The 118,937-nt window shown below is 42.9% G+C and overlaps 2 protein-coding genes across 3 annotated transcripts; both read right to left on the reverse strand.

Annotated features, from left to right (window-relative positions):
- Positions 1-9,515: 9,515 nt before the first annotated feature.
- Positions 9,516-62,211, reverse strand: LOC147617529 (histone acetyltransferase HAC1-like). 2 transcript variants are annotated; one of them, XM_086775791.1, is made up of 18 exons: positions 61,584-62,211; positions 60,646-60,960; positions 46,145-46,256; positions 45,656-46,067; positions 45,259-45,567; positions 43,253-45,162; positions 42,718-43,014; positions 42,351-42,629; positions 42,019-42,147; positions 41,712-41,912; positions 41,426-41,568; positions 38,646-38,958; positions 38,363-38,502; positions 34,220-34,298; positions 26,784-27,176; positions 10,810-11,027; positions 10,001-10,678; positions 9,516-9,900 (listed from the first exon to the last, which is right to left on the reverse strand). In XM_086775791.1, the coding sequence occupies exons 2-17, from the start codon at positions 60,807-60,809 to the stop codon at positions 10,564-10,566; spliced, it is 5,214 nt and encodes a 1,737-aa protein (XP_086631917.1). In that variant the 5' UTR covers positions 60,810-60,960; positions 61,584-62,211; the 3' UTR covers positions 9,516-9,900; positions 10,001-10,563. The 2 variants fall into 2 exon arrangements, with proteins under 2 accessions (XP_086631917.1, XP_086631918.1); XM_086775792.1 differs by lacking the exons at positions 45,656-46,067; positions 46,145-46,256 and having other exon boundaries at positions 61,584-61,909.
- Positions 62,212-88,844: 26,633 nt separating this feature from the next.
- On the reverse strand, positions 88,845-90,867 carry LOC147617530 (peptide-N4-(N-acetyl-beta-glucosaminyl)asparagine amidase A-like). The gene has a single exon (XM_086775421.1). It carries the CDS (start codon positions 90,745-90,747, stop codon positions 88,945-88,947), a length of 1,803 nt encoding a protein of 600 aa, XP_086631547.1. The 5' UTR covers positions 90,748-90,867; the 3' UTR covers positions 88,845-88,944.
- Positions 90,868-118,937: the final 28,070 nt, after the last annotated feature.

Raw genomic sequence — 118,937 nt, forward strand, 5'->3', positions numbered from 1 at the left:
TGCTTTCTTCTATCACCTCCTCCTCTTCTTCTTCTTCTTCTTCTTCTTCTTCTTCTTCTTCTTCTTCTTCTTCTTCTTCTTCTTCTCTCCTCTTCTTCTTCTTCTTCTCTTCCTTCTTTCTCCTCATCTTCTTCTTTTCTCCTCTCTCTCCTCCTCTTCTTCTCTTTCCTCTCACGCACAGCTGACCAGGAACTGCCATACATGCAGCTTTGATTTATCCCACATGACGTCTAAAATCTGGATGGGGGCAAAGGTATTACATTGTGTGGCTACTGATGGCACCTCCTTTGCGTCCCGGGGCGGTCAGGTTGCACTGGCCGATGCTGTGCCGGTTCATTATTGTCGATCGACGGTAGTTGGTGGTCTGTTGCCATGATGTTTGCTGGGAGAACCTCTGCCGATCGGTCGATGGTATGCCCTTGCCTATTAGACGTGCATTGCTTTGCGGTTGGTCAATGTGTGCCCGCTACTCTATCGCCTATTCACCATCATCGTCGCCTAGCTATGTCTCTCATTGTTGAGACGTTTGTCTGTGGCACTAATGTGATGTTTATGCGAAGCGAATGCTTGTTCTTTATACCTGCACGCTGCTCATTGCACCTTCACATAGGACCTGTTGGTCCACAAGCCATTTGAGTGCCCCATACACACACACCTTTCTGACAGAGCATGGTTCTAATACCATTGAAATGGGAAAGTACTTGGGACCTCGGGAAGCATGCCAATAGGAAAACACACACGAGATTGGGTCCCAACTACCCCCCAAAAGCGTGTGCCAAAAGCATCCCCGCTTTTGAGTATTTTTATAGTATTTTATTCCATCAAAAATAGGTTACATGGCTATTTTAGCCCAAGCTTGCTCTACAAGCTTTCTTTTTACAAAAAAATAGCTCAAAAACTAAAGCTTGTTCACATACTAAGTGTAAATAATTAGAACTCTTCTAGCATATGTGCCAAGAATATAATGCCATGGTCAACAAAAATAACTCATAAAATAACCTTGTGCCCATTTGCACATGGAATAACCTTGTGCACATTCACACATTCCACATTAAATCAAGCATATTTTTCTATGATTATTAAGCATAAAAAATATGATAAAATATATACCTATAAGAGATTAAGTGTCTGCACAAGCCTAGGTGGCCTTGGAAAGTCATGGACCTATATTTTAAGTATGGCTAGCCAAGGTGTAAAGGCTGGGGAGCCAAGGTAAGGGTCAATTTGTATTCTCACCATTCATTCCCATATGCAATTAATAGAGTGCTCTTTTTCTCAACTCTCTTGCTTTCTTGTGTTTCTTGCTTGCCTAATCCAGTGAGGGCTATTATATTCTCATTGTGTATGTGTGAGTGTTGAATCCAATGCATTACTACTACCAGTTCACCACCAAAGGCATCATAATAATGGGAGTCCTTGATGGTGGTGCACGAGTCTGTATAATCACCAAAAATGATGGGAAAATTTGGCCAAACCCAGACTTGAAGTCTCAAACATTGTGGTTAAAATGTGTGATAGTGCTATGACCAAACCAATAAGGCTGTTACGCAACTTTAAGATCAAGGTGTTGAAACATTTGGTGACACATACGTTCATTGTGATGGATTTTTCCAAGCAGCCTGATTCTTATGAAATGATCTTAGCAAGACCATTTATGTGTGAAGCTAAAATGGTCCATGATTGGTCCAAAAACCATGTCTACATACAATTTAATGACCCAATCCTTAGAGTAGACCTAGTGACTGGTCACTTACATCTAATGGGTAGTGGTAGACTATTCGACCAGATATCTAATACTACCCTACATTCAACCCCTTTGCAATACTGCTATACTTGTAGAGAGGAGACCGATGTAGGGAAGCACCCATGCTACAAAGATGCTAAAAAACAAGCTATTGAGCATGAAGATGATCTAAACTGGATACATATGATGGCTACAATCGATAGATGGGGAGCTAGAGGACCTTCATGGGTTACACTTGATAGTAAGGAGCTCACTAAGGTCGTGCCCCTACGAATGATTCGTGCTCTACCTTCTAATACACCGATGGGATTGGTTATAGCAAACTTGAGTCCACATGGGATGACTCAAGCTCAAGCACCAATAGTGTGGTGAGGGGTTTGAAACAAAGACTCAAAGTGACACCAAGTCCTCAATCACCACAAGAAAAATAGTGCCCACAACATCCAAAGAAACTGTAGGGAGTAGCTTCGATTATGATATGGAGTCCCAATCTGAAGAAAGGGATGTAGTTCGTCAAGATGCTAAGAAGCATCTCCAAAGATGGTGGAGACGTAAATGCTATGCAGTGAATCGTCATAAAAAGGCTGCAACAACAAAGAACAACTAGCATCTAATGGCTCCAATACACGGGTGCAGTTGACTTACATCGAAAGATTTTAGACAATTGGGGAGAGGAGTTACAAAAGGTCAAGTATTGTAGACCACCCCCAACTAAGGTGGAAGTCTCTAATGAACCAAAATCGAGTCACTCAACTAGAAGGAAACAAAATCGTGAACTCGCACAAAAGGAATGAGAGGCTAAGGCTGCAGCAGCAGCAGCAGCTGATGAAGGAAAGAAAAATGAGCCTGATTTTCACCCAACACACCTGAGCATTACAAGTCATACACCAGAGGGGAACGCAACTTAGTGTTTAATAATGCCAAACGTAACCCGAAAAGTGAGAGTGGAGGAGTCTAAGATGAACCTCAAGAGGTCAAGGAAGTAGACTTAGATGAACCAGGAGAGGATCCTAAGCATGTTTACATAGCCAAGAACACTTAAATAAGGCCAAGGAGGCTGAACTTTTAGCTATCCTCAAGGAGTATAGGGATTTCTTTGCATGGACATACCATGATATGAAGGGAGTTTCCCTGCAGAGGTGGTACAACACACCATCCCCATAGTACCCTAAAGCTAAATCGGTCCAACAGCGACCCTATCCAATGAATCCCAAACATGCAAGCATTGTTAAGGAAGAGATCGATAAACTCATTGAGTGTGGATTCATCTATGAGATTAAACATTTAGAATGGGTCTCTCTCATTGTGGTTGTGCCCAAGAAGAATGGAACTCTTAAGAGTGTGTGTTGATCTCTCAAGAAAGTGAATGCTGCCACACGAGGAGGGATCACTACCCCTTGTCATATTCAGAACATATGCTTGAATGAGTTGTGGGGCAAGGAGGCTTATAGGTTTTTGGATGAATACCCAGGCTATAATCAAATTTTTCTTGCACCACCTGAGGACCAAGCTAAAACAACCTTTATCATTGAGCATGGTGTATATGTTTATAGAGTTATTCCATTCATTATCGCCAATGCACCAGCCACATGCCAAAGACTTATAAGGACTTCTTAAGAAAGTTTCTCAAAGCCTTCTTGGATTATTTATGCATTCATTTGTCTTGGAAATAGCACCTAACATGCCTAAAAATGGTGTTTGAAAGGTATCGATTTTATCGCATATCCTTAAACCCTTACAAATGCCAATTTTGGGTGAAACATGGAGTTATTCTTGGGCATACAGTGTCCAAAAATTGTATTTCTACATGCATACATAACCATGTTTCATCTTGTTGAAATACCATTTTTTAATTAGTGGGAGTACTTCCCATACTCCATTGGCATAATTTTAGGTCAGTCATAGGCAAGTAGGAACATTACTAAATCTAAGAAAGAATATAGCCTTAAAGTTTTCCTAAGTGGCACTTAGAAAGAAAACTTTATCTAGTCGTAAGGCCTTTTAGTTCTATGAATGCATGTAATGATGTGCAAGAATAGTTTCAAAGTTGAGAGTGAGTTAGGATACACCTAAGCAAGTGGAAAAATCCAGTCCACATTGAGGTTACACGTCCACTACTACAAGTTGTAAATCTGGATCTGGTCTACATGACTGCACCTCAATATCCTATAAATCAAACTTATCTAGAAAGCTCATCTCGTCAAATAAACATTGTTCGTAAGCATGCTTCGATTCAATGTCACTAGGTTGATTTTCTCCTCACTTGGGTGTGCTTCATATGTGTGTGTGTGTGTGTGTGTGTGTGTGTGTGTGTGTGTGTGTGTGTGCCCTTTGGTATACTAGGCAATAGTGTAAGTGCATCCTCACTGTGCTATGGCATGGGTACTATAGGTAAGTGAGCTAAGTAGCTACCATGAGAGCTAAGCTATCTAGGGAATCACCCACCATGCTCAAGAAGGGACAAGGGGTCGGAAACATTACTTCAATAAATGACGGTGTAAGTCCATAAGTTCTTGCTCTCCTTCGTTGCTCTACAAGCTGTTATTGTGCAGTTCTATCTTGATAGGGTCCTCCCACTAGGTAATGTACACTCATGTGATCGTGTCATTGTAGTGTCTCTCCCACCATGGACTACAATAGTCCTATCCCATAGCACCTAAAATAAGTTCTACAGTGCCAACATAAGTAGGATGTTGCGTACCACATGATGCGATGCTTAGGTAAAGCGCGGTGCAAGGGGATGGAACTATGGGTAGAACAAGTCCACAAAGGTGGCTCCACAACATCTCTCCCCTAGTGGTGCATAAAAATAGCGTGACTGGATTCGGAAAGGAGGGATACCTAGCTTCCCTCGATAGTAGCATTCCATACAATCCGAGTCCAGGATAGGGTCACTCGTATGAATCCACGAAAAGCCCATGCTACGGTATATAATCACTGCAAAGTCGTACTTCATTCTTTTCTTTCGACATGTGCTCTTTCTTATTATCATTTATTTATTTATTTTAATGGTTAGTCGGATATTTATTATGCGTATAGGTGTCATCTTTAGTTCTAAACCTCTAGTTTACCTTTTGCTCTATCTTTCGCCTAGACAATTCGGACTAGTTTCACTTTGTTTACATTTTTAACATCTAATGAGATGAAATCAAACAAAATATTTGTTACAAAGTCTTCAACATAATCAAGTTCAAATTACACACACACACACACACAAGTAGCCCTATGTGGCACTCTCTCAAGATAGCTCTTGTAGCTAAGTACCTAGTTATTGCCCTACGTGATGATGATTCTGTAAGTGGTCCTCAAGTTATAATGACACCTCTATTTGTGTTGGGGTAAAAAAATAACCAATATGCATCTTTCTTTGCATAGAATTTAAATCTAATGAAAATCACTCTTTTATAAAAAAAAATTAACCAATATGCATCTTTCTATGCATAGAATTTAAATATAATGAAAATCACTCTTTTATAATAATAAAAAACCAATATGCATCTTTCTATGTATAGAATTTAAATTTTAATGGAAATAACACTTTTATAATTTACCGAGGGTATAACTGCAGCTCTTACTGGCAGTACGAGTAAATCTAAGACTTGAAATTATAAGCATTAATACTATCCAGACGATGAATTCGAATGTGGTTGATATGATTTTAAATTCTGGTAAAGAATTGATGAGTTGATTTGGATTCTGATTGAAAAATGAAGATTCTTGAATTTTGGTTGAAATGTAATAAACTAAGCAAAACCACAATGAGGATGAATGGGACGAGTCCCTGTGATAATGTTCGTAGTAGCTGGAATGACGTTAATGACTTCAGTAAATCACTATGAGATAAGTGGGTTGTGCTAGCAGATTGCTGCTATTAACACTTGACCCAGTGGATCAAGTTAAGGGATGTCAAATTAAAAATCTGTATAATTGAAAATTTCCATGAAGGACTGTTCAAATAGAAATTTCGGTCTAATGGACCATTATTGTGATAAGGATACAATAATATGTATGGAATTATGGTATATTTAGAATTTAGGCTAAGCACATACATCAATAGCACCCTTTTATGTATATCCTAATTCTTTGACCTGAACTTTTTTTTGCTCATTGAGGATACTCTTGGGACAACACTTGTCTCATGTTCTTTGAGTCTACTCATCATAATTCCTTGTGCTAGAACATTTTTTGTTCTTTGAGGGTACTCTTGGGACAACACTTGTCTCGTGTTCTTTGAGTCTACTCATAATTCCTTATGCGAGTAATTCAAAATGAAGGCCATGCTATAATTCATTACTTGGAAAGTTGTCAAGGATACTCTTAAGGAAACCTTTTTTGTTCTTTGAGGGTACTCTTGTCTCATGTTCTTTCAGTCTACTCATAATTTCTTGTGCTCGTAATTCAAAATGAAGACCCTTGGAAAGTTGTCAAGGATACTCTCTTTTCTAAATGAAGACCCTTGGAAAGTTGTCAACAATACTCTCTTTTCTAAATTGAGACTTGTGTCTCACACCCTTGATCATGTCTTTACCTCAACATTATATGGACCTATATTAAAACCAATCACATAAGTTTCAAACATGCGCTAAGAGATGCAAATATCATAAGGATGATGGGCAATTGCAAGAGAGTGAAGGAGGTGCCATGTTATCACACATGCAATAAAAGTGTGGAAGATAATAGGACAAAGGCACTCCTTTTATCTTTAATTCCTGGAGCTCGTGTTTTGTGGAAGAGATGGATACTTAAGCAAAGTGGGGACATTCCTAGAAACAATAGCCTCTTTTACTATCCCATGTGGATGAGTGCACACTCATGGATGCTAGCAACCCTAGTATGGTCGTCATGGCATACATCTACCCATTTCATTTGTTGCAAAAAGGGAATTTTTAAAATGCCGCCCTTGTTTTTTTATAAGGAAAAGCAATGGATTTTCCAAAAAAGCCCTTCTTTATGCCCTTGTTTGTCACCCATATTATCTTTGGTCACCCTTTAAGCCTCTGAATAGGGTAGAAAAGCATGCCCACTCTTTTGACCTAGTCTAAACTTTTTGTTTAACAGTTTCTACCTAACCTTTCTTGGTTTCAAGTAAAAGTCTTTATCATCATTGTTCTCTTCCTCCTCATATCTCCACTCTAGTGATCTCAATATAGCACCATAAAGAAGATTACTTGCTAGCTTATCCCTTTGGATCTTTCTATAACTCAACTGCTGGGACTATCTCTAAGGTCCTAATTTTGACCACTTCCAATATAATGGATTGTGATGTGTCCACCAAGATGCTCAAGTTTCCTAGTGTGAGTACTTTGTTTACGTTCTCTTTGCAACATAAAGATCATAAACGCAAATTTTGTAAAGACTTGCAACATGATCGATTGTATTGCACGATGCATGTTTGATGGTCAAACTTTTGCGTCCTAATTATGACTATCATAGTTACATTGCAAATATTACAAAGCAAGCTTGGTTATATTCTTGCAACATCAATTTTATTTATAGGATGTAATGCATAATGGTGAATTTATAGGCATTGCCATACATTAATATCAAACACCAATTTTTATAATCCCACTATAATTTGTAATTTTATGAGTCTACAACTAGCGCTTTAGTAAATACTGAGTGCATATTTAACAACATGAATGCTGCATATAGAACACAACCACCAATTACTACATTGTATAAAACAAGGTTCCGTATTTGGTGAGGAAATAAAAATAAGTCTTACCTCACTCACAAATCTTACCTTGTATAATACGAGGTTACATATTTGGTACGGAACTAGAAATAAGTCTTACCTCACTCACATATCTTACTAGTTTTTTAAAAAAACATATCAATAGCAACTTGGCACCACTCATTATGTGTAGGGAAGCTTTAATCTTGCATAGTATATTCTAGAAGCATTAGTTAGCACTTTAATAGATTAAACCAAGTCACTAGATCATCAAAATGAGTTACTACTTTTAGCAAAAGTTATTCCTTTTGGAGGAGATAATCTACAAATATTGAAGTAGCTCTGCATTATAAATCAACCTTTTTCCATGCAATCCTTGTGCAATTTAGCGTATTTTTAAAAGCATCAGAAACATGGAGCTTCTCAAGAACTCATGGATGTTCTATTGCATGTGAACTTTACATCTAGATTAATGTTGATCTTTGTATTGGTTTTTCTTGTCACATTAAATGTTTGTAATTGCAAACAAATGAAATAATCACAATGAGCCCGCCTTGAACTTATTCTAGTATTTTATTTTGCTAAAACAAAGATATTCTACATCTTTGAGAGATAAGGAAGAAGCATCTCCAAATTAGGTGAAGCATGGCCAATGTTAGAGTGAGCATAGAAATGGGAGCCTTTTAATCTCACCCTCGGTTGCATGATGGTGTGCGCGCAATAAGAACACACACCCATGCATGCACACTCTAGTGGGCTATAAAGGACATGGAAAAGCCCTTATGCCAATGTATATATGTTATGTGATATGGCAGTGCCATGACTACAGATTCATGAAATTATGTAATATAGGTGATGTCTTTAGCAAAACTTCCCTGCATGGATACAAGTAGTCTTGGAGGAAAAAGATAATTTGGTGGCTTTTATAAATTTTGAAAGGCATTCATTTCTCTTTAACTATGATGTTTCGAAGAAACTCCTCAAAGAGAAATACTCTCAAAATAAGATGATAAATTATTACCAAAAGAGTTGGCAAAACAAAGGTTCATAAATGCCATTTAAAGCGTTTTTGTATTTTTTAAAACTAGTTTTTGAATTTTTCTTTGAAAACACCTCAAATATTTTTTAAGCATGCTACAAAGACGATACAAAAATTATTTTATGCATACTCACCACATAAGCACGTCTTGTAGCTGAGCCACAGGTTGACATAAATCTGATGATATACAACACCACTCAATGTTTCGTTGCACAATATTTTAGCCACCAAAATTGAAAAGAATTTCCCGATGAGGAGACCTACACTACATCTCGTATGTACGACTCGAGTTTTCGTGGTGCCGCCCGTCTTCAAGAACAAAGAGTCCTAATTTTTCTTTCCTGCTACCTGAGAAAAAAAAGAAAAACGGAGACTCGTACAACGGCTGCACGACCCCTTTCTTTTTCTAGAACAATGCAAGGGTGATACTTACAGTATAAATTTGAGCAAACCTTTGAACATAACAAGTGCAATGCATGTGGTTGAGGCCAAAGTGGATAATGACATTAGCATTGGGATCCAGCCGAGGCAAGGTGGTACAGGGCAGTAGATAACCTTCTTCTCATTTGGAGAGTTCTGATGATGGTCTAATAAGCTGTGCAGCTTCACAACAGTAGGTGCTGGGATGCACTTTCATTTGCCCCGAGTTTCCCCACAATCCCTAGGTACACGAACCTCACCTCCTGGCTTTTTCTGTTTGATGGTTATAGCTGTAGCAATGAAGATGGCCTTCAACTTTGCTGCCCGCACATGTTGACCAAAATTAGGGCTTATGCTCTCCTGTTGTCGTCCAATTGGAGAGCTCTTATCATAGGAGTTATTAATTTTTTGTACATACGATCACACTTTTACACTTTCTTTATATACAGTAAGATTTCACTCTTATAAATAGCTGCAGATGGTCATAGAACAAACACCATTTGTCTTCGCAAGACCTTTTAACTGGGAGATCCTCCACTCATGAGGGACAGGGAGTGAGGTCTCACCTTTCGATAAGCAGAGTTTATATTCGTTAGGACCCTAATACAAACCGAGTCCAGGAAAGATCACCAAAAAAAGTACTGCAATGTTGACCTTATTCATATCCAACCCTTTTGAACTTTCCATTCTCTTCACAAGGTCGACTTTAGTGCCTTTTTACAATGAACAAATTGGCATGTTCTCATGCCCGTTGCTATTGATACATGAAAAAATGGGGTTTTTAAGAAAGAGAAAAACGCACCCACAATGGGCCTCTTAATTGCCTGAGATGTTAGCAATATAAAATGGTGACAACTAACATGAGAGAAATATCTATACACGTTGAACAGCCTCCACAACACAGGATACTGGGAGCAGAGTTTTGTATGCTCAAACTGTGGTGGTGTGTACCAAGCTCTTAGAGAGGTCCACATGTCCATTGAAAGGGCACCCAACCATCATTGTGGCTTCAAGACATTCCTGCTGCTAACACGGGATACTGTGTCAGAACTAGATTAAAAACTCAAAATTCTGATAAAACATATGGATTGAAGCAGCAGATTATATAACAAACAAAGCAGACCTGGCCTTCCTTGCAAAGACAGAGACTGAGTTGATATGGTTTTCTCCCAGCGCGAGCCCCTTTATCATGCACCAGAATGATGGTTCGATCTACTACCACCTGCCAGAACAACACCCCTGATTGTTGGGAGGGGGAAGATTGCAACATTTGAGCAGCTCACAAAACAAAGCGCCCTTGCAACTCCAGCTGAGAAACGAACTCAAGTGCGTGCTGCTTTTTGCCCCCTGTTCCTTTCAATCTTTAGTTTATAAAAATGCCCACCCCATGGAGGGAGGTCATCAATAGCGTTGGTGCCTTTAAACTCATTTTTTGCCAGAAAGTTCAGCAGCTAGCTTATGTCTCTAGGCAAGCAAACGAGGTTGAAAGGATGTGAACTTCGGCCAACTGTATGTAAAGACGCAAAGTTCACAGAATTATAAGAGGGCTCTGAACACACTTCCCTGTGAATCAGATTTGGCCTTGTTCACAGCCATGCTTTCGATCCCAGAACTTGCAAGTTTCAAGACCACTTGTATGGCCATGCTGAAGCCTTATCTGACACGACAATGATATGAATTACAAGATCAGCTTGTGCCTGCAGCAGCCTCTGCTGTGCGTTGTCTCATCATTTCCTTCACGGCAGCTCTGCGACGAGACTCCATCTGCTGCTGCAGTCGTCTCAAGTGCTCCTTCAGATCCCTGTAGTGTATAAGCATGTTAAAAAGTTCTGAACCTCAGTATAGAACTTTTCATATATAATTGTTAACTCAACAAAAGTTCTGCATTTGAGCACCTGCTTTTGATATTATACCCCAAAAAGAAAAACTCACTTGCAGCGAGGCACTCGACATTCAGACTCCTTGCACGCACGAGCATGCAATTGCAGCAGGTACCACATCTTCTTGCATAAATGACACCCTCCTGATGCACGAGTCTTGCAACACATGCCATGGCGAAAAAGACCCTTCACTCTGCGACAATTTGGATACTGACATTGTGCAGATCCACACTGTGATGCGTGTATTAGCAGGTCCAACATCTTCCGAAGCTGTTTTGAAGTTCGAAAATACGCTTGTTAATACTCTCTCTCTCTCTCTCTCTCTCTCTCTCTCTCTCTCTCTATATATATATATATATATATATATATATATATATATATATATATATATATCAGAGGATCAAGAGGAAATGGTCAATCCCTATGTGTATCTACGGATTACTTTGCCTTGCCTGACCTTTACCATGCACCTGGCAGCCCAACCTAGGCTTGCAAGAGGACATGCCACTCTAGCCCAACTCAAGAGGCAGTGTTTTCACAAACACTTCCAAGAAGCCAACACTAAGAGCCGGCTTGCTCTTTGAAACACTAGTGACACCCATGGTGATGTATGAAGCCTTCTTTGGGGACGACCTAGGGGCATAGTTGCATGCAACGGAAACGGATGATGTCTCCACAAGGGAAACGGCTCGGAGACCACATCACTTTAACATTATATATTGGATGTAAATAAAAATGCTGAAAAATGTTGAGAGAAATATACTAAGGGCAAAGTGTGGGAAAATTTCTCAGGTGAGATTAGGAAATGGGAAACGAGAAACAGACATGTAAACGCTGCTCCAGAGAAATAGAGTTTCTACAATTTTGGTTAGGACCCTCCTGAGATGTGAAGTTTCTGTAATTTCAGCTAGAAAACGACCGTTTCCTATTACTATGCCTAGGGGAGGATGACTGCAGGATGGAGATATTACAAGTGTTGATATTTTCCCGCAAAGTCTGGAGTAAGCCGTCAGCGCTCCACTACATTCTTGCACAGTTTGGAGCAGCACCCCTGATTGTTGATGCACTCTTCCAGAAAGTAACATATTTTAATTGCATCTACACTATGGACAGAGACAAACTACCACACTTACATTGGAGCCATCTCAACTGTACAGGGCCTGCTGTGCTAGGATTACACAATGGGTTCTCTCACATAGGGTCCAAATAAATCACATACTGCTATTCCATTACAATCTAAATGCACACTTGACTGATGGTCTGTGCCTAGACCGGATTTGCCATGGACACAGCGTTCACAGGCGGTCTTGCTGAGGGTCCCTTGGGATAGGGCTAGTGGTATGGGACACCAGGGCTGATTGGCTTGTCCTGTGGTGGGGAGTGGAATCTTAGCCCCCTCTCGGTCACTATGCTTTTATTTGATTTGCAAATCTGGTAAGTGCTGTATATTCATCCTCATGAGGGCGCAACGTCGTAAAATCTTATCCTTACATCTCTGATAAAGCGTTTCGGCAATAAGTTGGTAAGGTTCACATTCTTTAAGCAATTTCCTGGCTACATCCTTCCTGAGTTCTTTTTCTACAAAACCATTAGCTAAAAGGTTAATGATTTTCTCGCTCCGCCTCAACCGCAAATAGTGTGGCATCTTGTAGAGCTTCATCAATCCCTGTGGGAGCCTCAACATTGGGTATGCAAGATAGGTGATCAGCCATGACATGTTTCTTGCCCGGCCTCAACTGTGAAATCAAACTCAAGAAGAATCAATAATCAACATGTGATTCTTCTCGTGTGGAGATCAGAAGTGAAAGGTGTTCAGGCAAAGTGTCAAAGTCAAAGTAGAAGGTCAAAATCAGAGTAGAAGGTCAAAGTCAGAAGTCCAGGGAGGAAGGAAGGATGACTATTCCATTCACGAACCTTCCTAGAGGATGGGGACATAAGGCCAAAAGTCCTATTACGAGAGGCTTGAGGAGGCTTTCCAGACTCTCAAGCTTAAGGTGAAGGAAGAACCTATTTAAGCTTTACCAGATATTGGCCAACCATTTGTGGTTGAGACTGAGGCCGGTGATTACCTGATAGGGGCTGCCTTATTCTAGGGGGACCGACCTGTGGCATTTGAAAGCAAGAAGCTTGATGATAGCTTGGTTAGGGGACATACTCATGAGAAAGAGTTGTATGTGGTGATACACACTGAAAAATTTGGAGGGATTTGTTGGGTTTTATGCTGTGTATGCACCCAGAGGAGTGCTAGTGATCATCAGTAGGTTACTGGGGCACTTTTTACTTCAGTTAGTGGAGGTTTTTTCCCCCAGTTTAGTTCAGTTTCACTTATATGCAGTTTATAAGTGTTTTGGTCCACCCGGCACATTTATGGCCGGACATGTGAACACTTATCCTTTAGGGGTCGCTATCATGTGGCTTGTACTTGATTTTTTCTATCATTGAAGAGTACAGCAGTCGTGTTCACTCTTCACCTTGGTTTCCACGCCTGATTGCTTTCTGTAAACCCTAACCCTAACCCTGTTTGTCTTCAATTGGTATCAGAGCCATTGAAGCTCTGCTCAGCACTATCCGTACACTTGCTGCATCTGCCCGTACAGAAAACGTACATTCAGTCTTCAATGCCTGCATCACCTTCAGAAGCTGTACCAGCCCGTACAGTCAAGCGAAGCCACCACCTGTGCGCCGTCAGCTAACATCTACGCCTGCTGCCCATAATCAGTCGCCTTCAGTCGGGTACTATAGTACGCCGCCTACAACTACTGTAAGTGTCCTTCAGTCGGGTACAGCGCGCCGCCTTCAGCACACGTGTACCAGCCACCGTACGCCTACAACTTCAGCGCACGTGTACCAGCCACTGTACAGTCAGCGCTATTTGTCACCTGCACAGAGAAACGTGCACTGTGTACTTTCAGTGCAGCATTCAGTGCTGTGTATTTGAGGACTGTACCTGCAGAAATAACACAACCTACACAGTCATTCGGTGGTAAGCATTAAAATTCAATTTTTGGGCATTTTTATTTTCTCTGTGAAAATATACAGGCACAACATGCAGTTTTTCTAGCAAGAAAATATACAGGTTTTTTGCACAGTTTGGGTGCAGCAAATTTGGGCATTTTTGGGGCATTTTGGCATTGTGTACGCCATTTGCTGCTCTACTCAGTCATTGGTGCATTGAGCTGCACATTCAGAGGATTGAGAGTGCAGGCAGATTTGAGCATGGTTAGTTAGTACGAAAGGTACGGTACGGTACGGTACATTAAAATACGGTACTAATTGGTACCTTAAAATTTTTTGAGGTACGGTACGATATTAGTACGTTTTTTTTTTTAAAATACTTCCTAAACTTAAAAATTGTAGACAAGAAGTTACAAAATAGTAGAACCATGAACATAATGTCATCATGCCATTAGAGTACAAAATTGCTACAAAAGGATAGGCCAAAAACTCATGGCATGGGCGACCGCCAAGTTCCAACATGCGTACATACATGATACTACATACTACAATACATCATCGATGGGCTAGAAGGAGATAGATGCCCAATGCCTAGAGAGCTATAACATATCAAAAGTCTACATCATCACCAACATCTGCATGATCATCAACATGATCACTACTAGAGTGTCCATCAAGAGAGTTCTCTGAAGAGGACTCTTCGAAGGTGGACGAGACACTCTGGGGATCATTCTCGCTAAGTAGGTTGCCATCATCATCAAACAAGGGCTCTCTAGGCAGTGGGGTATCATCATGAGGAGGCAATGGAATATCATCATGAAGGCGGGGATTGGAGCTCGAGGATCCCCGCCTCACATATGTGCGAAGGCCACCCTTTGCCGATGCCGAAGGCGGAGGCCTATGAACTCCAACTGCTCGGGCCCCCGTCCATGCTGACTCCTGGTGCTGCGAGTATCTGCTGCCACAAGCTCACTATAGAGCTCCATGAAGATTGCCTCGTTCTCCTCATCAGGCAATATGATCGCTTGCCTAATATGGCAATGGCAAGTGCACACGCTGACAAACAGCTCCCTATAGGCTGCAAATGGCGATGAATGGCTCTCTAGAAGACTGAAATTGCTCCACGCAACAGCAACAGCAACAACAACAACAACAACGACAACGACGACACACACACCCAAAAAAAAAAAAACACTCAAAAATCGTACGGTATCGTACGGATCCGTACGGTACCGTACCGTACAACAAGTACGTACGATTTCAGTCGTACGACGTACGGAACTAAGCCTGGATTTGAGTGAACTGTATTCAGTGGAGTACAGTTGTTATCAGGGTTTTTGCTATTGGGTTTTTTGGTAAACAGGTACAACATTGTGCGTAAAGCATAATGGCAAATCAACAGCAAAGTGATGTATTCACATATTTGTCTAAGGAAGACAAATTGGATGGCACGAACTACTCCTTGTGGAGTTTTATGCTGAAAAATGTGCTTGTGGCAAAAGGTCTTTGGGATTTTGTTAGTGGTGATGAACCACGTCCAGGTCCATTGGCTCCAGAGACTCCTCCCCAAGGGGGTGCTCGTGGACGAGGACAACAGGTACAGGCTCCAGGACAGCCATTGCCTGTTCAGAGAACAAATGCTCAAAAGACATGGGATGCCAGGGATGCACAAGCTTTGTCACTCATTGCATTGTCAGTTCAGAGGTCCATTATACCTCATATTCGTTCAGCTGGCTCTTCACAGAATGCATGGGTGACTTTGGAGCAAATGTATGCTGCTCGTAATGAGGCTAGGATCTCATTTTTGAAAAGAGAGCTGGAAAATCAGAAAATAAATGAAGGAGATGATATGTCTAGCCACTTAAACAAGCTGCAGGATTTGAGAGAGCAACTCATCAATGTGGATGAGATTATTCCTGAGACACAGCTTGTGTCCACCATCTTGCACTCTTTGCCAAGATCTTACTTGGCTTTCCATACCTCTTTGAACCTCAGCATGAGGAATGCTGTTGAACCCCTCAAGTATCAGGAACTCGTTGCTCTCTTACTACAAGAGGAGCAAATGAGGAAGAATATGAATATGAACACAAATGCTAAACAAGCATTTACTACAGGTCAAAAGGGGAAAGGGAAATCTCAGCCAAAGAGTGCAAATCAAAATTCAGGTGATGGTGGTTCTTCACAGGATACCAAGAAAGGTGATGGACAGCCCAAGAAGAAGGGCAAATGTCATTACTGTAAGAAGCCAGGTCACTACATCACGGAATGTAGGAAGAGGATTGCCAAAGAGAAGGCAAAGGAAGCTGGGATGTCTGTTAATGATGCTCCTAAAGCTCCTCCTGAGACTGCTTCTTTTGTTGAGGACAGGGATTACTGTTTTTTTACATGCAGCTATGATGCCTCTTGGTCTTCACAGGCACTCAGTTTGACAGAGCATGCATGTACTTGGTATTTTGATAGTGGTGCCTCAAAGCATATCACATCTCGCAGGGATTTGTTTAGTCATGTTGGCCCTGCCCCTGTTGGCAAAACTGTTCAGTGTGCCAACAATGCTTCATATCCAGTGTGTGGCATTGGGGAGATTCAGCTTACAGCCATTGATGGCTCCATTCTCCGCCTTACAGATGCCTTATATGTACCAGGGATAAAGAAGAATTTGTTGTCCATTTCTTCTTTAGCACATTGTGGAATGCAAGTCCACTTTGATGATGATAAATGCATGGTCAGAGACAAAGCAAATGCCTTGACCTTGATGCTTACTGGTACATTATGTCATGGACTTTATGAGTTGGATGCATTTCAGCCAGTGGATCAGACTGCTTATCATGCATTCACTCTTACTCCAGCTATGGTTGATGCGGAGTTATGGCATGCTCGCATGGGGCATGTAAATTTTGGTAGTCTTATGCTTATGCAGCGACATAATATGTTTACAGATCTATCTCTCATGGAGAAGCCTCCAGATCACATTTGTGAAGGATGTATTTTGGGAAAAATGCACAGGTTTTCCTTCCCACGTGATCAGGCTCTAAGAGCAACTGCAAAGTTGCAACTTATACACAGTGATCTTTGTGGTCCCATGCAGACAAAGTCATTAGGTGGTTGCTTTTATTTTGCAACATTTATTGATGACTTCTCTCGTATATGCTGGGTCTATCCTTTGACACAGAAATCACAGGTATATGATGCATTTTTGGCCTTTGTAGCACTTGCTGAGACAGAGTCAGGATGCAAGGTGAAGACTCTCCGTTCTGACCGAGGGGGGGAATATATGTCACATGTGCTGAATTCCTTTCTTGGGAGTAGAGGTATAAAACATCAGTATACTACTCCTTACACTCCACAGCAGAATGGGGTTGCAGAAAGGAAAAATCGGTCACTCATGGAGATGGCCAGATGTATGCTAAAGGCAAAAAGACTACCACATATCTTTTGGGTGGAAGCAGTAATGTGTGCTTGTCATATTTTGAATCGATGTCCCACAAAGGCATTGGTTTCTATTACTCCTTTTGAGGCTTGGCATGGCCGCAAGCCTTCTGTATCACATTTTCGTATCTTTGGGTGTCTCGCATATGCACACATACCCAAAGAGTTGAGGAGGAAGCTTGATGATAAAGCCACAAAATGCATTTTTGTTGGGTATAGCCGTGAGAGCAAGGGCTACAGGTTATATGACCCACTATCCAGGAAGATATTCATCAGTCGGGATGTGATTTTTGATGAAAAATCAGAATTATCCATGGCTGGTTATGAGGCAAATCAGGCTGAAAATGATGTGTTTGAAGGTCTACTACCCATGGAGTTTCATTCCACAGTTGGTGATCCAACTCATGAGGGTACTGGACAGCCAGCAAATGATGTAGGTGGTGCAGAAATTCAGCAGCTAAATGAGCCAGAAGCTGAACCAAATATGGGACAGCAGGCACCACAGGTCAGACATATACCTAGATGGTATTTGAGGACATTACAGGACAGCCATTTAGAGGGTCCTCTTGCTGGTCGTACTCGTAGGGAGACAAGGACCAATGATTTGAATCTGGTTATGGCAGCCAGTTTACAGGATGATGATGAGCCTGATTCATTTGTGGATGCACGAGATAATGTGCATTGGAACAAAGCCATGCAGGATGAAATTGATTCTATTAAAAAGAATCAAACATGGGATTTGGTTGATCTGCCCAAAGGCAAGAAAGCCATTGGTACTAAATGGGTCTATAAGTTGAAAAGACATGCAGATGGATCCATTGACAGGTACAAAGCCCGTCTAGTTGCAAAGGGCTATGCACAGAAGAAGGGCATTGATTATGAGGAGACATTTGCTCCTACATCCCGTATGTCGACACTTAGGTGTGTCATTGCATTGGCTGCACATCGTGGTTGGGTTGTTCACCAGTTGGACATAAAGACTGCATTCCTACATGGGGACCTCGAGGAGGAAGTATATGTATTTCAGCCCATGGGATTTGCAGAACATGGTCATGAGGGGAAAGTATGCAGGCTGAAAAAGGCCTTGTATGGTTTGAAACAAGCTCCACGAGCTTGGTATGCAAAGATAGATGCTTTTCTACTTACTCAGGGATTTGTGAACAGTCCATCAGAGGCCACTTTGTATGTGAAGAAAGAAGAGACAGATCTGCTGGTCATCAGTCTTTATGTGGATGATCTCTTGCTCATGGGATCAAATGATGACAAAATTGCAGCTTTTAAGGAGATACTGCAAACAGACATTTGACATGTCTGACTTGGGCCTTGTACATTACTATTTGGGCATACAGTTTGTGCAGGATAACAGAGGCATTGGGTTGTTGCAATCACGTTATGTTGCTAAACTTCTGGAGAAGTTTAAATTTCAGGATTGCAAGCCTATTAGTACTCCTATGGAGCCTGGAATGAAACTGTCACTACAAGATGACAGTGTTTCCTTTGATGCCACTACATATGCTCAGGCTGTTGGGTGCCTCATTTATTTGTGTAATACAAGGCCAGATATTCAGTATGCAGTCTCTCAGTTGAGCAGATTCATGCACAGCCCACGGTTGTCACATTGGCAAGCTGTGAAGCGTGTATTCCGTTATTTGCAGGGTACCTCGTCTCTTGGTTTGCTTTATCCTGAGGGGGGTGACATGCAGTTACACGCTTACAGTGATTCAGATTGGGCTGGTGATTTTGATACCAGACATTCCCACTAGTACCAGACATTCCACTAGTGGGAATTGTTTCTTCCTTGGCGCTTCATGCATTTCTTGGCTAAGCAAGAAACAGACCACAGTGGCCACTTCATCTTGTGAGGCAGAGTACAGAGGAGCCTACACTACTACTGTTGAGTGTGTTGGCTGCGTCGTCTTATGACTGATATGGATATTTCAGTGGAGGAGCCTACACCTATCTATACTGATAGTCAGAGTGCCATTGCTGTGGCCAGGAATCCTGTGTTTCATGCTCGCACGAAACACATTGAGATTCACTATCATTTTGTTCGGGAGAGACTCCAGGCAGGAGATATCAGTCTGATCTACTGTCCTACAGATCAGAATGTGGCAGACATCTTCACCAAGGCATTACCACGTCCGAAATTTGAAGCATTCCGCAATGCTTTGAATTTGTTTCCTTTTGGTGGATGATGTACAGTGATCACATATCACTCCAGGGGGGTTTGTTGGGTTTTATGCTGTGTATGCACCCAGAGGAGTGCTAGTGATCATCACTAGGTTACTGGGGCACTTTTTACTTCAGTTAGTGGAGGTTTTTTCCCCCAGTTTAGTTCAGTTTCACTTATATGCAGTTTATAAGTGTTTTGGTCCACCCGGCACATTTATGGCCGGACATGTGAACACTTATCCTTTAGGGGTCACTATCATGTGGCTTGTACTTGATTTTTTCTATCATTGAAGAGTACAGCAGTCGTGTTCACTCCTTCACCTTGGTTTCCACGCCTGATTGCTTTCTGTAAACCCTAACCCTAACCCTGTTTGTCTTCAGGATTATCTATATCGACCCAAATTTGTTGTCTTGACTAACGATGAGTCAATCAAGTACATTTGTGATAAGACGTGAGTTGAGAGGGAGAAAGGCATGGTGGGTAGAACTTATGTAGGACTTTGATATGGAGATTCAGTATAGAAAGGGTAGTTTGGACCGGGTTGCAGATGCTTTGAATAAATTTGGAGAGGTGAATCTTCTGAGTTTCACCGAGATTAGTGTTGACTTGTATTATTCCTTGAGAGAGCTGTGTCGATCGATGGGCATTTCAGCTGGTATTGGCAGCACGTTTAGGCAGGGAGCTCCATGGTTTTAGACCAGGACTCGGGGGTCATACTACCTGTTAGGGTGGTTGGTAGTTAGGACTTGATCCGGAACAGATTATTGTTCCGGGATGATAGAGTCTGTGTATTGAATTGTGCTGAGATTAGGAGGAAGATTCTTTATGAATATCATGACTGTCCTACAATAGGTCATGCGAGTGTACAACAGACTTATGCCTTAGTAAAACGAACGTTTTATTGGCCTAAGATGAAGGTGGAAGTCGAGGACTATAATGTGAAATGTCATCAATGTCAGGTAAATAAGGCTGAGCGTCTTAGAGTTGGAGGGTTGTTACATCCTCTAGAGATTTCTTTTGGGAAGTGGGAAAGTATTTCCATGGATTTTATTGTCGGATTGCCACGTACCAACAGAGGGCATGATGGTGATTCGAGAATCGACACGCTGACAAAGATGGCAAGCTTTTTACCTACAAGGTCAACTGATTTGGCTGAGTAGTTTGTTGTGCAATTGTTCAGATTGTATGGGTTTTCTTGTGACATAGTGAGTGATAGGGACTCGAAGTTTTCTGGACACTTATGGCAGCTAGTTTTCCAGAAATCGGAGACTACGTTGTGAAACCGGCCCTTGGTAGAGACCAAAGTGCGGTAGACTAGCGGTCACCCAAACACAAATGTAATCCAGCAAATAAGACAAACAAAAAGGAGGCTAGAGTGCTCCTACACAAAAAGAACGACAACACCTGTTGGCCCCAAAGGTTGGCGTCCCTTTCGGTATTTCTTTATTCACATTCAATGGAAGAGTTCAACTGAATACATCATGGCTATACATGGCTTATACATATGGATGTCCAAACTGCCAATCCTCTAGACCTCTTAGCATAGAGGTTTCACACAACCCTGTGCCCCAAAACACCACACTGTTATTCACTTCTAATGAGCCAAGATAGTACATCCACGAGGCCTTGAATACGCATCTAACTGGCCCATGCACATAGCCAAAAACACAGCCATACATCAGTTCGTAATCTCTTCCAAAAACATGCTAAGTTTTCTCCTGTTTCTGCCCTCTTAGGCTGCAAATCCCTCCTCTCACAAGGGACCAGGAGAGACACTCCCGAACAACCCACGAGCCAGAAAAAGAAGAGCTTTAACCTGTGTGCGTCTGACACCGTCCACAAGCCTGTAAAAAGAAGGAGAGAGAGAATAGTAGTCAGATGTCTCTGTGCAGCAACACTCCCCTTGTTTCTCCTGCAACCTGCCACCTTCCACGAGAAAGAGTAAGTGTGGGAGATGCTCTGTTCGCTGTCAAGAGCTGTCTGCAGTACTGCACCTCAGCAGCCCAGCCGGCCAGTCTTCCACAACAAGAGAGAGAGAAAGAAAGCCTGCTGCGCCTCTTACAGTCTACTCGCTTGTTTACAAGGGAGTGAGAGAGGGAGATAGTCCTGCCCACCTGCAGTCATGGCCACGTGCAGTCCAAAACTGCGCTTCTCTGCAGCCCAGCCAGTCGCTAGAGAGAGAATAGTGCTGTGCATTTCCTCTTCTGCAGCCGCCTCTCACCACCAAGAGAGTGAGAGAGTATAGGAGCCAGAGAAACCTGCGCTTGTGTCTTCAGCCGACCAGCCCGCCAGTCCTTTCCATGATAGCAAGAGGGAGAGAAAAGCCGGTGTGCCTCCGTAACTGCAGCAGCCGACTCGTTGCAGCAATCCCTGTGCGCCAGCCTTCTCTCCACGTGCAGCCAGCAGCCTGACTTTTTCCCAAAGAAAAAGAGAGCTCCAAAAATAACGTGGGCCCTCCCCAAAAAGGGCCACGGCCACCAAAAAGGAGTTCTTTTAATTTTAAAAGGTTTTTTTTAACCTTTTGTTCCTAGTTATGGTTTTAATAAAACCTTTGTCCCCTTAACCTACATGCCTTCAGCTCTCCTTGAATCAGTCATAAGCTTGTGGGAGCATACCCTCAACTGAGTGATGGCAATCCTCATTGCATGTGACATGTGTTTGTATTTTGATGCCTCAATGAAGCCATCCTTTGAGAGAGAGGGATAGGGATTTGGATGATGCTACGTGGACACATCTGCACAGCAGGTGTAGGACGTGGAGTGGAAAATGGCTCCTTGTGAGCCCAGTCCAAGACGGGTCAGCCAGGATTCCACTCTAAGCGTCCAGGGTTAGGTGTACAAGTCCTGTACATGGTCTTGGTCAAGTGTGCAAGTCCCGTACATGGTCTTGGTCAGGTGTGCAAGTCCCGTACATGAAGTAGTGCCAGTCCATAGTACTCCTAGTCACCCTTTGGAATGATGACAGGTGTTCCGGGCATCGATAGGACTTGTAGCCAGATGCAAGGCACCTGATGGAGCATGTAGTTGCATGCAAAATTGCATAGAGTGTGGGGGCAAGGGTGTATCCATGCTGCCCCACACTTGGGCTACCTAGGGCAGCCCATGGGCCATAACATTGGCCCACAAGAAGCTCTAAGCATTGTAGCCATCCCTTATAGAGCATAGGCCTTGTTGGCCAACCTCTAGGAGGTAAGGGCCCAGTCGGCCAGCCTCTAGTAGGCATGGACTAGCTTTAGTTCAAGGTGTGTTGAATGACTCTTTTTCTTTAGCTATTAGCAGGACTCCATACGAGGCAGCATTTGGAAGATTGTTTGAGTAATTTTTGACTAGGACGTCGTCCTAGTCAAACGGATGGCCAAATGGAGATTTACAATCAGTTGGCGTTTCAACGTGCTAAAGTGTTATCTTCACGAGCATCAAGGTAAGTGGGAACAATTTTTGCCTTCAGTCCAAGCTGTGTTGAATGACTCTTTTTCTTCAACGATTGGTAGGACTCCTTTGGAAGACCGTTCCAGTCATTTTTGACCAGGACGTCATCCTCAGTGCCTGAAGCTAAGAGGTTGACAGAGTCTTACGAAGAGATCTTGGAGTATGTGAAAGACATGTTGGCTAAAGCGCACAAGGCCTATACTTGATAGGCCAACAAGGATAGAAGAGATGTGATCTTCTCGGAAGGAGATTGGGTATATCTACGGATATTGAAGCAAAGGTTGAAACAGGTGGCAAGTGATGCTCGAAGTTATCGTCTTGGAGCTAAGGACCCTTTCCCATTCTCAAGAAGATCAACAAGTTTTCTATGAAGCTGAAGCTACCTCCCAGTTAGACCATGCATGATATGTTCCATGTAGTAGGTTGAAGCCTTATAGTGGACTTTCCGATGTCCACAATGAACAGGAACCAGACATAGACATAGTGGATGAAGCTGAAGTTATGGTTCCAGAACAGATCCTCTTACATCGTTTCAAGCATGGCTCCTACCGAAAAGAAAGACAATTCCTCATGAAGTTTCAAGACCTTCCAAGACCGAGGGGCACATGAAGCGGTGTGGCTTCACAAGAACTAAGCAGTAGGGGATGTCACCTGCATCCCGCACTTGGATGCCATGTTTTCATGTCTATACAGGAGGTGCAGGACCTGGAGTGGAAACTGGTCCCTTGCGAGCCCGAGTCCGGGATGAGTCAGCCAGGGTTCCACTCTAAGCGGCCAGGGTCAGGTGTACAAGTACCGTACATGGTCTTAGTCAGGTGTGCAAGTCCCGCACATGAAGCAATGCCAGTCCGTACTGCTAGTCCAGGGTTAGTTATGCAAGTCCCGCACATGAAGCAGTGCCAATCTGTATTGTGAGTCACCCTCTGGAATGATGACAGGTGTTATGGGCATTGATATGTAGTTGCATGTAGAATTGCATAGAGCGTGGGGGCAAGGGTTACCCATGCTGCCCCACACTTGGGCTACCTAGGACAGCCCATGGGCCATGACATTGGCCCACAAGAAGCTCTAAGCATTGTGGCCATCCCTTAGAGGGCATAGGCCTTGATGGCCAGCCTCAGGCAAGGGCCCAGTCGGCCAGCCCCTAGTAGGCATGGACTGGCGGTTGGCCTGGGCGGCCAGTTGGCCAGCTGATGAGGCCCTCACAGCCAGTTAGCCAGGCCATGGAGGGCCAGCACATAGGCGGCCAACATATTGGAAAAGGCGCCTATTAAAGCGCTGAGAAAAACAGGTCGTGGAGGATAAATAAACAAGCTGACAGGGTTATATGAGCAAACCAACCAGCCCTTTTGTGCCTATAAAAGCATAGATTGGCAAAAGGCCTGACTCATCTCATATTTCACATAGTGCTGAAGTGATCCAAGGGCCAGGACAGCCAGAGGGAAAACTCCAGTCAAGGGAACTTGAAGGTCAGAACCAGATCATCTTCAGGCTAGGCTGCATGTTTATAGCCAAGAAAGATCATCAAGAAGTCGGTCTTTTTCTCATCATTCAATAAAGCAAATACACCAATCCTTGGTGGGGGCCATTTAGAGGGTATTTGGGACCCCATCGGGTGTATCTTGTCTTTATTGTTCTTCTCTCTCTCTCTCTCTCTCTCTCTCTCTCTCTCTCTCTCTCTCTCTCTTATCTCCGCTACATTGTGCAATCGTCAGGAACTAAGGCACTGAATATTCATTATCAAAGTATAATCCTATTTGTAAGCTTCCGCCTGTTACATTTAACGTCTACTTGAGGCCAAAATGACTCATGAGACCAAGAAACTACAATGTTGCACAATTTATAGTAGGAGATACATTGAGTTCTTCCCAAGAGGTATAACACCAAAGAAATAGAAGGTGAACTGGGAAGTTGCAATAAGGCATATGTCTGATTGATACATAGCTAGGCTATGTGCCAAGGGTTTTTCCCAAACATACGGTGAGGATGATGATAAAATATATTCTCCGTTTGTAAAGACGACCACTATTAGATTTGCAATTGCATCATCAGCTTATTATAGATGGCCTCTTCATCAAATGGATGGGACGTTTGGCACGATGTAGCTGAAGTGCCCTCTTCATTGTAGATTTTTGATGGCGTGTTGGTCAGAGTATCCCTGATGTTGGCAATGTGTGTTGCCTGATCCGTTTGATGAGGTTGTCTAGGGGCTTTTATGGTCATCACCAAATCTCCATCCATGACCCGCCATGTATCCGGCGAGGTGATAGGTGTGGCAGGGTGATGTTCTCGGAGTTTCCTGCAAGCCTCTTTACAGTTCGGCCCTAAGAGGAGAGTGCCCTCCCGAACAAGAATCGGGCTCTACACACAAGGACACTCTCGGCAAGGGCAGCCGTGTCGAACTCTACCAGCCTGGTGTACCCTTTGCCCAAAACTGGATGTCCGTTATCTCGCCTTGGTCGCCTACCGGGCTGCATGCATGCAGGAGGTCACAAGACTGCCCCCTCGCTGGATGGCTGCCGTATGGGCCTACAACTAAGTGACTGAGGCGGCGAGGAGCTGAAAGTCCACATCGTATAAAAAGCACTGGGGGACTGCATCAGTTGGGGATGACAGAGTGGCCATGGAGTCCTCCTGAGGGGAAAGGACCAGATGCGGCTTAATGGTGCCAAGCAAATACAGCCCCGAAACTGCTGTGCAAAGAAAAGGAAGGACAGTGAGGGTTGAACGCCTTGCACGGTGGAGGGAACTGTGGATCGGGCAGGGAAGCAGGGGATACAGCAGAGTTGGAGCGCAGCACAGTGAGGGCGAAGGTGATGCTGGTGAAGAGGTGAGGGCAGCGCGAAGTGATTTGAAGGTCCAGCGCAATGAGGGCCAAGAGGTGGGGCAGCGCGAAGTGACACTGGGAGTGAGGGCGCCGCACAGTGAGAGCAGAGGCGATGTCGAGGAAGGGGGAGGGGACACTCTCAGCTCGGCTTCAACAGAGCGGCCCCACAATTTAAGTGCTAAGAGTATAGGGAGTGTTGGTCATGTTGGTCTAGCCTCACACTCAGACATACTACACAAGGGAGGTAAACTTGCCAGTGCCTCCAAAAGGCCCTTGGAACAAATGTGTATTGACTTTTTCAGGCAAAAGCTAGTTGAGAGATGGAACCCTGTATATAGGTCAGCAACCCTAATTCTTTGTGTGCATGTTTCATTGGTAACTATTCAGTGGTAAAGAGGGTGGATTTATAAGTCCAGGTGCATCTGTGATATCAATGGTGGATTGGTTGGCTGCATTTAGGAAAGTTTCTCTACAGGCTTGCCATATGGATGTCGATGAGAGGGAAGGCTGGTCAATTTTCCCAAAGACAAAGCCAAAAGACTTTAGAGTTCCTGCTCTTGGCCGTTTTTTTGCCATGAACTCTCATTTCTTGTGTCTAGCAAAATGTATGGAGTCCATCTCTGCATATCAGCGGGCATGTGGATAATGCATCTTTCTGTTTGCCTAGCATACCTCATCATACCATCCCTTCTGGGGATGGTACCTTTGGTGGATTAAAAAGCTCTGTTGCACAGCTAAGTAGTACTGATGAATGCCATTAGGGTGTGAGCTTGAAATATGGAGAAGGTGATAGTTATGGTAAGTGACAGTCTTGAAGGAAGTGTGAATAGAGTGCTAATAGAGGTTTTGAGGCTGAAGGAAAGGAGGTGGCAGTGGTTGGCTAATAGCGTGTATTAGAAGATATGAAAATGAGAGAAAGGAGAAAGGTGGATATGGGTTGGGTTTTTTTCCTTTTTTCTTTTGCTTTTTTTTTTTTTTTTTGTGTGTGTGTGTGTGTGTGTGTGTGTTGGGGGGTGGGGGGGGCGCAGGGGTTGCATGCATAAAGAGGTAAGAATTGCTATAGAATATCTAGGACATGAAACTTATGCAATCAATCCTACAAGTGTGCACTTTCATATGCACATTAAGATTTCCTTCCGTGATTCTAAATCTACTCAATCTGCCCATTTACACCCTTGTATAACTCAGCGAACAAGGCCAAGCATTAGTATTTATACCTGTAAAACTCGTTGTTGCCTGGCCTCCTTGCTTTGGGTCTCACGTTCTGCAGCGGATGGGTGGGGTGACAGCTTGTGTGGATGCTTGATTGAATCATCTTTGGAATAGCATGAATTGCAAAGATCAAAATCAGGACATGTTTCACAGCGCCACCCTTGGCCTGTCTCGATATCACGGTGACACATATTGCAGGTAGTAACAAAAGCTGGAGCCGTTGGATTATGTAAATGATATAGCACCATCATAGAGGAGTGCTTGGCTCGCCGCAAGGTGTCATACTGATAATGGTTCCCCTGACAAAGGCTTAGAAAAGCTTGTCGAGTGTCAAAAAACTCACTTTCCATGATCTCGTCTTTATCTTTTGTGTCATGCAAAGCATCGACTAACTCTACCTGTATTGCCCAAACACATGTAGTCACAGAGAAGTATATGAGAACTTAACATAGAAAAAGCCACATTATTATTAAGCACTCCATGTTATTCACTATGTTCGATGTATACATGTACAACTTAGAAATCAAAAAAGACAAACATGGCATTCCCTCCCATTTAAACATAAGAATTATCTTTGAAAATATTATTGTAGTTCAGTCTTCTTGCTCAAAATGCAAAATCCCATATGTATCATTTCTCTTCTTCCATGTCAAAAGCCACTATCTTTTGTCAAACTTGATACAAGTTAACAACAAATGATTTCAAGCTTTTCGCTTTTCACACCTTTCATCCATTATAAGAGAGACGAAGCCCCCCATAGTCAACATATACACACCTTTGCTAAAAGCATCAGTGATCGTCCTCCCAGACATCACTGCATCCATCTCTCTTCTTCCCTTGTACAATAGCACTTGTCATTTTGATTAGTCCCCGAGTATCTCTATAAATTTTTATTTTGTTGATGAAAGGTATTTGTGGCCAGTTTATCCATGGATATGTTTACACTAGTAGACCCAAGTGGTATGATCCCCAGAGTCTAGGTGTGTAAGCGCCAGTGGGGAGCTACAGGCTCAAGTGGTACTATTCCAGGAGTCAAGTGGTACGACTCTCAAATCCAATGTTAGATGAGTTCATGATGGTGCACGCATTGTGAATGGAGTGTGCCTCCTCTTCTGAATTGTCGTACAAGCTACACACGCACCCACATATATAAATGAATGTGTGGGTGCATGTGCGTGTGTGTGTGTGTGTGTGTGGCTCTTTCGTGCTCTATTAGCCTTTAGGCCTTCTTGAACCACTGAAAGCTTTCTTCCTATCACAAAAGGGTGTACATTTCATGGTGGATGTGGTCAATGATGAAGGCTATGTTATCTCCTTCCCAAAAGCAACCTAGAGGTATGGCTTAGGCATGCACTACAGGCCTCTATGGCATCTCATACGCACCCTCTTTCAGCCTCTTCAACCAATGCCTCCACTGAATCATGAGGAGCGTTTCAAGGACTCGCGGGTTGCTCCACCTCAAGCTACAAGGTTACATGAACTAACAGCTAAAAGGGTCTATATCAAAATGCTTACTCCTCCTTGGATTGCGGATCATGCTAATGCGCTTTGGACAATGCACAAAACAGATACATGGTGGGGTGGTTGTTTGAGGAGCATATGCAAAAATGGTTTGCCACTAACAGAAAGACTATTCCTTTGGAGATGCATTGTGGGAGTTCTGCCTGTCGGTGTATTTTTGGAAAAGAGGCACATCACTATGGCAAGATGTCACCGTTGCATGCTACGCGATGAGACAGTGCCTCATTTGCTATGGTATTGTAATTCCTCTCATGCCCTCTTGGATAGACTCTCAGGGCATCTTCGCACATGATTCCCGAGAGCTCATTTTGGGAAGACATTCTGGCTTTTCACAACGATATACTAACTTCGGGGTATTCTTTTTGTGTGGACTACTTTTTGGACATTGTTGTAAAGGAGTAGCAACTTTAATAGTTAGCTTAGGTTTATGGTCAGTATAAAAGGGGCTCATGGACCCTCATTTGTATCTTTTATCATATGACTTTTGGAATGTACATTGGAGCCTGGAGCTACCATACCTTGGCTTATAACCATAAACCCAAGCTAAGTATCAAAATCGCTACTCCATTACAATTGTGGACAATATGGAAAAATAGAAATCAGATGCATTTTGGACGCGTTCCTTTGGATCAATACACCTACTTCCAACGCTTGTTGAGACAGTGTTACGACCCTGTGTTTCTCTCTGGACAGTATGCAGGTGGGCACGGGGACATGGTGGACAGTGTGAATGGCATCAGTTTGGAATTGAGAAGGAAACCCATGTGTGGACAGCCCCAATTGTGAAGGGCACAAAAGGATTTAAGTTTATAAGGTTTTATAACCTTTGACGATTTAAAATAATATTTTTGGGAGGATGCATTTTTGCTATTAGTCTTAGCTTTTTGGAGAAAAGCGGGTGGAGGCGCCTCCTTATTAAGGGAAGGGTGATGGAGTCGACGGGGTGTGGTGTGTGCGGGCACTTCTTCTCCTTGTATGGCTGGTCACCACCAAAGAGCACAAGCGACACACAGAGCTTCAGCGCAGGACCTTTTATGGGCTTTTCTTGGCAACAGGCTGGCGGGCTGCGCTGCAGCTTCTTTTGTGCAATAGGAGCCGGGCTGCAGCCAGGGATTGCAGTATACGTGGGCACACAAAGGGGCTGGCTTTTTCATGATGAGCAGTCTCTAGGCGGTGCTCACACGGGCTGAACAGCATACTAGACTACACTTTCTCTTTCTCTTTGGGGGAAGGCGGCACAGGGTTGCAGGCTGCTGCAGAAGGTGGCACACAGAGCTGCAGGCAGAGTTTCGCTCTCTCTCTCTCTCTTTTAGAAAGGGGCGACCTGCCACAGGACTGAATAGAAGCACACACGTGGGGACAGCCGGCGGCCACCGATTTCTCTCTCTCATAGTGGGTTGCACGCCTTGTTGAAGAGATTGGGATACAGAAGATCAAGCTAAGATGCATGGGAGGATGTTCATGGAAGAGATGTGTTGTTCCTCTTCGTCTTGAACCTATGTGTATTCAAGGGTTGCTTGACACGTCCTCTATCTTTCTCTCTCTGGGTTATGGAAAAAGCACAGGGTACTGCTGTAGAAAACAATCTTGGTTTTGGCACCGTGATTGGATGGTGTATCATGGAAACAGGACATTGGTCTTCGAGAGGAAACACGACTTTGGTTTCGAGGAAACAGGCCTACGGTTTATGGGATACAAGTCTTTGGTTTATCGGATACAGGTCTTTGGTTTCATGTGGAAAACATGTCTTTGGATTCATGTGAACAGGTTATAGTTTTCTCGAGGTTACATGCAAGCTGTGGCTATAGGGAAGGACATATGGTATGGTATAGCCCTACCGCTGTTTGGGAAAAGGTTTGAAGGATCCATGGTAGAGATGGAGAAGACCTTTGGAAAGCAAGGAGGTGTTGTACAGGTGTGCCTTCTCTATGGTATACTGTGCTGTAATAACGAGAGTTCTCATTTGGAAGTCCTGGGTGAAACAACAAGAGATCCTGTTGGCGGAGGATTCTACAAGTTGTACTTTGGACTCAAATTTGATTAAATTAAAGAAATACCACAAGGGGCGCCACTGCGATTTGGGGCCAACTGGTGTCTATGTACTTTTTGCACGAGCACTCTAGCTCCCCCTGTTTGTTTTCCTTTTCCAGGTCCTCAAAGGTGTTGAAGTGTTGAAGTGTGCGAGTGTTTGTTTCACCGCCCATCAAGTTTTTGAAGGCCAATTTCAGACAGTCTCTACATGGTTGCCGAAACTTGCAACAAATAGACGACCAAGAATACATGGCTTTCTTTGACTGCTTCTAGGCAATCAATTCCATGGGCCCTATATAAGGACCTCAATTGTATCATGATGTTTTGTTTGTGGGTTTTGTGGATTTCAACCTCGCAATGAGGTTTCCCACTAGTAATACAAGAATTACTATTAAAAAAAACATGTGTGCGTGTGTGTGTGTACACGCACACACAGTGAAGAAACACACCATGCAAGACACCAAGAGCCTTGGCATGAGCACTGTGTCACCTACTCCATGGGGAGACAAGGGTTGTTACTAGAAAAGCATTGTCTTTCTGGGGCCACTATTTATGTTTGCTTTTGCTTTCCATGTGGAATCTGGTTATCCTTTAGGATGCTCCGGTGCTTGTACTAGAGAACTCCTAATTAATTATCATTACCAAAAAAGGGGGGGTTGGCCATTCCAGTTGAGTATGGTGTCTAGTATCTCATTATGATATTTTCTTGTGATGTAATGTGATTGAATGAATGGTTTATAATCTGTCATAATGTATTGATCTCTTGCTTAATAGTCGAGTAAAGTTCCTTTAAACACCCTACCCATGTCACATTGGTATCACAGCCTTGCTTCCTCACTTTTTTGGTTGGAAGATGGTCCAAACATAAATTTTTCTTCATTATTTTATAACGGTTACATTTTATGGCAGGTTGCACCACAAGAACAAGTAGTTGGTCGTGGGAACAAAGTTCCTAATGTAGAGAATTTGCTGAGAGAGTTGCAAGCTAGTGATTGCCAGATGCACGGTCTTCTGCAAGATCCTGAAATCAAGAAACTCATAAAGGGTAGAACCTGTCAAGTAGAGGAAGAGCGCTTCATGGAGCATGGGTCTACCTCTAGACTGATACCATTGTGATAAGGAACACACACGGTGGTAGACTAGTTATGAAGTGATCTAGAGATCTATAGACCTATTGTCAAGGTGGTGCATGCATCTCTATCCCAAGCTCCAAGATGGCTCGAAGAGGCAAACCTATGGTTGGGAGGCGAGTCCACCTTTCCCGTTCCTTGTGCCTATGTATGTGCACGTGTGAGAGTTGATGAGTGCTCTAGATGTGGGTCAAGGCTGTCCTGCCTAAGCACATTAGTGGACAGCCACTGTAGGAGGATTCCAAGGACTAGAAGAAGTCAAATTTTCCTTTTCAAAAGAAGCCGGGGAGTACTTGTTCTAGCTATGGCTTATTTGATGAACAAAAGCATGCCTATTTCTTGGAAGGCAAGTGTTTTAAACATGGTAGCAAGGACCACAAAGCCAAGCTTTGCCCCGACACAGAGAACCCGCACAACAATCCTAGCAAGAATCAACCCCGTGTGAATGTAATTTCCCATATACAAGGGGACACCGCCCATGCACCACAGGATTGACAAGTCTGCAAGGCTTGGGGAGATGATTGACTTGAAGAGCGGATATCATAAGGTCATGGTATATTCATAAGACAGCCTTTCGGAGTGCTTTTGGATTGTATGGTCTCTTCAACCACATGATGAATGAAATCTTTCGAGTGTGCATCGGAAGTTTACTGGCACCTTTGATGATGACATCTTGGTGTTTTCCAAGAATGAGGAAGAGCATAGAGCTCATCTGGATATTGTGTTTCAAGAGATCCACAAGCATAAGCTCTACGACAATGCCAAGAAGAGTTCTTTCTTTCAAAGATCCATTATCTAGGCCATATTGTATCAAAGGCTAGAGTTCGGATGGATCCCGCAAAGATCCAAGCCATTCGAGATCGGCCACTATCAAAGTCACTACACGAGGTACAAAGCTTTCTTGCCTTGTGCTCATACTACCGAACGTTTGTTGTTTTTAAATGGATTGCACTTGAAGAGGGAACCTTTTCAAAAGCTCAAAGATCGACCAATACAGGTAAAGACGAGCTAGCACCAGTGGACGGAAACCACAATGCTTAGAGCAACTACAACAGCTATGGACTAAGATGCCAACAAGTGGCGACGCAAGCTGTCAACTACATTGGGGAAAATGTCGTGTTGATGACACTGAGTGTCAAATACTAGATAGTATCAATGGAGGCACCAATAATCGTAGACGAGGCTCTGATACCAATTGTTTGCACAGGTACAAGCCTAGCTATAGGGGATCAAAGAGATCCATGGTGTATGCACCCATATAAAGAGAGAGAGAGAGAGACAATGCTCAAAGAAAAGAGTATTGCACGACTCAATGATGCTTAGATTGATGTGATAGAAGTGGTGTTCACTAACCAAGTACAATGCTTTGGTAGGCCAGCCATTGCAAGGTGGATGAGAATTACCCACAAAGCCTTGAAGCATATCTAGAGGCTTGTCAGTTGAGGACAACCGTTTAGAAGCCGATGGGGATGTCACCATTTTAGACTAGTCCCCGATTATCTATGTAATAATTTTTATTTTTTTAATTTTTATTTTTTTAACAAAAGTTCTTTGTGGCCAATTTATCCATGGATATGTTTACATTAGTAGACTCAAGCGGTACGATCCCAAGAGTCCAGGTGTGTTACCTCCAATGGGGAGCTAGATACTCTAGTGGTACTATTGCGGGAGCTAGGTGACAAGATAGATCAAGCGGTACGATTCCCAAATCCATGCTAGTAGGAGGACCAAGTGATAAGACTCCCAGGTCCTCAGGATCAAGTGGTACAATTCCTGGATCTAGTGTTAGACGAGCTCGTACAAGCATTGTGAACGGAGATTTTCACCTGAGCGTGTTGCACTAGCATAAGAGAGTGTGACTCTGGATTTATGCCTGAGTATGTGTATGCTATGTTGCTACCTGCTTGACTACTTGTGTATCATCCTGAGGAGCCGGAGACACTCAGAACTACACAATCCCACGGAGTGTGGTGTGGTTTGAGCATGCATGGCCAAAAAGTATAGGTAGAATCGTCTTTTGTCCACTCCCTATTTGGAAGCTTTACAGCTTATTAGGATGGTTGTAGTCTTAATGGGAAGAGAACATAACACACCTCACTCCAGGTCGGCATCCTCCTATAAATAGCCACATGCCTATTCCGTCGTTCCTCATCTGATCATAGTTTAGAGACAGGCATAGTAGTTCGGGAAATAAGAAGTGTTGCAAATGGCCACAAGTGATAGAAAAGTGCCTCCACCCTGGTATATATTGTTTGGTTTGGCCAAGAGATTAGAGCACATAAGGATTTTTAATAGGAAGAAATGACCTAGCCGACTACATAAGTTTGTCCTTCAAAAATATTCAGCATCTATGAAAAGGAAACCCAACCCCCTCATTCTTCATTCTTGCCACTTCCCCTCTCATCTTCAGATTGTGGGCAGCCACAAGTGCTTAAGTACAGCCACTCCTCATCAGCAAGCTTCTTTGGCCCTCCCCAACCAGTGGCAACATTGTTTATCCATGAAGTTGTCTACAGTACAAATTTTAGTTATCTCTTCATATTCAGTCAGCTTGTATATAGAACTTTCATACAGAAATATGATATAGTTAGGTATCTATGTGTGCTTGTGAATTGTGCAAGTATTCTAGTCCTCTCTGCTGCGTATCCTGATCATGGATTAATATGGTAACTACATTACCTTTCTTTCAGTACATATACACAAATAAATGCAAATATCATTCTTTGAAAAAACCACACTAAGACACCAAAACCACTTACTGGAAATAAAGGATGCAACTCTTTACTATTGATGGGATGCCTGTCTCGCTCATCAAGCTTCTGTTCTGCATCATAACACCTGAAAATCCGATACCTATGTTAGTATCTAGACAAGCAACTAATATACAAGTTGCAATTCACTAAATGCAAGCTCGTACTCACCAGAAAGACCAAGCACATGCATGATTATCTTTTTGAGAGAGAAAAAGAGTTGTATTAACATCTTGTGGGGCCCAAATTGGCCCCTGAGACCAAAAATATTACACAATGTCTAGTTTACTACAATACACATGCATGAGGCATCTTGAAAAATCTACTAAATCCACTAGCATCCCTATAAGGATTTTTTTTTCCCAGGGGAAGGGGGGGTGGGGGGGTGTGTGTGTGTGTGTGTGTGTGTGTGAAAGGGGGGGTTTATTATCCATGGGGTAACACAATGTTCTAAGAAATTACATCTCCTCTAAAGACCCTTTTGGAATGATCCCTTGTACCACAAAAATAAAAAGACAAATCGCTAGTGCCATGTAACATGTATCTCCACTTTCATACCTTTGTCCTCGGTCCCTACGGACTACAACTTGTTTTTTAATCTCTCTGACATTCAGCCAACTTATAATCCCACATCTCTTGTAGATCTTCAGGCAACTCGAATTCTTGCATAAAGAAGAACCCATGTTTGATCTCTTTCTTTAAAGCCTCTAACTGCCGCCACGAATAAGACTTCCCCGTGATAACATATTCTATGTCTGCCATATTTTCTGAGAGAGAGAAACGCACACCTTCATGGATTGCTTGCCTACCTTGGCTTGACCTAGTCTGCATGCAAAACTAAAGCTACATGCAAGACCTATGCATGGAAACCTAATGCACATGAACAATGCTAATAAAAATGAAAACCCTAATTTGTTTGTCGATGCAAAAACGCAAACCTCAATTCACTTTTCAACTTCGCACACTCGAATTGGGACTGAAAATACTGTTGCAATCGCTGATCCAATGCAAAATAGGGAATCCCTAATTTTGGCATGCAAACTATAAAACGCAAACCCTAATTCAGCATGCAAAAATGCTACCTAAGGACTGCCCTAGGCTCTGACACCAATGTAACACGCTTACTATGTGGCAGTTTGATTGATGATGATTAACCCTAAGCAAGAGAGATTGATGCTAATCACGTAACTAAATGAAATTTGAGCCTTGAATGCTATGCATGTACTGATGCTTACTTTCTCATCTACATGTTAATGGAAAATGCTAATTTGGAGGTGTACTCAGCTAGTGATAGCATTCCCTTGCTCTTGGCTCTACAACTGCCTCACATTGTCTACAAATGACCCATGACCAGCCTTTTTATAGGGATCTTGATAACAAGTCGTATTCAAGTCAGCCAACCCTTCATAGGCCATAGAAAGTAATCAAAACGTCACGAAATGTATTCATATTGTGCCCAATACTTGTCACAACCATTGGTGCATGTCCTCGGTACCTATAGGGCTGTTATCAAAACTGCTACAAACAGCCCATACACGGCCTGTAACTTTGCCTCTAAGGCAGCTGCAAGAAATAATCATGTGTACGTGGCACCAGATTAAGGTGTGCATGTGACATGCCACCAAAACTCACTAACAAATTAGATTTCAAAGTAGAGGAAAATGGGCGATATAAATTATAATGCATCCAAAAAGGTCGTAGTGATGAGATGGAAAACACTATGCACAACATCCTATGTCATTGGTAGACATATTCATATAATCACAAGTCTTTATATCACGCATGAATTGTTCACCCTTGTTCAAGAAAGACCAGAAGCTATATCCACATAAGGATAGGCCAAAGCTAAAATTACAATAAGGCAAGGCAAAGTTGAAGTGAATTTGAAGTAGGTAACTTTCGAAAGCAATGCCTCACTACACTGGGCCTTTTTGTGGGGTATCCTTGGGTTGACTCCAATGAGTCTGGAGAAGAGTATCACAATACGGAAACGTGTGCACAGAAAATCTTATCCCATAAATAACATCATGGCATAATACATAGGCATCTGACAATACATAATCATGCTTTGAAACCACTGAAACAACAATATGAGAAACCTACACAAGACAGCACTAAGGGCTGAAGCGAGCCCCCCCACCCGAGGTATCTTTACTTCCAACAGAGTGTTCCAGTACAAGAGAATGGGTGCCAGAGAGTAAACACTCTACATGCTGGCGCCACATACATCCAAAATATGATGAAAACAAATAAAATAGTTGCCTGAGGCCTCAATCTCAGCCTTCCAAGAGTTCTTCGGGCATAGCCATACTCTAGTACGTGATCACACCCTCTAGCAGTAGTGCTGTCCCGAATAACCAGCCATGAAAACCCTAGCTCTGGCCACCCGAAGGTTCCACCCTTAGAGCCACAGGCTTCACGCAGGTTTAGATATTGTTTGCCTTCGAATTTGTCGTGAAAAACCTTGCTGAATTGGACTGAACAGCACTGTTTTCAGCCCACAAACATGTTGTACAGGTCACCCCAAGAGATGAGATGGATGCCTTGTTGTTTGCCTTGAACCCAGAGCCTTTGAAGCATCAAAACTCAGCCCTGAAATCTGCTGTACAGCAGTCGGCCAGCCTTGTAGAGGAGCCAGGAGTAGTCATCTGCTGAGAGAGAGAGAGAGAGAGAGAGAGAGAGAGAGAGAGGAAAGAATCACTTCTGCCTCTGGCAGCTATGGAAGCAAGCAATCAGCTTTAAATCAGCCCTCACTTACCTGCAAAACACATAAGACCACTCCCTCCGTCCCAAACAGGTGTGCACACACGCGTCCACAGGGTTTCCAGGCATCCCAGAGCCCATGGACAATCACAAGCAAAAATATCAGGCATTGTCCAGGCAGCTAAGACAGTCGTTCATGCATGTCAAAACATGCACAAATGCTTTATACACAATATTCTGGAGTCCATCTCCCAACTTATTCATCTTGTATAGAACTGGTCTCGAGCATTGCCCATACAGGTACAAAGAATGCTCACCAAGGTGTCGATCCTTCCATGAGACTTCATCAGCATGCAAGGAACTCTCACCAGGGTATCTACCCTTCCATGAAGCCCTTCCACATGTACTGAGCCATGCCAGGAACTCACACCAAGATATCAATCCTTCCATGGAGCCCTTCCACATGTAACAAACCATGCCAGGAGCTCACACCAAGATCTCAATCCTTCCATGGAGTCCTTCCACGTACTAAACCATGCTTGGAACACACACAAGGAGCTATACCAACCCTTCCATGGTGTTTCTCCACATGTGTATAGTCAGAAATATGATAGAGAGGTAGGAAACTCAAGCTCCCATGTGTGCCCATTGACGAGCGCGCCCCCCCCCCCTCCCGCCCGCCCCAAAAGTGTTGGCGTTGGATACAATGGTCGGAGAGATGGTTTGTACACAGTGGCAGCTGATCTAAAGCAGCAAGAGACGCAAAGGAAGATATACCTTGAACGATTCCAAGAATCAAACAAAGGAAAAAGATAAGTAAAAATGCCGAGCAAGCAGCAGTCTCGAGAAACACACGCTTGGGGATCCTCAAGGATGTCTTTGCATAGGTACATACTGAAGGTCAAGGAAGAGAGAGACAATCTCTTAAAATCTGGGTTTATTTCGGAGGTTCAAGTAGTTTATGGCTGTTCCCTACAGTTGTTGTACCCAAAAAGAATGGTAAACTTAGGGTTTGTGTCGACTATAAGAAGATCAATGAAAAGCAGCCAGAATGGGTGGGAGGGGTGGCTCCTTTAAAAGGCTTGCTCCAATGCTAGGGCTGCAAATTTGCAGGAGATGCGATCAGTCACAAGCTTCACGGCTGCCCTATGTAAACAGGGTGGTGTCTTGTGCTGGCCCTAGCTGCCTGGGCTCTGTTGGGTGTAGATGGGTGTAGCCATTAGCTGTCCACCCTGTGCTTCTTGGATTGCTACGTGCTAGAGCACACTAACTATTTTACCTGTCCAACAACTCACTCAACTGCCCAGAGCCGGGCTCCCCTGCCGTGCATCTACCATTTGATTATGTGTCGAAGCTGGAAAAAATGTAAATATGACATTGAAAAAAAAAAGCTTTAAATTTGACCATGTGCACCGAGTGAACAGTCCAGGACCATAAAAGATGACATACCGCTCACATATATGAAAATTTTTACACTGTCTGCAAGTCCATCGACGGCCAGAAATGATGAAGCTGCAGCAATGAGTACAGGCAAACTGCAAATGAACCATTATAAAATCCTCTTTCATTGGATATATTGTCTCTCCCAGCTGCAAAAGCATTGCAATTGGTCAGGCGGATGGCACCTACATCGTGATAATACAGTGAGTAGAGCTTAAGGCCTTAATCTGCATGACACACAATGCTTGAAAGAGTTTGCACATGTCCACCTAGAGCATCCACATACAATTACCTTGTGCATTAGCTGCAGGTCTTTGGAAGCATTGCTTGCTAACTCAGCCTGTGAGGCAGCCTTGGTAGCTCTCTTGGTCACCGTCTTTTTTGTCTTCCCCTTCTTTTGTTGTCTGCGCCCGATTTCCTCCTCTTGTAATTGCATGATCATATCCTCAGCTGCCCCCGGCCAATAGTCTCCATCAAAATAAGGTAAACGAGCTGCTGTAACTTTTGCCTTTGCTTCGCCAATGCAAACAAAAAAATGATCGTACATATTCGTTAGCTGGACAACAATACTTTCAGTAGCTGCCTTGCGAAGCATCACAAGATACCTGCCAATTACAGAATGCTTTTATTTAGTGCCTTCACAGTTATCAAATCTTTTAGAACAATTGTAAGGAAACTAGTCAGGTGAAACTGTTAACAGAGATGATTAAACACACACTAAAATCTTACACCTAATCCTATACTACAGATAAATAAAAGTACAAGAGAAATGTGTATATCTGATGCAAATCCTCAAAATGTGTCCAACCCCAATTGAGACAAATTATAAGGTTAAATTGTGGGATTATTGCAAGCCAATTAGCACATGACCAAGAGAATCTTGCCTGTAAATAGTTTGCTTCCCTCCCCTCATAATCATCAGTCAATCAGCTAGGGCCTGGCATGCAGCAAAGCAGGAAGCAGCATTCTTCTTCAACTTAGGTTACCCTTGCAAGTGATCACCTTTCGAGGAATTTTTACATTTATCGTCCTGACAATCTTCGTAAATAATAATTTCAGTAATGCATATTAAAGTAGTCTCTCGGGTTTGAATTGTATTTGCAGGACTTCCGATGTTCTCTCTCACCTAACAAAATCATAGCCCCAGTAGTAGTAGGGTTGGTAATAGAGCTTAAACCTAGCAAAATTTTCTTTCCCAACATTCCATCTGTGTGTTGGTTGCCTAATTGTTAGGGTTTAGGAATAGTCTGTTTTGGGTAGCTTGCTAATTCCAAGTTTTCAAGTTTTTCATCATGGCTTTCGAGGACCAGTTGGCAGCTTTGTCTCATATGCTATCAGAGAAAATACAGCTGAGCCATGCCCTGATAAAGTAGATGGTAGAGCCCTTCTCCAAACTGGCTTCCCAAGCGCATATGACAATCAGGCCCAAGGAAATACAAGGGGATTACCAATCGACAGTTTTGCAAATAGCTGATATCTAGAGAATTTTTTTAACCCACAAGACTGCTTGACATTGTACAAAAGGAATTTCTGTGATCCATAGGAGCTTGTAGTAAACTCAGATGGATGTGATCGTCTTAGTTGCAATGGTTAATCCATCGGTTTCACTGACTTCCGTGAGGAGAGTTCTCAACGAAAGGTGTTTGAGTGTAAGCTTTTTAAGGAGGATTCTCGTCTCAATGGCCGCTACTTCATCAGGAGGTGTTGGGCGGCCAGTGGCAAGTTTTTCATCCAGTGGTGTTTGACTGGAGATTCCATCTGGAAATTTCATTGGGAGATCCAATCTTAAGTCCTGGTGTTGATGAGGCAGAAGGTTGGCTTCAGAACTGGACGCAAAGTGACCTCACGGTGATCTTAACATCCCGTGACTTGGATGCGTTTTGATTGGAGTTTTAAGTGTGTTGCAACCTTTTGGAGACAAGGCAGCTGAGGGCAGCTGCTGTCTTAGTGGGGGAGACTGTGATGTAACTGCAGGCTGGCCCAACTGCACGACATATATAGGCCAGACATGTGATGACTGGTTCTGGGCAGACAGCAGATCTAGATGGGCAGCAGACAAGGCACTTGTGGACACCCACATGTATGAAAGAAGAATCTTAATTATAAGGTTAAATCATGGGTTTAATGCACACCAGCCAGCGCACGACCTGAATAATACGCCCACAGGCAGAGGAATCCAACCCATAAATAGGTAGCCAAGAGAAGGCCTAGCAGCAGTGAAGGCAGGATCGAACAGCACGAAGCAGCCAGCAACCAAGAGAAGTAGCATTCTTCAACTTGGGTTAACCTGGAAGTGACCACTTTTTAGGGAATTATTTTACATTTAATATACACACAACCTTCATAAATATTATAGCATGGCCTCTGATCTACCTTTTAGAGGTAATGGGCACCTTAAAACTTATTCAATCTTGAAAATAGGATACATGTTGATATAGCCTTCAAACAATAGTTGTGGGAGTAGACCTTCAAACACCCATGAGAACGCTGATTGAATGCATCATGCTGTTGCGAGCACTTCCACAAACTTCACCTAAAAAATTTTCTCTCACACTCAACTAAAGTGCATAAAACCCAGATTCTCTCTCCTTAGTTGATTGCTGTTTAAAACTGCATTTCAAGGTCCATAAAACCATGCTAGGTCAAAGCATGACTTTTTGCGCATAAAATCCATTATCAGATTACCCGCAAACCTTTCTTTTTATGATTTAAACACACCCATGAGCAGGCCCTCCCCCCGCTCCCTTGTGATGATGCATCCAGCTGTAGGAAGCAAGATTCAAACCCAGCACCTCCACCGAAGTACTCCAATTCTCTTTCCAATGCACGTACGCAGCGGATGTCAAATTACCCACAAACTTCAGAGGGCAGCTACCACATTTTTTGATAAAATATATTTCTAAATCTAAGAAATAACATTCCAAACAAATCAAAATGCATTTTTGCAACTTAACATGCATTCAACAGGCATGTTGGCAGTAGGTGGGCATGCCTAGAATCCTAGGTTCACGATTAATCTGATAACATACACTAGATCCCAATTTGCCATGGTCAAGTGAACAGAAGCCTTACCACTCCCGCAATTTGTCTGATTTAGGTGTCTTCTGTATTTCAGGATGACAATAAAGAATGTAATCTTCTCCTTTCAATGGGGGACAAGCCCAGATGTAGCAGCTAGTAAAACCCCTCTTCTTACAGTAGTCCAGGTACCCTATCTGCTAAATTCATTGAAATGAACCAAAAAAATAACATTTTAGTGAACGCTGTACAGGTATCTGAACCAGAATTAAAAGTGACAAGATGATGATCTGTGGTTCAGCACAGAAAACAACCCTTTCAATTCCTCTTACATCCATACCAAGATCTCATGATATACAACGGTGCGAAGAGCTTCTCCACTAACTGTCTTCACATCAGGCCTGAAATATTTCACGGAATCCAAATACGAGAGGTAGACACGGCGTTGATTCGGTTGAGCAGACTCGGCACCAAACTCTTGCACATACATTCCAAAAAGGCACACTTCTACACCTTCAATCTTCTGGAATAGCAACAGCACCTGGCACCAAATGCAAAAACCTTGATCAGACACACCTGAGGATGCCCTCAAGTACCAAGCTGCCTTAAGAAAGATCCTCTAGCTCAGTCCAATCCACTCTACTCGCCTTTGACTTGTAAGGAAACTCTGTAGGGTAATCCTCCTCCTGAAACATCTCCAAAAACCGTTGCTTCACTTCCAGCTTCTTATCCACTGACGAGACAATTCTTATCACCAATGAATCCGCTCCCGGGACCTGCCACCCATTGATCAATTAAACACCAACTGACACCAAACAGGGTAGAGTCATAGACTAAAGGGATTCACATACATAACCCCTCCCCGTGAAGGTAAGATCGCACATGCCCGTCACTCATGGATGGGAGATCTCCCCCGCACATCTGTAGTACGGGAGATGTGCCTGTAGAAATCCTATGCAATTTTCATTAAGAGACTTACTTCATCATAGCCCTTTCCTTGATCTCGAGCACGTTCATGCCTCTCATGCTTGAGTTTCCTGGTCAGTCGCTGCTCAATATGGTCACTCAAAAGAGTCCTTGGTAGATCCTTGGCCCCAAGAACAGCACTTTGCGGAAGAGGCTTTCTTTCGCCCTTCTCAACCTCTCCTATTAAGCAATGTGGGCATGTGTACTCAGCTTGGCCACCCTCATTTCTGCGCATATTGAATAGCGCACACACTTGATGTTGCCACTTCTCACATTTGTCACATTGTACCCACTGCAAGACATCACACAGAGCATCAGAGTCTTGTAAGACAATGACATTGCAATAATTTCAACACCAGTATTCAAAACAGAAAACATACTGGCTCTTCAGTTTCTTCATCATTCCTTCTTTTCTCTAGCTTTGACTTGAGGTAATTAACCCCATCTATCTCCACAGTTTCAGTGCGCGCATCATTGTAACATGGTATGCAAAAGTAATGCCGGGTTTCACCAATTTGCATTGTCCAGTAAAAGGCATTCCGCTTGATACGTGCACCACATGGTGTACAATATATAGGCGGTGGCTCAAAAGTGAGTGTTTCCACCGCACAAAGTTGGCAGGAGTTCTCACTCATTCGATGCTCCATTGCTTGATTTTTTTCAGCTTTTGCCTTGCTCTGTAAAAGTATAAGAAACCTAGTTTCATTCAAAACAAGCAGATACCCAACAATAACAATTGCACAAATGAACAAGATCTATGAGCAGCCTGCCTTTGTTGGATTTTTTTTTTTGAGAGAGAAAATGGCACGCCACTACATATCATTTTCATATTTTTTGATAAGTTTTTTGAAATCCTTATGCAATAGATACAAATGCAGGCCAAAGATCTACAGAACAATTAGAATTAACACATACCTGACCCACCCACTGACGCAAGCCCATAATGTGCTCTCTAATCTGCTCAGGAGTAAAGAGTTCTGTAAGCGAAACACCTTTAATCTTCGGCTTGCTACCTTTAGTATTGTTGCCAGGATCAGGTGCAGGAGAGGCAACTGTTTCCTGCTTCACCTCTTGCTTAGCTTGGACAGAAGCTTTGTTGAAAACTGCAATGGATGACTCAGTTTTAACAGCCAAAGGTTGGACCTGCTTGACTATTGGCTTGGCTTCAAATTGGTTACTTCCCTCAGGTTTTACCTGAGTACCTGACTGAGCAGTGGCCAAACTCCGTCCTTCTGATTTTACTATCCCTGATCCTGATCCATCCCCTTCAACTTTGACTGTAGCTGCATGAACTTCAGTTTTAATAACAGATGTAACAGGCGGCATTGTTTGTGTCTGAGTGAGCACACTAAGACTTGGTTCAGTCTTGGGAGCCCCCACAAAGACACGAGGAGGAGCATCAACTAGTTCTGTTGGTTCAAGCTTTGCTCGCTTGGCTGGAGCTGGTTGTACATCCACAGTGGCAGTAGGCATGTTTGAACATTTACTGCATGATGTATCTGCATTCGTCACTCCAGAAGAGGTCCCACTCCGAGCAATGTTTGCCGCATTAGCCATTGCGACAGAAGTAGAGCTATTTGCTTGTGCAGCTTGCATTCGCTGCATAGCGAATTTTTGGCGAACTGGACCACAAACTGGACACTGGCTGTCACGGCAAAGCTGATGATGTTTAATAAGGGTTCGTGAGGGCTGACAACGGGGATATTGGCAATCCCGATCATTGCATTTGGTAATGTGCCCCCACAACTGTCTAGCAGTATGACAATGAGGTGTTGACTGGCATTGTCCTTCAGGAGCAGTGCATTTACTTGCATGGCGCAGAAATAAAAGCCATCGTTGCTGCTTTAGATATTGCTGAGCCCTTTGACCATCTGCAGTTACACTGGTTGAGGATTTCTCTCCTGTAGTATCTAAATTATTTCCTGCTTGTGGTGCTGAAGCACCACTGTTTCCAGATGCCTGGTGTGACCTATGTGACTCTTCAACATCATCAAGACTAAAAACTTGCTGCTGAGGCTGTTGTGGAAGTACTTTCATTGATTGCCGAGCTGCAGACTGATGTGAGTTCTCGGGCTGTTGCAATTCCTGCAGCTGTTGTGAATGTACAGTAGAATGTTGCTGCATCTCGTGCTGCTGCTGATCCTGTGGAAGCCGTAGCAACTGTTCCTGCTGCTGTGTTTCTGGCTGTTGCTGTGACTGATGCTGCTGATGTTCTTGGGGCTTACATGATGGCTGATCTTGTTCCTCGGTGTGAGCTTGTAAGTGCCAAGGATGTTCTTCTACTTGCTGATTTATATGATGATGCTGCTCGTTTGATACCTGCTGCTGTTGCTGATGTGTTGCAGTTTGGGTGAGCTGCACAAGATGGGACTGCTGTTGGCCAGGTAAAGCTTGAAGCAATGAAGACGAAAAAGGTGCAGAACCTGATACTGGTTGATTCTCCTCCTCTACACTGGTTCGTTTTTTATCAAGAAAGTCTGAGGATGTCTGAGCCTGATATGGTGTTTTTGTTCTGACTAGCTCTTGTTGCTGTTGATTCCTTCCAGCTCCCAATGCTTTTTGCTGAAAATTCATTTGCAAAAACTTATCTGCCTGTGACTGTGGATGCTGAAGTTGATGTTGTGACTGCATGTTCGATTGCTGAGTAGGCAAACCAGGAACAGGTATCATTTTAGATGCTTGCAATCCCTGAGAGTGCATACCCAGACTGCTGGATGAGATACCATTTGAGACCGGATTGTACAAACTGCCAGGTGCTGTAAGGTCAGGGGCATTCATAACATAACCATCACCAGAATTTGTGACCGTCTGACTTGGTATCGTAGCTGCAGTTTACAACCAATGCCATAAAATTTTATGTGTTCTACCATAAAAAGAATATTTTCTCAACATAACTTCAAATGGAAAGTTAACAGACTTACATTGCATAGACGTGTGCTGCTGCCGTTGCTGATTCATATGCTGCTGAGCCTGTACAGTCATGTTACCATACTGAACAGGATTGATATACATAGGAGGATTAGGAAAACCAAGGTTCCCATTTACTAGGTGCTGCCCATTGCCCATGAGTTGCAGCCCATTGCTGGTACCACCATTTAGGAATCCAAAAGACAAAGGATTCTTCCGCTGCATGTTACTGGTCATACTCCCACCCAACTGGCCATTTACATTCCTATGCATGTGCCCACTCAATCCAGAAATATATGATTGTTGCTGCAGCTGGACAGTTCCTGCAGTATCAACAAATCATCTGGTCATACATGTTTACAATGGCCATACTTGATACCAACAGTTTAGATATGAAAATATAAGCCTTACCCTGAGCCGATGACATAGAAATTCCTGTCATTGTACTAGAAGGTTCAACACGTGTAAACAGATTGGTGCCAAGCCCAGGAGTTGGAACCATACTGCTTACGTTGCCGGCTGATGCCATCCCATGCCCTTGAAGCAGGGAAGCACCATTGGACGGCACTGCATTGCCTATTCCACTGGCATTTGTATTTATTGCACCTGCCCCTGGGGTTGGCACTACAGTGATTTCATTCCCTTGAGTGGGTATCATGGTACTTCCATTTAAAGCTGAAGGCACTCCTGGGGTTGGAATCATAGAAGAGGTTGAAGCATTCGCTCCACGTAATGCAACATTAGGGTTATTTCTTGATGGCATGATTCGCTTTGCTACAGCTTGAAGACGTTGCTCCAGCGTAGACAAATCAGAGTACTCTTCCTGAGCCAAGACTAGGGTCCATAAGAACATACTACTGAGACAAATTTGTACGGCTTAACTTCTAGAAGACAGAGTACCTTGGAAGAGGCATCACGATAAAGAGATTCTTCCAGACGCTTCACAAATTCGGGAAGTTTTTGTTGCCATTCCTGAGAAACCCGAGGCTTGCGCTTTTGAAACAAAAGCAAGCTGGGGTTGAAACCAGGATAAAAAATCAGTAACAACTTAAATCTGCCATTATTCACTAGGCAGATACACTACAGCCCAAATAAGCCTCACTGAAAAGAGAAAAAATGATCATTCGCTGAGCAACACACTGATATAAAGGGAGAAAATATGATCATTGTCCACAGGTGTGTCATCTTCAAGAGCCAAATTCCTTGAAATTAAATGAGGTGGTACGTATTTGGCACATGTTTCTCGTTCTGGATTATAAAGTCCATGATGAGAGAACCAAAAGCATCGTAAAATATGGCTTGTATCTCTTAATTAGCAAAATTTAAGAAATCCTTGGGGGGGGGGGGGATTGGGGAGTGGGGGGGGGGGGGGGGAAGGGGGATGATTTGGTTTTTGCGAGTTTCATCTTCAGACCTTAGTACAAAGTGTATGAGAACCCATGGCAGCACAGCCACGTGATTTATGCAGGGTGTAGGACACTTGTGCCTACATGCTAGGGTTTTTTCATAGAGAGAAAAGAGTGCAGCAGAATCACACATACAAAACACATTCCGTCCTCGCCGTGTCAGCACGAAGACCTGCAAAGAAGCCTGTGGATGACAAACTCTCACCTAATCCAGCACTTTCTCATTGTCCAACCGTCCATGAAGAAGCAATGCAGGCTGTTCAGTATCCTTTCGTAGCTCATGGAAAGAACACTCCAGAGAAAGAAGGCCTGGCAAAACTTCACTATCCACAGTCTAGCCACCAATGCATCGACTCAAAAAGAACACTCCACAAAAAGGCCTAGCAAAAACTTTGCTATCCCCACTCTAGTCACCAATGCATCGACTCGGATGTATCACAGTACCTCCTTGCACCAGCTCCAATGCACCCTGAAGGAAGGAAGAACATGTTACCTCTAGGGTTTGCACAGAAGGTAGGAGGAGCTATGGGGGATGGAAGATATCCATGGTGTGCATGTGCACACAAAGAGAGAGAGAGAGAGAGAGAGAGAGAGAGAACAAAGCTCTATTGAGACTATATGTTGCACAACTGAATGAGACACTTGATTGATTCTTTATGTTCACATAGCCTTAAGAGGTTGTTCACACACATAAGCACACGTACACACGAGGTGGTTCACACACGTAAACATATATATAAGGGTTGTTTCACACATATGAAGCTCCAAATACCCGACAAAACCCCCCTCAGAGATGAAACGGAGAGACCTTCGATAGCCATTTCCAATTAGCCTCCAAACTGCATACTATTGGTGCCAACACCCGGACCTCAGGTCAACAAGGCATGATAAAGGAGCTCCTCACTAAAACATGAAAGGCTACATCAGCTCTCCACAGAAAACAAGCCCCCTTTGACCAAAACAAGGAATGACATGAGAAAGGAGCCTGTTATAACATCAAGGCCCTTTTACACACACACAGGAAAAACACACAGAAATTTAACACAGGATTATTACATCTCACTTTGGGGAACAATCGGGACAAAGATTACTTGATACTCACACATAAACATAAAATGGAATGATTCTGGAAACTTTAACCACCTCCCAGGCGTTTGTCAATGACGCACAGTCGTTTTCGGCAACGTCTCCATGCCAATGCAGCTGGCATGGCATCAATTTGATGTGGCATGTTCAATTTTTTTGAAGAAACCCCCAAGATTGAAATATGCAGAAGCTTCAATTTTCTTGATTTTGCTTGATTTTTGCAGTGCCCCGAAATTGTTACCATTAAATGAGCTTTAATTTGATGTTTTTGCTCAAATTTTAAAAAACCCTAATTATTGATGTTGCAAAAGCTTGAACTAAGAACATTTACCTTTAATTTTGATAAAGCCTTTTTTTTTTTACTTGTGCTATCTGCATGTGCTGTCGGGCCAAGAGAGTGACGGTAACGAGGGTGGTAGCAGCTGCAGTTGAGAAGAAGCGGTGGGGTGGGTGAGAAAACTGCGGCAATGGCAGTCAAAAAAAGCATTTGTCCAGAAAGTCCTGACAGGTGTTGCTCTGCCAGCCCAAATGCTTTCCCCCCCCCTCCCCCCCCCCCCCAAGCGGGCGGTCCACCCAACTGGCTCAACAACCATCTCAGCCCACCCCAACCGATGGGGCTATCACAAGCTCACCCCGTTCTAGCAACGGGACGGCAGAGCAGCCGGAGGAGATGGCGTGGTATGGCGGCGCACAGGTGGCACTAGTACAATTGAAAGTGAAGAGGTGGTGATGTCGTGCAGGCAGGAATGACTGAGCAAGAAGACTTGTGCACAGCAGGTGGGCGGTAGTGGCTCTGATACCAAATGTTCTAGGGTTTGCGCAAAAGCTAGGAGGAGCTATGGGGGATGGAAGTGTCAGAATACGCAGCGGAGATGATGACCAGATCTGGGAACACAAGAGCAATGCAGAAAAAATACAGCACAAGAGAGAGAGAGATGTAGGCGTGTAACTCTGCTCTATATACACAAGAAGATCCCGGGTATGATACACAAGTGGTATGGGGCTGGGGGCCTATTTATATGCCCCCATATGAGCAGTCGGCCTGCTGAAAAAGGCACTCCACGACTGCATCAAGTCGGCCAGCAGCATGCAGCCAGTCCGCCAGCACTGAGGGTTTTTATCTCACAAAGTCCTTTAAGGTTTTCATGAACCTTTCAAGAAAAAAACATCCGTCAAACATAAAAATTTCTGAAGACTCTATGACCACCGCTAGGAGCGACAATCTCTTTGTTTACGATGCTTTGTACATGGTCACTTCTATCAATAGTGTGACAAACTGGTCAAGTACAGTCGGCCAGCTCCAGTACACACATCCTGATGTAGTCGGCCAGCAAATGGATCCTCCTGCCAACTCAGGGCTGCCTCCCAAGCCACAGAAAAAATGGGAAAAATAGGGGACAAATACGGAGAGTGGGGAAAATGATAAAACACCTCATAAGGGCGGGCACACCCACAACAAAGGCCCTGGTGTATAAAACTGGACAGGAGATGACTTCTAACACCCCCTCTCAGCTCCTGGCTGTGAAACCAACCACTGGGAGCTGGGGTGCTGCCTGAGCAAATCCTGAGAAAGCGACTTCGTGAAGAGGTCCACCGTACTGCCCTCCGTCGAACAGAACTCTAGCAAGATGTCATCAGCAACGATCTGTTCACGAACAAAGTGCCTCTGGATGACCATGGGTTCCTCCAGTGGAAGCCCAAACCTGCAATGCAACCTCTGCATCTCCACCTCACAAGCAGCATCACAAGCAGCCCGGTACTCTGCCTCTGTCCGCGACAAGGCAAAAGATGACTGCCTCTTACTGCTCCGGAAAACTGCTCCTGGGCCTGAAGTAGATCCCCTCGTGTCCGGATCTCCTCCCCAAACCGAGTCACTCCAACCGTGGAGTCGGACTCCATCCAACAATCCCCCTCCTGTGTACAAGAGTCCATGATCCTTCGCATGCCGCAGAAACCACAGGAAACGCAATCCTGCCTCCCAAAGAGTCATCCGCAACCATGAGCTCAACTGCCTCATCAGGAAGCTCCCGTCCAATCTAGTGTCCATCAACCAGATCAATGAACCATCCTGCTTCTGAGTCAAAGAGGCATCTCACTGCTCACAAGGATCAACACCTATTACGGTGCAAAAACAAGTCCTGGAAACCTCCTGAAGACCACGCAAGGCCTTCTTAAACCTGTCAACCACCCCCTCTGAATCCGAAACCACAAAGCCTGGAGTATGCACCTCCTTCTGCAAGTAATCAACTGCCACCTGCCTGGCTTTCCGAAAGGTCCCCATGGAAAGAACATCCTCATCTACTGGAGGTTCGTTGTCCCGAACACGACGAGACATCAGAGCATAAGTGATCTGTTCAGTCTTGCAAACCTGATGCACTGACAACAGATGAAAACCAAGTGCCGGAACATACAGCACCTGGGAGGAATGCTTCCCCCGTCTGCCATCGGGAACTATCTCCATCCTGCCCTCACTGTGAACTGGGATAGTGGACGTATCCCCAGTAAGAATGTGACTAAAAAGCTTGCAGAGATCCTGTAAACCGGAACAGGAAGGAGTCATGTGCCTAGAAGCACCACTATCGAGAATCCACTCCCGAGTATCCGTTGCGGAGAGTCCTCCAATCTCCTCCCTGCCTGAAGAAAATGAAACATCGGTGTCCACCACCTCCAGGTGCACAAAAGCCGGAGTCTTCATGATTGCTGCTGAGGAATCTTCACCCTTCTCGGTCTTCCGCTTGGGACACTGCCTCCAATAGTGGCCTTTCTCGCCACAATCATTACATGTCCTCTCTGCCTTTAGTTTCTCGCGGTCAGTAACGGACTTCTTCTCAGAAGACTTCTCCGACGAAGCCTTCCCTTTGCCCGTGTTACGGCCTTTCGACCGTTGGCCAGTTAAGGCCTCCGATCTCGCGGTCAGTAACGGACTTCTTCTCAGAAGACTTCTCCGACGAAGCCTTCCCTTTGCCCGTGTTACGGCCTTTCGACTGTTGGCCAGTTAAGGCCTCCGAATCTCCACCCTGAGGAGGGTTCGTGAATCGTTCCTCCTGGTCCAGGACCATGGACACAAGCTCCTCCCACGTGATGGTGCTGAGCCTGCCACTGCACTCCACGACTGCATCAAGTCGGCCAGCAGCATGCAACCAGTCGGCCAGCACTGAGGGTCCACGACTGGTCAAGTACAGTCGGACAGCTCCAGTACACACATCTTGATGTAGTCGGCCAGCAAATGGATCCTCCGACCAACTCAGGGCTGCCTCCCAAGCCATAGAAAAAATGGGAAAAATAGGGGAAAAATGCAGAGATGGGGAAAAATGATAAAACACCTCATAAGGGCGGGCACACCCACAACAAAGGCCCTGGTGTATAAAACTGGACAGGAGATGACTTCTAACAGGAAGATATCCGTGGTGTGTGTGCGCAAAGAGAGAGAGAGAGAGAGAGAGAGAGAGAGAGAGAGAGAGTTGTATTAACGTCTACAAAAGGCCAAAATGACCTATGAGACCAAAAGGTTACGTCATGTCTATGAAATACATCATCATGGGTACTAAAAATAAAAATCGGAGAAAGTAATAAGAGCTGAAATGTCAGATCTCATCCCAAAACAAAAAGTGTCCAACTCTCCTATCACCCTAAAATATCCCGCATAGGACGCTACAACATGGCACCCAATGTAGTAAAGCTAGGCCAGCGGGAGAAAGTCATGTGGTGGTGGGAGATGATTGCTCTGATCCTCCTGTAGTGACGAGGGCGTGGGCAGGGACCACGAGGTCGAGGGCACCGGGCTCTGCATAGCTCAATGGCTCTGTCTAGTGTCACTCCTCTCGGCCAAGCTCCTATTTCAGCCTGAAGGTCGGGTGTAGTGGGTGAATCTGCCCTCGTCACTCTGGTCTGGAAGAAGTCGGTGAGAGCTCTCTACACTGGTCCTCTGACGGGCCTGTTTCGCTTTGTGTGGTTGAGAGAAAAGGAGGGCGCCTCTATGCTATACTAGAACGGAGGGAGTGCCTCCATCTACATGCCATGCATACCAAACCAAGCGCTCACCTGGGCATACCAACACTGCGTGTCTCCATCTAGTGCTAGCTGTCTCAAGGACTCTAGGGCAAGCCTCGGGTATCTGTCTCGTGGGAGCTCCAATATCTATGCCAGTATGTCACAGTCTCGAAAATAGCCTCTATCACAATCAGTGCAGCCCCTATCTCCGCCCACACAATCTCACGTGGCACTGATGGCTTACTTCTAATCATGAGTGAGATGATCACTAGCGGCCTCTCCATCGCCTTCCACCCATCATATACATCCTCCGTGTCTGTCTCAGCGGGCTCCTCCCTCATTCTCCTCCTGTGGTATAAACTAGGACCCTAGATGGGAGCTCCGTATAGTAGTGCGGGTGTGACTAGTGTGTCAAATAGCCAGAGCTTCGTCCAAGAGAGAGAGAGAAAGAGAGAGAAAGAGAGAGATACAATAGGCAAAGGGGTATGCCGCATTAGCTCACTTGGAGAGAGACTGCTTTCAGGCCCACTTCCACAAACCATGCACGAGCTACCCTGTCTGGGGCTTCCTTATGGGGGAAATGGAGAAGGATAGAAAGGGTGCAACTGATGATGTTCTCACGCGCGATCAACAGTAAGCCCTTAGTTCCCCGTGAGATCATTCTAGCAGAGCTTAAAGCAGCACCCCTCATTCTTGATGCCCTCCTGACAATCACTTGCATCTTTCATCTGTGTACAACAAAGACCGGCTTTCGAGATTGGCGTTTGAATCCTACAAGCATCTTGCACAAGAGGGACACAGCAGATCTTGGTACTCCAAGGTGGTAAGATGGCTTGAGGCATATGGGTTATAGTACAGCCCAGACTTCCCCTTCTTAGATCTCTGGAGGCAAGAGATCAACCGCATCATCCATCTCGATCTGACACCGCTTCACACAAACCAGCCATCGTTGATACCCTGGAGCTTCCCACGAAGCTCTAAATCTGTATCTGCCGGTCGTCACAAAGGATGGTCCGATGGTGTCATTGAGAAACACAGAGACCCTTCCTTTTTTTTTCAAGTTGTCTTGACATCGAGTTTACTCATGCATCATATGTAACAGCTTTTTGATCTCATAGACCTTTTGAGTCTTTTGTAGACACTCTCTCTCTCAAGCATTACACATGCCGCTGCCCAGTCTACTACTGAGATCCGCGGGAGGTTTCACTGTCTATTTCGTGAGGGATTTGGTCCACTCTCTAGCATCATTGACTTCCAGGACCAGCATTGCCTAGGCCTCTTCCTGCTTGAGCTCCCCAGACACAGGGACACCTTCTTGAGAGAGCTTCGGCCCCAGCCACCCCGCCCCCTCCCTCGCTAGCCAACCATCACCAGTTTCTTCCAGACCCACGGGGTGGAGGACGCCAATATAGTGGATCTTGTGGACCCTCCACAAGGCTCAAGCTGCTCCAGACCTACCTCGCCTAAGAGGAGTTACCTCAGACCGACCCTCCGCACTCCAGCGTGCCCGACGCCCCCGGCCGTCGGCCACGATCACCTCATCAGCTCCAGATCTAGGACATGCTCCACCACCATCGAGCTACCTTTCCACGTGACATAGCTGAGGGAGACCTCTCGGCCATAGTCATTAGCCCCATGCTTGATATTTTGGAGAGTGGTATACTGTCAAATCCCCACGGATCTCCTCGTGATCGTTCTTGGTACGAGTCTCGAATCCTGCAAACAAACGAACAAACGAACAAACAAACAAGGGGGTGCAAGCCTGACTCACCTCCCAACCATGACAACCGTGGGCAAGCCCACAGTCTTGGCTGTCCCCACCGAGCCACGAGCTGAGCTAACTCGGTTGACGTACCGACCAATCTCCTCCTCGCGACGTCCCATACCGCCACGAAGCTACCCTCGCGGGCCTCGAGATTGCTGCTGGCCTCGGCTGCATAAAGCAGGTGCACGTCTACACTAGATCCAGGCTCCAAGACCATAGAGCTCTCACAAACTCACGAGACTCTCTATATCTCAATAACTAACCTTGGCCACCCTTTTATAGGCTCTTGGCCGGTCATTGGGCGTCCACACTTGGGTGCCCGCCCGTTAGTATATCCCTAACTCAGCTCGTCAATCAGCCTGCCTAGCTCCAAGCTTCCCCAAGCCTCGAAACTAGTCTTGCGTGGGTGTAGCACACGGTAGATACACACTGTGCACATGACATACTTCCCTTCCTCTAAGAGCTCACTCCTGAGCTCACTAAAAAGCCAGGGTAATCTCTCTGAAGAGTAGTCAATGTCTCCCAGGTAGCGTCCTCCTCAACACGATCCTTCCACTTGATCTTGTATTCCGTGATAAGCGTATTACGCAATCTTCTTTCACGAAATCCAAGAATCTTTTCAGGTTCGTGCGGAACAAATGTCATGTCCTCGACATCTATAATTTCTTGAGGAGTAACTAACTGATCTGCTCCACCCAGTACTTCCTTAAGTCTACTGACATGAAATACAAGATGAACTTTCACATGAGACGGGAAATCCAATTCATATGCAACTGAACCAATCTGTCGTGTAATACGAAACGGTCCACAGTATCTAGGGGATAATTTCGGAGATCGACCTGTCCGTAAAGTCTCGGAATCTTTCGGAACTCGCAAATACACCATCGTTCCTTCAGAGAACTCTCTGGGTGAACAATGTCTATTAGAATAAAACCTGTCTCGGTCTTGAGCACTTCTAATAGATTCCTTCGCAACTTGTAACATTTCCTGCATATCTTGCAAAAAATTACGTGCTGCATCATGCTGAAGTCCTGAGAATCCTACTATAACAGGTGATCTAGGTTAAAAACCATACATAAGTATGAAAGGACTAAAACCTGTACTCGTATGCTTAGTACTGTTATATGCAAATTCTAACATAGGAAGATAATCCTCCCATGAACTCTGTCTTTTGGATACATATGCTCGAAGCATATCCTCCAAAATCTGATTCACTCTTTCAGTCTGGCCATCAGATTGAGGATGATCAGAGGAACTCAAATTCAAAGTTGTTTCCAACTTCTCAAAAACAAGTTTCCAAAAATCACTCGTAAACTTAGAGTCCCTATCACTGACTATGTCCTGCGGTAACCCGTACAGTCTAAACAATTGCTCGATAAACTGCCGAGCTAATTGCGTAGCTGTAATAGTCTTCCGAGTCGGTAAAAATCTAGCCATTTTTGTCAAGCGATCTACCACAACCCAAATAGAATCGTGGCCTTGATGTGTTCTTGGCAATCCGGTAATAAAATCCATGGAAATACTTTCCCATTTATTACCTGGGATTTGCAAAGGATGCAACAACCCAGCCTGTCTAAAGCGTTCAGCTTTATTTGCTTGACAAATTTGACACTTGAGAACATAATCTTCTACATACCCTTTCATCTTTGGCCAATAAAAAGTGTGTTTCACTAATGATAACGTCCTATGTACCCCAGGGTGTCCAGCAAAAGGAGCGTCGTGACACTCCTTAAGAATCTTGGACCTAATGTCCAGGATCTGTGGTACACAAATTTTGTCATTACGGAATAGTAAACCATTCCAAGTCATCCACTGGCCTCCTGCAGCCTGAATGGTAGACTGCTCAATCATTGAGTCTTGGTCAATCAATGAGCTCCCGTCCTGGATCTTCTGCCAAAATGGACCAAAATAACTATCAGTCCTGCAAAGCCCTCTCAATGACTGAAATAAGTCAGTAGAAATCTCGGTGAACGACAAAGTATTCACCCCTCGAATTCGACTAAGCGCATCTGCAACACTATTCATGGACCCTTTCCGATAACGGATCTCAAAATCAAAATCTTACATTAACTCAGCCCAACAAGCTTTCCTTCCTCTCAAATCATCCGCATCACACACATACTTGATTGACTGATGATCAGTCAATACCACAAACTTGGAGCCATATAAATAATGTCTCCAAACCTTGAGAGCATGAATCACAGCATAAAGCTCCTTCTCAAGGGTTGGCCAACGAGATTGAGTGTCGTCTAGCTTTTTACTTTCAAAAGCAACTGGTCTACCATCTTGAAATAGAGAAGCCCCAATAGCATAGTCACTGGCATCAGTTTCAAGAACATAAGGCCGACTAGGATCGGGTAATGCTAAGATAGGTGCTTCCTTGACTTTATCTTTCAAAAGTCTGAAGGCCCTATCCAAATCGTTATTCCAAGTGATAGACTGGTTTGACTTACGTCCACGACCTTTCAATAAGTCGGTCATCGGTAGTGTGAGCTGAGAGTACTGCCGTACAGATTTCCGAAGAAAAACAACAAAACCAAGAAAAGAACGAAGTTGTTTCACTGTTCGCGGTATAAGCCAGTCCAGAACCTTCTGAACTCGGTCATAGTCAATGCTCAATCCATCTCTAGTGATCTTGTGTCCCAAGTAAATGATTTCGGTCATAAAGAACTCACATTTACTTAACTTAGCATATAGTCGATTCTGTCTTAAAATAGATAAGACAATCGTGAGGTGTCTGACATGATCCTCAAGAGTACGACTATATATCAAAATATCATCAAGGAACACCACCACAAATTTTGCCAAATGTTCACGAAAAAGATCATTCATCATTTGCAGGAAAGTGGCTGGAGCATTGGTTAACCCAAAAGGTAATACGAGAAACTTGTAATGGCCATACCTAGTCCGAAAGGCGGTTCTTTTGACATGCCTTTCATGAATACGTATCTAGTGGTAGCCAGTACGTAAATCTATCTTCATGAAATATTTCGCTCCTGCTAACCGGTCAATCAGGTCATCTGATCTAGGGAGAGGATAACAGTTCTTAATGGTCAGCTTGTTCAATCTCTTGTAATCTATACACATTCTCCATGTATTGTCCTTCTTTCTCCTAAGCAACACAGGTGCACCCCAAGGTGATTTACTTGCGCGGATCTGGCCCATCCTCAAATAATCTTCGAGTTGTTTAGCCAACTCATCTTCCTCGGCTTGGCTCATCCTGTAAGGTGGAATACTGACAGGATGAGCACCAGGGATCAAGTCAATACGATGATCTACTGCCCGTTCAGGTAGTAAACCCGATGGCAGTTCCTTAGGAAATACGTCTTGAAACGAATCAAGTATCTTCTGTAATTCTTTGCTTTCAAACACACTTAATTCATTTACATCCAAGGAAGGGATGAGAAAGAAAGAAAGTGGAATCAATACACAATGGAAAGCGGTATACAAAGAAGAATCCATTATATTTCCAAAATCAATTGTATTTACAAGAGGTCCCTGAGAGGGATGAATACAATCACCTAAAATACTATACTGGGTGTCCTTATGCTCAAAAGAAAAAATATGACTAGACCAATCTATCTGGACTTCAAGAGTCTTAAACCACTCAATCCCTAATAACAAGTCTACATTTTCTAGATGCATTACATAGCATTCCAGAGTGTCTTTGTAGTCTTGAATCTGGATTGGAAGCATCTCCACCTTTCGATCCCAAACTTGCCTTCTCGCAGGTAAGCGTACCTCATAGGTATGATCGTTGGGTGTGGTATCAAGACTCAATTTCTGCACAAGTTTGTAGTTAACAAAGTTGTGTGAGCTGCCAGGGTCTAAAAGAATGTGAATCTTATGGCCATTCACTTCTCCATAAACTCGGAGAAGATCATGCAAGCCAAATACTTTAGAATTGAACAGACAATCAGAACAAGTACTAGGGCGAGAAAGTACAGTAATTGACGTACCTGTCAAAGACAACTGGTTAGCTGCCTTTGGCTTGGGACTTGCGTTCGTCTTGGTACCCTTTTGCTTTGGACACTCGTTACGCATGTGTCCTTTTTCTTTGCAGATAAAACAACGTCCTTCCTTCTTGAGCTTTAAAGCCCTAAGGAGTCGTTTCTTCTTCGCTGGTGTCGAACTTGAATCCTTCGAAGGTTGGTCCGAAGACTTGCCTTCAGTCGTGTTAGCCATAAGTGCGGAGAACTTTCGTTTATGCTTGTTCCCCTGCTCGGTAACTGGTTTCGACTTGGAAGAGACCATTGTATCATCATAGATACGAGCTGAATGAATGGCCTCGTCCAATGTTTTACATTTGTTATTTTTAAACTGTAAACGGTATGAGTCTGGTAAACCAGCTACGAAGAACCCCAAAAGAGTAGTGGGATCCATCTTTGTAGCTTTCATCTGCAAGTCCCTAAACTTCTGGAGGTAGACCTCATAAGTGAGGTGCTGCGAGGTCATGGTCAAAGCTGAAAACCGGGCAACAACATCATAATCATCCTCTTTCTTGAGGAATTCTTTCTTAAAGACGTCTTCGAATTGTGTCCAAGTTGTTGGCTTAGGGTTGAGTTCCTTCCACCAAAGCAAAGCTTTGCCGGACAAGAAACCTGCTGCTAACTGGATCTTCTTTCCATCATCATATGGATGAAACTGAAAGTGAACTTACCACTTATGTAGCCAAGTGTCCACGATCTCCTTGGTGCGCTGCTTTTGCTTGCCCCCGAACGGTTCCAGAGTAATGTTGGAGCCTAAAGCAGAAGCCAAGGTATCCATACCCGATAAAGTAGAGAGGGTAGTGGTCAATAGAGCGATGGAGTTCTGCAAAGCTTGCATCTGAGCTGCGATTTGTGCCTGACGTTTCGACGAAGAAGCTTTGAGAGCTAAATCTGATTTTGACACAAAATCGTCAAAAAGATCGCTATCGGTATCTTCCGTAGCCGGCAAGCCTTCGCGTTCCACAAGGGGCTCCAACTCTGATTCTTGGGTCGACATCGTAAAGAGGACAAGGGGAGAGAAAATTCGATCTTTGCACAATGAAAGTGCAAGGGAACTTGAGAGCTTTAGAGCTTGAAAACTTGAGAGATGTGTGGCAAGAAGCCCACTTAAGGGTTTTATAAAGATAGCCCCAAAAGCTAAAAATCTCCAAAAGCTATCTTTAGCTTTTACTTTTGTGTTATTTATATATATATATATATATATTCTATTTTCTTAAAAAAAATAAAACACCTTGAAACCTTAGAGGAGGGGTTTTTAATTTTTTTTTTTAAAAAAATAAACTAAAAAAAACGAAAGCACAAACGAGTGCTTTCCTTGTTTTTTCTCTCTTCCCTCCTGGATTAGCCGCCGGCGTGCTGCTGTCGTCATCTGCGGCTGCCTGCGCCAGTCTTCCTGCCGGAGCCACCTCGCATGTCGTCGGCTGCTGTCATCCAGTGCCAGCTTGCGCCTGCGACAACCCGTGTAGGCCTGGCCACAAGGCCACGTGAACCTAGGCGCCTACCTTGCGTGGCCTGGCCTGGCCTGGCCTGGGCGCCTGCGCTAGGCTGCTAAGGCCTGGCTACGCAAGCCTAGGCGCCCGCCAGCCTGCTGGCCGCCTTGGTAGGCCTGGCCACCTGGCTAGATAGCCCTAGGCGCCTGCCCGCCTGTAGCTGCCGGTAGCCCAACGCCTACGCCTACAACCAGTACATCAGTACTCGGCCAGCACACACAGCGACAACCGGCATTCTCTCTCGCTCTCTCTCTCCCGTTCGCATTCAACCAAAAGCAACGAAGATGCTTTTTTCTGTTTTCTCTCTCCCGTTCGCATTCAACCAAAAGCAACGAAGATGCTTTTTTCTGTTTTCTCTCTCTACGTTCATGCGACTGCATGAACGAATCATGCCTCTTCTTTGCAAAGCAAACGACACCCTTCTTAGACTACCACCTCCCATCAACATGGGTTTCTTTGATGAAGAAAAACACATACTGAATCTGAAAACAGCAGTATGTACAGAAAAAACAGCAAGCTTTTTTAACACATACCTTTCTTCGACCTCATCTTCTCTACCGTTCACGAGGTATGCTCTGATACCACTGTCAAATCCCCACGGATCTCCTCGTGATCGTTCTTGGTACGAGTCTCGAATCCTGCAAACAAACGAACAAACAAACAAGGGGGTGCAGGCCTGACTCACCTCCCAACCATGACAGCCGTGGACAAGCCCACAGTCTTGGCTGTCCCCACCGAGCCACGAGCTGAGCTAACTAGGTTGACGTACCGACCAATCTCCTCCTCGCGACATCCCATACCGCCACGAAGCTACCCTCGCGGGCCTCGAGATTGCTGCCGGCCTCGGCTGCATAAAGCAGGTGCACGTCTGCACTAGATCCAAGCTCCAAGACCATAGAGCTCTCACAAACTCGCGAGACTCTCTATATCTCAATAACTAACCTTGGCCACCCTTTTATAGGCTCTTGGCCGGTCATCGAGTGTCCACACTTGGGTGCCCGCTCGTTAGTATATCCCTAACTCAGTTCGTCAATCAGCCTGCCTAGCTCCAAGCTTCCCCAAGCCTCGAAACTAGTCTTACGTGCGTGTAGCACACGGTAGATACACACTGTGCACATGGCATATACCATCTACTCGAAGCTGATGCTACTTTCATGTTTCTATGTTCTTAGTATTCCATGATGGACAATTTTGTATCACCCTAGTGAGATAGCTATGTTTATGTTTTCTTTTTGCTTTATTTTCCATTCCATGATGAGATATGCCATGGACATTATTGTATCACTTTGGTCGCGTAGGCCCATTGGGTCTTTAGTAGACACTTAATCTCTCTCTCTCTCTCTCTCTCTCTCTATATATATATATATATATATATATAGTTGTTTTGAAACATAAATCTTGCACTGAACACATGCACCCCAAGAGCACAAGGACCTGCTTGCAGAATGAACAAATAAAGCTAAGAAAATGCATAGCACATGGACAATAACAAAAACTTAACTCACACGTGATTGCGCAAGTTACCCCACATACACATAATATATTGTAAGCTTTAATATGCATAAATTCCCAGCTAGACGAACATAAGATCAATTGTAACCACCTTCTCTGGAATTCTCCTAATTAAATGCTACACCAATAAATGCTCATTAGAAACAGCCAAAAAAAAACTCACATTTTTTCTACAATCATACGCCTTATCCCAACATCTGATTCTGTCTGCCATGTTTTATGAATTCCTCCCTGTGATGTCAACGAGTTCATGTTCTGAGAAACAGCAGCTAATTGGCCAGCTACTTGTCCCGGCACCTGGCCTGAAAGCTGTGCATGTGTTTGCATCGCTCGCGTCCCTCAAAACACTTCAGCTCTGTATTTCTGTAGTCTTTCGCATTCACTTAGCCACCTGATGTAAGTCCACTTCAATGACAAGCAGCAACACCTGGTTGAACAACTTGCGAGAGCTCCCAATCTTGTGTTGAATCAAAGTATCCTGCATAAAATAAGCTTGAAATTCCAGTCCTAGATATAAAAGCTTTGAACTAGAGTCTACTACTGGGGAGTTCTCCTTGTCAAAGATCAAAGATTGTAGCTTTGACTACACAGAGTTTCTAATAGAGTTTTGTGCAGTGCATGAGGGGCAGTACCGTACGCAATCTTGGCAATGAAAGAGTTTACCTCTCGCAAAGCCTCAAGCCAACCCCAACATGCCTAGCAATGGACTACATGGCATCCTCGCATGGTAGGGTGCTAGCTATCTACCTTAACAATCTATTCATTATACCTTTAAGTCAATTGAGTGATCTCAGCATTGACATGTTTAGAAATATGGACAATTATAAGCATGGCCTACACTGATCGTAACACAATGGACCTGCAGAATTTCAATTTGATATTTTTACACTGGATTTGTCACTGATCATTTTATCTTTTGTGCGTTTACATAATTTTCCAGTGTAGCCTTTCATTACAAAGCCCTTGTAATTTTTCTAATTAAGGGAAAAACAACTTTTCGGGAACCTGCTAAGTCTTCACGTTATGGGGGACCGGCCCAATTTTTGTTAAGCAATCATGGCTGCTTCTTGTAGCTACAGAGGTGCAAAACAAGGGAAAAACCTGTAAATTTCTGCCGAAGTTGTGGTCTTTGAAGGGCATCGAGCCAATGCGGTGCATGCAATCAGTAACCAGAAAACCTTTCTGCTAAAAGCATTGCCTGTCAAAAAATGGGAGCAAATCGAAACCCACAAAAACACAAAACTCCCGCTTCTGCATCCTCTTCTGCAAGAACAGCTTCCCACACTTGAATTGCAATAGCTTGCCCCTCCCCATTAACGGGCGAAGAGCAAATCGGGAAGGGTTAGGGCAAGCCCGAGGCAGCCATGACGAGGGAAACTCTAAAGAAATTAGGGCAGATGGACGGGCACCCGTGCAGTGGTTCCCTCTGCTGTTTTCCCCTGTTTTTAAAACCCTGCTAAATGCCCTGCTTTCGCTATGGGAACAATGGCCAAGGCGATGGCGAGCTTCTCTGATGACCAGAGTGATGAGGACGATGATGGCGATGGCGATAGCCAAGCTAGAAATGGCGGTGATTTTCCTTGGTCTTTGATGTACGGAACTTCAGATGCGTGAAGATGATGGTTGATCTCGCAGGGGAGAGAAGCTGGAAAAAACATTAAGCAGTGAATCTGACGAAGATGAGAGGGTGCACATCGATCAGCCTAGGCCCCTCGACATTGAATCTCTTGGAAAAGTTTAAGCCTTCTATTAGTTGATATAATGACGGGTGGGGGCTTTAGAGATGTCAACAACCTAGTCCCCCTCCTTCATACGAGCACTACCGCTAAAAAAATGTTAACCATATGTTTTCAAGGCATCATCCAAAGATTTCGGGCCTTTTTCTTTAGAGCACCCAATGTGGAGCAATCTCATTGTGATTTGGGTAAGAAAGCAAGTGGGCTTTTAAAAAGGCATGGTCAATCTTTGGAGAAGGCATAGTCAATTGAATTTGAGCTTTATATCCAAGAAATCATTCCATGGTGTTAGCAAGGTATGTTAGGTTGACCCTTTTGTACCTTAATGCCTCTTAATAGATGCTACTCCAATTTTTGGGAACCTTGAGGAATGGGATCCACCACGTGGGTTGTGATTATCTCGTAAATGCCTTGTTATCACCCTTGTGAATATGAGATCTTCAATGCCCATTTAGTATGCTCTTGTTGAATTCCTTAATTAGATTCTACATGTGATGCCTCCATGTGATGGCCCTTTTGTAGGCATCTCTAGTAGTTATGGATCCAAGTTAAAGCCTTGTCGTTGTTCCTCAATCGTGGCAAGTAGTTGGCCCATGAAGACATACTCCATGCATAATCTTTATGCTTCTCCTCCACCCCATGGAAGTATTTGGGATTTCAAGACTTGGAGATGTTGCGAGTGTGATCTCACCATATGTAATCGATCTTCTTTTCATCTATAACAACCAAAGTTATTGATTAGTAGAGCATACCTGATTAGCAATATGGACCTCATAATCATCGAATGTTGCATTTCGCTTTATTCATGTGTAGTGAGAGGCAAGATCTTCTCTTCTTAAAATGGTTAAGGAGGTGTTAGAGGCTTATTTCGAGCATCTTCTTCCACCAGCTCTAGCTTAGGCTCCAGTACTCTTATACACTCTTATGAGGTAGATTACTCAAGCTTCAACCATGATGCATTGATCATGGTGGTGTATTTTACAAAATCATCTACTCATACTATAGCAAATACTATCAAAAGTTTTATGCCAATACTATAGCAAATACTCTCAAAAGTTTTATGCCAATACTATATAGCAAATACTCTCAAATTGTGGTGTATTTTACGAACCATCTACTCATACTATAGCAAATACTCTCACAAGTTTTATGCCAACATATCCCTCCCAGCATTTGTATTACCAACATGCAAGAATGGATCTAAGGGGCATGTGTCATCAATAGGATTTTGCCACATTGTCTTCGAGCATAATTTAGTTGCATAGCAATATGCACCTTCCTTTGGCACTAGAATAATGAAAGAATAATCATATCTAGCTGGTGTTGTTTCTCCTCGTGTAATTGTGAGCATCCCTCTACTAATTCACATTGCTTCTCTTCCGACTTAAATTACTACTTATATTGATGCTTCTACTTGTAGATAAACTATTATAATATATGTCCCTTTTAGATGTAATAAGTGGATGTTGAGGTGGTGGTGGTTATGGCACAAGATTGGGAGGTCGGATCATCTCAACTTCTTCTTCACTCTAGAGGATAGAGAATTCATGGATCAATTAGTGTTATGAGGAGCATTTGGTGACTTAACTTGTCATGCGCAACTAATGGACATGGAAATATTTTGCTTCTTGAACCCTTGCCACCTCGATTTGTTTATGTCTTCTACATTTGCTTAATTATTCAAACCATGCAAATATGTGATTGGCCACTTGATTTCATCATTGGTGGAACAATCCATGCTATTCGGCAATGAAGTTGGTATTATTGTCCCTATGTGTAAAGAGAAGCATACCTTTCACATCATAATGCTTGTTGATAACTTTTGATAGGAAGAACCTTCTCTATAAGCTCCTTCACTTAATCATCATTAATAAGACAACCCTAAGTTTTTCTATATATCAAGTCTTCATCATTGCTTCTAAATTCAAGAAGGAGCACAAAAGTAACTATTCCAGGATCAGTTCAGCTCAAGATGAGGCCCCCCTCCATCAAAAGCATCACTATCCTCTACCTTGAGGAGCTCAAGAAATTCACCAAGAGCTAAATTTGGCACAAAGTTAAAAACATAATGTACTTCAAACTTTAGGCAATTTGCATATCTTTTATAGCAAAATGCCAATCACATGAATCTTAAGCCTAGTAAATGTCAATGCCAAAAGAAGCCCTATAAATTTCTTTATTATGAAGAATTTTGGTCATGATTGGTATTTCCTGGCATACTCTAATGAACATTAATCCAGTGAATTAGGCTTGTGAGCTTAATTTAATGAGTCCTCCAAGAGTTGAAGTTCTTCCTAAGAGTGGAATGACTACACGTCTACTATGACCTTTTTATGAGCCTCATCAATCTCAAATTGTTTAGTCTAAACTTCTTCCTCCTTGACCTACTCATTAAGTATATTGGATAGTGTTTTAATTCTCCCTTAATAGTTGCTAATGGATTTTCTCATTTTTGCTTGTAGTGCATTATGGACTCCTTGCCATAGCTTTCCTTCTATGTAGTGTGTGCTTATGTAGACATTGAAGAGGTTGGAGTTTTGTGATAAGGAATGGCTACCATAATACACTTATAAAAAATTATCTACTTCTTATTTGGAGACCTTCACTATCTTATCCTCACAACCTAGAATTTTGTGGCTACATTAGACTAAGCTACTTTAGACTGATGGGAAATCAAAATCATGGGGCAATTAGAATTTTGTGGCTACATTAGACTACGCTACTTTAATCACCCTGGAATCTAAATCATGGGGTAATTAATTGTTCTATTAGTTATCAATATTGTGTGTTGATATCAACTTATTATGTTTTCAGCAATTTCAAGCATATGATTTCACATATGAGAAGAGACATTTACATATGCTTGCACTTGATCATTTTATGCTTGCATATTCATAAAATGATCATAAGTGTTTGATAAAACCTCATCATTGCCCGTGTTTAGAACACTACACACCACCTGATCCATCACCAAGTGGATTTATAATTGATCCTTTGGTAGAGACATTGTGTGTGAGCAAAGAGTCTAGAAAAGTAGGATATGGCATTATGATGTAAGCATAATCAATTGTCACTCGTGGCTCCTTTTTCTACCTATGATTATTATGTATTCATAAATGTGTTAGAAATTAATGCTTCCCCTTATTATGATGTTCCCAATCGAGCTTGCTCATGTTTGTAAGGCATTTTTTGAGCAGCACTATTAGCCACTATGTTGGTTAACATGGTTTCAACCACCCAACCTACTATAAGATGTTTTGCTATTTTACCCGCTTGAACAATCACTATCTTTTGTAAGGTGGCACTGGAATATATAAAGTGGCCTTACCTTGTGCTGGGGATAGTCACCAAGCAAGCTTGATGGAGGGAGCTTTTCTTGGTTGCCCTCTCTCTTTACTTGAACAATCTCTCTCTAACTATTGCCACCACCATCTCCGCCCACCACCACCACCCACCAGCCCACACCACCCTTCTCTCTCCTTCTCCCACCCTCTTCCCTCCCCCACTCTCTCTCTTCCCTCCCTCACTCTATGTAGGAGATCCTCCTCTCTACTTCTCCCACCCTCCCTCTCTCTCTCCCTTTCACTCTCCCACCCTCCCTCTCTCTCCACTCTCTCCCTCCCTTTCACTCTCCCACCCTCCCTCTCTCTCCACTCTCTCCCTCCCTTTCACTCTCCCACCCTCCCTCTCTCTCCTTCTCCCACCCTCTTCCCTCCCCCTCTTTGTTCCCTCCCTTTCCCTCTCCCACCCTCCCTCTCTCACTCTCTCTATCCCTATCTCTCTTTGCTAACACACTCTCTCTCTTCTATTACCATCGTCCATTTCTCTCCCTCCCCTTCACTCTCCCACCCTCCCTCTCTATCCTTCTCTTACCTTTTATGTCTTCTACATTTGCTTAATTATTCAAACCATGCAAATATGTGATTGGCCACTTGATTTCATTATAAGCTCCTTCACTTAATCATCATTAATAAGACAACCCTAAGTTTTTCTATATATCAAGTCTTCATCATTGCTTCTAAATTCAAGAAGGAGCACAAAAGTAACTATTCCAGGATCAGTTCAGCTCAAGATGAGGCCCCCCTCCATCAAAAGCATCACTATCCTCTACCTTGAGGAGCTCAAGAAATTCACCAAGAGCTAAATTTGGCACAAAGTTAAAAACATAATGTACTTCAAACTTTAGGCAATTTGCATATCTTTTATAGCAAAATGCCAATCACATGAATCTTAAGCCTAGTAAATGTCAATGCCAAAAGAAGCCCTATAAATTTCTTTATTATGAAGAATTTTGGTCATGATTGGTATTTCCTGGCATACTCTAATGAACATTAATCCAGTGAATTAGGCTTGTGAGCTTAATTTAATGAGTCCTCCAAGAGTTGAAGTTCTTACTAAGAGTGGAATGACTACACGTCTACTATGACCTTTTTATGAGCCTCATCAATCTCAAATTGTTTGGTCTAAACTTCTTCCTCCTTGACCTACTCATTAAGTATATTGGATAGTGTTTTAATTCTCCCTTAATAGTTGCTAATGGATTTTCTCATTTTTGCTTGTAGTGCATTATGGACTCCTAGCCATAGCTTTCCTTCTATGTAGTGTGTGCTTATGTAGACATTGAAGAGGTTGGAGTTTTGTGATAAGGAATGGCTACCATAATACACTTATAAAAAATTATCTACTTCTTATTTGGAGACCTTCACTATCTTATCCTCACAACCTAGAATTTTGTGGCTACATTAGACTACGCTACTTTAATCACCTTGGAATCTAAATCATGGGGTAATTAATTGTTCTATTAGTTATCAATATTGTGTGTTGATATCAACTTATTATGTTTTCAGCAATTTCAAGCATATGATTTCACATATGAGAAAAGACATTTACATATGCTTGCACTTGATCATTTTATGCTTGCATATTCATAAAATGATCATAAGTGTTTGATAAAACCTCATCATTGCCCGTGTTTAGAACACTACACACCACCTGATCCATCACCAAGTGGATTTATAATTGATCCTTTGGTAGAGACATTGTGTGTGAGCAAAGAGTCTAGAAAAGTAGGATATGGCATTATGATGTAAGCATAATCAATTGTCACTCGTGGCTCCTTTTTCTACCTATGATTATTATGTATTCATAAATGTGTTAGAAATTAATGCTTCCCCTTATAGTCTACGTGACAAATCACATATTCAAGGCAAAGATAAAGGTCTTATGAAAGATGAAGGGGATGATGAAGATAAAGAGGATGAAGAGGATGAAGAGGATGATAATGATGAAGGGGCAAAAGTGCCAAAAAGGATGCAACGAAGGGAAAAGGAAAGCCACTACAGGAAGAGGATGACTCTGATACCTCTCCATCAGAATATGACAAAAGCGGTTCTGATGATAGCACACACAAGATTGAGGCAACCCTAAAAGTTAAAGAAATTAGTCATGCAGCGACACAGGCAGGGCACTCTTTTACTTGTGGTTCATTGGTATTATTGTTACATTGTTTGCATACTAACATAGATTAAGTTATGGATTCAGATAAGCTTGGCAAGAGGTGAAGCGCCAAATGCACCATTGCGACTAATTCATTCACCTAGCTTGGGTGAGCTAACTCCAATTCAAATGAATTTGCTAGGTTTGATTTTATTCTCATTGGTAATGATAATGTAAAGTATTTGTGTGGTGCATGCACTTACAAAATGTACACTTTGTAAGAGTGTCTCATCGTACCACAACAGTAGTCCTGGGTGCTCCTCAACGAACATCAAACTGCTAGTTCCTCTATCGTTATAGAAGCCTTGGCGTTAATAGGTGTAATAATCAATTGTGACCACATGTGAAATGATTGTAAAGGTGTGTCTTTTATATCCTATAAATAACAATTGATGTATAACTCTACTCAACATGGTGTGGCAGGACATCATTCTACAAAGATGATGGCATGTGTTAGGGATCCTTTGAAGATAGGCCGTGCACTTCTGAACCAACAGTGTCCACCGGAGCTAGAACATGTCTATGATATGTTGCTGAAGGCCAACAACGTGGGAGACATGACCTTTACTGTTAAAGGTGTCAATACAAACACAGTGTGTGATTGTATTGTAGTGAGGTTGCCCACCACAAGAGGTTCTATTTATGGTTTCCCCAATGACATTGTAACACCATGGAATCTCTGCACCTATGAGTGATGAGATTATTTTCCCTTCATTATGACCTTGTGTGTTGTTGTGCATATGTTGTGTGTGTGTGTGTGTGATGCTTATGTTTTTTGTGTATGTCATTCGAATTAATGCCATGTAGATGGAGAGGAGCATGTACTGCTTCAGATTTGCGAGACCATCTTAGATGACAATGGCTCTTCTATTATTGTCATCGGTATTGTGTATCAAGTGGCAACCATTATAGCTTATGCCAAGTGTTTTGGCTTCTCCTTGGACACCTTGGTGAATGAACGATGTACAACGTAGATTGAAAGGGCCTTTGGACAAGAGATAAGCAACACTAACCATAGAGGTTTCCATTGAGCGTCACTTTTTACTATAAAAAATCATCTCATACTCTTGTGTAGATACATATCCTCGTCGTTGCTACCTTCATGAGCATAATTGGACAAAACCATACACAACCTTTCTCACCTGATTATATCATTGATCCTTGCAACATGATGCAGTGGGACAGATGCCTAGATGGGACGGCATGGTGAGGTATGGAGTTAACTCTTCACGTGCTCCTAAATACGGGACTTACAATTTTTGGTGGAATGAAGAGAGATGTTTTCTTTGCAAGTGGATCTCAGTATGGATATGACTTTTGGGATAGCTTATTGAGCCATCATGTAAAGCAAGGGCAAGTGTTAGTAGAGCTTTATGCTGGATGTGGAGATTGTGCTATGGTAGCAAAAAATTTGGGCATGAACATTGTTTGTATTGACCCCAATGAGGATGTAGTGGAGGGTGTCTTGATGAAGATTTCATTGTAGTGTACTAAACATATTTATTTGTGAATATTCAAGTGACTGGGTCATGATCTTATTTGTAATAATTCTTTATGATTGTGTCAAGAGAAAGAGGGTGAGAACAACGCATGTTGGGATTTTACAACGATGTTTATATACATAAAAACGAATAAAGAATTGACATTTTCTGTATTGTGTGGATGAATAAAGTAGTGAAGCGTTTGTAGACTCGAGGATTTGTATGCAAAACATGAGTTAAGTAAGCTTTGTTGGGAAATAAGAAAGAAATATAGAGAGAGTGAGCAAAAGGAAGGACACACAGAGAGAGAGAGAGAGAGAGAGAGAGAGAGAGAGAGAGAGAGAGAGAGAGAGAGAGAGAGAGAGAGAGAGAGTGAGCAAAGAAAAGGACTGCAAGAGTGAGAGAGAAGGGTAGAGAGGAAAGATAGAGAGAGATCTTGTTTTCTGAGGAGGTTCCTGAGCACGCAAGAACAAAATGAGGAGTTCGAGAAAATATGAGAGAGAGAGAGAGAGAGAGAGAGAGAGAGAGAGAGAGAGAGAGAGAGAGAGAGAGAGAGAGAGAGAGAGAGAGAGAGAGAGAGCTTTAGCCCTTGAAATGTCTAAAGGACCGGAACCAAAGGCCCAAAAGAAGAAAACCTCGAAGAACACCCATAAATGCAATGCACGAATAGTCGTGAAAGATAAATATGTCGTGACCATTGAAAGTGGTTCAGGAAAGTGGTTCAGATGATAGCTCCACTCAAGCTAGCTCTTCCCAAAGAGAAAAAACCCGTCTATACAAACCTTTCAAGAAACTCAAAGAGTACCCCAACCTTGTGTTGGAGAAAGAGCAAATGAAACAAACCCAAGCGCTTGTAAGAAAGGTTCAAGCTGAACTCCCAGACCCTATTCTAGAGTTAATCATAGAACAAGTAAGGAAACCTTAGAGCATGCCAAAGGTCGTAGCCAAACTCATGACCATTCTTATCTAAAATCCCACACACTTGAACTTGGAGAGGAGGAGGATGAGTTGTGTGCCACATTGAGCACTCTTTTTTCATACCCAGACAAAAGGACAACCAAAAGTGCCCATGAATAAGTTGGGACACTACTTTAAAATTGATAAAATAAACGTCATGTTATCTAATGTTAATAAAGGCATGATGATCTTTGCAACCTTGGATGGTGATTATGCTAGTGTCAGCATAATCACTAAGGATTGTTGGGAGACCCAGGGAAGTCCACCACTCATAGGCACAAGCCTCGTGGGGTTAAGCTTGTGGTGGATAGGAACATAGCTAAGCCCTTGGGCATCCTTCAGGTTACAAAGATTAAGACCTTTGAGCTAAGCTTCCACCACACTTCTTGGTGATAGATTTTTAAAGAAGAGGGTCATACATCATGATCCTTGGAAGGCCTTACATGAGAGATGCAAGGCTAGTTCATGATTGGGAAACCAATCACAACATGAGAATTGTAGAGCCTATAGAGGTAGCATGCGGACTACATATGGGTACCCATAATCACCAATTTTCATTAGAGATAAACCAATAAGAAACCCTAGCTTCTCACTTGTACTCAAATATTCTTGGAAACCTATATATCTTGTTGAGAAAAAAGGGACCAAGCTCAACCATGGAGATTGAGGCATCCATTTCAACAATATGAGCATTAGGGAAAAGAAAAATATCAAATCAGAGACGATGGATTAGAGGTGGTCCTCCATGATTAAATAGTGAGTCCAAAGTTTTCATATTTTTACCATAACCTTTGGGAATCTGTAAGCTAATTAACAATAGACGTGCATAGCAATAAGGTTTCTATTAGTAGAGGAGAGGAAATGCTCACCCAAAAAGGCAATGTTTCATAGTAGTTTAACAAGTGGAGTTTACATTTTGCAATTCCTAAATCACATGGCATGTGTGAAGGGCTCCTTCATGAAAAATCAAGTATAACATGGCATCCAATGTAAGATCCATGGTATATTACTCAAGGGATAATGTCCATGGTTATGCGTACTCATTAAATTACCACATTTACTCCCTATTTTAAAGGTGAGAAGGGATGTAAGTAATAAAAAAAATATTAAACCCATATAGGATGCATAAACCCCCCCATTGATTCGTAAGGGAATCAAGGCTTTTAGTAGCAAGTAGAGAGAGAGAGAGAGAGTGCGCACGTGCGTGCATGTGTGTGCTATATATATGTATGCATATATATATATATATATATATATATATATATACATATATATATATATATATGCATACATACATATATACATATATATATATATATATATATATATATATATATATATATACATATATATATATATGCATACATACATATATACATATATATGTGCGTGTGCGTGTTTATATATATATACATACATGTGCTGATATATATACATACTATATAGACGTATATACATACTATATAGACGTATATACATTTATATATAGTATGTATATATGATATTAGTACATGTATATACATGTGTACAATGTTTATGTATATATACATACATGTATTGATATATATACATACTATATATATACGTATATACGTATATATGTATATATATAGTATGTATATATTATATTAGTACATATATATACACGTGTACAATGTTTATGTATATATACAGACATGTTCTGATATATATGTATATACATATATATAGTATGTATATATTTAGTACATGTATGTATATGTGTACACACAATCCATCTCTCTCTCTCTAGATTCTTACCTGATAAATGAGAAGGTTTCAACTTACCTACACACAAAGTTACACTAGGGACAGATCTTATAGCCTCCCCCACTCACAAACTAGGGATAATCTCGTAAACAAGTCCTCCATTTCCAATGTGGCATCTTCCATAGGGAAAAACTCCATTTGACTAGGCACTCTCTGAAGGTTTTGGTCATGAGAAGTTTCTTGTGGGCATCTAGGATTATCTCAGGTTCTAGTTAAGTGGGGGAAATGACTTTCTTGTCATCCAGGATATGGTTAGGGTCTAGTACATATTTTTTAAGCAAGTTGACATGAAACGCATTATAAACCTTTAGATGAGGAGGTAGCAAAAGTTCATAAGCTTGATCTCTTATTTTTCTAGTGATCACATAAGGTCCACAATATATCTAGAAGAGAGTTTTCTACATTTTCCCAAGGATAAAGAAATTATGTTGGGGCATACTCAGAGAAATAACATGTCTCCCTCTTTTCAAACATTTGACTTGACCTCCTTCGATCAACATACTACCTTTACTTATGTTTTGGGTAAGCTTAATATCGTTCAAGATGGTCTACGTTTGATGATCCATCTTATCTAGCATTTTCTTGGATACCTCAAACTTGATTATTGGTTTTGGCCATGAGAGTGGTGTGAGAGAATCGTGCCTATATAAACCTTTGAAGGGATTCATTCCGATGCTGCAGTGATATGAGGAATTATAGGTAAATTCTACCAAGTGTAGGTAATTCATTCACCTTCGAGGTTCTCGACCACAGTATGATCGAAGAATATCCTTGAAGGGACTCATTCCGATACTACAATGATAAGAGGCATTGTAGGTAAATTCTACCAAGTGTAGGTAATTCATCCACCTTCAAGGTTCTTGGCCACATTATGATCGAAAAATATCCTTGATCACTTAATTTACTCTCTTAGTTTGGCCAATAGTATTTTGACATAAGCATAGCTGAGATCTAATGAAATAAAGTTCCCACTGCCTCAAAGAAGGCAATCTAGAATATGGAAGTGATCTTCTTGGCAGGGATTTAATATTTATGCGATCACGTAAAATTTATGTTATTAACAAATGTTAATAATATGTTAACATGATCGCAAACTGTCACGTAGGCTGTAACACCTGTGACCGACGGGCAGACCGGATGGCCATGTCCGGGGTTCAGTGGGAGAGGACGCCCATACGGAGTCATGGGCGGCCAGGCTAGTGTGGACGGTAGGCCACACACTATATAGCCTGGGGGATGAGGGGCAGTCCTCATTCTTCCTCTATGGCTGGGTGGTGAGCCAGAGGCCGTCCCCTCCTGTGGTAACGCCCGTAGCGGCATTACGGATATCTAACACTGGTATCAGAGCGTGGTTCGATGGGATTGTCAGAGCCCGCGCGTGACCGGGGGACTGGAGCCCACTCGATGGTTTTCAACCATTCATCTTCTCATCCTTATCTCCAATGGAGTGTGTGGAGGGGAGGCGGCTAAGACAGAATGGAAGGGAAGAATTCTCTCTCACTCTCTCTCTCTCTCTCTCCCCGTCACACACAGCAAGCAAATTGCAGGTGAGCAATTTTCGTTTTTTTCTTTTCTGCGTTGAAATTCGTTTCATAGACAGAGAAGTCGCCTCTATACTGTGTGTGGGGGAGGTGGGGGGGGCGAAGAGCAGCCCCACTGCGAGGACCAGCCCCACTAGTCCCATGACTTGCGTTGAAGAGGAAGCTCCGTCTAGTGGGTCGTCGTCTGAGAAGTGGGGCGAAGAGCACGAATGTGCGAAGAAAAGCAAATGTGCCCGTTGCTAATACTGACCAGCGTGGGGGGGGCGCAGACCAGTCCCACGAAAGCATGTTGATACACACTACCATGTGTGGGGGTGGGGGGGCAAAAACCAGCCCAGGTCCCGTGGCTTAAATGTTAAATGAACTCTGCGTGGGGGGGGGGGGGGGGGCGACACCAGCCCCACGACTGCTGGAGCAGACCACGTTTGAGTGGGTGGGGGCGAAGACCACGTCTGAGTGGGTGGGGACGAAGACCACGTTTGAAGGGGGGGGCGAAGACCAGCCCAAATGGCCAGCCCAGGCGGCAGCCAGCCTTAGGCGGCCGGCCCAGGCGGCCAGCCTAGTGGGCGGCCAGGCAGGCGGCGACGGCGGCCAGCCTAGTGGGCGGCCAGCCAGGCGGCGACGGCGGCCAGAATCGTGTGGACACTCCCCACGGGCGGGCGGCCATGCCCGAAGCGGCGAGGGCCGGCCCAGCCCGTTATTTAAAAAAAAACACAAAACAACGGTACACCCCACGAAACAAACCCAACACGGCCGTCGCGCCGTGTGGCCGTAGTGCCCGTTTTCCACGAAAGAGACCCACCGCACACGGCCGTAGCGCCGCGTGCTAAGAGAGAGACAAATCCTACGGCCGTAGTGTCGAGTCCTTCAAAGAGAGCCGTTCTATGGCCATTGTGCCTAGTGAACACTTCTATGGCCGTAATGCCTTGAGGGTAGCACATGTGGTGATCACACATTTGGTTCAGAGAGACTAAATTTAAGCTGAGCATAGACTTAGTATTGACCATCAAAGTCACGTAGTTTGGCTATCGTGTAAATCTAAAACTGCGGTGTGTTTTACTTGGGCTAAGAGGACCGGCAGTGGCGTCAGTTGTGCCCAAATTAGACGAAGTGCTTATCACGAGAAATCAAGGTAAGCCTAATTGAGCCGTAGTGCTCATAACCCTTCACAATCTTTTAACAGTTGCTAGATAAACTTTGGCAAATGAGAACCATGTACAAGCGTAGTCTTGATGTGGTTATGCCTTGTGTCCAAACAAGTTGCTTACTGTTTGTAGCAACAAAAGAGCCTTGGCCCGTAGAAGCAAGCTGGCCCTTGTTGGTAGTAACAAAATAGTGTCACTACTTGGGCCTAGAGAGTAGTGACTAGTTTGATTTAGTCACGTAGATTGCCTTGTAAAAGTAATCCCTAAGGTGTGTATTACTTGGGATAAAGGGGCTAGCAGTGCTGCTCTAGCAGTACTCAATTGAATGGTTTATCTAGGAGTACTAATCTGGGGGATTAGCATACGCCTAGATAATAATAGCATACGCCTAGATAATAATAGCAAATTTAGGATTGATTTGTAGAAATCAAAGGTAAATCTGAAGGGGTATAGTCTTGAGATGTAATGCTCAATGCCCTTATAGAAGTTGATCGAAGAGAACTGTTCTTAAACTTACTAGCATGGTTTTCTCTTCTTTTTATTGCCATGCATCGACATCCCACTGCTCGAGAGTTTGTGGTGATCTTTCGAGGGGGGAAAGAGCCTTTTTATATGTCATATCAATTGGTTTGGTGGTAATTTGATGGTATGGGACATCAAATTCTCACGGAATCGATTGTAGTCTTGGTGGAATGGGACGCCAAGGCTTGTGCATGTAACTTGACTCTTTGGCAGGTCTGTATGTACACTTGTCTGTAGTGATAAAGTGTGTAAGATAAAATTTGAACTTTGAAAATTACCAAATATAGCCATAAGTTGGGATAAAACCCAGTTACAGAGTTCGAAGAAGCTCTAGGTAGCAAGACCATGATGGTGTACTAGTGCTAACAGAGTGATTTAGTTCCGGAGTGATCTAAATCTAGAGGTTAGCAGTAAGACTAGTTTGGTTGGACAGTTTCATGCATGGGGGACGCCCTATAGCATTTTGCAAGCATAGTCTTGCCTCTGTTCAACATAAGTGTGCGATTGTGAGCACATTTTAGTTGCTACCATATGAATTTGGGAAATATATTACTTTCCTACATAAGCAATTGTAATATTGCATGACAGGCTATTTTGCTTACAAAGTTCATGTGCGTGTAAACCCTATAAGTCGTATGACCCTTGGGGAATGAGTGGAGCATTTCTAGGATTTAATAAGGTTTTACATGGCAATAGTGAGTAGTATCTCACTCCATACGAGCCTGGTTGTTGTTAGTATCGGATCCGACATATGTAGTGTACATAAACTCGGGCTGAGTTAGGATAGGAGGCTAAGCCGAAGAGCTTAGTGGTAAATCCTACTGTATCTGGTGAGTTTTGACTTAACCGGAGTGTTAAGAAGTAAACTCAAAGTCTGGGACTGAACTGGAGTGTTCGGAGGCAGACATATCTTTTGTTAAATCGGAGAATTTAGCAACAGATGAGCTTGGGGTGAACCATGGTACCCAGGAAAAAAGCTCTTCACACTAAAATAGTGCACAATAATTTTAGGGTGATAAAAATCCATCGCAAGAATGTTTTACAACTTTCCATAGATGATAGATGAAGACCATGTACTTTACGGAGTTAAAGTACATAGGTGGTGACTTCAGCGCCACATTTTTTGTAGGAAGTCACCAGTGGTGTGGTTAGGTCAGCCGAGACTCCACAAGACCTATGCACTAGTTTTTAAGTTGACCTCTATGATAAGGACGTCCAAAAATTCGTGTTGTAATACCAGAGATTGTACTGCAATGTGCAATGGAGGGGTCAATTTGTGTAGTCACTTCTTAGCAGCAAGTGACTTAAGCATCTTGTTATAGATGGTTGTATATGGTACTCCCACTCGGGGGAGGTACGCCATTGGGTACGGAGTTACTCACAGACTAGTATGGAGCTACTAGTGTGATGATAGTGGGTACGTAGTTACTCACTACTAATACATAGCTGCTAATAAAATTAAGATCCTCGAGTGAAAGATACTCTAGATCAACATTTTAAATTACCGAACCACAATCCATGAGTATCGAGGTACTCATAAATATGTTGACGTTGCTCAAATCGAGGGACCGATTTGTTCGATGGTATGGAATAAGCAAGGAGAGTGGAGTAACTTAAAAGTTACACATCACTAGTCCTAGTGAGTTGTCGAGGTCATCCGTAGTTTGATGATCCCCTCTACCTATCAGATAACATTCAATTTTGCAAGCCCTGGCATTTAATCCGTAGTGATTATGAGTTTGGTGTGAGATATGGTTATGAAGTTCTTACAAGAGTACTCGTTTATTTGCTTGTCATTGGTTATAGCTTGGTAGAGATTGCTACCTGTGATGGGTAGGTACTTTGTCGCTATAATGAAGCAGCAAATAATGTTCTCATAGTTATACTTCATACCAACACCAAACAGGGATAGGATGAAATTCCTAAGTACATCATCACGAAGTACTGTGATGTTTGCATTTATATTGAATGTATGATGTAATGAGACATTGGGCTTGTGTAATTACCATCAATTATCTAGCAACCTATGGCTTCGCACAGCAAGCTCAGTCATCATTATCTGTGGATTGATAATGTGGTTATTAGTAGTTTGGAATTTTTCTTGATAGATGGTACAACCCACCAAAATAATTCATAAGTGTGTAACCACTTATGAAGGGTAATAATATGCAACAATGAAGCACTTTGTTACAAGTGTGAAACCACTGATCTGTTACAATCAATAGTACCACCATGTGCGTAGACTCTATACCACATCTTCGTTGCAAGATGTTTAAAAGTTTCTTGGAAGGACTCAAGAATATAACATATGATATTAAACACGGTCTAGATTTGTTCTTGGACCTATGACACTAGCGCGTAGTCCGCTTGAGAGTAGAGTTTTTGAGGACAATAACCTTTCTTGAGGGAAAGGAGGGATATCCTCAAATATCACATAAACTCGAATAGTTGTGTGAGTCCAGACAATACTTGAAGGGATGTGTCTGGTAATAGCAACAAAGAGTTGTAAGTGATTGGATGTAACTCCAGACACCCGTAGTGGTGCAAGAATCTTTATCAAACATCTCCACATACTATATGGTCTGCCCGCATATACAGTATGGCATAAGAGATAGGAAGTTTGATTGTTATATTTGAAGGAAAATCTTCAAAAAGTTACATTTACTTTGAGTTAGAGTGGAGTTTAACCATCTGTAGATTGATGGTAGTTAGAAACTCAACAAGATTCTAGAGCATATGCTTGTGCAAAGATTGGCTCTAGTTTATTTCTCCTATGGCCGTAGAGCTTTCCAAGGAGAAGTTTTAACAAGTTGGTGATGCAACATGGTAGCGTAGTCTACAAATATCTAGTAGCATAGTCTAAGAAATTGCGCTACTAGAGTGCTCTCCAGTACATTAGCTTCTGTGCTAATGACATGATGCAAAATCAAGGCATGAAATTTGCCTTGGGGTTTTGGTTGAAATACCAAATCACGGCTTGCGTGAGTACTACTAGATTTGCTTACCAATGACTTCCCTAGTTTGTTTTCGAGGACGAAAACTCTTTATCCTGTAATGGCATGTCGGATTGCCCGTAGCGGTGGTCGAGCTCGACCGGACACGTGGGAGAAATATGCTAATTACTCCATTGACACGACGGGTACTTACTTTACAAGGGTAGAGTATGTGTACCAACTATTGGTGACTTTCGGGCCTAAATTCTTAAAGAAAGTCATGATAGTCCAAGTGTGGGTCATCCTGGGATTCAGAAGACCTATGCACTAGTTAAAAGACAGTTTTATTGGCCTAGTTTGTTTAAGGACGTCCAGACTTATGTGCTGAAATGTAGTAAGTGCCAGGTCAATAAACATGAACGTCTTAAGGTTGGAGGACTACTCCATCCGTTGGAGATTCCTCAAGGGAAATGGGAAAGTATTTCCATGGATTTCATTACCGGTTTACCCAAGACGAGCCGAGGGAATGACTCGGTGTGGGTGGTAGTGGACAGGTTAACTAACATGGCAAAGTTTATTGCCACGAAGAAAACTGTTAAAACGCCAGAGTTGGCAAAACTCTTTATTGAACATCTCTACATGCTATATGGCCTGCCCGCAGATATAGTGTCGGATAGAGATAGAAAGTTCAACAATCATTTTTGGAGGGAAGTCTTCAAAAAGTTGGATACTACTCTGAGTATGAGTACGGCAGCAGATCATCCAGAGTCTGATGGACAAACTGAAAGAGTTAACCAAATTCTAGAGGATATGTTGCGTTCTTATGTTAGTAAGAAGTAATCTAATTGGGAAGAGTACTTGCCCTTATTGGAGTTTGCCTATAACAGCTCCAAACACTCAGCGACTGGATTTACACCATTCATGTTAATGTATGGATTCCAGCCGAGATCTCCGATGGCTGTAGGCCTAGAAAAGGAGAAGATTCAATTTGTCAAGGATTTCCTTGAAGATATTAATGATATGCTAAGAGCCGCACGTGAGAGCATTCGTAGCGCTCAGGATCGCGCTAAAACTTATGCGGATAAAGGACGAAGAAAGGTGACCTTTGCAGAAGGTGACTTTGTATTCCTCAAGGTTCCTGCGAGTCAGAAACCATGAAACGGGAAAGTGTGATAAACTTTCTCCGAGATATTGTGGTCCTTTTAAAATCCTTAAGAAGATTGGGGACGTAGCATATAAACTTGAGTTACCGGAGAGTTCTCAAGTCCATCCTGTCTTCCATGTCGGGAAACTGAAGAAATCAGTTCACGGGTTAGAGAACGCAGTTTCTCCAGAGATTTTGGTGGACTTGATAGAGCCACGAAAGATACCACATGAACCTGAAAAGATTCTAGGGTATCGTGACAAACAAACCCGACATAAAGTGTACCAGGAGGTACTTGTTAAATGGACAGATAGGGATGAGGAGGTAGCTACCTGGGAACGCCGTAGTGCAATTTCCAAAAGGTTTCCCCAGTTTGTTTTCGAGGACAAAAACTCTTCTTAAGGGGGGGTAATGTCACGTAGGCTGTAACGCCTGTGATCGACGGGGCAGACCGGATGGCCATGTCTGGGATTCAGTGGGAGAGGACGCCCATGCGGAGTCATGGGCGGCCAGGCTAGTGTGGACGGTAGGCCACACACTATATAGCCTGGGGGATGAGGGGCAATCCTCATTCTTCCTCTATGGCTGGGTGGTGAGCCAGAGGCCGTCCCCTCCTGTGGTAACGCCCGTAACGGCGTTACGGATATCTAACACAAACGTTAACAAGCTATATTAATAGCAAACATTTTTTCCTATATCACATTGTCCAGCATCACAAATTCAATGTCAAGTACCTTGATTGGAGTGCATATGTCCAATAGTAAGAACCAAAGCATGATGAGTGAGCCTAGTGCAAGATTTAAAGTGGTGAAAAATCAATAATGTCAATATTAATGTGAATTAACAATAATGGGTTTGGAGAATGTTATTAACAAATGTTAATAACATGTTAACGCTTACATGATCATGTCAATGAAATCCTTTCTTCTTGGTGTCTCTATCACTTACTATCCTTCTTGGTAATCCATGTAATCTGAAGATTTCCTTTGGGAAGATATTGGCAATGTCAATGGATGTACAAGTCTTCTTTGTGGGGATCAGATGGGCAACCTATGAAGAACTACTATAAGGATCAAGCTATACCATGCATTGATGTGACTGAACTAGTGATGAAATCCATGCTTGTACATTCCCTTCTCATTTAAGGGATGTCCAAGGGGGTGTAATCTTCCAGGCATTTTGACTTGCTCGCTTTAACTCTTTAGTATATGAGACACTGACACACATGGTGCAATACATATTTCTTGAAAACTAGGCCAAAAGAAACTTACTATCATGAGCCTCAATCAAGACTATCATGAGCCTCAATCAAGACTATCCTTTTTATCCCCCCATCATTGGGAACATATAGTTGAATTTTCTTGTCTCATGAGAGGAATCTTGCTCTCTTGCATGAGTAGAGCAATGATGGGTGCAAAGAAACTATCTTAATCAATTTTCTTATCTCATGAAAGGAGTCTTGATATCTTGTAGGAGTAGAGAAATGATGGGTTTGTAGAAACTATCTTGGTTGATTTTATCTCTTATTTCTCCTAGTAAGGGGTCTATGACCATGGATATAGCAAGCAAAGATGCTTTTTTTTTGTTGAGTGCATTTGCAACTACATTCTCCTTACCTTGATCTTAAAATCAAACTCTTGGAGAGTCTTCATCCACCTATTTTGGCGCTCATTGAGATCATTATGAGCAAAAATCCAGTTTACACTCTTGTGATGATCGGTCATTAATGGAATTTTTGTCCTAGAAGATAATGTCACCATGATTTCAATCCATATCCTATTGCAAGTAGTTCCAAATCATGGATGGCATAATCTCTCTCATGGGGTCTAAGCTTTTTGAATTCAGAAGCCATCGAATGTTCCTCTTCCATAAGAAATCTACCTATGGAAAATCCATTGCCATCACTTCAAAAGTTGTACCAAAATCTGGTGACGTGGGAGCAAGGTTAGTTACTAAGGCAACCTTCAGCTTGTTAAAAGCACTTTGACACAAAGGGGTCCACTCAAAATGGGATATTCTTCTTTAGAAGGAAAGTCAATGGAGATTCTATCTGTTATGAAGATTCGGTACCATCGAGTTAACCCTAAGAATCCTTTGAATTCAATTACTATCTTGGGTTTTGGGGCCAATCTAATGTATCCCAAATGCTCTATACAATCAGTGAAGAAACTATAGTTACCTTTTTTGGCAAACAGTTAATGCTTCCATAGGAATTTTGAGAATTTATGCAAATGCATCTAATGATCAAGGGGTCTTTTGGGGTGTGTCGAGATTTCATCAAAGAAGACAAGAACAAAATCATCAACAAGTGGTCTCTAAAGATTTCTTACATGAGGCGATTAAATGTGGTAGGAGAATTTGTCAACTTGAATGGCATAAACTGATAATGCCCATACTGAGTATTGAAAGCTATTTTTCAAATATCCGATTCCTTGATTTTGATTTGATAATACCTTGATTTCAAATCAAATTTTGTAAAGGTCTAGGCATTATGCAATTGGTCCGAGAGCTCGTCAAATCTAGGGATAGGATACTTATTGGTTATGATGCCTAAGTGAGTTAACCTCCCACCCAAGAGGATGGAAACAACCTGCCACCACCCAAGAGGATGGAAACAACCTGCCACCACAAGCCAAGATATGAAAGCTATGAGGCTCTAAGAGTCAAGAGATGACCACTATCAAAAGATGCCAAAAAGGTATCAAAAGGTATAATAGTAGTCCATGAGTCCCCTTCTATACTTGAGCTCATAACCAAGGTCCTAGACCTAATCTAAAGTTGTTGCTTCATTATAGGAAATTACAGCAAGGTAATCATGAAGATATTTTTCATTACAAGCTTCACGACAACCTCTTAATGTACAAGGATCAAGTGTATCTTGTTTCTACTCATCCTACATACCAAACGTGCTTCATGACACGCATTCTCCACTTGGAGGTCATCTTGGTGTGTTGGAGACATATGACAAAGTGAGTAAGAATTTCTTTTGGAAAGGCATATGGAGGGATGTCAAGAAGTTTGTGTGATGTAATGCCCTTTATGTCAAAGAAACAAGGATAACCATGAACTACCCAGTGGTTTACTTCATCTTTTATGCATTCCGGAATGGATTTCATTACGGCACTTCCCAAGACTAATCATGGATGGGATCAAATATTTGTGGTGGTGGTTGATCGGCTTACTAAAGAGAAACCCATTTCATTGCTTCTAAGGTTACTTATGGAGCATCTCAAATTACCAAACAATTCATGGAGCATGTATTCAAGTTGCATGGTTTGCCATTCAACAGTGTGTGTGATAGAGACACTAAGTTTATGGGGACTTTTTGGAGATCTTTATATGAGAACATGGGCACACAAATCACTCCATTTACAGCCTATCATCCTCAAACAGATGGGCAAATGGAGTGTACCAACAAGCGGCTTAAGGTGTACTTAAGGCATTATTGTCATGATATACAAGCTTCATGGGATGAATGGCTGCATCTTGCTAAATTTTATCATAATTCAAGCAAGCATTTCAGCATTGGGATGTCTCCTTTTGAGGCTCTTTATGGGTATCAAGTGCATATGCTATCCATAGCCTTTCAAGAGGATAAGGTGGTTAATCCTTTAACCAAAGATAAATCGAAAAGGATGAAACAACTTCTTTAACTTTGCAAGGAAAACATGAAGAAGGCTCAAGATGTCATAAAGGCTAATGCGGATGAGCACAGATGCGATGTGAAGTTTCAAGAGGGTGATTATGTGTTGTTGAAGCTTCCAAAGAGCTGTCATAACATTCTTAAAGGCTGCACTAACCTAAAATTTGCTCATAGACATTATGGGCCATACTTGGTGCGAGCTTGGTACTCAAGAAGGTTGATGACTTGGCCTACAAGCTTGATTTGCCCAGCCTATACCTTAAGAGAAGGAGGAGCTTCTATCCATGGATGAATAAGGGGTGATTATATATGATACGAAGAAGATTATTGGGAGGGGAACAAGAGAATTGAGGAATAGGAGCATTGAAGAATTCCTCATCAAAGGGAAGCCCTTACCCTTGGATGAGGTTACATGGTAACCACATTCTTATGTACAACAACAAGATTTATCTATGGAGGGTGTTTCTTGACCATGTAGTATGCTTTTGTTTGGGCTTACAAGGGTTTCACGTGAGGAAGTATACATGTTAGAATTTTCTAGACAGATTTGTAGAAGTTCGTTTGAAGTCTTCTTCTCAATGATATTGGACTTCAATGGTCGTCATGTGATGAATGTACACATTGAGGAGAATGTTGGCTACTTGATCGATGCATTTGCAACCCATTATGAGCTCATTACCATCCTCTCCATTGATGTATATTGGAGGATGTACCCAAGTATACATAAAGCAAATTTTGAGGACAAAATCTTTGGAGAAGGGATGGTTTGAAATGAAGTAGGAACCTTAGTTAGGGCATGGGCATGGGCTCAACTATAAAAGCGGTTCATGGACCTTCATTTGTCACTTTTGATCATTTTACGTTTGAAAGAATCTTGGAGCCTTGAGCTACCATACTTTGGCTTATGGAAGGCTATTTCCATTCTCATAGTGGGAGACTAAACCACTTAGGCAATGTGTGATTCTTGCTAATTGAATGCTAATTAACATAATGATTTTTTCCATATCTTAGCTTCTAATCTTACTTAATCTTATCTTAATCTTGCATTAGTGATGTTCCATTTCACTTTGTGCATGATTGTGGACTCACATCCCCTATTGGAGAGCTTTATCTTGGTTTTGGTGGTTTTTGTGAATTTTCTAAGACTTGATGGGGTGTGTATAGTGTTCATTATCCTAATTAATGGTCGTAATGCAACTAATTAAGTGTTTTTTGACTTGATGTGGTGTGTATAGTGTTAATTATCTTGATTAATGCTCGTAATGCAACCAATTAAGTGTTTTTTGATTGTTTTTAAAAAATTATTACTCTACCAATTTAATAATATATGGATAAATTATGAAATGCATGAATCAAAATTGATAATTTCATTCTAATCCAACCTAATAGATCTTAGTGATTATGTTTTTAGAGTGGATTTCACTCTTAAACACAATTGATGAGCTAATTCTTGGATCAAAGCAATGAAATCTATGCAAATTGCATAGATTGATGAGCTAATTCTTGGATCAAAGCAATGAAATCTATGCAAATTACATCTTACCTTTGAGTCAAGAGCTTACATTAACCTTACTAGAAGCATGTATTGTTGGGTCTTACCTTCGAGTCGCAAATGCAATGTCCCATTGTGGGTGCACTAGCTCGTCCATCGCATCCTCACTCTATTGTCACACTGGAATGCTTCTTTGCCAAAGGGGTGAAGGGATATCTCTCAATGCCTGGATGGAGGCAAGAAGAGATGATCCTTTGCTATGGTTCTCTCTCACAAAAGGAAGGAAAAGACGAAGCTAATGCAAGAGGAAAACCTACAAGCACACCTATACAAACAAGCATCCATCAAGTAAGTAAGAAGATAAAGCATACAAGCAAGCAAGAAGAGGGAACAAGGAGAGTTCACAAGAAAACTATTATAAGGAAATGATTATGTATTAGTTATTGTTAAAAATAACTTATATACAAGTGATGAGTTTTCACCTAGGCCCACCAAACTTAAAAATGCTCTTGCCTCTATTACTAGTCTTAAGTAACTTTACACAGTTTAAGTTAGCCTTTTCCTATTTGACATTAAGTGCATGGTAAGGACACTTTGTATGTTCTAGCACCATCTTACAAAAGTTAAGTGCCCATTCACATGGGTAAGATAGTAGATCACCTTATGATAGGTCAAGTGTGTGAAACCATGTTAACTAACGGAGTGGTTATAATAATGTTTTACCCTTATATTGTATTATTTAGGCATCGATTAGCTCATGTTTGTATAGCCTCATTATGAAAAGTAGGTATGGTTGAGCGGCTGACGCATCCATCATTCCCATATTCACATGCAATGGTGGCCTAGAAGGCTAAATTATATAGAGATGGCTTGGATTAGATGTGGAGCATTCTCAAATAGGCTACATGCTATATTGGAATATTATTCTATAATGATCCACACATGATTAGGTAGAATCTACTCTTGGACACGCTAGCCTGATATCGCAGGGCCTGAACAAGGACCAAGATGAGCCTGGATGGCCATGGGAGGTGGGGAATAATTGATCTTTTATGGGCCGAGAGGCTACACCATAAGAGTGGTGGTGGTATTAGACTATGATCACAGACATGCAGTTATATCATGGCCACTACCACATATATAGACCTATCTAGATATATGGCCAACCACTTCTCTACACAGTTCATTCATTATTGTGATTTTACTCCCTAGATTCTACTAGCATAAAACCTCCATCTTAGTAGTTCTAGATTAGCTATCGAAGGTCCCTTCACAAGAGCACATGGGTGTAGGGATTTGCCATTTGTTATGTCACTTTAGTAATACATTTTTCTTCTCTATCTCTATTATTATGCAATTTAAGTTTTAAAGTTTTGTGTTCCTGCTTCTTGAAAGTGTTCTCTTATATACACCACTCGCATTGTATCCTTTTATAGAAACACCTTATCCTAAAAAGAGATCTCCTTGCTATAATACCCTGATTGATATATCTTCTAAATGTATCATACTTAAAGAAGCACAAGAAGCATTTGACCATCTTCCACTTTGAGATGTGGTCTCAAGGACTGCATTAATTGTAGGATATGCCATAAAGCATGATTATGGTCAGCATTGAAGGGACACACTTTATAAAAGAAAAAATGTAACAAGAGGTCTCAAGGATTGCATTACCATGAAGCGTGATTATGGTGGGGCATTATCTTTTTTTAGTAGATGTAACGCGGGGCATTTTTGGATGTTCTATTGGTACTTATAGTACCATCGTCTTGAGCCGCAATTAAGGTTTGATAAATACATGTTGAGATCACTATCTATACAAAGAGTAGAAAGAGATATCCTTGTTGGTAACCTCCATGCTAAATGTGTCTCAATTGTCCCTTTATTTATGTTGAGATCACTATCTATACAAAGAGTAGAAAGAGATATCCTTGTTGGTAACCTCCATGCTAAATGTGTCTCAATTGTCCCTTTATTTATGTTGAAAAGATATGTTTAAAGACTTGCAAGTTAATGTTTAATATATTTTAATCATTATTGGTTAAAATGTTTATAATTTGATAAAACCTAGTAAGAAAAAAAGAATGAGGGAAATTTTATATTTTATCAGTGTATTGTCACTATTTGTAGGTTTTCTAGAAAATACTCCATCAATTGTCATAATCAAAAGGGGGTTTCCTAGGCGTATTTGAGACATATGTTGCTCTATTTAATATATCTAATTTTGTATGAGAAATATGAGATTGGATTGGACTTTCAATAATATTTTCTCTATTTTAAATCTTTAGTGTAGATTGAATATATATGGTCACACTTTTGAACTTTTATTATAATAGTAAGAAAGTTAACATGTTAAAATAATGATTTCCTTTGAGCCCACGAGGGGGTCAGAGATAGATATGTAGGATTGTTTGAGGAGCACTCTTCACTACATCAGTTGATGGAGGCCTCGGACGAGCGACAGCTTGGCAGACTACTACTAGAGCTTCATAGTTCTCGAGAGAGACTCCTCCAGACACCCGCTCCCACTAGGGGTGGGAGACAGTCCCAGCTCACAGATTTCTTCTAGAGAGCTATGCCAGTGTTGCCAGAGCTGATGTACCACGTGGGGTGACCGCACAGAGATGAGCAGAGGAATTGAGAGCCAGGAGGAGGAGACCTAGACAGACTGGACACAGAGCACCCCGACTTCGTCACCGAGAGATAGCAGCTATCCGGATAAGACACCACATGGAGACACAGGAGAGGCTAGCTCGCTTTCATTGAGACTCAGGGTACATGTTCACGCCACTCACAACCTCAGCATCGGTGATGTATGATATCTTATATCCCTCTTATGGCACTCGATAGAGTTAGACATAGATCTGCATAGCATGCTTGTACTACCCCTTCAGCATATAGAGATGCATCTTGCCTTAGCACTCCATCCATATCCCCACCCCCCTTTATATTGTTTGTATATGGGCTCCACCGATCCATGATGATTCACAGTTGTATCCAGACACATGCACACTTTTTCTTTTATTTCTTTTCCTTTTCTTTCTTTTTCTTTTCTTCCGATGACCGAAAGAACACAGTTGTATTGTTTTTTATCTCATAGGCCGACTTTGGCCTCTCGTACACGTTAATATATCTTTCTTTCTTCTCTCTCTCTCTCTCTCTCTCTCTCTCTCTCTCTCTCTCTCTCCCCCCCCCCCAAAAAAAACAACTTTATACTTAAAAGATGATAAAATGATCATAAGTTTTTCAATTGCAAGTCTTCTATCTCTTTGGGCTTGTTTCTATGCTCCTCAAGATTTTCCAACCGGTTGCAAATTAAAAAAGAGAAAAGAGTCCACATAACTTGTGGTTGTGAACTCAACATATTAAGGCCTCATTTCCATGCGATGCCAAATTTCCAACTACTTGTAATTTGGGGATGTTTAAAGAAGATAAGATAGAATTTTGGAGGTTTTCATGGTTGGGAGGTAAACACATAGGTTCCTAAATTGTTCAAGTCACAACCAATTTCATATATCATGTGGAAATTGGCCCTAGATTTTGACATGTTAAGAGTTTGAAAACTGGTTGTTGTGCCAACACAACGATGACTAATGTGGAAACGATCCCACCTATAATTACATTCAATATAACAATGAGAATCTACGCCATGTGGTCTTAGCCAAGTAGATATGATAATTTATGGGATAAATTCAAAGTAACATGAGGCATTGTCCAATTGATTATTATCGTACATGTTGTGTTCATGAACTCCTAAATCTGAAGTACTATCGAATTCTTTGTTATTTTTGTAAAATATTGAGCTGAGTCTATAGACATATTCATTAATTAATCCCTATGAGAAGTGAAGGTTTCACTTCTCTCTCTCTTCGCTCTTTGAGGGTCGGCTGCCCTCTCTTCCCCTCTCTTAGGCTCACTCGCCTTGTCTCGTCTCTCTCTTAAGCTCACTTGCCCTCTCTGCGTGCTCTCTCTCCCTCTCTCTCTCTGCGCTCATCTACCCCTCTCTCAACCTCACCTAGCATCTCTACGTTCGCCGCTCTCTCTCCCTCTCTCTCAATGTCGTCTGCCCTCTTTCTCTCTTCATACTCTCTCCCTCTCTTTTAGGCTTACACACATCTCTCCCTCCGCGCTCATCTCCCGTCGTGAAGGTCTGCCGACATCTCTCTCTCTCTTTTTTTTTTTCACTCTTTGCCTCTCTTACGTGTTTTGCAGGGCATTCGAGAAAATTGAAGGGCCCTCTCACTTCCACACTTCAAACCTTTCACCTAAGCCCACACGTTTTTTTTTTGACTTGACTCGTCACCACCACCACCTCTTAATATTTGCTGCCCTCTCTACATTATCTACTTCCCTTGATCACCTCCTAACCCCTTCGATTTTGGATTCATCTCGAGATCATGATGCCATGCCATGCATGCCTTCCTTCACACACCTAATAAACTCACTATAAAAATGCTTTACAAATTACATGTAATATGGGTGCCAAATTTTTTCTCTATTAATTAATTATTGGGGCGGATTTGGTGGGCGCATTGCGGGACATAATTGTGCTAATTGCAAAATAAGAGCGGAGAGCGGAGACGTGGATCAGCTGCATGCTGTGCATGTTGTAGAAGACAAGTCCGAGAGGATGGCATCGTTGTTGGTGCTCACATATCTTTGATAACAACCCTTTGTGCTTTTGTAATCATATTGTTGTTGAGCTGAGCCGGATCCACCCGAAACAGTGTTGTCTGCAGCAACAGTTAGCTCTCCTCCTGCATTTTGACTGTTCTTGAGAACCCTTGCAAAGGTGCCCTTTGGAAATATAGCAAACTCATTAGAATTCAAGGCATGGGAGATGCTGCAATTAAGGAGGGTAGAATTACTAGGCCCGTCGACTTGGAGGCAATCAATTTTGAAGGGGTACTCTGTAGACTTCTGATATGAGGATGTGATTAAGGAGTCATTGGTAGATAAGACTTGGGTTTCGGAGGTGATTAGGAGGTCAGCAGTTTGGTAACCATAGTCATCTTCGAGTACAAGTGTGTTGTTGTAGTGGAGGGAGGAGGTTACACATGTGGTGATTTTGCCTTGGGAGGAGGTGACATAGCCAGAGAAAGAGTAATTGCGGGCGGCGGACACTATGAAGCGGCCATTCATACCTGAGAATTGAGATTTATCCGTGGGCAAGTAGGTGGGGACATTATAGCTAAGCAAAGAGGCACTTGTGAAGGAAAGTTGGCTGTCAACCCAAAGGTGGAGGTTAGCATCAATGAGCCAAGTGGAGAGGGAATCCGTGACACTTAAAGTGATGGTATGTGCGTTGCCATCAATCAGATAAGCCAGAAAGGGGGTTATGTCTAGGTCATAGGAGGGCAAAGAGGTGGTTCCTATGGGAAGAGCTGGGCGCCAAGCAAGAGGGTTGAAACCACCCGTATATACGAGGGGGAAGGGCCATATGGCACCTACAAATTGGCCATCCAGGTAGGCAGAAATCTCTCTAAAGGGGCCATTGCCAAAGGTGAGATTGTTGGCTTGTGCGTAATCCTCAGGTGGGTTTGTGTACCAGGACTCATCGTCTCCGTGGAATGAAACACACACTTCTAGCAGAGCACGGTAGGCATTGCGGGGCAGTTTTGAGAGTCGCGTAGAAACACTCTGAGGATCGTCGCCGCCTAAGCGGTACCAGTAGCCCCCATTGCTAGGGTAAGGCAAAGAGATGGGCTTGATCTGATGGGCAGGGGCAAAAGTGGGGTCTGGTGAAGCGAACTGGCGCTTGAGCCCCGTTTGGTAGAAATCCAGGGTGAGGTTAACGTTGTAGACACCGGCATACGTGACGTCAAGCACGTTGCCCAGCTCAACGCCTACTTTTCGCGGCTTCTTCAAAATTGCAGTGAAGCGGGTAACGTCTTTGGTGAAAGCCCATGCACCACCCGACTCACTGAACTCCGGCGTGCAACTTCTTAGGATTTCTACTCCTCCAAGCCAAACCGTTGCTATTCTACCAAACTGCCTTCCACTGCATGCCCCTGCCCACCTTAGCACCACTTTATCAAATTGCCTCGTGCAGTTCACATACGTTGATGTGGCCGGAGAGGAGCTCCCACTGTCAGCGAATGTGTGGTTTAAAAGCGGTGATGAGCATACATATGTGGATGTGGGTGGCATCTCTATGGGTCTCCCTACTTCAAAGAAGGTGTCCGGAGGTGTACTACTAGAGCTGCTGCTCGACGTCGAGTCTGTGCTTGCTACGTGGTGACCAATGTGCTTCTTCCGTGCAAATACGAAGTCATGGAGCCTGAGTGGATACCTCACCTTGTGCGAGTGAACCACCTCCGGCATCGCTGAGAAGGCTGCTAAGCACACTACGGCCAAGAACAAAGCAGCACTCAAAGGAAACCTTCCCATCTTGCACCAATTACACTCTGATATTGTGTTTCTAAGCTCGAAAAAACAATCTAGCAAATAGATAATTAGCTTAGCTGAAGGAATCTAGCGAAGGAGCATTTTGAGGTTAGCTTGAGAGGAGACTAGTGGCCCATATTGAAGTCTTGATCACAAGAACAACTCCTTATGTAGGTGCGTGTCAAGAACACGTTTGACAGCCTGTATGTGATGGCTTGGCTTGGCAAATTTTGTCCCTTCCATTTTCGCTCCACGTCTAGCAAAATTCGAGGACATTATTGAGAGAGTTAGCACTTAGCAGCAGCAGCAGCACCACGCCCACTGGCTTGCCTTGGGAAATTTTGTCCCTTCCATTTTCGCTCCACGTCTAGCGAAATTCGAGGAGACATTATTGAGAGAGTTAGCACTTAGCACCACCAGCAGCAGCAGCCGCCGCCAACCACCACCACCACTTCCACCGGATAGAACCCAACACACATATTACAGATGCAAGTTGGTACTTTTTTTACCATCATCATGTAAAGAATTATATATATATATATATATATATTGCAGGACGTTAAGTGTAACTAAGTGTCTTCTCCCCCCCTTACATATTGCAGCATGGAATATAAATTACTAACATTATTACCTGAATGAATTTCACGCTAAAACGTTAAGTGTCTTCTCAACCCCCTATATATATATATATGTATATATATATATATATATATATATATATTCCAAGTTTCGATGGATAAATTATATATTCAACACGCGGCTCACGTAACTCATGAGCATCTTAAGCCGTGAACTACTTTATTTTATCGTTGACACAAGTTCTAAAAAAAAAAATAGTGCAGGCATCAAGACTTGACATTGGAAAAAAATTGAAGTTCACATTCTTGTTGATTTTTCACGCCAGCTCTCCAGTCGCTCACACATAGATCACATTATTCCTGTGGATAACAGCATAATTCGGTTAAACAAACCTAGTTCTAGTTCTTGGATTTTTCTTCTTATGCGTGTTCAAAGCTCGATTAATTTGATTGCCCCAAGTAATATTTACCTTCCTTAATTGGTTTTGAGTACACACTTATGCAACACAAGAATTACAAGATCATATGAACATGTCTCGAAGGAAGTTGCAGATTTGCATTGAAGTTCGTTTGGAGAAACACGTCAGAGAGGTTATGAGGAAGGAGCGATGCAACTAGAAACTTCTAGAAACACAACCCTAGATATGCTGGTTTGTTAGAGGAATAAACTATAAAACCTTCTAAGGAGAACATAACATGACCTCAAGGCGCTTTGTAAATCATGGCGTTGCCATACCACTCCACTTCTCTTTGTTTTCAATAAGCATAACAAGCAAGACTACATGTATAATTTTAGTGATAAAAATACAAGATTTTCTAGTAGAAAATTGGATTTCGATTGACGTGAAAAGAGCCTACTAGTAAAGATATTGCTTATAAGTCTCATTATGTGATGTTGTCAAACATGTTTTTAAAAGTTATATATTATATGTAGGTGTTAGTGTTAGAATTCATGCATGGCGTGGTGTGTTGGATGCTTCTTACCAACTTTTGATGAGAAATAACTAGATCTCTGCGTCTACTAAAATATAAAAAATAAATAGTTTTATTAACATTAGCATTGCTAAAAAATGTATGCATAGTTGTTACAAATGTAAATACTATCATCAAATATATCAATGATCATTATCATGCATTACTTAGATAGAGTTGAGTTAGACAATGTTAGCACTAGTTTGGTAACAAGGCATTCATATCAAGGGAAGGTAGAGATAAAGTCGTCAATGTAGAATTAAAGGTAAGGAGCCATCTAAACAAAAGACGTATCCTTTTCTCTTGAAGAAGGGGTAAATCAAATAAGTGTTTTTTCTCAAGTAAAAGGCACAACAACCATGGAGGAAGAAGAAAGCAGGCCAAGGTAACAAAAAGTGTTCTTTGGAAAAGCGATAGTATTGGAAGGTAGGTAGTTTTCTATGAGAAAATAAGAGTCTTAAAAAATGAGAGGATTAAAAATAAAAGAGGGAGCCTAGAAATGCTTGAAAATGAAGGATCTCCATGTGTCCCCTAAGCATGAAGCGATAGTATCACTATAACACGTTGAGGGCATAGCAGTGTTTTTTAGTAGCATTTTTTTTTGTCGGGAATTCTGCTCCCCACAGTGAAAGAACGCTGCCCAGTGTGTCAGGCGTTTTTCTGAGAGGCGTTTTGGGCTCGTGTACATATGGATGCATGGCGTGGGTGAAGAGATTTGTTTGGGAATGCGTTGCCAGGTGTACAGGGTGGACGGATTTGTTTTGGGTTTGTGCAGGCCTGTCCGGAAGTGGTCTACTGGAGGTCCATTGGAGATGATATCAGCTGTTTGATGGCTCTGTATGTGTGTGCGTCAAAGAAAATGAGCGGGCATCGTGGGTTGTAATTGAAGTTGGTGGAAAGCATGGGCAATAAAAGATAAAGGGGCCAGGTCACTTGGAGTATTGGTGTGAAAAGCATTGGGTGGCCATCCATTAGGCCTTGGGAAATAATAACATATACTACAATGTGGCCACAAGTGAGCAGACCACGTGGAGTTTTTTGGAGCCGCCAGTGAGGGTGTGGAAGTTGGCCGGCACATGAAGAGGCAAAGCTGGCGAGTGCGAGTCGGCGCAGGCTGCAGACAAAAGGTGCAAGGCTGCCTTGTTGTTTTTGGGGGCTCTTGGGCGCAACAGCAGGTATTGCAGAGGAAGGCGCAGATGCGTGTATATGCAGAGAGAGACGCCTTTGGGTGTGTGGCCATCGTGTAGAGACTGGGGGTCCCCCTTGTGAAGAGTAGCGAAGAGGTGTGTGCAGTTGCAAATGTAAAAGAGAGATGGCGGCTGTTGGTGTAGCGACGTGCAGCTGACAGGCCTTGGCAACGCTGACGTGTGGGCTGGCGTTATAGTGTGGTGGGGTTATGCAGCCCAGCTGCTGCGGACAGAGAGAGCTGAAGGGAAGGCTTTGAGGTGGGTAGCACAGAAGGCGCCAAAGAACGAGTAAAAGCTGGCGTAGGTGAAGTCGACGGGCTGACGACTTGCAGAAAGGCCACCTAGGAGAAACTAGGAGTTCAAGGGACACACAAGGGCATTGAAGGTGCTGCACTTGCAGAAGAGGATAGCCGTTTGGGCTGGTGAGCATAGAGGGCACGCATGGCCGTATAGAGTGTTGCTGCTTGGTGGTGGGCTGGTAGCATTGCAGAGGAAGTGGGTTTGAAGTGGCTGGCAGAGGATCAACACAGAGAGAGAGTGAGAGAGAGGTGTTTGGGTAGCTGCTGACGACACATGCAGAAGTGATGGGCTGCAGAGAGTTGAGGGTTAGCTGGTGGGGCGTCTTCTGAAGAGATAGTGGCCGAGTTCTTTCTGGTGTGGTTGGTACAGCATGCAGGCGAGAGGTTCACGGTGATTGGGGACGTGGTGTATCCTCGGCAGTGTGACAGGTCTGAGTAAGTGTTTGTATGGTTGTGTGAGTAAAGCTTCTGTGTCGGGAGAAGCTTGTATGAAATGTTTTGACTGGGAATATAATTGCTGGGTGTTTGCTTTGTCTATGGTGCCCCTGTTTTGTGCTGTCTTTCTGGCGTGGGTTGGGTGGTGAAGTGTGATAAGCATTCCAGCCGGTGGCTAGTGGTGCCTCCGTTGTGTTTGTGTTTCCAAGTTTGGGAGGTGAAGGGCTATAGAGGCAAGTGATCTTTTTTCTTTTTTTCACCTCACACCCAGCAGCAAAATTTCACTGTTGAGTAGCATCTATAGCAGCGAATTTACGCTGTTTAGCAACAGCGCTTTTTTGCTATTGGGCCAGCGCCTATAGCAATGAAATTTCGTTGCTATACTATGATTTCGCTACTGTGGAGCAAAAATAGCGGCTCTCTCCATTTTGCAATGCCACTGATATTGCCATACGAAGCCATTGTATATTAATCACATTTGGTAGAGGTTCCAAGCTGGGTGGGAATGGCAAGTGTCTATTTAGTCTTTTGAAAGCTCTTCTCTCATCCTTTCGTCTATTGATTGCATCCTTGTATCTCCCAATCCACTTTTCCATGATGGGACTATTTAGAATTCAGACTGTATTCACCTTGTGGCATAATGCTTCATCTAGTTTTCATTGCCTTCCTTTTCCTAGAGACACATTAGTGATTAGTTGGTCATCCTCCTCATTGCTTCCACAATCGTGGCATGGAAGGATCTATGTGAGATAGATGTTTTGAGATATACACAAGAGACTCTTGCAACCCTATCCCTCTGCCATGCTTGCTTCTAGCCTTTCTCTTTGTCTCATTAAGTCCTTTAAGGTTTTCATGAACCTTTCAAAGGAAAAACATCTATCGAATATGAACAACACCACACAATGCCACTTCATCAAGCAAATGCACCACAAGATGCAATTGGCCAGTGAGAATTGTTCTAGGAAAGTTATCCTTGATCATATCATACACACTGCCTCAATAGCATTGAGACGAGCCATCTCAATGGATGTAGGATCTATCTCCTTTAAGGATATGTATTTACATACAGAGCAATCATGTGTACTATTTACCAATACATAACTTGTGAGTGCATGAGAATACCAAATAAGCAATATAACTTAGCTAGTGAATTGAAGAGAAGATTCATACCTCACCAACCTTCCTATTTTGTAAATAGTCTCTGTCACCTTCTTGTCTCCAAAACTAACTATAGCAATTGGAAGAATAAACTATACATAGAAAAAAATGAAAATTAGTATATGAGCCTACAAATTACGTACCACAAAGAGAAAATGAATAAGCAAATATTTATATACTTGTAATATCTTGACATGCCAATCATGTGCCTTAAGGGCATATAATTGTACAGGTTCTCAATTCTTTTTGGTATTTGTGAAGGCACCCTTCAATGAATGCATTACTCCCGTTGGTGTACGAAAAGAGGAAATCACACTTTTCACCTTATTGTGCTCCTTCTTGGTTAATACCCATGGTGCCTTTGGTAGCACCATGTTGCCACTCTCACTTTCAATTGGCCATGCACTTTGAAGGCGTTCAATGTTTTGTAAGTCATCCCTTGCACCCTTTGTATCTCTTTTACCAATTAAATGGTCCCAAATATTTGTTGCCACATTCTTGAAGATATGCATGGGATCTAAGAGATGATTGATCTTCATGTCATACCAATATGGAAGTTGAAAGAAGATTGAGTGTCTAGACATCCCATTTGGTGGTGGATTAGGGGTGCTTCTCCATGCCTCAAGCCAGTACCGCTCATCACACAAGTGGTGAGACCTCGTGTGGCACATAGTTGGGATGTGAAGGAGGGAGAAGTTGATGATGTTTGTTATACACCACCTTCTTAAGTGTAGATGGTCTTTCCAAAACAAGTGATGGCCCACAAATCAGACATGCATGATGTCTAGAGGTTGCCAAACCTATTTTAAAATTGAGATGATTGAGATAGAGATATAAACTTAAAGTTTAAAGCTTAAAGTTATCCGGTTCAAGTAGGTACCTGAGCACTCCGAGAACCTGGGATAGTCATACATCATCCAAAGAAAAACTCCTTTCACCTCCGCCTCACACCTATTTATTGGCCTTGAACCATCATGTACTTTGGTACCTCACCCTAGTGTCTCAAGCTCCTCAATCAAAGGCTCGAGAGGTACACATCCATGTTCGCCACGTTATACTTGCCTGTTACAAGGAGAGCAAGCATGATATGACCTTTCTTTATTGCCACCCATGGTGGATGGAGGTTTTAATTCACCAATATAATCCACCAAGTAGACCATGATGTGGACTTGAAGCCAAAAGGGTTAACAACATCTATGCCCAAGCCAAGACATAAGTGATGGGGCTCATCTTTAAACTTTGGCCATTGATGCTCCACATGTTGCCATGCCGGTGAATCAGTTTTGTGATCCTCATAATGCCATCGATTGAGCGATGAGTAGCATGCCATGTCATGAGGGATTTTAGGGTTCAAACAAAACACACAACACTATCCAAAACTGTTGATAGAAAATTACCTAGGACTTTGCTGCTGCACAGTGACTATAGCAGCATTTTTTCGCTATCCATCAGGGAAATTAGTAGCAAAATTTTATTGCTGAGCAGCGACCTGGAAACTGAGACTCCTCCTTAAAATGCCACCGATGGGAGTCAAGTTCTACCTTTTTCCCCTACCTTGCACATGCAGAGACTACGCCTATTGTGCAGCCTGTCTATTCCTCCCACTACACCTCTTCTTTCAAGGCTATTCCATCAATTATCTCTTCCTCTCCAAGGTAAGTACCTCTTCCTTCTCCCAAGCTTTAAAGCTTCAATGCTTTCTCTTATTCCAAGCTTTCATAGAAAGCTTGTACATAGCTCTATGTGAGATTTTCTTCCCTTTCCCTCTCTTTCCTTCCCCTTTATCCCTTCCCCTCTCTTTCCTCTCCCTTGCCATAACCCTAGCCTAATGCATAGAGCTTTAATAGAGAGCCTTGATGGGGAGAGCTCACCATCAAAGCTATCTGTTAAGCATTCTATGCATATAGCTAGGGTTTAGGCTCAACATAAACTAATTTATTTCATTCACTTATGCATTACGAGTAGGGTTTAGGGTACTCACCTCTTTTTCCTATTGTTCTCCTTGCTTGCTCTAATGTGTCAATGAGAACTAAATTTTTTATTTACTATGTTTCTTTTTTGTAGGTTTATTCAAGTGAACAAGGGTTTAGGCCAATCCTCTCATATGGCATCTCATTAAAGGGGCAAGCCCTCTTTTTTTATTTTTTGTTGTGCTTCTTCTCTTTGTGTTTTTGCACCCTTGGGTGTGCCAGGGATTAGGGTTAGGTCAATAGGCTATGCATAAACCTATTGCAATAAGCCGTATGCAGTAGGCTATGCAATAAGCCCTATGCATAGCTTATGCAATAGGCTTATTACATAGCCTATTGCAATAGGCTATGCATAAGCGTATTGCACAAGGGCTACGCATAGCCTGTGCAATGAGCCTTATGCAATAGGCTATGCATAAGACCTTATGCAATAGGCTTGTGCATAAGCCTTATGTAATAGGCTATGCATAAGGCTTATGAATAGGCTATGCATAGGGTATGCGTAAGGCCTATGACTAGGCTATGCATAGGGTATGCATAAGCTATGCATAGGCTATGTATATGATAGAATGTGCAGCGGAAGAAGGGAAAGTGGAAACACAGGAGGAGAGAGACTGAGAGAGAAAGATGGAGAGGAAACATAGGTGAGAACCTGCTCTCAATAAATCTACTATCTATAATAAACAAACGATATGGGCAACAAGCTTGGTCTCAGTTTACTCAGATACATATATGGTTTCATCAACTTTGCACATACACAAAGTTAACCTTTTATGCATTCTATAAGTCTTATTTTTTAATCTTATATATGCATGCAGGCTTACAATCGGGCTGGTCGACGCCATGGGGGTAATCTACCCCACTTGGCCAGTCGCTCGCGGGACAGACCACGCCTTTGATAGGTGCGAGACCGAGTAGCGTGGGGCGGAGTGGTGCAGGACCTTCACGATATGGTTGTGATGAGCCCACACCACCTTCCTCGACTAGCCGCTCCCTCATATCCATCTTCACCACGACGACAATGTAGTAGGGAATTTGGGGGGGGGGGGTAGTAGACATGTTAGTAGTGGGGGGAGGAGCAGGCTGCTTTTGCTTTGATAAAAGCAGCACTAGGTCTCTCGAGCAGGGGGGCTCTTCATCTATACATTATGAGCCAGAAGCCCCCAAGAAACCCATTCCACCATTCAATCCATGCACCATACCATACAACGTGGATGTCGATAGTGCCATCATGATGGATGCACGAGGAAAGCAAGTCATGAACCGCATGCATGTACTTGCAAACCTAGAGTTTATGAACTCCTTCAAAAAGTGGAAAGCACAAGATGAACTTTCAAAGCAATACATCATTGATGTGCTTAAGTCGAAGTTCCCTGTTCCACATGCGGGTATTTGCTTCTCCGAGGAGTGGATGAAGAGACGAATCAAGCTTTTGCTCTCTAATAGGAGAGCAAATATCAAGAGAGCAGCAAAGAATAATTTGGAAGAAGCCCAACGTTTGTACGGGCGAGGAGTGGAGGCACACACGCAGCTTCGTGAGAGAAAGCACCCACGTGCTTTTCAACAACAAGTGGTAGCGAGTGCTTCCCGACTATGGAAGTGAGGGGCTTCACACTTCGGCTCGGGAGAGGAAAGTCCTCCTTCATTGCTCGTTTTGTAAGCTTCTTTTTGCAAAGTGCCACGTAAAGCCCGCTATCATGTAAGTATCTTCATGCACGCGTGCCCAACTCCAGTGGAGCCAGGTTGTTACCTACTATGCTGTCCCCAACATCATCACCACCGCCTTGAAGTAGTGCCCATCTATTATTGTTAAACGCCCATTGCTATCGAACCACTACAACCTCTTCATCGTCGTCGCCTTTGCATCATTGCAGCCACGCCGACATTATTGTTACAAGCCCGATTGGTGCGTTGATGACCACTAGGAGAAGTCACATTAAAAAAGGGGGTTTATTAAAATTTTACTCCTTTTTTACTTGGTGTAAAAGAGCCTACATTAGGGGATGTTCACATGGAAGGTAAAGTGAAAGAAGTTTTGGGCTTCACTCCTCTATGTTGTGCTATATCAAATGCGTCATCAACTCCATGGCCTTGCCATTTGTGGCGCCAGCTCTAGCATCCATTTCGGTGTATAAAAATCTTCTCCACCATAAGGTACATAACTCTTTCTTACTTCATGACTTATAGCTGTCCTAGTAGCACGAGTGTGGTTGAAATCGTTAATATTCCATCTTCTCAGAGTGAAAACTCATCATTTTCTTCAGTCAACCACCTTCCCAAATCTTCACATGAAGTAACCTCTACTCCACCAATCACCCCTAGGAGAGAGAAGCTACCCATTAGAAGAAGAATTAATAGAGCACCTAGAAAGCTGTGGAATCCAAAGAAACCCTGGTATTATAAAGAAGTCATTAAAATGAGTCTTAGAACCTTCATTTGTATGAGATAGGGGAAATGAAAGAAGACATGGGTTATTAACTTTTTTGTGGGTGAGCACGGAGATAGAGTCATTACGCTGCAGGGCGACCGTACTGTCCCTGCCACACCACTTATTTCCTCCATGGAGCTGTGTACAGCGGTCCGCAGAGACCAGATAGCAGAGGTATATGCTTGTTACCCTGTTTTAAATTCTGTTTTCGTAGATGAAACTGTAAATAATGTTTGCGTAGACAAACAAGAAAAACAAAATAGCCTTGGACGAGACCCACTGTTTGAAAACCCTGTTTGGCATGCATGTGATTCAAACAAGAAAAAATCCAAGGTGAATGAGACATTAAAGAAAAAGTACGTAGATACTTTAATGAATTTATTAGAGGAATTTCAGGATGTTTTTCCTGATGATTTACCAGATGGTTTACCACCATCTAGAGAAGTAGACCATGGCATCGAAGTTAAGTTATGTCAGGATCAAAACCTATAAGCAAACCTGCTTATAGATTAAGCCACTCCGAGGCACAGGAGATGGAAAAACAATTGACGGAATATTTGAACAAAGGCTTTATTTGGCCTAGTTCAAGTCCGTGGGCATCGCCTATTCTTCTGGTAAAGAAGAAAGACAGATCTATGCAGATGTGCATAGACTATAGGGCTCTTAATCAGATAACGATTAAGAACAAGTATCCAATGCCACGCATGGATGAGTTGTTTGATCAACTCTATGGATCGACATACTTTACAAAAATAGACCTGAGATCAGGATATCATCAGGAATTAAACAAGAAGATATTGCGAAGACAACATTTAGAACCCGTTTCGGGCATTTTGAGTTTTTGGTTATGCCATTTGGGCTAACCAATGCTCCAGCGACGTTTATGACGCTGATGGATAGCATTTTACGTCCATATCTGGAAAAATTCATAGTAGTTTTCCTAGATGATATTTTTGTGTACAGTAAGACACAGAAAGAACACATACAGCATTTGCGTCTAGTGTGTTCACGAAAGCACAAACTATTTGCAAAGAAGAGCAAATGTGAATTTTTTGAAACAGAAATTCACTACCTTGGCCATATTATATCCGCCGATGGGACGCGGATGGAGCCAGAAAAAGTAGAGGCTATTCTTAAATGGTCAGCACCAAAAAATCTCGAGGAACTGCAGATTTTTCTTGGCATGTCGGCGTTCTACCGACAGTATGTAAAGGACTACGTGAAGATCGCAGTCCCGTTGACTGACCAATTACAGTCAAAAACAAAAAACATTAGTTGGGGGGAAGCCCAACAGAAGAGCTTTGATAAGCTCAAGGTGACCGAGCAGCTGCACCTATTTTGACTATTGTCGATCCAAATGAGCCGTTTGTTTTGGAAACAGACGCTAGTAATGAGGCCATTGGGGCCGTACTTATGCAAAGGGGACGCCCAATTGCATTTGAAAGTAAAAAGTTAGATCGTGCGCAGCGTAACTACTCGGCTTACGAGCGAGAGTTATTAGCGATAGTTCATGCACTGAAAAAGTGGAGACACTATTTATATGGTGCTACTTTTGAGGTCCGGACGGACCATGAAAGTCTGAAATGAACTGAAAGGTAGAAAAGCTCGGTGGGCGGAGATTCTACAGGAGTTTGACCTTCAGATACGTTACCAGAAAGGTAAGTATAACGTGGTGGCAGATGCACTTAGTCGCATGCCACAGATTAATGAACTTAGTTTCACAGTCTTCAAGAATGATTTCTTGGAGTCCCTACGTAGTTTATGTGAGCACGATCCATCTTTTACAGAGGTCTGGCGCGCTGTACGCGTACACACTTCTTCACAGACGCGACCACCTCCCTCGTTGGCACATATTGCTAGTCCGGAGAGATTGGCCGAAGGTGCAGCGGGAAAAGAAGCGAGAGTTAGTCCGGAGAGACTAGCCGTGTCTTCCGGGTATAGTTGGGAGCCAGAGAGCTCTGACGTAGGCCCTTCATCACCTTTGACTGCCACGGCTTCAAAGGGGAGTGATAAACTTCGTCGCGGGGAGAAATAGGCTAATTACTCCATTGTTGACGACGGGTACTTACTCTACAAGGGTAGAATATGTATACCAACTATTGGTGACTTTCGGGCCCAAATTCTTAAAGAAAGTCATGATAGTCCAAGTGCGGGTCATCCTGGGATTCAGAAGACCTATGCACTAGTAAAAAGACAATTTTATTGGCCTAGTTTGTTTAAGGACGTCCAGACTTATGTGCTGAAATGCAGTAAGTGCCAGGTCAATAAACATGAACGTCTTAAGGTTGGAGGACTACTCCGTCCGCCCGCTGGAGATTCCTCAAGGAAAATGGGAAAGCATTTCCATGGATTTCATTACCGGTTTACCCAAGATGAGTCGAGGGAATGACTCGGTGTGGGTGGTAGTGGACAGGTTAACTAAAATGGCAAAGTTTATCGCTACGAAGAAAACTGTTAAAACGCCAGAGTTGGCAAAACTCTTTATTGAACATCTCTACAAGCTATATGGCCTGCCCACAGATATAGTGTCGGATAGAGATAGAAAGTTCAATAGTCATTTTTGGAGGGAAGTCTTCAAAAAGTTGGATACTACTCTGAGTATGAGTACGACAGATCATCTGGAGTCTAATGGTCAAACTGAAAGAGTTAACCAAATTCTAGAGGATATGTTATGTTCTTATGTTAGTAAGAAGCAATCTAATTGGGAAGAGTACTTGCCCTTATTGGAGTTTGCCTATAACAGCTCCAAACACTCAGCGACTGGATTTACACCATTCATGTTAATGTATGGATTCCAGCCGAGATCTTCGATGGTGGCTGTAGACCTAGAAAAGGAGAAATTCAATCTGTCAAGGATTTCCTTGACGATATGAATGATATGCTCAGAGCCGCACATGAGAGCATTCGTAGCGCTCAGGATCGCGCTAAAACTTATGTGGATAAAGGACGTAGAAAGGTGACCTTTGCAGAAGGTGACTTTGTATTCCTCAAGGTTCCTGCGCAGTCAGAAACCATCAAAACGAGAAAGTGTAATAAACTTTCTCCGAGATATTGTGGTCCTTTTAAAATCCTTAAGAAGATTGGGAACGTAGCATATAAACTTGAGTTACCGGAGAGTTCTCAAGTCCATCCTGTCTTCCATGTCAGTAAACTGAAGAAATCAGTTCACGGGTTAGAGAACGCAGTTTCTCTAGAGATTTTGGTGGACTTGATAGAGCCACCACATGAACCTGAAAAGATTCTACAGTATCGTGACACAAACAAACCCGACATAAAGTGTACCAAGAGGTACTTGTTAAATGGATAGATAGGGATGAGGAGGTAGCTACCTGGGAACGCCGTAGTGCAATTTCCAAAAGGTTTTCCCAGTTTGTTTTCGAGGATGAAAACTCTTCTTAAGGGGGGGTAATGTCACATAGGCTGTAACGCCTGATCGAGGCGGCAGACCGGATGGCCATGTCCGGGGTTCAGTGGGAGAGGACGCCCATGCGGAGTCATGGGCGGCCAGGCTAGTGTGGACACGGCAGGCCACACACTATATAGCCTGGGGGATGAGGGGCAATCCTCATTCTTCCTCTCTATGCCTGGGTGGTGAGCTAGAGGCCGTCCCCTCCTGTGGTAACGCCCGTAGCGGCGTTACAGATATCTGTAACGCCCGTAGCAGCGTTACAGATATCTAACATGCACTTGGAGGAATCATTTACATTTCCATGTAAGGAAGAGTTTTACAAGAAGCTTTTTGCAAATCATCTCATTTTTCCTGATTTGGTACATGTATGGTACAAAGTCCAAAGGATACACAAAGTCCCAAGCTCTAAAGAGTCCACAACACCCAAAAAGTCCCAAGGCCACAAGCAATACAAAAAGCAATACAAAAAGCACTGCTAGTGAGCATTGAAGCTATGACTATCTTAGACATTTTGTAGATACAAATCTTTTTTGTATAAAATGTGATCCGAGTTAGTGTTATCAACGATCTTGCAAAAACAAGATGAAGTTTATAAAGGAGAGAGAAAGCTTTCGAGAAAATTTATGAAAGTTTTGCATGTTCTTGAATATAATACATCAGACTTATTCTTTGTATTGGTGTATTACATCTCAAGTTGCAATTAAGATGCCATGTTTGATGTCTTTGCACATGTAACTTTTCTTTGTTTTTTAGGCAACCATAATTAACGCACAAGGCTTATCAAGATAGCAACAAAACTAGCCAAGGCAGCTTAAAGCCATGAAAAACAAAAAAGATGTATCTGTTTATCACAAATGCTAAAAACAAAGTTCTTGGGGATTTCTACGTCCTCATTTTGAAGATCCCGTCTAACCTACTACATTGTGCATTAACTCTATGTTGAGCCACACATCAATGTCCATTAATGGATTTTCACCAAAATCATCCATATTTTGGTCTAATGTTACTAGTTTGCCCAATACATGGTGCCATCGTTTGTAATAAAATGACATGATAATTTTTTTTGTAGCTACCATGTATTTTCAAGCAATACAATCCATACAAATTTGAAACTAAATAAGCTTTAGAAACATCCACATAATATCTCTAAATTTTGACATACACTTTGCCATTTCCTTAAAAAGAAATTTATACTAGCACAAACAACACAAACCAAAGAAAGTCATAATATTATTTCACACTTCAAACCACTATGGCAAGAATAAGGTATACTTACAGTTGGGCTTGTGCATTTGTAGAGTTTGAGGTTTTTGCTCACAATACATAGTTCTCTATGCATAAAAACATGCTGCACAAGGACCTCCTTGATTGTTGTTTTGTTGGTGCTAAGCCTAAAATCTTTTCCCCTACCTTTCCAGCACAAGCAATGAACTCATTTGCACTAAAATGTCTTCTGCATTTGTTTTGTTGCATGAGAACCTAGCTTCCTTTCATAATAGTTGTAGGAAAGATTCCACCTCAAGTCACTCGTCATTGTGGTAGAGTAACTCTCTCTTGTGGAGAGCTGGGGTCCTCAACCTTGCCTCCTTTGTTGTCAACCACGAAGGAGATTTGCAAATGGGTAGGAAGAAAAGAGATAGATTGCTATGGAAGCTCAACCTCTACATAATCCCTAAGAATACATGCAATAAAGAAGAGAAGAGTATACAAGTAACTCACCCACAAGAGCAAGAAGACTCAAAATCAATTGTGAGAATGAGATTATGTGTTTTCTCATTAGTTGAAATGTCTTATATACAATACTCATTTATTTATACAATTCTCGGTCACCTAACTAATGTTCGAGAGAATAATAAGCTAGTCTAGGTTGATTTCCTAGCCTAAATGTACATGACCAGCATTACACAAGTTGTAAGCTTGGAGTTTTTCCATAATCATTTTACATGAAGGGCATTGCATGGTACAAAAATATGGCTGGAAGAAGTTGCCTCATTTTGAGTAATGTTAATGAATGTGGTTAATATACCCCCTTCCTCATAATCGACAGTGAAGCTCCATGGGAGGCTAGTGGTAGAAGCTACTGAAGTTCCAGTAAAAGTCAGACTTTGTGTACTAGGTGGTATGGAGTAATGTTAACGAATGTGGTTAGCATACCCCCTCCCTAATCACGGTTCTATCCTCAGAATCGATAGTGAAGTTCCATAGGAGGCTAGTGGTAATGGTTCTATGGAAGGCTTTGTAGGACATCCAAAAGGTGGTCTCACATATCCTTAAAAGTGAGCATGTGCTAGCCTTGCATCTGCTATACTCGCTTATAGGAAGTCTAGAAGGTGGTCTCGAACATATCCTCAAAAGTGCGCATGTGCCAGCCTTGCATCTACTATATTCACTTGTAGTAGAGTCAAATATTTAACAATGTGTGGGACCCTTGTTGATATCGGAAGCCATGTCCTATTGGCCTTCGTCGAATGTGTGCCAAACTAGAAACTCCACCAAAATTACAATGATAAGCCTAAAAAAGAAAAAATTACAATGATAAACTCCACCAAAATTACAATGATAAGCCTAAAAAAGAAAAAATTTCAATGATAAACTCCACCAAAATTACAATGATATGGGGGTCACTATATTTGGGTCAGGCATAGCATCATAATCCTCAATAAACTTGCACATAGTGTGAAAGCACCCATTCTTCATGGAAGATAAGGTGTGGTCGAGGTGGAGGGATCCATGAGAAGTTAAACCACAGCTTGGAATTCTTCTCAACTCTACTCAAAAAGGTCCTAGGCCCATCTGTGTTCTATTGAAAAGTAAAGTGGGCTGAGATCGTAAGATACCGTGGGGCATAGTAGCATTCCTTCTAACATCTTGCCTATAGAAGATATGAATGCCACCACACAGGTTGTTGGGCCATAAGATCATGTGTGATTAGGGCTATGTTGGACCCTGTGGTTGCTTATATCCTCCCTTGTCCTGCTGGAACTTCTACTTTAGATAAAACGTGATACACGGCTAATGTCAAGGTGATCAGAGATCCTATTAGTATTGAGGGTAGGGTCTAGGCCTTGCCTTTGGTCCAATAATCTAAGTGATTTTGGTCAATATTTATTAAGTCATCGAGAGGATCCTACTAGTTGAATGTGCGGTCTAGGGCGGTGCATTTGTTACTATTCTTTAACAAGGGCACGATGAGGATCTTGCCCTCTTCTATGACCTGTAGTGGGGGAAAGGGGTGGTTAGCTTATGACGTTGAGTCCTTGGTGAGTCCATTGAGGACGTCCTCTCAAGAGAGGTTGGTGGTGTGGTTGGCTGCTTGTTGGGAGATGAGGGAGGTGACGAGTTGGGGAGAGGCAAGTGGGGATATCCAAGGAGGAGTGACAGGTGGTGAAGTTAAGGTGAGGAGAGGTGTAGCTAAGGGAGAGGGTTGGCCGAGGGGGAAAGGTGCCAAGGCTTTGTTCATTCTCTTTACCTTTGGATGAGGGGCCCAAAGTAGGTGTGATAGAAGAGGGCCTGATGGTGAAGGGCCCTAGGAAGGTACGTTAGGACCACTTGCTTCTCTTGTTGGGGGCCTTCTTTGGATAAATCTCTACTGCTTTGCCAAATGCATCATCATCTTCGTTTTCCTTGGGAGAGTGTGTCCGTGGTGTCCTCTTCTTCATCCTTAACTTCAAGTGCAGCTTCATAGAGATTGATAAGATTCTAGGGCATTTGGGATTCCTCATCAGAGATATTCTAGGGGTAGGCCACATGGACCGTGTCGAAGAGGTGGCATTTTGGTGGTATGCATTGCTTCCATATGTGATGGTAGAGTACACAAGGATTCCAAGGGGGATATAAGCAATGCTTATTGAGATGGCGATAGGCATAGTCCAATGGTTATTCTATGGATTACTTGGCTGATGTTGTTAGTGGAGGCAAGGTATGGGCATAACTCTTATGGGACAAAGAGTTTGATGAAATCCCCCTCATCCATTGCGGTCAGAGAAGTTGAGGATGTGGCACCAGGATTGGCGGTTTATGTAGAGGACATGGTAAGGGAAGCGGAAGATGGTGGAGGGCTCGGTGAGGGAGATGAAGTTTGGAAGAAGAGCATGATGAGGGTGGTGTGGGAGGCATAACGGACCTTGGAGAGGATGGTGGAGAAAGTGGTGGCGGCGATGTCCTCGTTGAGGAAAATGTTATGTTAGACGAGGCTAAGTTGGAGGGTACAGTGTTGGTTGGAGGTTTAGGTAGAGGACATGATAAGGGAAGTGGAAGATGGTGGAGGGCTTGGTGAGGGAGATGGAGTTTGGAAGAAGAGCATGATCAGGGTGGTGTGGGAGGCATAACGGACCTTGGAGAGGATGGTGGAGAAAGTGGTGGCGGCGATGTCCTCGTTGAGGAAAATGGTATGTTGGAGGAGGCTAAGTTGGAGGGTGCGGTGTTGTAGCTCAAGGAGGCTTGAGGGTGTTTGGGGAGGGATGACAAGGTTCGTCTTGGGAGGTCAGTGGTGGTCGTGTCATCAAGCAATCCACTTTCTTCTCGGATATACTTGGATTGGGGTCTAGCCTTGAGCTATGATATAGGTTGCTCGATCTGAATAATGGTGGCATCCTTATAGCGTCAAGTGCCCTCCGAAAGTCCTTGTGGTGCTTGGAAATCTAATTGTGGAATTTGTCCTTGAACTATTGGCGATTGTGGGCCATGGGCTAGGTTTTCACCCCCATCCTAATGGTATTCCCCTTTTCCTATGTTGTTGTTCTTCCTTTGGTAGCTTGTTCCGAAACTTCATCGGTTGTCTATTGGTAGGACTCAGGCCGGCTTATATTCCCTTTGAGGACAAAAATATGAAGCCTATCTGTCTTCATGAGCAATGCATTTCTCTCCTCCTATTCTATAGTCTAATCACATTATTGAGGGGAGCCGCTTGTAACAGCCCATCCCCCTAATGCTTAGAAAATTAAGGCTCGTACTTGGTTTGTGCTGATGAGCTGAACGTGGATTGGATGCTCTTAATGGGTAATCCTTGTACATGTGGTCAATACCACATCTTGTGCTAAAGACTGTGGGTTGGTTGGTGTGGTTTTTTTTTGCTTCTACAAAAGCATTGGCGTTGGTGATAAAAATCACCAGCCAAGAAGTAGGTTTAATACAATGGGGTGGGGAGAAAGATGAATGTGATAAAGTAAGTGGGAGGGGTTGGTCCCATAAGAAGAAGAGTGGGATGGGTTGGTTGGTCCCGTAAGAAAAGCATGGTGAGAGTGGGATGGGTGGGATATTATTATAAATAATGGCACTGGTTGAAAGAAGGGCAAAGAAAATGGCTATAGCTCAATTTTGGGGGGTGGGGGAGGGGGGGGGGAAGGAATGAATCTTAGAAGAAGAGAGATTGTTATTAGAGCATAGCAAGCGGTCCATGGATGCATGCATGCCATGATTGAACGACATGTTTAGTGTCACATCCATGCATCCATGATTGGAACGACATGTTTAGTGCCACATCCATGCATCCATGCATCCATGATTGGAACGACATGTTCAGTGCCAGTTGCCTGGGACACGTGCTAGTCATAGCTCTACGAACCATTTGTTTGAAGCCGGTGCCCCTCCTTTTCAGCTCGAGTCCAGATTCTGTGGTTGATTGGCAGAGCCACTTTGTTCGTTTCTTTATTCGCCCCGTGTGGCTGCTCTTACCTGCACTAACACCTGGCGATTTCCAGAATCGGACGCGCTGCATGATGGTAGCATTCTTAGCAAGCGCCCCTCTTATCACAATAGAATACCGTTTAGGTCTTCCAAGGATAGAAAAACAACTGGGTGAGTCAAGTCATTCATGCTTGTACCATGCTCAAAAGGTAAGTTCCTCCCAACAAAGATCTTGTGCCATGCCATTGACAAGGCAAGGATCTACCGTCATGAGTTCCAAAGGCCAAAGCAAGCAGGACCTTCATTTGTTTAACAAGCGTCCCCACAACCAAAGAAGCTAAAGAAAAATACCTCTACTTTTCATGAGCTAGCCGCTATAGTACACTCCTCTCCTCCAGTGCGACAACAATAAGTCTCACCATCGGTAAGCAAACAAACCTTATCCCGACGGCCAACTCCTCAGGACTGGACCGGAGTAATAAAAAGTATCTTGGCCTGGATGATACATTCAATGTTAGAGTGAGCTTTTACATACTTGTGACCCCCCTCCCCCCGCCCCCAAAAGTACAATGGCAACAACAATAAGGTACTCACTCCTACCTCTAGAGCAGCTTGCCAATGTAGATTATCTTTAGCAACACCTACCTAGAGAGAGAGAGAGAGAGAGAGAGAGAGAGAGAGAGAGAGAGAACTGTCAACTTGATAAAAGGCTAGTGCGTTGTCCATGGGAGACTCATGGATTACTATATCTTGATCCACTCTCAAGGGTAGTGTCTCCAACTCATTTGTCATCTGTTTACAGGTACATATTGGTTACTTGTTTTGTTATCTTAGAACAAAAAAGACCTTTTTTTAAACCATCTACACCAACTATGCTTTTAGGGCTTTGCAAATCATGGCTTCACATTGCTCTAACAACTCATTGAGGGAGTTTATGGAGAGGCCAAGGAAGTCCTTGAATACCTTGGAGAAACCACATGTAATAATCCTGGCACCCTTGTGATCACTAACCATGAAAAATTGTATTGATTCACTCATTCTTTGATTCTTTGGCAGGTGCCGCAACAGCCTAATGCTATAGATTGTGGATTCTATGTCATGGCCTACATGAAACGGATGATTGAGGGGGCATATGGCAAACGATTGAAGAGCTATCTAAGATGCTTCTCTTGAGTCTTGTCTTTAAGTTTCACAATTAAGGAGTTGTACTCATTCGATTTTATTTTCTCTTATGTGTGCAGTTGACTAGGACCTGGTTCAAACATGAGACCGTGGAGCAGCTGAAGCTAGATCTGGCCGCATGGGCGAAGAAAAAGATCTTGGAGATACAATGAGTTCACCTTCTTTGTGACGGCATAGTTTTGGCTTCACATGATACTCATTTTGTATTGTGGCAACGATTTTGGGAATGATACTTTGCATTATTGCAAAGTTAGTTTGTATCACGGCAAACTTATTGACAAACTTGGTTGTCTTATGATGACAAATATTTTGGCAATTATAATTTGCATTGTTTCTTATCTTCTCTTGTTTTTCATGAATAACTATTCTATGTTGTGAATGTGAAGTCTATTGTGATGTGAATGAGAAGTCCCTTATGCTAATTCTATGTTGTGAATGTGAAGTCTATTGTGATGTGAATGAGAAGTCCCTGATATGAATGAGAAGTCCCTTATGCTAATTTTAATTGTGAGTGGTCGTGGACCATTTTTTTAGCAAACACATTGTCTTTATGGATTGTAAATCTTCCTTGATGGAAAACTCCATTATGTTGTGAATAAGAAGTCCCTTATGCTAACTTTAATTGTGAGTGGTTGTGGATAATTTTTTAGCAAACACATTGTCTTTATGGATTGTAAATCTTCCTTGATGAAAAACTCCATTATGTTGTGAATGAGAAGACCCTTATGCTAATTTTTAATGTGAGTGGTCGTGGATAATTTTTTAGCAAACACATTGTCTTTATGGATTCTAAATCTTCCTTGATGGAAAACTCCATTATGTTGTGAATGAGAAGACCCTTATGCTAATTTTTAATGTGAGTGGTTGTGGGTAATAGACAGACAATGGTCTGTACTCCCTTTGTTCTCAAAAAGGGCTCCTGAGTAGATGAACATAATCCTTAGAGGGTATGTGAATAAGATACTCATGCTTGTAATCCTTGTGTGATCCTAAAGTGAAACCTATGTGAACCTTGTGAACCTTGTGTGAACAATGTGTAAACCCAATGAACTCATCATGGCAATGAGTCTCGAGAACATGTACCTTCGGGAGAATATTCACAGGGTTGTAAACCCTGAGTGAACCAAGTGTGAACCATGACCATGTGTGAACCAAGAGTGAACCCCATCAATTCATGGCAATGTGACCCAAGAGCATACAATTTTACTCGGTAGCGAACCCTGTGTGAACCCTGTGTGATCCAAATGGGAACCATTTGAGAACCATGTGTAAACCCCATCAATTCATGGCAATGTGACCTGAGAGCATGAACCTTTAGGAAAATATTTACAGAGTTGTGAACCCTGTGTGAACCTTGTGTGAACCTATGTGAACCTTTTATGAACCCATTGTGAACCTTTTGTGAACCATGTGTGAACCCCATCAATTCAAGGCAATGTGACCGAGAGCATGAACCTTTAGGAAAATATTTACAGAGTTGTGAACCCTGTGTGAACCATGTGTGAACCATTTGTGAACCAAGAGTGATTAACATTGCTTAAACCCCATCAATTCATGGCAATGTGACCCGACAACATACAATTGTAGAAAAATAATAACAGAAATGAAAACCTCATTTGAAGTGAACCACGATCATAAAGACAAGGTAAAGAAAGAAAGACTCTTAATTCATTGAGGATGGAGTTGTGTAAAGCTTGATTACAAGAGAACAAGCATCCACTCAGAGGCCAACACGTTGCGCAGCATGTCTCCATTATCTTGAGCCAAGGAAAAGCATCTCTCTTGATCTAAATCACCGCCAAGATCACATGACACAATTTTAGCAGTACCGCTAGAGGAGATCCCACATATTCTTACCACTTTTCCAACAAGAATACAATCGCCACCACTTGGGACCCGCCTTGATGTCAAGGGTAATATTGCATGGCATGTGCAACAAGTTATGGTCACTTTAGGGTCCAGCATAAAAGTCTTTGAGCAACAATGGGGACACCAAATCCATGGTTATTTTGGGAATCTCACTCGTTGCCGACCATGTTGATGCTTTCTTCTTAACACTGTGGTGAGTCTTTTTGGCCTGGAGGGTTGACAAGTTCCTATTTGCTCCTCCTCACTTATTGTAGACGCCCTTTGTATGCGTTTCACCCCATGGCCAAGCCTCGTGCTTGTGACATGCTCCTGTATATCTGATGGATGCCTCCTCGAGTGGGCATTTTGATCTGTCTAGGTGCTGGATCATCCATGAGGATGGATGTGCAACTCTTGAGATGGTCCAAAAGAGTTTCAAGCTGAGATGAGTCACTCTCTTGCACACGCACTTCAACTTGATCGAGAATGCTTCTTATTTCATTGATGCTCGCAAGTACACGACTCTTCTGTTCTGAAAGACTGGAAGATGCAACACTAATCTCAGGCATGTTTTGAATGTGCCCCTCGCTAACATTAGTAGTGTCCTCCATAAGCATACTTCTTGCGCTGTCTATGACTGGAAGGATTGGAATCAGGTGACAAAAATGCTTCTCAATGATTAGCCTTAGGCCATATAGATGCTTGCAGTTGCTTGCAACATCCGGACAATGACAAAAATTGGTCTGCAAACTGACATGATACCATTTATTAGATGAAGCACTTAACATCTTGAATAGCAAATTTAGCTCATTTACTACAATCACGGAAGAAGGCCGTTCTTCAAATCTTTGCAGCAATTTTTCTCCTTCCCGTAAAGGTGTTGTTTGCTATTGAGTATGTCCATAGATATTGAATCGTCCGGAGTCAACTGTTAGAGGAGCAAAGGAGTTAAGTTAAGAAGTGAACATATTACTATGCAAAAGCAACCAACATAGTACCTATCTCTTGTTTTTGCTTGAAAAACTCTAATAAGGTCCTACCCATGCGAGTGCCACTTTGCGAGTCACCAATGATTGCATGTACCAAGTCCAAAACAGATCGATTAATCTGTGCATTCAATAATGTGTACTTTATATATTGCCATAGTCTCTCCACAAGGTTTGTAGTGTCCACATTTCCATAATTGAAGAGGCGACCAAATCTTGGCCATCTAGTTCGCCAAGGGCAATCACTCCCACACCAACCACTTGTAACATATCTCTGCACATTTGTGTTTGACTCATAATTTTGCAAGAGAATTTCGTAGTTAAGCTCAAATGCAGCTTCCGTAGAGCTATTCAAAAGGGTACACATTGAGGAGTAGAGATGGTCTTGGGACTCCTTGGGAACCTGCAGAATACATTACCAAACATTAATGAAGCATATGGTAACCAATGAGAAGCATTACATTGGAAGTCAATGAATACCTTTGGGAGTAAGTTCTCTACCCACGCTTTCTTTGCATGGAACTAGCAGAGAAGGACATGGCATGCCACTTGTTGTTGGCCACCTAAGCCATTGTCTATCCAACAATAAGAGATCTTCTTGCACCACTTTGTTGAAAGCCTCAAGCTCCATGTGTGACTTGTCAATTACCAAGGCAGCTGGACGAATATCTCTCATTCTAGATAGCACTGTCTTGAGAGTAACTTGGAGAGCCATTGCTTCTTGTTCAGACCCTGGATCATTTGTGCATAACATAAACCAAATAGGTATGCCAATTCCATTTTTATTGGGCAATACTACAGCATACAATGGTAGCCCAAAAATATTTGTTTTAAATGTACTATCAATTGCCCATGAGTTGTTCAAAGAAAAACACATTGCCATGTGCAGCATCCACTCATCTTGAATTATTACAATGAACGGTCTTTTTTGAGCAACCTCCGCAGAAGGATTGTAGGGTTGCCAATAACACACCTGCAATGCCAAGAAAATCTTGTTCCTTTCAAGCTGGGCCTAGCACCTTACACACATGGCCAACTAAATTTCATACCTTGCCTTGTTTTTGCAATAGCTATACCTCTTTCCACATTGCAACCCAATCATCTCCAGATAGCCTCCCTACAAAAGACAATAAATGCCATCGTTTGTTCATCACATTATTGCCAATTCAGTGAGAGGTATGTGCTAGTATGCTTTGTACCTTGCCATCTTATTTGGAAGGACATCATCGACACTTCTTGTGATATCATAAAAAACCTGTAGATTACCTTATCCACATTAGAGGCATTATCATAATGCAACTTCTCCTTTGACAAGGACATTTTTGCCACATGACGCGGAATTCCCACATCAAACAAGTCCTCTATACAACATTGGAGAACATTTTGATGCACAGGTAGATGATACAAGTCTTCTCGTGAGCCTGGCACATGTCCTTGATGATAGGGATACAAAGTGATGGAAGCAATATCAGAGACATGGTCAATACGTACTGCAACACGAAAAGGACATCCACACCTTTTTGATTTTCTTAGCCTTCTCTTGCTTCCTTGCCTTCGAGGTTCCCTGCCTCTATGACATGCATACTCAATTACCTTTTTCTTTCCACATGAACTATTTCTGGAGCGAACAAACACTAGCCGTACTTTGTGCTTAATGACAATGTCATCTAGTGCTTGACCCAAATTAGAAACTGTGATGTTCACGTATTCCTGCTTTGCTAGATTTGTGTTCAACCTGTTAATATCATTTGTTCTAAGCGCTTTTTTGAAATCTTCACTATGCGAACAACTACAGCTATGTAGAAGATCTTTTGCAAACTGTATTGGGATGCCTTGCCTTCTTATATCCATGCACCATGCGCTCTTGAGCATGCACAAAGTGTCATGAATATCACGGTGGAATACTCCATCTTCTGCCATGTGACATTCTCTAACAATTGTGGCCCACTCATTTATATGGGATATTTTTAAATGTGGTGAAGAGACCAAGCATAGGTTAGAGCACCCATCTTCATTCTTTTGTAGCCGCAAATTGTCCCGTAGTTTTCTCCATCGCTTGAGATCCAAAGAACCTGGACTGTCACGTGCCTTTATCTCCTCTAATCTCATGGAATCATTATTTTCAAGAGCTCCTTTCATTAAGTTGTAACTTGCTTTGTTGAAGGAGTAAAATCGTTGAGAAACATACCAATGTGGATCAAACGGGAAAAAAATACTTGAGTTGATCTCCAAGTCGAGAGGTGGCCTTGGGGCTTTGCATGAACGGCCTTCATTGGAGCTTGTTTCAACAATATTGTCCTTGGATATAGAGAGCTCACTGTCAGTAATACTAATATTGGATGTAGAGAAGTCAGAATCATACTCACTTGATTCACATCATAGCCAATTCTCAAATGACCACACCGGTCTGTCAAGATCACTGCTTGCAAAGAAAGATGCCATAACACACTCCTTGAATAGTTGATAACTTTAACCTTGCACTAGTTTACTAAAAAAATCCCATCACCGTTTAAACCAGAAGCCGACCCGTTCACATCAAGATCACACAAGGTTTACATCAAGATTACACAAGGTTCACACCGGGATGACATTGCTAAAAGGTCACATTATACTCAGAAATAGGCCTCACTACTAAAGGGAGACTAAAGGGAGCCAAATGCCAGATAGGGATAAATGATCCAAAGGGGGTGATAAAGGAGCTTTAATTCAAAAAAGATGCCTTGCTTTAAAGTCCGCACCCTCTTTAATGCTGACAAAAGTGCATCCCGCCCCCCGTCGCCGCCCCTAGTTCACACATGGATCACAAGATGGGATCACACAAGGTTCACACATGGATTTCACAGGGATTACACATGGATCACAAAATCCGACGGCCCACCCGATCCTCGATTGTTGAGCGACAATATCCGCCATTGATCCCCTTTGAAAAAGAGGGTGTCAAATAGTCCCGAGGGGATCCAAGTGAATAGTACAATGAGCATCCTAACACTTTATTTGAAAAGAGATGGAGCATGAGTAACAAAACGTATTTATTACATTTGTGAACCATCTAGATCCAAAGTTATTCCTGAGCATGTGGTATTGACTTTGCCGCCTTCTCCATGGCATACTACAACTAAGTCGTAACAGTGCAAATCCAAAGGGCATCATGATGCTTTTCATGCTCCCTCTCTCTCATAATCAATAATCTTCTATCTCCTCTATAAGGCCACCTTCTAGTAAAAACCATTGATCATCTCCAATGCATGTGTGCAACACCTTGTGGGCCATCAGAGATGTCCTAGGAAAGATACCACCTAGACCCATGTATATTCCATGAGACAATCTTCATGGTGGGTGAAGAGTGTGAAAGGTGCAACCCAACCTTGTGGCCGATGTTGATGCATCATCTCTCAAGGAGGTGGAATGCCTCGCATAAGTAGACACCTTCGGGGAGAATAGGAAAGTCCTCAGGAGAAAAGATCTTCTATGTCAGAACATGGGTGAACTCTTCCTCCCACTCAAAGGAGAAATCCTCTCATGGGAGAAGATGGAATAAGCTAGGAGTCTACAAAAGGATTGGAGAGAAAGGTATATAAGATATGGGATGCTCCAGAACTGGGGTAGGGATGGGGTTTTGGTACGCCGTGTGCAGTCCCTAACCATCATCCAACACTGGCTGGCTGCTAGGGCGCCGGAGAGGCAAGGCAGAAGATGAAGGCATCTACTATACACAATGCATCCACCCTATCTTCTAGTATGCCTCCTACTTCTTCTAGGGAAGTCCTTAGCAATGTGGTCATGCTATCGACAGATTCAGCACTGGTCCAGCTTCCCAGAAATCTCCATCCTCTTTCTGAAATGTGAACCATCTGTTCTCTGTATAACATGATGTGGTCATTGAAGAAATGGATGGATAAAGGATGTAGGGAGCGCAAGGACCTCTAGAGCCTGACCAAAAGCAGCACCTATGGACCTCATCTACTTGCAATAGATTTGTAGGAGGCATGGGAACCTGTGTGAGATGGGGGTGAGTCGCTGGTCCTCTACCCTTGGGATGTGGCTTTTGAAGAGTCAAAATCTACTTGTTGAAAGAAGCCTCTACTTCAAAATGCTCAACTCAGTGGGGAGAGTTACCTGAAGCCAACAATCACAAACCTAAGCGGGCAGGATGAGAGCCATAAATCTGGTAGATAAGGGTTTGATGTGTTCCTATTTAATATCACGCTGGAGGACCTGAAGCTTACCTCGCTCGGATGAAGAGCAATTGGCTTTGGCGGAGAAGAGGAGGACTTAGAAGAGGGGGGGAGAGGAGGGCAGGAGGCATAGTCACAGGGGACGGCGGGGACGGAGCCTAGGAACGCTGGGACGCCGAAACGGGACGGCGCAGGGACGGGGACGGACGGGGACGGACGGACGTCCCCCTGGAGGCGTCCCTCACAAGGGACGGTGAAGGGGACGGCAGTAGGAACGGGGACGGTTGTGGGGGACGGCCCTGTGGGGGGACAGCAGGAAGCCATTGTGGTTTATTTTGTCCGTTTCTAGCCGTTTGAGGAGCCGTTTCTAGTCGTTTGGGGTGGCCTTGAGCCTTTGAGGCTTGGGCCTTGGGCCTTGGGCCTTGGGCCTTGCCTCTCTCTTGCCTTGAGGTTTGGCCTTTAGGCTTGAGCCTTGGGGCCTTGGGCCTTGGCCCTTGAGGCTTGGCCCTTGCCCCTCTCTCTCTCTCACTTGCCCTTGCCTCTCTCTTGCCTATCTGATATCTATATAAGAACAAGGCTACAAGGCTACAAGCATGGAGTTTAGGCTTTAGCGTAAACGACTCCCCCCCGGACCCCCTGCAGAGAGGGGCTCACGCCCCCCTCCGCACTTTCCCCCAAGTAGGCTGGTGTGAAACTGCGCGCCGCAACGGACCCAAAATTTACAGCCCATATGCAGTAGGTGTCTAATAACTCACCACATATGCATGTAGCCTGGTTGGCAGTGTGCCAACCTTCTCCAGAATCATCTCATGCTATCTGGCCACAATCGGCCACCATCCGGTGTTAATATGACTCAAAAGCTTACCATTTTATGTAAATTTGTGCTCATTTTGATGTACTTCGACTGTGTGAAGCAGCCATGTTGGCCTACTTCGTGCTACTTCGTCGGTGTTGAGGCCACGCGAGCCCACCTATGGTGCAGGGTATAGCTGGTCATCTTGCCCAAGGGCCCGCACCCCCCCCCTCATGTACATGTTGCCTCGTGGTCCATGCAACCATGAAACCATGCGACCATGTTTCACCCTCCTCCCCCCATAAAACAAAATTTCACTATAATGAAAAAAAAAGTACAATATAAATTCATTTTCCTCCTCAAATGACCATTTCCCTCCCACAACTTACACTCTCTCCACCTCCCCATATCGTGTCTCTCCCCATGGCTCGCCCATCACCTAGAGTCATAATGACCATCCTCCTAGCCATTCTTGTAGCCTTGCAAGCACTCCTTTGACGTCGTCATCAAGCCCTTCTTCTTACATCACGAGCCACTTCGTCGCATGCACGTGCCTCATGAAATCACCATGACTAGAACATACCCTTCCCATATCCCCTTATAGTTCTCCATCATCCACTCACTCATGAGGGCTCAACTCTTAGACATTGTCTCCCAATGTGGCACTGCCCTCACAGTATCGGACCGCTACATGAAGCCCAGGTCTTTGGAGTTGTGGAATCATTACATCGCTTTCACCTCGATGTGATGATGCAAGGTTTCGAGAGATCTTTCGCTTGCCTATTCGTGTCTTCCAAGATCTTTGTTCGTTGCTTTATGAGGACCTCAAGCAAGGAGATATTCCCACCCCACTTGCTTCCATCCCCACTTGCTTGATCTCCGTGGAGAAGCAAGTGTCTATAGCCTTGCTTCGTCTTGCCAGTGGTACTTGCATCGTGCAACTCAACGAGCACTTCGGTCTTAGGAAGTCCACCATCACCAAGATCACACACAAGTACGTCGACACGTTGATTACACATCGGCTTCACTTTGTATCTTGGCCCTCCGATCCATCGGCCCATGCTCGTGTGTGAAGGAAGGATTCTCTCGTCTCCAAGGATTTTCAAGTTGTTTGCGGAGCAATCGACATTACCCACCTCGAGATTGAG

Source organism: Cibotium barometz, chromosome 36, assembly GCF_041138505.1.
Source record: "Cibotium barometz isolate CiBa-2024 chromosome 36, ASM4113850v1, whole genome shotgun sequence".
Taxonomy (NCBI): domain Eukaryota; kingdom Viridiplantae; phylum Streptophyta; class Polypodiopsida; order Cyatheales; family Cibotiaceae; genus Cibotium; species Cibotium barometz.

What these genes read in the sequence shown, in the direction of transcription:
- LOC147617530 (XM_086775421.1), bottom strand. Translation starts at nt 90,747, where the DNA reads ATGGGAAGGTTTCCTTTGAGTGCTGCTTTGTTCTTGGCCGTAGTGTGC.
- LOC147617529 (XM_086775791.1), bottom strand. Translation starts at nt 60,809, where the DNA reads ATGCAAACACATGCACAGCTTTCAGGCCAGGTGCCGGGACAAGTAGCT. An exon ending in TTGTATATCATGAGATCTTG is followed by an intron (nt 41,569 to 41,711) that starts GTATGGATGTAA and finishes TGAATTTAGCAG; the next exon opens with ATAGGGTACCTGGACTACTG. An exon ending in TGTCGAGTGCCTCGCTGCAA is followed by an intron (nt 10,679 to 10,809) that starts GTGAGTTTTTCT and finishes TATACACTACAG; the next exon opens with GGATCTGAAGGAGCACTTGA.